We start from the raw sequence: 128,642 nt of genomic DNA on the forward strand, positions 1-128,642 counted from the left end.
CAAGTTGTAGAGACATCTCAGGTATGATCAATGGGAACAGGATGCACCTGAGCTCAATTTCGAGTGTCATAGCAAAGGATCTGAATACTTAAATGTGATAATGTGATATTTCTGTTTTTTTATTTTTAATAAATTAGCAAAAATTTCTAAAAACCTGTTTTCACTTTGTCATTATGGGGTATTGTGTGTAAATTGATGAGAATAAAAATGAATTTAATCAATTTTAGAATAAGGCCGTAACGTAACAAAATGTGGAAAAAGTGAAGGGGTCTGAATACATTCCGAAGGCATTGTAGCTCATACTCTGTGCACGACCATTAGCAATACTTACTCTCAGGTCGATCTCTAAACAAGTTTCAAATTTATAAGCCCAATATTCGATATTACTGTGCTGGAACCACTTCTGACTTGAACATGATTTCAGATTCTATAACAATGGGACACTGCATCTCATATGCCACAAAGGCACATTTGCCTTCAAAGTGAAAATTTCTGAGTTATGTTTGTTAAGGGATTTGCAGTGCTGGAGGGTGATTTTAAAAATGAAAAAAAGGTTTGCCTGGCTGCAAGGGAATAAATACAGAGAAGAAGATGTCTTATTAACCCACACCTTCAAAATGCCTTTTTTATATCTCAGTCAGTGAGTGAGAACGAGGGACTCCCTGCTCGGGCTAGACCAGTAACAGAGCAGAACCTAGACAAACTGTGTTGTAGTTGAGGTCTAGCCAACTAGCAACAATTATAGCAATCCCCAAAAGTGAAACTGCATATTAATTGGGGAAAAAATACCATTTCCATCTTCTAATGCAGGCAGAATATCATCCTTTTCTTGGATTTAAAAATTAATCTTGCATCACCATATTCCCACTTCTTAGCACGCTTTCTTATGCAGCTAATTACTTCAGGATTGTCAAGGATTGGTTTATGAAGCTATGTGACTCCATGACTTATGTGTTAATATTATAAAGTATTTGATTTGTTTTACAGTTTATAGAATCATTTACATTATATTAAGACAATCAGTGCAAAGTTTATTTAACTTTGCAACACTGGATAATTTCATCAGGAGGTTTGGTTTCTGACCTTGTTTTTAACTTTGCGATTGCGTTTTGAAAGACCATTCCTATGAAATGTTAGTTACCCCCATATATATTTCACTATGTGCATTAGCTAGCTAGTTAATACAACTGGAAAATGCTAACTCACTAAATACATTCGTTAGCTAGCTAACGCTGTTTATCTAATATACTGCCTGCCTTCTCAGCTCACTACAGTAAGTAAACTTACAGTTAGTTAACTTACTTTTTCACAGCTGAAAATGGAGGGAGACACAACACAAAAACATCTGTTTCTCTCAAATGGTAAAAATATATATATGCATATAAACACAATGAAATAAAAGCTGATTGTCTGCACATTTGTCCCATATTCATCTTTTCTTCTCCAATCCAAATTAAGAATCCAAATCAAATGTCAAATCCAAATTAAGTATATTACAAAAATAATAAATTTAATTCTACTGTTCCCATATTTTTGGATGGCACTGGATATTCAGGTTTCTCTTTGGCATGGGCTGTGTGTTTTCATTAATTTCAGTGAGGAGCAGACCTGCAATGTTGTGAAATGACAAGGCACACTGTGACTAGATTTGCTCTTGGTATGAGACCTCTTCCATTCCTAAGGCATCCAAGTACTAGCTACCGTTACATCGTGTTGACTGTAGAGTTACAGTTCAGGCCAAAAGTCTACATACACCTAGGCTAAAGATTTCAAACTCAGTTTTTCACAACTCTGCACATTTCATGTTACCATACCATAGGGGCGACATAGCTCAGGAGGTAAGACCAATTGTCTGGCAGTCAGAGGGTTGCCAGTTCAAACCCCACCCTGGGCATGTCGAAGTGTCCTTGAGCAAGACACCTAACCCCTAACTGCTCTGGCGAATGAGAGGCATCAATTGTAAAGCGCTTTGGATAAAAGCGCTATATAAATGCAGTCCATTTACCATTACCATACATTTCTTTTGGCAAGTCAATTAGGGCATCTACTTTGTTCACATTTTTAAAGGTATGGTATTTTTAAAACAATCGATTAGAGACAGATTTAATTCACCCTTAATTCACTATATCAGAATTCCATTGGGTCAAAAGTTTACATACACCAAGTTGATTGTGGGACCACAGAGACACTGCATCATTCAGGAAGGAGTCACAAATTAACTCCCAGGGCTGAACGAACTTTAGTCTGAAAGGTTCAACTGAACCCCAAGACAATAACAAAGGAACTGGTGAAGGAGTTGGAGGCATCAAGTATCAAAGTATCTACATCCACCATTAAGAGAATCCTACATCACCATGGCCTGAAAGGCTGTTGTGCAAGAAAGAAACCCCTACTGCAAGACCGGCATCAAAAAGCCAGAATGAAGTTTTCAGGTGATCGCCAGGATGAAGACCTAGCCTTTTGGAGGAGTGTTCTCTGGTCAGATGAAACAAATATTTAACTGTTTGGCCATAATGATCAGCATTATGTATGGAGGAAAAAGGGTGAGGCTTTTATTCTGAAGAACACCATCCCAACTGTGAAGCATGGGGGTGGCAGCATCATGTTGTGGGGGTCTTTTGCTGGAAATGGGACAGGTGCACTTCAAAAAATAGATGGCATCATGAGGAAGGAGGATTATCTAGAAATACTGAAGCAACACCTCAAGACATCAGCTAGAAAGTTAAAACTTGGTCGCAACCGGGTCTTCCAGCAGGACAATGATCCTAAGCATACCTCCAAAGTTGTAACAAAATGGCTTAAAGAAAACAATGTGAAGGTATTGGAGTGGCCATCACAAAGCCCTGACCTGAATCCTATAGATAATTTGGACTGAGCTGAAAAAGTGTGTCTGAGCAAGGAGGCGTACAAATCTGACTGAGTAACACCAGTTCTGTCAGGAGGAATAGGCAAAAATTCCAGCAAAGTATTGTGAGAAGCTTGTGGAAGGCTACCCCAAGCGTTTCATTCAAGTGTATGTAAACTTTTGACCCACTGAAAATCTGATATAGTACATAAAGGCTGAAATAAATCTGTCTCTTAGATATTATTTTGAAATTACCTCTTATGGAAATAAAGTAGATACCCTAATTGACATAACACAAGAAATGGTATGGTATCATGAAATGGTATGGTAACATGAAATGTGTGGAGTTGTGAAAAATTGAGTTTGAATGTCTTCTGCCTAGGTGCATGTAAACTTTTGGCCTGAACCGTAACTATGACAGCATCTTTCATGCTGGGGATTTTTAAGTTAATAGTTCATATTCCCATCTGAACCAGCATTTGAAAGAAGCTGCCAAGCAAATTAGCTGAGGGCTGTCTACCAAAACAAAAGAGACTAGAAAGAACTCTTTTAATCCTCAAAGGTGAATGATTTTTTTATCTGTAACATGAAAGTGACTGTTCATTCTTTTGTTTAATATTATATGTAAAGCCTTCAAATGCTTGTCTTATCTTCTACCTGAACGTGACGTCAGTGAGTGGAAGTTAGCTTGCCGAAACGTCACAAAAATAGAAAGAGATTAGCCGTTGGGGACGGAAAAAGGACAATAATGGCTGATGCCCCTCATTCAAAAGGCCAATTTGTCACTTGTCAAACTGTAGAGTCCTTGTGAGAAGACCTTTATTCCATTTTCCTTAGTTCCCTGGGGGTTTAACACCATCAAATTAGACAGTCATAAAAATATGTTGACGGCTAAGCTCGCATCGCTCAAGTAAAGTGAAGGAAGCTGTTTCTGACATACCATGTCAAGGTTATTTCCATTGTCAACAGGTGACTGCTAATTAAAGGGATAGTTGACTTTCTGAAATATATTTTTATTTTCTTAATTATTTCAGTTTTAGGGTATGTTTGGATTGACACAGACAGTTTTTGAGTGCAATCAAGTATATTTAAAATATTTGACATCATGAAAAACAGGTATATGTTTATAATTGCAATTAAATGCTATAAAATGAAACATGTTCACATGTTGGCTACAGCTTTTCAGGCATAACATCACTGTACACTCTGCATTGGAGTTACTTAAATGCAATAAATAAATACATTTTTTTTATCATTAATTTATTTATTTATCCAGTCACCCACCATTGCCTAGCCATTGTAAAGATGGCAGGTCATCAGAAACTTGCATCTTTACAATGGTATCTTTACAATCCTTCATCACACATAAAAACAGTCTGTGCCCATCAAAAACATTAAACAAAATTGAAATAATATCGAAAGGACCCAGAAATAATGTCAAAAGGACCCTCACTTTAAGGTCTGTTCATCCAAAGCTGTATTCTGTGTGCCTTAAGCAAGGATCCTCTTTTGAGGTCTCAGTAGACACCAACAAAGATGTGTGAGTTGACGATTCTAGTTCCTGGGGGTGCTGCAGGTTGAGGCACATCCAGTCTTCCTGCCAGAAGACCTTTTCCAAAGCTGCTGTCACAGTTGTAGGTGGGGGGTCTTTGGTCAACACATGCTTACAATCGATTGCACCAATACATTTGCGGAAATTCCACAGCCTGCAGAAATCTTTATCGTTGTCCGCCCACTGAGTTTGGTCAAGAAAGGGCAAAACATTCCTCTTGCAAGGCCAACCTGATGACCTGGGAGATCTCACCCACAATCCTGCAAGCAATTGTTGATCCCATTCTGTATGTCTCTGAAACACTTGCTGTCTGCATCCACAGGTCAATATCCACAGAGTCCATTCAAAGCTTTCTTCTGTAGGCACTGAATCACAGTGTGTTCTAGCATGTTTGATGAGAGAGGCCACTCGTTTTAGCAAACCATGAGACCGCCTTGGGCCATGGGCATCTTAGATTAGGGTACACTGCCGATGGCAGTAGAAACTCAGATATGTTGGAAATTAGTTCAGGTGTGTCAGAAACCCTGTGACCCCTCCTCCACAAATGTCCTTGACAATAAACTTTGGCCAAATTCCTCAGAAGCACCAGTCCTGTTGCTTGTGGAGCAACACTTTCAATACTTGTGATATTGGCCTGACATTGCCTGTTCAAAGCCACCATACCTTTACATCTGTGCAGCTATGTAAAGGCCAGGACCTCCCTCTCTCACAACCACAACTAAACTGGTTTGCAACCGTAAAGAGGTTATATGGCCCTAAGGTTGTGCACATTACTGTACTGACTCTGATTATTAAAGTAACACTATATTACTGTGTATGTATGCTTGCTTGATAGTAACCATTATCAGAACAACATGATGAGATTAGATTTCCCTTCTATGCTTACATAGAACATGCAAACTGATACTATATGCAAAAACACTAATTACTAATTTCTTAAGGTATGAAATATCCATTAGCAACATTGTAGTTGGCCCACTATAAGTGCCAGGTGTCATTTTTTCCTAATACAATAACAGCAACTTAAGTCAAGCTTTTTTAATATGTAGCATGTAGGCCTATGCCAATTCTTGACAAGAAAGAAAATTGCATTCAGATAGTTAACATATGTAAATAGCAAGCTAGTTCCATCAATGTAAATTAGTCAACCAGAATTATGAAAGTCTCAGGGGAAATTAAAATCCATGGATAGCAAAGCCACAAGGGAAACAAATCCCAAAGCAGGTAAGCACAAACATTTGACAAGTATCAATATCCAGTTTTTTTTTTACTTTTGATGGAAAGACGCTCTTCATCGATTAACTGAGCATACTACTAGTCCCAAATTCATGAGGGCAACTTCCAAGGGTGAGAGAAATTGCAGTTAGAAGGCTATTGAAAAACAGGACACGGTACCATATTCTAGACAATACATGCGAAACGGAGAACTATACGTATTAGACTTTAAATGAAAGCTTTAATGATTATTTCACATATAAGTCCACATAACTGGACTAAAACAACTAACAGCTACTATCAATATTCACAGGTATACCAGAAAAGGTTTGCACTAATGCAGAGTCAAGCTGTGCGAGGGACTTCCATCATAATATTCTCAAGTGTCATCATTTTATAGGGAGAAGAGGTTTGGAGTCACATTACAGACTGTATGTGGTGTAATACGGAAATATGGTTTATGCATATTAAGATGTGAGGACCAAATGAACTGCGCTGATCATTCACAATTTAAAGAATACCTACAGAGTACATTGGGTCAGTACAGATGGGAATACAGACAGACACTTTGCATACAAATTTAATTTGACCCACAGTGTCCTGGAGTTTTCAGTTTAAGCCACATGAAGGAATAGCTGGTTGGAGAATGTGCCTTGTTAAATGTTCTGCCGATGTGATGAATTGGTTAATTTCTCTTAAATCTGAGAATAACAGACTACAACTGAGAAGCCACAGCATAAAGTGAAAGGGAAGTATCGCCCCATGTCACAGATTAACAAAAAACTTGGAAAGTAGCCTCAAGGATCCTTGCTCTTCCAGCTGTTTCTACCCACACCAAGTTTGAAATACTTTACTTTCCTAACCTGTGTCTTTCAACAACAGAGCCAATCCTCCACTCTGGCAATTAGGTGTCAGCCTGTGTGATCCATATGAATCCATTCATTTATTTATTTCACTTCAGCAGTGATGCATCCTAGAGCCCTGACTGGGTTTGCACCGTGTAGAGACCCACAGGGAGATGCTCTAGCAATCCCTTTGGCCCATCAGCTGCCAGACTCTCATGCGGCTTCTGCAGTAGCTCACCTGGCAGGCTACAGCCAGCTGCCTACATGTTTCTGCTGATGCATTTGCAGATCTGCACCCTCTCAAACTGACACTGATATTGCAGGGAGGATTAGCACAGCGGTAAATAAGTCTCCGGGCAGACAGAAGATAGTCGGTGGAATGCCTGCCATGCCCCTCGACCTGAGTCATCCCAAGAGGAAAGCATAAAAAAAGAAATAGTACCCAAATTACCATTATGAAAAGCCTGTTTCAGTGATATTAAGTCATACTATCGCTAATATAAATGTATCTATTTTCCATTGTTATGTGGTCTGGCCATTTGTGGGCCTTTGTGCCTGAATGGGAACCACACCATGCTCCGAATCTGGCTGTATTCAACATACAGAGGCGAAAAACCTGCACTAAAAGCAGAGTGAAGGGTCTTATCTTTGAAAACATAATGCAGTGAGGGCTGAATAAATTCTGCAATCATGCATATCACTGGATAGAGAAAAGGGGATGTGTTTATGAGCAAAATTATAATTATTAATAGTCAATGAACCATAACAAATAAAAGGACCATTTTGAGATCAGTAGACCAAATTTTGACACGCAAAGGAAAGTACCGGACTTCCTTCTGGCCATATATTTTTAAACGGTTACTGCCGTATGTAGTGCTGGAAGCAGCAGGGAGCCTATCCCACGCATGCAGATTCTCTGCTTGCGCTAATTAGAGGACACAATTCAAAGCTGGGGTATGGCAGCCGTTTCATGTCTTGCTGAAATAATGCACTCTTTGGTGTGTATGTGTGTGTGTGTGTGTGTGTGAGCCTGATCTGAAAATGAAAAAAGAGAGAAGTAGAACAATGGCATTTAAAGGCTGATATTATTGATACAAAAGTCCTAACAAGCCTTGCAATACCCAGTAAATTTGTGTGTATGACATTTTGCACATTTCTCTGGGTGTTCTTTTACCATAAGAAATGATGACAAATTATGACGTGTAGAGTATTTCACGCTAAATTCATTTGGATACTCATACTGCACAATCAACCTCTATCACTCTGTCGTACCTGTGAAACTCTGCCTGCCTCAGTACAAAAGCCAACAGAAAAAACTTCTCACTTGTGCTGATGATGTCCAGTGCAGACACACAGTATCAAAATGATTTGATAACATTCGTCATCATTTGATTATGTATCCATAAGTACAGACAATGGAGCCTCTGTTCAAGCTTAGTCAGATTTGAGTGGTGTAAAGCAACTGGACGGGACAGAATGAACAAGCTGTTAGATACAGGGCACAGATCCATCTTTGTTCTCAGTGCCAACCCTCGGGAGTCATTGGTGTGAGTGTGCAGGAGACTGAACTCTGAACCATCACTCTGGTGAGAGAGGGGATAGTCTAACCACGAGGCAAGTGAAATACCACCACACTGAGAAATCATGGCTTGTTTTTCTGGATCAATATAATTCATCCTCATTGCTCATTGTTCTCATCTACAGTAGTTGCCATTCTGTGTGTTGTAGTGCACAGTGTGAAATGAAGCAAGTATTGACACCACGTGTTTCAGAGGAGAATTGTTGATGTCTGCACTGTTCACCAGGGATCCTGAATCTTATCTAGAAAGGACCGGTGTGGGTACAGGCTTTCAGTTCAACCAAGCAGTTACACACCTGATTCTACTAATCAACCAATCGGGCGTTTGCTAAAGACATTGATTATTAGATTCAGGTGTATTACCGCTTAGCTGAAACCAAAGCCTGCGCCCACACCGGCCCTTTCTGGATAAGATTGGGGACTCCTGCTGTACACCATGGATACTTACTTCTGACCCTCAAATCCAAGTCTAGCCCTGGTTTTCTTTTCTCTCAGGTAACTAACTAAACAATTTAATCAGCTATTTTCTACCCTCTGCTATAATTATACTTATTAGCTGATTAAGTAAAGGGAGGGTGGGAAACCTGCAGTTCTCAGCCCTTGAGGACCATGACCATGAGTAACAGGCATCTACACTCTCCTGAATAGGCAGTGGGGTTCGCACATGAAAGTGCAGTAGTTGCAGACAATTAGCCATTCCAAATTAGGGTGGGAATTGGACATGTTCAGCCACGCATTGGAAACCAAATTTATTTTTTAAATACATTTTTGAAAAAATAATAAAATAAAATTTCAAAATATTAACAAACTCCTTTTTTCTCTTTTTTGGAGGAGACCGTTGGAAGGCTAGAGTACGTTCTTCCGATCCGAGTACCTGTGGGTGACCTGAAGGTGTTTACAGACACTTTCAAATGGTAACTGTGATAGAGCATGTGGCAGAAACTGAATTAATTTGGGAGCCTGACTCTCAGAGTTGAAGGTGGCATGTCAGATAACAACAGAAAGGTCGTATAATTTAGCTTAATTTACTTATTTATCTTGTGAGCCCATGTCGTCACTGCACATGAATATGGCAAGCACACAGTTGAATTCATGTTGCCTCTCCAAAGCCACAAAAAAAAGGGTAATCAAGTAAATGTTACAAGCGCCTATTTGATTTTATCACAAAGAGTCAAAATGGTTTGGCAGTAACAGACTGACTGTGATTTATGTTTCTCGCTCCAAAAATAGAGCACACACATTACTTGAATTTGTCACTTAAAGCATCCTCTACCACAACCGCTTTTCCTCACCAAATTCCTAACAGATTACGTATGATGACATAAACACAGGCCTACCTTTTCCAAGTGAATCTTACAAGTTTCATCCAGCATAACCATCACTTTTATCTTACATTTTTTTTGCTATACACTTTGGAGATATTTTAATAATGCTTTCTGAATGAATGAAATTGCCTGAAACTTTTCCAACGATTAAATATCTAGCTTTAAAAAAAATCTTTCACCTAAAACCTGTAATTGTTCCTAATCATTCAGCCTTTTTTCAGTCACATTGACAAAGTAACTGAACTTGAATGAAATTCATTTAAAGAGCATTTAAAACCAAATTAAGCAGAAAATCAAAGTTCATTTTCATAATTCTTAACTCTCATTTATTGTAAGAACTCAAGCGTCACTGAACGGGTATTGTAAAGAATAAAATTCAGAATAACAGTTTTTTTAAAATATGAATCTTTTGTGTGCAATGACCCATATTTTTATTTCAGAAGATCACTTTTAGGTGAGCTGACAAATGTAAAAAAAATAGTTAAAAAAAAAATTCTAATACTGCAGAACATCCTACACTGCCTGGCCAAAATAAAAGTTGCCGTTTGGATTTTTTTTGGACAGTGCCCACTGTACAAGCCTCTGGAGGCAGTGTTATGATCTGGGGTTGCTTCAATTGGTCAGGTCTAGGCTCAGCAACGTTGTGCGGCAATAAAATGAAGTCAGCTGAGTACCTGAATGTACTGAATGACCAGGTTATCCCATCAATGTATTTTTTCTTCCCTGACGGCACGGGCATATTCCAGGACGACAATGCCAAGATTCATCGGGCTCAAATTGTGAAAGAGTGGTTCTGGGAGCATGGCCACCACAGAGTCCTGACCTTAACCCCATTGAAAGTCTTTGGGATGTGCTGGAGAAGACTTTACGGAGTGGTTTGACTCTCCCGTCGTCAATACAATATAATGCAATTCTGGATGGAAATAAATGTTGTGACGTTGCATAACGTTGTCAAAACAATGCCACGACGAATGCGCGCTGTAATCAAAGGTAAAGGAGGTCCAACAAAATATTAGAGTGTGTGACTTTTTTTTGGCCAGACAGTGTACATTATAGATCGCTCTGGAGAAGAGAATCTGCTAAATGAATATAATGCAATGTAATGTAATATGCCAAATACTTGACTTTTAAGACAATTTTACATCAAATAAATAAAGTAACACTGTCTATTTTAAAAGTACTTGCCTGCCATGATAAATAAATAAAAGCATTGCAGACGCTATCCAGAGACGTACACAAGTGTAATCACAGGAAAGTATGGAACCTAAGAAGTACGTCAAGTACAGGAACAACCATAGTTCACTGACCGTGGTTAAGATAACAATGGTGTCAATATGCACTAATTTCTCAGAACAATGTTCTCAGACAAAAACCATTCTTTATATAGTTATTTCACTGTTTTATTAAATTGCAGAACTCAAAGACTTTATACTTTATAATGAATCAGTTTCTTCAAGTGATGTTCAAATGGTGCAGTCCAATTACAGGAAAACCAGGCACTATGAACATTTCCTCGAGACAATCTGACACTACCCGTCATCCAAGGTTCTTTTTTATGAAATCTCTGAATGGACAGAAAGAAGCACAGTCATTTTTCCAAATCAAACTCCATCAGAAAGAAGCACTCAAAAGGCATGCAATCAATCAATCTCACCAGAACACAGCTGGTCAGACCTGAAGAACGCTGGGTGGGTAACAGATAGAGAAGGGACCACAGCTGAGAAGGTGCCGTGGCAAGGGATCGAACCTCCGCCCATACTGGTGTATGGCTCATGAGTCCCCACCACAGGTTGCACCCAGATTTTTAGTACTGTATTCTAGTCTAAGCATTTAAAAGCTTTGTTGATTTTACACTAAATTCAGTACATACATTTACGTACATTTGCCCTATATTTGATAATAGTTTCATTTAACTGATCACTAATGACCAATATAACTGATAACTGACACACTTGACTTTGGCTCTTGCATAACCACTAGGTTACAATTTACACAATTAAGCAAAAGTGAGGAGGTACTTTAACCATTTTAAATCCCTAAAAAATGCTCTGCCCGAGTGGGTCACAGTTTTTAACAGTTTTTAACAAGTATTAAAGCCATTTTCTTATTCTTGTCACCATATGACCACATTGGTTCTTTTCTCAACACTCCAAAAAAAAGGGTTTCAAAATGATCCTCTCTGTCTCCATAGAGGAACCCTAACAAGCATTCTCAAGAAAAAGAAAAAGTGGGAAAATTCACAGATTGAGCCCACTTTTCTCACCTACCACAGAGGGTGCAGCACAGCACACAACACATAGCAAAGCACACGATGGGTAGCACAGCACACAGCACGTAGCAAAGCACAGGATGGGTAGCACAGCACACAGCACGTGGCAAGATCACGATGGGTAGCACAGCCCACACACATAGATAAGACACACATGTGGCACACAGACACAGCACGTAGCAATGCATAACACACAATACCATAGCAAAGCACACGACTGGGATACACAGCACACAACACGTAAAAAGCACACGATGGGCAGAACAGCAACAACAGCACTAGCAAAGCACAGGATGGGTAGCACAGCACACAACACATACAAAGACCACGATGGGCCACAAGACACAGCCTAGCAAAGCACAGCACACAACACATAGCAAAGCACACGATGGGCAGCACAGCACACAGCACGTAGCAAAGCACAGCACACAACACATAGCAAAGCACACGATGGGTAGCACAGCACACAACACATAGCAAAGCACACGATGGGTAGCACAGCACACAACACGTAGTAAAGCACAGGATGGGTAGCACAGCTCACAACACGTAGCAAAGCACACAATGGGTAGCACAGCACACAACACGTAGCAAAGCACACGATGGGCAGCACAGCACACAGCACATAGCAAAGCACAGGATGGGTAGCACAGCACACAACACATAGCAAAGCACACGATGGGTAGCACAGCACACAACACGTAGAAAAGCACAAGATATGTAGCACAGCACACAACGCGCAGCAAAGCACACGATGGGTAGCACAGCACACAACACGTAGCAAAGCACACGATGGGTAGCACAGCACACAACGCATAGCAAAGCACATAATGCACAGCACAGCACATAATGGGTAGCACAGCACACGGTGCTCAGCAAAGCACAGCGCTTAGCATCACAACGAGTGGAGCATATGAAAAATGCATAAACCACACCAGCATGCAACCAAATGTGATTTACATTGCCTAGTACACAAGAAAATTAAAATTAAAAAATGCAGTGAACATTCTGAGTGTCATGAATAAAGACGGCTCTTCATACTGACATAGGCTCAAACAGTGGTGAGCACTATAAGCAATACTAATGGGAGTCTGAGAGTTCAAATGTAAAATTAATGCAAAAGCTAAAGAAAAAAAGGGAACTGCCTGTAGAACAGCCTTGTTTTGTTTTGCAAAAGCTATGCTGCTGCCAAGACCATTATCACCAGAGGAACAGCGCTAGGGGACCAGAAAATTATATCTAAAGAAGTGATGTCAGTCCTACTCTCATCCCGTGAATATTCTTTTTGAGTCCTCTGACCTACCAGAAATCACCACACTGAATCCCTTTGCTCATAGAGTCTTAGTGCAGAATTCCAGTGAGCAAAAGCATGACTTAAGGCATCTACAGGAGTGGAAATCTACAGTAGGTTGAGATGCTTAGGTATAAATGGACAAGATTAACCCCAATATAGCTCAGGTTTTACCCGGATATAGCCTGGTTACATCCTAGTCGGGTAGAAAACTTTTCAACCCAAAGTAGCCGGGTTTTTGCCTGAACGCCTAGATGCCAACTTGCAAACTTCTCAAAATAAAAATATCTCTGTCTTAATTGGTGGTAGAATACATTGTTTTCTTTTGGCTCCTCAGTCACCAGGCAGTTGGGTCTTTCCAGCCCTAGTTTGGTCCATCCGTCTCTGTCACTAGAGAGCTCTGAGCAGTTTGGGCAGTGCTAAGAAGACTCACATCAGAGTAAAAATAGAGTGTTCACTTACAGATGTGTTTACATCATTGAAGAAATGGGCCCTTTTTCAGTATAAAATGTGTTACAATATGATGTAAAACCATTTCAGGAAGAAACTGAATGTGAAAGGTCTGAGTGTAGAAAATAATTTGGAATACAGTTGAATCGCCTGACAAACTAAACCTACTGTTAGAAACATGCAGCTGCATAATTTCTCAAGCTTAATGTGGAACAGCAGATACATGAGACCAAAACTGACCATTTATGCAATGCAGTTTAGACCTGCTTTGTTGATATTACAAGAGTCAGATGAAAAAAATATATATTTTCATTCGAAGGTTTAAAGCCAGGGTCAAAGTATAATTTAAAAAAAACCTGTTATAGCAAACAAAACCAGCCAAAAGTAGGTCAGTTAACTTTTCTATTTATGTAACATCACCGCCATCTATATTTGTCAAACCAGCTCTGCTACCATCAATCTGACTATACAAAGTCACTTTGATTCCATCACAAGGCTCTGGGATGAAGTCTTCCCTTTTTATGGTCTCTTTTCTCCCGGTTACAATGGGTCAACCACAATATGTCACTAAGACAAGTGAAAAGCCCATGGCTAATTTCAGAATACTTAGCCTGCAGTTAGCTGACGTCCGTGATTCCGTGATTCATGGATCACTATTTGCAGCACTCAAGGTGCCACCAGTCACAAGGTGTTACAGTGTGAGCCTGCGGAAAGGGACTATCTACCCAGGAGCCACGCATGACAGTTTGACCTTAGCTGAGAAATGAATACTCGCAGCACCTAGCTGTCCGTGGAGATTGACAGGTCCCATTGCACAACACAGGAAACAGAATAAAATGCTGTGCATTGCTTCAACTTGTGCATTTGTTTGAGATGTGAGACCGACAGCTGCAATGATTAAAAAACTAACAGAAACCTAAGGATGTGCCACAGTGCCTGTGAAAAAATCAGCAGATAGAAAGAGAGTTTGATTTCTTAAAAAACAGAAAAACTATGACACTGGGGGGCGGGGGGATAACATATACACTCACCTGCTATGAATAATCTAACATCAGGTCCACTAAATATAGACTGTTGCAAATATGACGGTGTAGCTACGGGGCATGTCTAATTAAATCAACTTGTTGTTTATGTTTATTTAGAAAAATGAACCTGAATTTTTGATCCAGGAGAAATGTCCCTGGAGCGATTAGAATTTATGAGTGAGTTTGGACAAAATGGGCTTGATTGTGTGATGAAGCTAATAAGTATGCGTTTCAGCAGACCTCTGTTGAACTCAGCAGTGATTAGATTCATGACAGCATGGGCGAGGGGGATTGGGAGGGGGGGGGGGGGGTGCAGAACACCCATTGGTGATGGAATTTACACAAGCCACTCCGCTGCGGAGAGCACGGGCTGACAGACGAGCCGACAACAGAGGAAGCTTCGGAAAAGACAAAAGCTCGCCGTGTCGTTCAGTGACGCCATGGAAGTGGCAGGAGAATATGCGTCAGCCGAGTCTGCCAGCCATTCATTAAGATGTTCACCAGCGCCCTACCTGCGGGCGCAGATAGAAACGTCATTTGTGGTCTCATTTCCATGGCTGTCAGCACCTTCTCTTTCACAGTTTAATGCCGAATATAATTAGTGCGCCCCAAAAATAAAACATTGCTGCGCCTTGCTCCATCCTAGTACTTGGTGTTTGGTGGGAAATCACAACTTTCAGCCATTTATTAACAGGTCTGCTTCTACAGCTGGGTACAATACCACCCTGTGCAATAAAGAGTGCTGCTGGTGTTTTAAATGGAGTGGGCTCACTGAGTCAAATACAGTGTAAGGATTGTAATCATATGCCTCTGAGCCATGGCAACATCCACATCAACTTTAACAGCTACGTCTTCTCCCCCCTAGGTGTGATGAGCACTTGGAAGGTCATTGCTATAAACGTCTCAAAATGGCATAGCTGCTTTCTACGTCACTTTTATTCACTTTTGCCAGCTTGTGCTGTGGGTGTTCTGTACTACAAACAGACGGTTTCTTCATTTCTTGGGGCGATTTTTTATTACTCAGTTAAAATGGTGGTGTAATTTTGACTGCCTAGGTTAAATTAAAACGAAACTCAGAAAGTCACAAGAGGCAGAAATGTCAGCAGTATTTCACTTTCGCTGAAACACTTGGACAGGTTTACAGCATATTGCACGGTCTTCAAATAAAGCCCTGCTTATTCAGGGACTGCCTCTCAGTAAAAAAAATATATTGCATGTCATCTGACGCTTCTAAACAGGCAGACCCATCAGCTGCACTTCCTATTAAAGTGATATTAATTACTCTGTCAACTTACAAACAAAAAAGAAGCAGGAAAAAAATGAGCTCTATATTCACATTGTATCAGAGTCATTTTTCTTGTTGTCTCCTTTTCTTTCTCCCTTTTCACCCTATTTGGCTCCATTGTACATGTGTTTATCTACTTTGGGCAGTGAGCGCTCACTCTCTATCCTCGTGACCAAACAAGAAAGGGCCATGCGTTCCATTTCCTGTGCGCAGTATGGAAATACTCAGGAAGATTAAGCTGTCTGTCCCACGCTATGGAGATACTAAAAAGGGCATCAGGGAAATTGCTCTTTCTGAAGGTGACAAACTGTATGGAGTTTCTCTCGGCGTCTCTTCTGCCTGTCTCCTTGGATACTCATCACTGTGCTGTGACGTATCCCGCCATTCCCCAGCTAACACAATCCCTTTACACTGAAGAAAGGACGACGTAGCATCAGAGAGTTCAACGGGCACAAATTCAGTTTTCCATTGCCTTGAACATAAATAACTGACAGCCAAACACAACCGTGCTTTTAAAAGCTTGACTTTTCCATCCTAATATGCCCTTTCATCAGACAGCGCTCTGACTCTACTTCAAACGTGCAGTCGTCCTCTTCTCCATGTGAAATTTACAGCCTAATATGTCTTAGCTGAATCACTTACATCCAAGAAACTGAATTCAGTATTTTCAGAAGCTGTGATTCAGCCAGGAGTTGAAATTTAATTTGACAAATTCAAATGGCGGGTCTTGGATACTGACTAAACAAACATTGATGATGATTTTGCAAATAAAACACGTAAGTTTGTGGTTCCTATTGTGCATTCTTGTTTGTATAAGTCTATATTTCTGACAGATATGCATTGTAACATTCACATAGTACTGTGTTTTGAGGCTATGTGTAAGCATGCGTTTTCTGTGTTTATAAATATTCACATAACCATCACATTCAGCTGGTTTTGTTGTGCGCAAAATTGTACATTATACAGTGATCCACAAAATAGAATGGGGTTGCAAATGTAAATTATTCTAGAAATAGGGATCTTTGAATTGTGATTTACTCTGAATGGCAACTGTTGTTACAAAAGGTGATACAAAATGCACATTGATATAAAAGGCTACACATCATTCTATAATGCCCACGCCAGTATAGAATGATGTATGAATGGTGTCCTGTCCATTCATACACCATTCCCAGATACCTTATTTTTTTCCAGAAACCATTCTCACCATTCTCATGCCGTGCTGATTAGGTGGGGCCAGCGCTTATGCAGTGACTTTTCTTAAGGATTGGGGGGGGGGGGGGGGATGGGCTGGCAGGGTTAGTCTTCAAAGAGCTCCTGTTCCTCTGCCATGATGGAAATAATTACCTCTACTGTAAGAATGGCCCTAATGAGAAAAATGCCCAACAACAGCTCACTGACGAGCGTAGCCAGAGCCAGTAGGAAAAGAACACACAACAGAGGCTCATGGAACAGGCTTCTGTGGTTATCATTTTTCTGCTGAAATGGAGGGGGAAGTCTGCCCTCCTCTTCCAGTCACAATGTCGCTGGCCTGAATATTTCCCTTTTTGCTTTTTAAAGAGGTGAAAGTCAAACTCAAAGCTCAAGTTAAGTTTCCACATTTGTAAAGTCAACTTGGATGTTTATGTCAACAGTTTCAAAGTAATTGTTTTTTCTATTCCCCTGTCTATCAAAGCTAACATGAAAATCTGAAAAAGAGTTTTGGAGAACTGAGCAAAAATGTTCTTCGTTTTGCAACAGCCTATGATTTGTCCTGAAATAGTCTTAATTGTTTCCATCAAACTGTGATGTTGGTAGATCTCCTTCACTAGAACAAGTCATAACAGCATAAACAACTAGCCGGTTGTGTGTGGAGGTGCTTTAAAAATAAATCTACAGGTTGTGGGACTGGGGCACAAAGGAGCCATAGATCAATGACACAGAGCAGGTGCAGCAGGCCTACAGTGAGTAAAGAATGTAACTCCACACAGTGTAAACAAAACTCCAAAGACCACTCAAGCTGTGGCCACCAGGTTCAGCTGATGCAGTGTGAGACCTTAACACTTTAGGGGGTTGACCCTCCTGAAGTTCCATATAGAATTACTGTAGGATGCCAAATGAACCACAATGCTTTGTGTGGCTACTCTTGAGGGCTGTAGCATGACGTGATTGGCGTTTTATCACAAACTATGTCTGACAGGCAGAGATGTAGGCCTACACTGAATCCCTCTGGAATGGACATCACATAACACATCACATTTTTGACAAATGCCAAACGTGCCTAGTCTAATTCGTTCTTTTCATCCTACTAGGAAAGTAAATATAAGTTCTTAGAGCAAATGTAATAATAATTTTTAAAATAATCATGGCATGGGTCCCCGAAAATTGGGCATTTCGTTGAACCTTATCCATGTATGAAATTCTTTATTTCCTAAACCTACGTTCACGACAATAGCTCTGTGAAGTGCCTAATTTCAAATAGAAGGTGCACACCAATAACTCACCGTTTCTTTTCTTTTTTGGGGGGGGGGGGTTAACTATCAATCTATTATTGCTACGTAGAATAATTAACTTTCCTACATTCTCCTTGTTCAGCCGAAGTGACTATTTTCAACTCGCAGAAGTAGCAACATTCCTTGCTACTTAGCCACAAGAGGAAATTCCCTTTTGAGATGTAAATTTGGTTCGTCCAGGAGCACAGTGGCGGGATGGGAGCAGGTTAATTATAACAAAAAAGAGTCATATAGGAAGTTTTATTGGTGTGAAATGATACAGGGATGACACAGAAACACTACATTAATAAACAATTTGATTGATGAAGGGCTTTAGCCACTTTTAAATGATTTTGTTGGAACCGGAGGGGAAAAAATCAACGAACAGCCAAATAAAAGCCTATGGTCCAAAGAACAGGCTGTTTTTAAAGACTGAAACTGCCTATCACAAAAGTGCTCCTAAGGCTCCATCTCGTGGAAGCAACCGAAGTTGCTGTTGCAAAACGCAACGAAGACCCGGAAGTAAATCCGTTTAACCTTTCAACTTTGTACATCCATAGGCACGTGTGGAGCATGTGTAGTGCCATTCAAAATGGCAACTTGCAGTATAGAAGACGTGTTGGCAAAAGTCGAGAAAGATGAAGCAGAGAAACTCAAAAGTATAACAGTCGTCAAAGAGCTTGATCTAGAATTTGACCTAGGTAACATGCTTGCTTTAGACAAGAATCCGGTTAATATTCGAGAATTCAGAGAGAAGAATAAAGACGAATTTCTGCGCTCTCTGGCCCGGGACAACACGCAGCTGCTGATCAATGAGATCTGGAAGTTGCCCACCGAGCGAGTAGATGAGGTAATAGTTGCCAAATTACCCGAAACAACCACTCGGTTGCCCAGGGAAAAGCCACCACCGAAGCCCAGACCCCCGACCAAATGGGAGGAGTTCGCAAAACTGAAGGGAATACAGAATAAAAAGAAAACTAACTTGGTGTGGGACGACGTGCACAAGGAATGGAAACGGCGATGGGGCTACAAGCGGGCCAAAGATGACACCAAAGAGTGGCTTCTTGAAGTTCCTGAGACCGCGGATCCAAACGAGGACCAGTTTGCGAAGCGCAACAAAGCCAAGAAAGAGAGAGTGGCGAAGAATGAGTTGAATCGTTTGCGGAACATTGCAAGAGCACAGAAGATAAAAGTTCCCGGGATTGGCCTTGCACCGACCGGACAGCAATCCAAATCTGACCTGGAGAAAGCCGTGCATGTGGCTAAAATGTCCACCGCATCAGTGGGTAAATTTCAAGACCGTCTACCAAAGGAGAAGGCGCCCAGGAACACTGGGAAGAAAAGGAAGTTTCAGCCTCTCATTGGGGACTTCTCCACTGAAAAGCAAAAACAGCTGGACATTTTGAAAATTATGGACAGCAAAAAGCCCCGACTGGACATCAACAAAGCGGTGAACAAACAAATGAGAGAAGAGGACATGGAATCTCGGTCCAAAAAGAAAGGAGGCCCAGGAAAGAAGGGTCGTAAGGGTAATTTTTCAGGAAAAAAGGGCAAAGGAGCCGGCTCTGCCAAGGGTGGTAAAAACCACAAACCACGTATGAAGCAGGGGAAACGATAGACTAATTTTTTAAAATGACAGTTCTTGCAATGTTTTGTATAGTTAGTATTTTTTGTGCCATCTGTCAGTTTGAATTGCCCTTTTTCTTGAAATATAAAAATTTCCTGAAATTATTATCCCTATTATGAGTGTCTGCTGTCTGACACTGAAGTCTCTAATGTGTAGGCCTGTGTTGAGTTTTGGTACTCAGGTCATTCGTCCTTTAGGTTTATCTAACCATTCCCCTTAAAATATTTCGAAATGCAAAATATCAGGCAAATGTTACGGGGCTGTCACTATGGGTAATTGTTAAATGAAAATTCTTGCTGGCTTTTTATATGCAGTATGTTATTTAGCCCAATGAATGGTCATTTGTAATGCACCAGCAAATAGTATCAGGTTTCAAAATGCTTTTGGCTTTGTAAGACTATGTTTGATTCACATTGAAGCATGTAAGTCTGTTACATGAAATAAATATATTTGATTATGTTAAAAGTTTTTCATTTTTGCTTGTACCTTTGTTATATGGTGTATTATGAGGTAAGTTGTGGTATTAACATAGAACTGTTGCTTCACAAAGTGCTATGTTGGCTATTAAGTTGCTTAGTCCCATTGCTGGTAAACCAAGCTGCATACATTTTTTTGTTGTGAGGGTGACTTCTTATGAAGGGTACATTTGAACAGTTAACATTTTGGAGCTCTTGTTCCATTCAATGTGCCATCCCTTGCATCAAGGTACTTTTAGAATCCGCATGCCTGCACATGAAATTCATAAATCTGTGGAAGTCTGCAGGCTATGACCATATTTTTTATACATTGAGTTAATCACTGATAGTTCTGTGCAGAAAAAAAGGTTTTCTGTTATTTAAAATGGTAACAACTTAATATGTACTTAGTTTTGTATAAAAAGTACATACAATAAGTGCATGCACACACTTCATATGTGCAGTTTAAAATGCTGAATTGTAATTTATATGCTATTTAAGAGGCATTAAATTGTATTTTGTAAGGTGAAAAAGACATTCTCTCAAGAAATATAGAAATTTAGGATTAATTAAATTTTCTACATTTCTAAGAGCAAGCGTAGCATCTTTTTCTGCACCTTGTATAATGGGTAGCGCCTCGTCTCTTGCTGCGTGAGCTCAGACCTCAAAACTGTACATGTACAACTATTGCCAGAAAGTTGAGTTCCAGTTGCATTCCTATTTACATAACACAGGAATGCACCTACCAAATTAAATTGAAGCCAGTGGCATTTTATATGCTTTCCGCCATGATGTTTTTAGCCTTGAAGCAGATGATTCAACAGATCGTACTTCGCATGCAACAGTGATCAGATGGCCCCGAAGAGCAGCTTTGATCCAGAATTCCATTGTCTGTGCATTTATCCAGTTGTGGAGTTCACCGCTAATGTGGAAACTTTCTTTAACTTGAAATATATGTCTTCAAGAAACTGAAGTGTGCATAGAAATTACTTTCGGTAAATTAGAAGAAAGCAATCAAACCAAGTTGCTTTGATATACATTTTCCAACAATCTCGAATTCTTCTTAAAATCTTAAAAGTTTATATCTGCTAAATGACCCAAAGTTCAGGCATAGCATGACTCTGCTTGGAGTGGTAACGTTTAGAGTTGTTTTTTTATACAGGACCTTAGAATAGGCCTGTCAACAACATTTTCAGTGCCCCTTGGTATGTGTTATGTTTACATTATATGTGCACTTAACCATGTGATCATTCTGAAAGGCCGTAACATCCGCTTGCTATAAAGTGCATCCATGCTGCCTCTTGTTTAGCATGCAGTGGGCCAAATTAATAAGTTGTGCCTTTCTGCTTGAACCGTTCCTTTCACAGGCACTGTGGGTCTCCTGGGTGCTTGCTATTGTTCTTTTGTTTGAGCTGCCACTGCAAATAGATCCATTTAGGTTACTCAGTATGTATTAAATTGCCATTTGCCCTAACGCAGGCAGTGCCAGATGGCATAGACTAATTGGCAGAGAGTGGAAAGGAGAGACTTGGCCATTTTGTGCATCTGCGCAGCCATGCACTGGAATCCTGTACCAGTGAGACTCGTATAGTCAGATTCACCCTACCCTCATACTGCACCAAGGCATGACCACCATTTTGCCATCCATGTTTGCAAAATAGGAAATACAAAAAATGGTAGGGCCACCTGGACAACATCTTCGGCTACATGACAGTGTGAAATCCCGTTATTGACTTCACAGTTCTAAAGTTTGGATGGGAGAATCCCTTAACCGTATGTACACCTATTTTTTTTATTACTAGTATGTGCATTTGCAGGGGGTTGGGGGGTGGGTTAATGTGATGTGAGTTAATGGTCTTATTGCAGGTTTCCTCTCTTGGCATGTACCCTGGCAATGTTGGCTGGTGTGAATGGCCCAGACTGTGTGGGTTCTAGAACTCCCATAGTGATTTCCTGTTTGCCTGGGCCTAACAGACGCACCTCTGTTAGCTCTTGGACAGAAGACACCAGGGCTGGGTGAGCAGACCCTATTTGTCTTTCATGATCTCTGTGTCAGAGGTGTGTAGGATGGTTCAGATTCAAGTTGGTCACTCTGAAGTTGATGTTTCTGCCCTGTTTATGTTACCATGTTTTTCTGTATGTGAGTACCAAGATTTTTGAATGTCATAGTAAATTTCCTGCATGTATGTCTTAAATGTGACACAAAGTGAAATCCAAAGAATATGGATCTGTAAATGCTAATTCATGTGCACTCCAAATTCAAAAACCATTGACATCCATCCACAGTGCTGCTACAAGCCATAAGAATTTGCCTTTTTACACTAATGTCAATTTGTCATACTTTCATTGTAGTCTGCCTTTCTTATTATTTGGCTGCTGTTGTTTAAATGTCAAAATGCTTTCATTCTAAAATAAAGTATTGTTTTATTTGTTGTATTGTACTGGCTGTACAGGTGTGCATGGAGGTCTCTGTGCAAAGCCTCACTTTGCTGCTTTGCAAGATCTTCACTTCCAATCAAACATGCATATCTGTGCTGCCTCACACACCATCACTTGTGCCAAAGATCTACCGTCAAATACGTTTTCTTTCCAGATATTAGTCAAAAATGTTTGTGCTGGTCTGATTCTGTATGCTTGATTATATGAACTATATGCATACAAATGAAGGAAACTTTCATTTGCAATAAACAGAATGTACTCAGATTATTAGTAATACCTGTTATTTAAGGAAATGCAAGTTTCCTTCATTTGTATGCTGATTGATAGAACCTTAATCCACATAAAAAATGCAATATGTTAAGAAATTTACATTGTTTATGTGGATTAAGGTTCTATCAATCAGCGGGGTGGCTAATCTTCGGCAGATGCTAGCAGCAATATAGACACTTACAGAGCCATCTTTCCGGTTGTTCTGTCTGAGGTGGTCAAGCAGAACATTCCCACAATCACATGAGCTAACATGTTAGATATAGTACCGAACCAGGGCCATTTTTAGACACATACTAATACTTTACATTTTCAATAAAACATTTCAGAATTTCAATGAATCTTTAGATTTTTAAGTATGCATGCATTCTTTTTACGCCCTCATTGGTTTATTTGGTTATAGCCTTTAAATAAGGATTAAGTGAAATATATGAAGTAGTATTTTTGGTTAGCCTTTTTTACACTGGGAAAAATCCTTTCAGTAATGTTTGACTTGTGTGTGGTTTTGTATCCTTATGCAGTCCGTAATCTAATACTGAAAATCAATTATTGAAATACATCAATAAACAGTATCGCTTCTCAGGCCACATAAGGCACCAATGTTATTTCCATGAGGATGGCTAACAGCTGTCTCCTCCGTGAACATGAATGGCGTCATTGCTTTGCTTCATAAAAGAACTGAGGACAAAGCAATGGAAACAGGTGCCAGCATTGCTTCGGGCACTAAATATATATCAGAATTCCGTAACTGTAAAACAAGTTGTTACCATTCCTGTAAGACTTGTGTATGGAAACAATGGTCTATTTTAGTCTATGATGTGCTTTTATGTGGACAAACTGCTGAAGTATGTGTACTTATTTAATTTGTTATTCATTGTGTAAATATGTATGAATTGCATGAATTTCAAAAAAAGAGTAAGAACTACAATGTCAGTAATGGTAATTCTTCACAAAATGTCCCTGTCCGTTCCTCTTGCATAAAACCGTACTGTATTTAAAATGGAAAATGTCTTCACTTCTATAATTTGTACATATTATGAGGGAATTGTTTTTCAGATGGTGCGCTGAGAGGATTTTCTCTGTCTAAATGACTGCGTAATCTCCTCCAGTGCACTGATGGATGCTGTTTGACTGCTGATGTGGGCCAACAGTGTGGCCTTGACGCACCCATCTTAAACCCCCATCTGTTGACTGATCTGGGGCCCCCATCTGATTCCGCCCGGTGAAAATAGGGAAGGCATCAATCAAAAACCCATCAACCCCTATGAGCCCAGGACATTAATTCAGCGTGTTATTGAGCTGAGACAAACTTCAACCTCACACAGACTCGTGCCTTATGCCAGATGGAGAAATGGATTCTTTTTATTTATTTTGTTTTACAAATTTATTTTTACAGGGACAATGCACATTCATCAATATTAATGTAAATATAAAGGTGCCAGTCTTGGCCAACTGGCTAGTTTTCAACTGCAGTCTCTAGCCATGATGGAAGGAGCCAAAAATATCTATTTTTATGAGATATCTATTTCCCGTGTGTTTTCTTCATTGCAATCAATGGCTTTTCTCATTTGACATTTTAAAGGGTACTTGTTTTCTCCATTACTGAAAAAAGTTTTGGGTTCTGATGCACTCAGCTTTAAAATACAAATTTATAGATACTCATTGAGAGAATAGAGATCCCTGATATATAGGCAATGTTGGTGGTAGAAAGAAAAGCTGATGGGTGGGGATGGGATCATTGTTAGATAAAAGCATTTTCATTACAGAATTTAATGTGATCGTGTGCACTTTGTGCACAACTCCCGATGCGATGGATTAGTGACCCATTTCATTTTAAAACAGAGAGAGAGAGAGTTTGGCCATCAACATCTCCAGGGCCAGGACTGTGGGATGCAGCACATTTACCTGCAGAGCAATGAGCACTTTGAGGTCTTCACCACCGTCATCTCTCCACAAGGTGAGTGGAGGGATTAAACACAGGACTTCTGTTGGGAAAATTGGACATTTTACCAGGTAATAGTAGATATTACCATACTATTTATGTGCCGAGACTTTAAGGTACTGTAGTTAAAGTTATGTGCAATGTTAGTTACGAACAATAATGAGTTGGTGGGCAATAATGGTTTAAGTCTTTTCACCCAATCTGAAATGCATTTGTTTACATGTGCACTGTGCATACATTATGTTTCACATATTTTTTTACTCTGGCAAACTGTTGATTCAATTTTAATTTTCCCACAGTGAATAGGGCAAGAAACAGACAAAGAGGAGCAGAGAAGGCAAGTTATAAACCATAATTTCACCAAAAATCTGCTCTAGAGCTCATAGTGAATATGAAATATATCTTACTGACAGAACATTTTTGCAGTCTCCCTCTGCTTACAGAATTCAGAACGTTATGAATGAAACTTATCCAGGTGTTATCATTCCTCCATGTAGAGATCATTGGTAGTAATAAGGTGAACTTTTAAATAATCATATCATATGATTATTTTCTTCTCAGTCATATATTACAACAATAAAGATGGTTTATAGTGTCTTTTTTAAGCTTGCCTCATTTTCTCCACAATCTGGAATGCCTAATTATATTTTTATGTGGCCTACTGTACACCTACTGGGTCTTCCCTGGCCCTTGCTTTCCATGGCAATGAGCCATCTATGACTCCTTTAGGTTGGTTATGTTTGGAGGCTAGTCTCAAGGAAACTGAGGACACTGGGCAGACATGCTTCTTATCTAGTGAATTTTGCCTATTTGTACACAGTACATAGCATCTTTGTGGCTTTTAGGTTGCCAACAGTAAAAGCATAATTTGTTTCAGATTAATTTTATTTACATTAAGAGCTATGCAGTATGTCCTTCTGTGAAAGAAAAAGGAGCTTGATTTTAATAATACCTGGCCTATTGAGCTTGGTGAAAAAGCTTCACATTCTCCTTTGGTGGTTATGACTGTAATTTATATTTTGTCCTCTAGGTGGTGGTAGTAGTCAACTACCAACCTTGTGGGCTTGACGAACTTGAACTGTGCCAGGGCGATGTCATTCGTGTCCTTTTCAAAGATGATGAGTCGCGGTGGTTTGGAAGGCTTCAGAATGGGCAGCAAGGTTACTTCCCCGTGACTCATGTGACAAAATTTTACCAGGTCAGAGCCTGTATTTGTAGTTTCATACTACTGAACAGAGGCTGGTCATTTAATGTGATCTAACCTCAAGAAAACATGAATTGAGAAAGAAAATTGGAGAAAGCCGTGTATATAAATATGTGTGAAATTAGATTGAAACTTAAAATGGGAAAGCGCAAATGTATGTACTGTGAAAAGCTTTTTATGGCAATGTCTTCTTTATTAATAATTCTATTGAAATAGATGTGCAGATGCCAGTTGCACTTGGCAGGACAGGTCAAGGTTAATACAAGAAATAAAAACAAGTGGTGGCGCAATTGTTTTTGCAGAAGGATGAGCCCGTGAAACTTTTTCCAAGCTCATTACAGAGGAACTCAGTCCAGGCTGAGACTGCAGATGTCCTTGGAGGCAGTACAGAGTAAGTCCCCCCCTGCACTGCTGAGCTCTCTCTCCCAGCAGCTGTTACACCCGCAACCCTGAACCCCCCTTCCCCCCCCCCCCCACCCACCACACCCACACCAACCCCCACCCCCACCCCCACCACACCCAGCACACCCCGAGCAGGTGGCCCATCTCATACTTCATTAGCTGACAATGCACACAGATTACACGCTCGCCCCAATCAATTCTCACCCCCGGCCCTGCAGCTCACTGCAGAGCTGAGGGCGGCAGGGACTCTATTCCTGTTATCTCTGGGGTTCACTCTCCCGCAGCCTGGGTGCACTGTGAGCCAGACATGACGACAATGAATCAAAAAGACTTGATGCACGCTACCATAAAATGTATTTCTCTTTAAAAAAGAAAGGCTGACATTTTAGTGCACCACCACTGTAAAAGCCAGTTTGCAAGAATGACCTAAAACAACTCTGAGGGGGAAAATGGCAGTTATTTACTCTCATATATTTTGCACTGAAATAATTTTTGTAAAATTTTATTTATAATCCACAACAGCTCACAATTATTTAAAAACCTGCAAAATGTAAATGTCCGGAAGTGATCATCGCTCTGAATGTCCTGGCCTTTTTTGGTTTTGTGCTAGCCAGTGTATTAGAAAAAGTGGGGATTACAGTATCGTTCCTGGATCTGCCTGTAGGGAGTTTGGAAAGAGCCCCTCCAGGGCCAAAAGCACATTGACACTGCGCACCTCTGCGCCGGTGGGGCTCTGAGAATGGCGCGGAGCTCTGGGCTTCCTGGCGGGCGCGCGGAGGTGGGTGGACTGTTGTTCAGAGCCCCGGCAGCCCCTGCGCAGGCCAACAGCCCTGTCCTTGTCCTTCCCTGAAAGCGCTGGAATTTGGGTCACCGGGAATAAACAGGGCCTTTGTTTTTGTTGTTTCCTCTTTGTTCCCCTGGCGGGTGCAGGCTACGGTCCCAGAGGGGTGGGGAGGAAGGCCTTTTCCTGGCTCTGAGGCCTGGGGCCTCTCTCCCGCTAATGGGGGACCCGGCCCACGGCTCCCCCAGCCTGCTCCGCAGGATCCTGTCCAAGCCCAGGAGGGCCTGCGAATGCCAGGGGGCCACGAACGGGGCCTTCGAACCCGACTGACTGGCTCATGTCACTAGATTACTAAGGGATAACCGGGTGGGGATGGGGTGAGGGTGGGAGTGGAACAATGAAGGGATCTTAGAGCTTCTGTGTTAAATTGTGATGACTCAGTGAGATGCCATTGCTGTCAGGTAACCATCGTCATGGCAGCAATCTACAGTAATTTATGGGAGAGTGCCAGCCTGTTTCTCTGCTATTGCACCAGTACATTTCAGAAAGATAAAGCCCTCTTAGAGGACTTATAATTGTGTTTATTAAGATGTAATTCCATAATTACTGAGTGACAGAGAAAAAAGGGAGCTTTGTTAGCACTGACTGTAGCACTAATGGGAGAAGTGCATTTGCTTTTGACGGTAATGAAGTTTGCAATTAATTTAATACCAATCAAAGGGATTCCAGCTATTCATGTCAGTAAAAACTTTTCACAAGTGTGTCTATAGTTCATTCTATGTTGACATTGGACTTTCCTGGCTGTTCTCTTTTGTAATGTTCTTTCCCTATCATGCTGTGTGAATTTGACAGATTTATTCTGATCTGTTCTAGGTAATTTATGTGTGTGATTGGTGTATGCAGTGACCTCCAAATGTATCCATTCCTGTGGTAAAAAAGCTATAAATTATTACAACAACAACTACTGAGAACAGTCACATACAGATTGCTTTACATCCAGAAATCCATTAATGACATTCACCCATGAAGCAGACATACGTAGACGGGACAGATGATGTTTATCATTATTTGATATTTATCCAGAATCTACCGAGCATGTCAATATAAATATAAATCATACAATAGCCACTGATTCCCTTTTAATTTATGGAAATACGATAACATTACTTTTGTACTCTTCATTGGAAAGTTGAAACAAAAAGCATTTTTAAGTAAAAATGTATTTCTCACATATTTTCTAAAGGTAAAATTACAATTTTTTACTGTCACTTGATCCTTTAGTATAATGAATATGCTGCATTAATGTAAAGTGTGCCTCAATGTATAGCATTACCACTAGACACAAGTAAGGGGTAAAGCAATTACATGTTACTAAACATGAACATGACCCATAGCAGGTGCTGGACATAGTGAAAGGTAACTTCTGCTTCTCCTATTCCTTACTCACAGGCTGCCACTGGTAGCATTGCCCAAAGACAGACAGCTGTCTACAGTGTTTATGCAAGAGATCACAGGCCTCTGTTAAATCCTGTCTCACATTAATACCTATTGTGAATAAGTGCAAAGTGACTGGGATGGTTGCTAACTTGCCATTAAGAGGGTGAGAGAAATGTTTCACCACACAGTGAAGAAACTGGCAAGAGGCAAACTTGATCTAATAACATAGACCTTAATGTAGATCTTGAATACTAAAATGATCTTTGTGATCATGTGGGATTGCAAAAATAACATTCCGTGATGGTTGAATGAATGGCCTGCAAAGACATGCCTACTTGGTGGCCACAGAACTAAAAAGGCAACCGGGTGAAACAAAAGTTCAGTTATGGATTTGATTCCCAACTACTTACGTGCGTGTGAGCTGTGTTTGGCGCTGAAAAGGCTAAGCACATGCTGTGAATATCTGCATTCCCCATGTCAAACACTGAGCTAGATCTATTTTGCTTGGGGGTGAATCCATGTCTTCTGGGCCTGGTGCCCTTGTCAGAATCAAATGAAGGACAGATTTCAATATGTACCAGGGGATTCTTGGATATAATTTTTTTTTACTATTTAGATTTGAGCTTGATGATGAAGAATAATTTAAAAGTCTACATGGAAATGCTTAAGTGATCATTACGTGAGGTTGTGGACTGGCCTCCAAACACTTCACAAGTGAAAATCAATAAACCTGAATGAGGTGGAGAAATGTTCTCTTCAGGAATGTTAAAAGACTCCCTGCTGATAGCCCTCAAAAGAGGATACATAAAATACTGATGTGTAAATACATTTTATAATTTAGAATTCATAACTATTTCTGAAACATATGTTTGTATAGTGTTGATCGCTTTCAGATATTATAATTTGCCTTTATTTGTACAAACATCTTGAATGAACTTGCATTTCTTCTGTTAAATCATAATTTGAATTTGTCAAGGGTAAGAATTAATTGGAGCACCAGGCCACTATACAGTAACTTATGAGCTATATTAAAGTGTCAGTTGATAACCCCAAAAAATGCAATGCAGTTACTCAAATTTTTTTTTTCCATTACCATTGTAACACGTGACAGATTATTATAACATATGTAAAACATAATCTGAGGTAGGCTACACATTACAGCACTCACAACAGAGCGTTACTACAATCCCCTCCCGGTCAACAGTATCCAGTAAAAGCCCAGAAGGTCAAAATAAGTAAGTCCGGAGTTACATGTTTTTTTTCTCTCTCCAAAAGAAATAGCATCATTGTTGTGCGAGTCGTCCTGGCAACGCTAAAACAACTCTCACTAGTTCCATAAAGTCTGCTCTGCTGCGCGACCATGCAGCCTTCTCACTCAAAGATCTTTTCATTCGGGCCAGCCGCAGCCGATACAACAGGAAGTGTAGACCCAGCCCCCCGCCCCTCGAAAAAATATCACGCCCGCGCTGGTGGGCAGCTCAGGCAATAGCAATTACGGCGCCGCCTGTTACGAGATGCTGGAGACCGGGTCTGGCACGTTCGCCCAACTACGCTGCATGGCCCACACTTGTTTTAACTCTGATGATGAACCACAGGGGGCTAATATAGACACGGAGCGGCACTCTCTCTCTCTGTCTTTCTAAAGAGCGTAGCTTCGGCTAGAGCGGAATCATCCCGGAGACAGTGCCAACAGCGCGGACTCTGGACTGGAGACAAATATTTGGGCTATTCAAATGGATCGCAGGTGCGTTTACCAAGGAGCCACGGCAGTCTACATAAGATGGGGGATAACTAAGAATAGTTGTCAGACTCCTGCAGATTTTAGGATTGCGTTTTTGCGAACCACTTCACAGTAAACTTCAATTCGTGAACCACAAAGCTTTTTTAAATTGATGGCTGTCGGTTAATTCACCTTCTTTATAAAACAAAAAAAAATCTCTCAGAACGTGATGTTCAATGTGTGTGGGATTAAAGACTGCCAAAACCATCTGCTGAGTACAATTCAAACCAGTAAACAAGACAAGAGCTTTTCCTGCTTTCTCATTTGGAGCAGGTGGAGGGCTTTAATTAGACTTAATCCCGGAGCAAATTTTAGAGATCGCGACTCTTGCAGAAAGCCGAGAGCTCCAGTTTGCCTCTGTCATCGACACGTCGGGAACACGACAGTCCTGTGGGAGTGGCGTGTGTTCAGAACAGCACAATGCCAGAGAACAGCAGCTTCTTTCAAGCGAGGGGCTCGAGTTCTCTCTCCCGGAACAGGCCTGTCACATCACACAGACACTGATTACTGAGGGGACAGATGGGTGGCTGGTGCTCAGGTGCTCACCTGCATGGCAGCTGGTGCCTCACGCTCACCTGTGGAGACACAGAGTCCGGCCCACCCACTGTCCCAGTCCTCAACTCCTTCAGGACACTCTCTCTCAGCCCATTCTCATTCCAACCACAGCACAAATGCCCCCTGCAGAGCTCTGTAAGGCCACTCCTTGGGGCCTGTATGGCTCCTCTTGCAGACCAGATGTCAGACCCGGTCAACAAAGCGAGTCACATTGTTCTGGTCACATTCATGCTCATTCACTCAATGGTGTTTAGACAGTTGCTATCAGGCATACAGCATTGCATGGATTCTCCAGTGAGTTTATCTGGGTATATATATATATATATAAAGAGAAAGCCTTCTCTAATCTTTTTAATAGAGCACAGAAATGCATCAGGCACGGCTGTGTGATCCCCAGCCTCTGCTCTGTCCTAACAGGGCGCAGATCTGCTCTGCTTAGCCTAGCAGCAGTAATGCGCAGGGGCAGTGGAAGCTCTGTAGTGACCTACATAGGCAGCCTGGACTCCGGGCGCCTGGTTTTCCCGCCACAAGTGCCACAGCGCAATGCTGGCGGGGTGCTTTGCCAGATGACTTTCCTGTCACTGCTATAATGGACTGCCATCTGCTGTCTGGCACACACAAAGGCTGGCAGTGTGAGGGGCCCAGGGCACTGGGAGGGGGGCCTCAGAGGGGCGGGGGGTGTGTGTTTTTGGGGAGGGGGGGAGGAGCACCCCACACCCTGCCACATGCCAGCTCCATGTTACACCCCCCCTCCCCCAGCAGGTCCCCTCTGTCACATGCAGGGGTGTCGACTGCCTCCCACCCCCAGTCACTTCGGCTGTCCCTGTCCGGCAACGCTCTGTTTTAAAGGCTCAAAATCGCCACCTTCGACTTTGCTCTTTCCCTGTTGATCAAACAATAAGGACCCTGTCAAAGAGGCCATCTCAACCCCTGATCATTAAAACAATCAAACTGAATAGCTTTGAAAGCAAATTTCCCCTCGGGATGGGGGGTATTATTTGGGGTGTAAGATGTGTTTGCAGACAAATGACCATGAGTTTAGGCAGGCTTTTGAGGACTGTTTGAGAACAAGTTGAATGAGCACCCAGGTGGCCCATTTTTCTTACTTTCTCCTGTCATTCTAACAGCAGCTCAGCCCAAGTTCTAAATCAGAGGAACTCCCCATACTTGAAACTAGGTCCCCGCAGGCTGCACCCGGGGTCTCAGCCAACCTTGAGTGTCAGCCACCGGAGCTTCTGGTGCACTATGCGTCCATCCAAAGGTCAAGGGTCTTTGAGATTTGACAATCCTTAGCGGAAAGCAGCAGCGTTTTAGGTCCCGCACAGAGGAAAGGAAACGATTGGACGCACATGCGTCCGTAATGATCGCGGCCAGCAGAAGGCCTGTCGACAGGGCCGTGCGCCCCTCTATTCATAGCCAATTGAGCGGAGAGCCCCGTAAAAACCAACAGACTTGCGGAACAATGGAGCCAAAAGGCATTATTTCATGGGCGAGTGGACACCTTTGGCCCGGACCAGCTGACCTGTGGAGAGCGTGCTGCCTAGGAGGGCGTGTGTCCCCCGAGACCACAGCCTGAACTGACAGCCCCCCCCCCCACACACACTCCACACACACACAGGACACGGGAGGGGGGCAGGATGCCTGGTTAACCCACCCGCCTCCCCATCACCAAACCCCGTCCAGCTGCCAACAACACCTGATCTTCCGCTCAGTACCCCACTCCACAGACTGAGGGAAACGGAGTGCAGCTTTGCATGGAATGGGGGGGAGGAGTGACCAGTGCTTCGCCTCAGTCCAGTTCCTAACGGTGCATGCAGACTTGGCAAAGAAGCCTATTACTTTTATGTGGCTTTCTGAATTCCATCCCTCTCTTTCCTTTGGAAGTCATTGTCACCTGGGAGCTGACACCCGCTGGTGATCCGGATTTCAATTAATCGACATCCGTCACAGTCTTACACGTGAGAAGCCTGAACAAGCATAGAAACCTATGGCAAGAACCAGTGGAACAACTGTAGCCCTTAGTATCCATTTAGCCAATGTGCCTTTCCAGCAACAAAAAAGACGAAATAAAATGGCAACGTAATGCATAAAGCATTTTTATTGTTCCATATCAAGTACATGCATAACAACAGTAGCTGGCAGGACTTCTATGGTACAGGTGAATATAGAAATGAATGCTGTGATTCTTCAGCAGAACAGTGAGACAGAACTGTAAAACTGGAAATGAAATGCAGTGTATTTGTTACATCGGTAAGAAATTAAGTACAATACAGAAGAAATGCTGAGTGTATTGCATTGTTTAAGTATCTGATAACTGCTACATTGCTGTACTTTCTTCCCTCAAAACCTAGCATTAGGTGGTGGAACATTAGCGAAAGATAAGGTTACAAATACAATTTAGGATCTATACAGAAAACCAAAACATATACAAAGACAGACAGATAAAGAAAACGAAGCAAAAACATTTAGCCGTTACCCATGTTTTAAACTCTGACATTTTGATGCATTGACGCAGTACGTATTTGAGCAAAAATTAAATCAGTATACTTTACTGTAGCTGTGTAGTGCTCTGTAGATATACATATTCGCCTAATCATTCGACTTGATTTTGCTAGCTACAGTAGGTAGTCTCTCACTGTTAAAAGCATTCTTAATGCTTGATGAACCTATCAACGTTAAACGAAATTCTGTGATAGACTCATTAAAACACCAAACAGGGCCTTCAAGACCGCAAGGTGTGACCCCACGCATTTTATGGGTCTTGTATCTATTCTACGCTAGCTTATCGACTAGCTCAAGAAATTGCAAGTATTGTTAAAAAGTTATTCAACATATTGGCTTGTTTGAGAACTGTACTTGGGAGTTTTCAGAAGACTGTTGAGTTTCAATTAACACCCCACATACATACTTCTAACACCATGCTAAACAGGCGCTAAGCAGCATACACTTGGACTGTCAGAGCCCAGACTTATTGTTTTATGTCTTTTAAACAATTTGTATTTATTACTCACCTAAAAAATGGTGAGTAGGGACAGAAACACAAGCTCAAACAGGGCTTTGCTTTATCGGGCTGGGCTGAGATAGGGGTTTGTACGACAGTAAAGATGTGGCAGAGGAGCTGGGCTCCGGGTCAGTTTCTCTGTGGGAGCAGACAGGCTCTATTTCACAGCAGGGAGAGTGGCAGGAGAGAGCGAGCGGGATAGCTACCCCCCCACAGCTCTCTTCTCTCACCGTGTCAGTGTTCAATCCTCACGTGCAGTCAGACATTCGGCAAACAACACCAGCTAATTAAAATAAACGAAACAGACCAAACCAAAACAAAGTAAAGTGAAAAAAAAAAAAAAAAAAGCTACATCAGCAGCAAAAACAAACACATTTAAACAATGAAAAAAAGTGCAAATTTTCTACCTTTTGACTTCGGAAGCTGAATGCTGCTACCTGTACAGAATAACTGGCTTTGGTTCAGCAAGCTTAGCGAACCACTTTTCATAAATTGTGCTACATCTATGGGGTAATAAGGAAATACCCAGCCAATGGGTACAAATCAATTTTTTATCCACTGACAACCGGATGAATACACTGGATTGCTGTGGCAGTTCCTGTTTCTTCGTATTTCCAGAAATGAGGTGGACGGTAGCCGAATATATTTTTTGTTAAAAAAGAAACTGAAAGTAAATATAATTATAGAGATTCTTCAATATTTTAGCAATAAATTATTAAACATTTAAATAAATACAACCTACAGCTCTACACAAACAAGAAATCCATCTTACTCACACAGCTGCTCTTGGGGCATTTTACAGAGGGAATGGGACCTGAGAGCTTTGCGTAATAAACCTTCCGTTGGTACCAGACATGATTCCTTGCAGGTATTGGCCTGAATGTAAGTCGTGGCGAAGGGCATAAAGCGAGATACAGGATCTCTGGCAGTCGTGGCCTGCACAGGTAGGATTTCTTTACAGGAAACAGCAAAAACTTCCAGATGCCCGATATACATAAATATCAACATTTAAGCTTTAGAGCAGAAAATAAATAAAAATTAAAGGAAGGTACCTTTCCAATTTACAACGGCTCTCTGCAGTTACACGCTGTACAATACATTCAATAAATGTCTCAACTTGAGACTCCTAAAATCGAACACTGTGTAGGAGCACAACCCTCATTTGTCTGAGCTGACACAGTCACATCGCAAGTGCTATTCTGTTCCTCCTAAACTGCATTAACTGCTCGTCCCTCTGCAGCAAACCAAAACAAGTAGTGCAATGCCGACAGTGCTTTCTGTTCATTAAGACGTCACATCAACTTTCCCAGGAAAAAAAAAGAGGCAGATATTTTTTTAAAAAGCAAGAAGTTATACATATATTTTATACGTTCGTGTTTTATGATAATATGCTTTTCATAAGCAGCGCCACTAGTTTTATAGAGTCTACATTAAACAACCTAAATGCAAGCCGTTTCGTTTGAATACACAAGATGATGCAGAACATAACCTCTATTTATTTTGTTTCTGCAATCTGGCCTGGCTGATATTTTTTAGGAAATCAATTATGTTCGTGTTCAAAATGAGGTCGCCAATAAAGACTAGAACTCCTATCGAGCCGTCAAATCCAAATTATCAATGGGCTGCAGAATGACATGGCAAACAAAGCGTTTCCCTTGGTTGTACCAACACACGGAGGTGCTGCGTCAGTATTAACTTTCGATTTTCAAAATGGCCCAAAAAAATAAAATAAAAAGTCAGACTCGATATTAAAAATGGGAAGGCTGGGGGCGGGGGAAGGAACACACTTCTGCCTTTTGCTTAAATGTACTCAGAAATGACACTGGGATATTCTGTTAAGGGTGGTGCAGACAACTAAAAGAACTGGACAGTCAGTTTCCTACACAAAGATTGTCTAAGTGTTAAGTCTGCCGGTTATAAGAAGGCTGCCCTGACGGACAGGCGGACGGATCGGGCGGTGTAGTGCGGTGTTCAGGTCAGAGGACCAGCGCCCTGGAGGCGCAGCCGGTGGTGTACGTGTTCAGGTACTTCCTGGCCTGCTCCGTCATGATCAGCTGGTCCTCCGTCTTCCCGTACACGACGGTCTCCCATTCGCTGTTCACCTGGAGGCGGGGCAGAAACCGCACATCACTATGTGCTCTTCTACAAATCAATGACGTTTGTCCGCTGTTGTCCACTGTCACCAGCCACACGAAAGGATAAAAACACAAGGCTCTTCATCGTACTGTAAACCTCACAGCAGAGTGAATACAAAACGCGGGGGGGTGCTGGAGCCTATCCCAGCATGCATTGTCACATGCATTGGGCGAGAGGCAGGAATACACCCTGGACAGGCTGCCAATCTATCGCAGGGCACACATACCATTCACTCACACCTATGGGAAACTCAGAGTCTCCAATCAGCCTATCTGCATGTCTTTGGACTGTGGGAGGAAACCGGAGTACCTGGAGGAAACCCATGAGGACACTGCCCATTTTGTACTTATACTATTAGCTAACAAAATTTTCACGATTGTCACAATTGTCACGCTTTTCGAGACTAAAGGAAAAGTCCAATTAATTTGTAATAATAATAATTTGGCAATTGACTGAATGCACACACACTATGGAATATGCTGATGTCTTCAGTGACTATTAGAAGAAAGAAGCAAGTTAGTGCGGAAGCATGGAAGCTCTCCATCGTGACTGAGAGGAAAGGAAGGTACAGTAAAATCACGCTCACTGAACGGACCTGAGCCGGGGAGTCATAGCGGGACGTCCTGAGCAGAGAGGGGCTGCCCTTCCTGCCCGGCGAACTGAACCCCGGCTCCTGCTTCACCTGCGTGGGGGAGGAGGCGCGGTCCTCCCTGTCCATCAGGGGCGTCATCAGCAGGGAGCTGGTCAGCAGGCTGTCCCCGGGAGGCTGCCGTGGAAACGCACCGTCACTCCGCTGTCCGTCAAAAGCAGGAGGCCGCCTTCACGACGGCACTCGCCTGACTGCCCGCCTCCCGCACCCTCCCATCAAACGGCCTCACTGCCCTTCTCACACACGCAGCCTAACCTTGAAACGCTACAAAACTTCACCCTTTAGATGGCATGTGTGAATGAGAGCCGGAGTTAGCCTTCTGAAAAAGTTTCTCCTGCCGACTCAAGATCCTGCCGATCTTGGAACATTTACGTTCAGTTTTAACGTTAGTGTGAACAAAACCGCAAGATTAGTAGATCAATAACGCAACCTTGACTGCCAAGACATCCATCCAGCTACGCTGCTATAAAAATAAGAAATGTAGGCTGTTTCAGTCACACATACATATATAGTTATACAAGTTCTACAGTTCCCATAAGTGTACATCCACATGAAAATCAGCTGTTGTGCAAGCAAATTAAGGTTAGACAGGTTCTCTGACTAGTAAACCGAAGTTAACAAAGTCACACCTTGTTGACAGTGCTTGCTCAAACAACACCTGGCACCATGTATGAATGCTATCAACCCAGTAAAACAACAGATTGCCACTGGCTGTGTAAAAAAGAGAAGCCACCAGCGCTGCAGAAAAGGGTAATATGGCCATGTTCCACGCGTGAAGAACACATACCCCACCACCAGAAGGAGGAATGGCAGCTCCCTCTGACAGACCGGTGGAAGTGTGGGCGATTCAGCACTGTGACACGTGTGCTGATATGTGAAGGTGAAACGTGGAAAGAAGTGGATAAGAGGAAGGAGCTCTAGCAGTGACAGGTGGTGCGCTGCCTAACGCCCCAGACCCTGGAGGGTGGGGGTGTCTCTTTGTGGGGGCTCTCAGGTTGTGGGGCTCTCAGGTTGTGCCCTGGAGCGTGGGGGGGGGGGGAGGCTCACCTGCGCGTTGTTGATCTGTTCCTGGGAGAACAGCTGGACGTTGAGGCAGTCCTTCCCCCAGGAGTCCAGCACCAGCGACTTCCTCACCTTACGGGCGGGAGCGTCGAGCTGGAATTCACAACGCTCGGGCTCAGCAACGGCCTCGTGTCTCATTCTCATGATCTCACACCACCTTACAGACCATCAATCTGAAACACGACTCACGACTCCAACGCTGATGAATGAAAAGCAGTTCCCCTTGACAGACAGGCGATAAAAAAAGGCTCTGAATCCCGATCTTTGCTTTCTGAAACCACACCTCGCACAGATCGGGTATTTCTGAGAGGAAGTGCGTACCTCGTGTTTCCAGGTTCTGAATTCGGGCTGCATGTCCCCGCGGGTGAATATGTCCGTCCCCGTCTCCTCTTTCAGCACCTCTCGGATGTCCTCCTCCAGGAAAGCCAGCGGCTGCGGCTGCAAAGCAAGGAACAAAACTCAGCGAGACGCAAAGGAGAACAGAGAGGAGAGACACAGGCACGAACACACAGGGACAAAACACACAACCACTGATATGCAGGGATAAACACACTGGTACTGACACACGTGCACTGACACACAGGGACAAACACACAGGCACTAACACACAGGAACAGACACACAGGTACTGACACACAGGGATAAACACACAGCCACTGATATGTAGGGATAAACACACTGGTACTGACACACATGCACTGACACACAGGGACAAACACACAGGGACTGACACACAGGGATGAACACACAGGCACTGGCACACACAAGTGTTGACAGAGCCATTACATATTGCATGTCTCATAATTACATACCACCATCTTCAAGGGCCCGTACATCTTCTCCTGGGCAGCCATGGCATTTTTGAAGGGCGTTGGAGTCCGTGGAGTGGGGCCCAAGATAGATTTCCGAATTTTAGGGGTCCGGAACCTGAGAGATAAAGCAGATAAAAGGTCTGTTGAGACGTGCAACCCTGGGACCCTGAATTATGAGAAACCAAAGGGCCCCCGTTCCACTATCAGGGGCCAGTGCTGGCCTCTCCTACCCAGCGTTCTCCTTCTGGTGTTTGGGCGTCATCTCCTTCTGCAGGGGCGTGTTCAGGAGACACTTCTGCCCGCACACGGGGGTCGACGTCAGGGCCGGGTTGTCCAGGTTCAAATGTTCATTCCCCGATATGTTGAAAAACTGTATTTAAAACAGTTCATCATTTTTTTTTCAATTAGAATTTATTATAAGCAACCAAATCCTTTTTTATTAAAACAAAAATATTCCCATTTTAATAAGGATATGTACAGTGCACGTGTATAGGTAGTGTCGTTACATTATGTTCTCTCAGCAGACCCTCTTATGTAAAGCGACCGAGTGCATAGTACACAGTGTTCTGCCAGGACGTACCTGGGAGGGAGAGAAAGGCAGAGCTTTGACAGGGGTGGTCTTAGGCGAGGTGCTGCTGGTGTCCAGGAAAGAAGCACTGTTGCTCTCACCGGAGGGTGACTGCTCCCCCCTCTCCCTCCTCTTCCTCCTCAGGATGGACGGGGGCGTGTTGAATTTGGCCACGATGGGCGAGACGAACGGGACCGCCTTGCCCTGGCCACCGCCCCCAGCCCCTCCCCCGCCGCAGCCCTTGCCCTGGTCGGGCACGGCGACGCCGTCGAACTGGTAGCCCATCTCCTCGGGGGTCCCGTCCTGGTCCTGGGGCTGGGGAAAGGGCGCGGCCTCCTGCTTCATGGGGGACCCCACCTCCGTCAGGCTGAAGCTGGCCACGTTGCTCCAGGCCACCGGGTCCTGCAGAACCAGACACATCTACAATGCATTTTCAACACGCCCCCGGTCTCCGCCCAGCCCCGACCCAGACCAATCGCCGCAAGAGGTTGGCGGAGAAGGGGGAGGGGCCCGCTCACCGAGTCGATCAGCTCCATGGTCTCGGCGAACTCGGGGATGGTCTGCAGGGAGTTGAGCACGGCGCTGGCCTCCACTGCCAGGAACTTGCTGGGGGAGACCTGGACGGGGGCGGAGCCCGAACCCGAGCCCAGGCTCTCCTCGGCGCGGCAGAACTCCATGCTGTGGTCCTCCAGGCTGCTCATGGTGGTCATGGTGTCGTCGGCCACGCTGTCGGACCAGCGCGGGTACCTGTCGGGGTTCTGTGGAGGCCACAAGCGACAGTCAGACGGCTGGGTTTGGATGAAACACCCGGGGGGGGGGGGGGGAAGGGGCTCGGAGGGGTTCGAGCCACGTGGGGAGGCAGGATGGGAGGGGTGACGAGCGACGGGCGGCAGCCCAAAATCCTGAAGGGGACGGCAGAACCGGCCGCCGAGCTAACATGGAACCGCCGTGACCGGTGCCACACCCAGCAGCACCAGCAACCGTGGGACTCCTCCCACCAGCCATTCCATGTTCAGCAAACGACCATCCGACCAACCGACCAACCAACACGTCATACGGCACCGCAGCCAATCACCGCCCCTCCTTAAGCATTGCCCTTGCTTTCTGAGAGCAGCTGCTTCGCTGCTGAAGCCCGAATGTGTTAAAGGGGGCGATGCTTATGAAGTGAGCCAGGCTGAAACGGGCACGGCCGGCATTACCCTTCAGCCTGGCCACTCAGGCGGGAGGAAGAACCCAGAGCGAACGCTCAGGTAATGCCGCCTGGATGCGAAAACAGAAAGACAGGAACGAAACACGCCGATGCTAGTCTGAACGATACCGTCGTCCCAAGCCACACACACGCCGTGCACTACCGCTGCTATGCAGGAAGGGGGGAAGCGGTTAGGAAGGGGGGCGAGGGGGGGGGGGGTCGCCTGCCGGACGGTGTGAAGCGGTGAGCGCAGCTAACCGGGATGAGTGGGTGAGGATGGGGAGGGGGGGGGGACTGGGTACTACAGCGCACTATGCACACACAGTGTCCTTACACATGAGGCTGCCTGTCTTCTGACTTCATTCTCAGCTGACATAAGCAGCAGCTCAAGTTCCTTAATTCTCTGCTCTTTGTCAGGATCATCGTGGCACGGCTGCTGGAAGAAAGACGTGGGAGAGGACGGGGAAGGAAGGAGGCAGGGACAGGAGGAGGAGGAGAGACGGGAAGGAAAACATCCCATTTATTCACATGTTACTTCCGCCCCATTGAGTCTTCAATGATGCATCAGTATTAACATTTAAAAGACCTTCTCAGATAATGCTTCTGCGGTGACACTTATTGCCGATAAATGGGCCTGCTGAGCCTTCAGACACCGTACTTCTGTATAATGACAGTAACCATAGTGTTCTACATAAGACGAATAAGATGAATGATGTAATGACTGATTGGTTTGTTGATGAATTTTATGTACACAAATACAGAATGTGTAATTTATGTTGGCAAACAGGCAGGGCAATGGAACTATTGCATCATCAACTGTCGGCCAATAGCAGCCCGTTTCATCAACGTCAATAAAAAGGCTGGATTTAAAATTACATTGCAAGTTCCAACCAAAATGAAAAATGAAGTGTTGTGACGTTACAAAGATTATTAACAGAACTAATAACCTGTGGAGTCTTAAAGCTAAACATGGAGCATAGAGATGCATCAGTGAAGACTTAAATGAAGACCAATTAAGAATACCAGAGGACAAACACAAACACAGAATGTTAATACACAGAGGAAGAAAAGAGACAGACTCATTCCGCGTTTGGTGGAACGAGTTTCAAGAGATAAACTGGACACGAACCAGAACGGAGACATACAGTGCATGTGCAGCCCACCAACACGGACACTTTGTGTTTCTGTCTGTGTGCGCGCTGTCGGAGAGAAAAGCTCACCTGAACGAAGACAGGTGAGGTATCAGGGATGCCGTCCACACACTGCCTGTCCATTGGGCCAAAGTATCCCGCAAGCTATGAAGAGAAAACACGCGCACACACACACACACACACGCACGCACATACTGAGTGATGCATGAAAACACTGCACCGTGTCTTAATACGTGTAGATAAATCTCCCAGTCCCTTAAAAGACTAAGACACAGTGAGCCAGGAAATATACAGAGGCTTGTCATGAGTCCACTTTTATTAACACTCAAGGGTCAACCCAAAGGTGAAGCAGCTTATCCTCAGGCAGTAAGGAGTCAGTCTGAGGCAGGAGAGAGAGAGAGAGAGAGAGAGAGAGGGGCGGAGGAGCACCTGTGCTGGGTTGGTGATGAACATCTGGTTGTGGTCGTGCCGCATGTCCGCGGACGGGCGGGACTTGGACTCTCTCTTCCCGCCGTGGGCGGACTTGTAGGCCGCAGAGCTCTCCTGCAGGTAGCCCTCGTGCTCCACCTTCCTCCGCATGGTGGAGTTCCAGTGATTCTTGATGGAGTTGTCCGTCCTGTGGGCGGACGTAGGGAGAGCCGCTGACCTCCGCTTCTCCAGGCACACATCGTACAAGGAGCTTGGCTTTAGCCCCCCCTTCTCTAAGCTGTGGTTAATATGTGCATGCGTTCTAACTGCTCCCCAACAGGGCAGGGGCCAATGAAAAACAGTCTAGTCTAGGTCTAGTCTTAGTAATGTTACGGCTGTTTCTCTGTTAAAAACTGCACAAAAAAAACCTTTAAACAAGGTTAAACAAACCAGTACAAACATTAAGCATGCGTTTCCCTTCCAACTCTTCATGTCATTTTTGCTAAATTGTGGTCCCGGTAGTGGTCTGAAGATCAGTTTAAATGTGGGGCGGAGCAGCGATGAGCACTGGAGCAGTGACAGGCGCACGGCAGGCCTACCTCCCGGGCAGCAGCTTGGAGATCTCGGCCCAGCGGTTGCCGAGGCGCCGGTGGGCCTCGTAGATGATGCGGTCCTCCTCCTCGGTCCAGGAGGACTTCTTCACCTCGGGGTTGAGGTGGTTGTGCCAGCGCTCCCTGCACTGCTTGCCGATGCGGCCCTGCAGGTGCTTGGCGATGATGGACCAGCGCTTGGGGCCGTATTTGTGCACCAGCTCGATCACCTGCGCGCACAAACGGGGGGGGGGGGGGCCGGGGTCACACTCTGGGGGGGCCCCTTCCGACGGATCGGGGCCACGCCCGGCGTGAGAGGGGCCTAAGGCGCACCGGCGCAGGGGAGAGATAGGCGCCCTACGCTCTGGGACGGCGTACAGTTCTTTATTTCTGCGATCATGGTAAATGGTAAATGGACTGCATTTATATAGCGCTTTTATCCAAAGCGCTTTACAATTGATGCCTCTCATTCACCAGAGCAGTTAGGGGTTAGGGGTTAGGTGTCTTGCTCAAGGACACTTCGACACGCCCAGGGCGGGCTTTGAACCGGCAACCCTCCGACTGCCAGACAATCGGTCTTACCTCCTGAGCTATGTCGCCCATCGCCAATCATTGAATCAATGATTATAACAGTACAGCAGTACGGCCATGTGAACAGTGTGGGCAGGGGTTTGTCACGCTGCGTGTCAGAGGAGCTATTTTAAGCTGCGATAAGACCGTGAGCTCGGAGGCCTGGCGGGCTCTCTGCAAACCGCCATTCCTGGCATTCTTGCAGCCGGTGTGTAATGCGGCACGGCGGGAGGAATGCGCCGTTCAGCTCGCGACTTCGCGCGGGAGAGCCGCCGCTACGCCCTGAACTGCAGAGGCGCTGGGACCGGGGCTGGAGAACACACTGCTTCCTGTGAGGTCACAGGGTTACTGTTGCCGGGGAGCAGACTGATGTGTCACAGATTGGGATACCAGAATGGGGAGAGCAGCACAAAGTTACCCTGAAATGGTGATACGAGTTCTTACCAAAGTCCAGACTCAAGTCTGCCTCTGCAGCACGTGCTCTTACCAATGACATCAGTCCCCCTCTCCCCCTCTTTCATCAACCAATCACGTTCAGCCTCTGGCTCATGACGCCAATTTAAGAAAATGTGTTGTGCGTTTCGAAATGTTGTGCGTTTCACACCTTTTGAAATTGACTGTAGAGAGAAAGACACCTACTTCCCTCCCCCTCCCTCTCTCCCTCCTCTGTCCCCTTTCCTTCCTCTCACCTTCTCTCTCTCTCTTTCTCCCTTCCCTCCCTCTCTTCCTCAGGTAGGTAAACACCCAGCTCTCCTTACCCTCTGATCCTCCTCTTTTGTCCAGGGCCCTTTCACCAGCTCCGGGTTGAGCACCTTCTGCCAGCGGTGTTGACACTGGCCATCTGTTCTTTTCTGTGACGGCGTGACAAAAGGCCCATCAACACCTGCAGCTGCATTATCGCATCCTCTTCACCGCGCGGCGCCGCCAGACAGCAGGCAGCTAGCCAGCTGCGCCGCGCATTCATTACGCGCTAAAAGTCGCCAGCCTCCTCACAAATGCCAGCTCTTTTGGGAAGTCATTTTTTCACAGACTCCCGTTACGCAGAAATAGTGGGCCTCATTCCGCGGGGAAAATGGCATGCAAGGGAGTCAGGCTTACACGCTGAGTTTTCTGGATTCTCCTGTCATTCAAGCCACATTGTTATTCTATACGCTACATGACTCATTCTATGAGCGAGACTGACCATACCGAAGTAAAGTAAAAGTTTTTTGCCGAGTTCCAGTGCGAACCTCTATCACGGTAATTTATGCGCACTGTTTTTTACTGAATACTTACAGGAAGGTAATTTGCTATCAGTTTCCAGGAATCCGTTCCATGTTTCTCAACCAGCTTCTTCAGCAGCTCATCCTGGAAAGAAGGAAAATTAAAAAGGCAATTATCTTTATTAGCAGGACTAGAGAAGCACAACTATCCTACACAAGCTTTCAACAGAAAAGAGTGAGCTTCTGCTATGACTGCTGTACGGTACAGAGCACAGAGACTGCTGTACGGTACAGAGCACAGAGACTGCTGTACGGCTCAGAGCACAGTGACTGCTGTACAGTGCTGTAAAGACGCATGGTACAGAGCACAGAGACTGCTGACTACAGACACAAGACTGCTGTACGGACAGAGCACAGAGACTGCTGTACGGTACAGAGCACAGAGACTGCTGTACGGTACAGAGCACAGAGACTGCTGTACGGTACAGAGCACAGAGACTGCTGTACGGTGCAAGAGCACAGAGACTGCTGTACGGTACAGAGCACAGAGACTGCTGTACGGACAGAGCACAGAGACTGCTTGTACGGACAGAGCACAGAGACTGCTGTACGGTACAGAGCACAGAGACTGCTGTACGGTACAGAGCACAGAGACTGCTGTACGGTACAGAGCACAGAGACTGCTGTACGGTACAGAGCACAGAGACTGCTGTACGGTACAGAGCACAGAGACTGCTGTACGGTACAGAGCACAGAGACTGCTGTACGGTACAGAGCACAGAGACTGCTGTACAGTACAGAGGACAGAGACTGCTGTACGGTACAGAGCACAGACTGCTGTACGGTACAGAGCACAGAGACTGCTGTACGGTACAGAGCACAGAGACTGCTGTACGAAGAGCACTGAGACTGCTGCACGGTACAGAGCACAAAAACTGCTGCACGGTACAGAGCACAGAAACTGCTGTACAGTACAGAGCACAGAGACTGCTGTACGGTACAGAGCACAGAGACTGCTGTATGGTACAGACCACAGAGACTGCTGTACGGTACAGAGCACAGAGACTGCTGTACGGTACAGAGCACAGAGACTGCTGTACGGTACAGAGCACAGAGACTGCTGTACGGTACAGAGCACAGAGACTGCTGTACGGTACAGAGCACAGAGACTGCTGTATGGCACAGAGCATAAAGACTGCTGTACGGTACAGAGCACAGACTGCTGTACGGTACAGAGCACAGACTGCTGTATGGCACAGAGCACAGAGACTGCTGTACGGTACAGAGCACAGAGACTGCTGTATGGCACAGAGCACAGAGACTGCTGTATGGCACAGAGCACAGAGACTGCTGTATGGTACAGAGCACAGAGACTGCTGCATCCAGCTCTCACACACTTCCACCCTGGTGGAATGATTACCTCATCCCTGGACCACTTGACTTTGCACAGCAGCTTCTTGGGGTTCTTCTGGTCCCGGCTCTCAGGGTCTGTTGAGAGCAGCTCCTCATCCTCGTCCTCACTGATGAAGGACAGAGAGACACAGGGAGGAGGGAATGAGCATCAATATGCCGGTAACTTCTGACAGAGTAAGAGGATATCACACAACATCGCAGTCACCGTAGGTATATATTTACTATACGTGTTAACCCTTTAACTGTCACCAAGAAAAGACCCATAGAAAACACAGATCGCTTGGTTAAGCGCACCATCAAAACGGTTAATTACCAAGCCAGCAAAGCTGACCACACACATTTAGAGGAGAAAAACACAGGCTGCTTCACACTACAAACCATACAATGATCAGTAAAAAAATTCACTGTTAATCTAAGCTTTTAGTGGTAATCTTAAGAGCCAGGAGCAGGAATAGAGCAGTTGTGATTGATGTGCTTACATACTGTGAAGACCGAACATCTACAGCAGTAAAGACAAAGAAACAGACGGGGAAAACCTCCATTTAATCTATGAACAATCTCTCCCAATACAGACTGCCAGCAGGAAATGACAGAATAGGAGTACTAAACCGGACATTCCAGTCTCCAGAGGGGAGATAACAAAACACATAAAGCAATCTGTTTGGTTGCTGGACCTGGTTATGAAGTTGAATAAAAGAAAAAAGCTTTCTAATAAAAATGAATCCATAAGAGGCTAGGAAATCAAGGATCAATGTTTCCACTATGACCTCTGAATTAAGAGGGAACTATCAGAAAGACAGAGAACCAAAAAGGGTGATACCATCAGCTGTGTCCACCCTGCCTGCCGCGAGCATGAGGATATCAGACTGTGAAGAAGACATCAGTCCCCAGGAATGCCCTGTTGCCTAGCAACAGTTCTCTGTCAGCGCTGTGCCAGTCTAATCTATTTCACCAACAGGGCGGAGGGCCAAAAGAAAGGAGTCCCCCAGGGTTACCAGGCACACACAAGCACTTCTCTATTGCTGTGGACTCAAGGCAGCCGAACAGCATTACGGACTGAAACTTAGCTGAGCTAGGCGCTGGACAGAAGCTTGCACTTTTCCCATTCAGTCTGTCTTCACTGCCCCATGAAGGTGAGAGACTCAACTTAGGACTTCACAGATCAGTAAAGGAGAAGATCTATGTGGCATTCACAGGGAGGGCTACTGGGTGCAGAGAGCCGGGGACAGCTGTGCACAGAGTCAGTGAGGATCACTCACACACAGTAGCTGTACTGGACTGCCCATCCACCACTTTACACACTAGGGCACTCTCTTTCAGTGCAGTCTTTTTCATATCCGAGAATGGGGAGTTCACACTTTCTCTCTAACAAACAGGCTGTTCAGTACACTGTAGCCCTATGGTGTCCCAAAGCAGGTTCTCTTGGTATAGGGAACATCCCCATTAATTACACTGCTTTGTAACTTCATGCCAAGTGTATTAATGGGGCACTGTATCTGAAAAACAATAAAAAGCCATGCTCCAAAGTGAATGACTGGCTGCAGCCTTAAACTGCTGCATGAAAACCAGCATATGCATTATTTCTTCCAATGTGCACTACTGCACTGAGTGAGAGGGGAGAAAAAATACCTGAATTTGCTACTGTAACATTCAGCAACTGTGCCATTTGGAGATTGTACCTGTTCAGCTGTGCACTGATAGAGCACTGCACTCTCTGGACACTGAGGCGAGATAAAAGCAATGCTAGAACACTGAGGATGTACTGTTCACCTTGCAGCTCTAGAACATGGGACATGGAACAAGGTTAACTGCCAGGCCTGACGCTGACGACACAGGGTACTTTGGACTGTAACTGGGAAATGCAATTAGAGCCGCAGGCCTCGTGATACCGTTAGAGAGAGTGGAAAAGATAGAGAAAGTGAGAGAGAAAGAGACAGAGAGAGCAAAGAACAACTGCAAATGAACAAGATCGCAACGTGCGCTCTCTCTAACGCATCAGATAGGACGACCGTTTTTACTGAAGCCACCAAGCACGTGCAGAGGCCCTGAAGAACAGGTCTGGCAGGTGTGGATGGTACGTGTCGCTAGCCCTCTCCAGATACAGGAACAGCATGGATGTGCTGAATGTCTTCCATTATTGTCTTCTTAAGATGCGGTTAAAATGAAAATATGACCGCCTGCTGCTCCCTGGCAGAGCTGGCCCGTGATGAAAGGAGAAATCCAGCAGAGAAGCACACGGATTGGGTTTCAGCCGAAATCCCTTGCACTGATGGGGGGGTGGTGATTCTGCATTGATTTACAACATTAGCTGCCTGTCCGAGCCAGTGCGGAATAAGGATGAACAGAGGCACTTCGGAGCCATAAACGCTACACAGAAAGTGAAAGATTCACCTGAAGCTCAAAAGAGAAAGCTAAAGAGTTGACCAAGCTCTCAGAAAGTGCCGCACCACTACTACTGTGTGTAATCACAATGCTCTCCGAAGCACACTGCATTTCTAAATTCTGTATATCAAATGTTAAATACAAAACTGCATTTTACGTATATCCCCGTGTTTCCAAACAGTGTGAGTCCCGTTACTATGTGATGGTTGAGGTACGTACTACGTACAAATAATGTATATATTGTATAGCACAAAAAGTTCTAAACGAAGAGATGTTTTCTGAATTTAAATATTTTCATTTATTTAGACATGGCATTTCATTATTTTTGAATAATAGCTACTAAATGTGTATTTTATTCTTTTTAAATGTTGATCACTTGTCACAGAGAAAACATTTTTGGCAAAAATATAAATGAACAATAATAGCTAAATCAATAAGAGAAAAGAGGATTTTATAGTTTCTTGTCCAACATTACATTATAATTTACTTTTCAAAGATGAATGAGTGTACTGCTACTGCTCATGAACTCTGCAGAATCAGACTAACTGCACAGGGAATATTGGCACAGTATAGCAGAGGCTAGGCCTATTACTAACAGGCAGGCATGTACTGTAGGCTTTCAGCCAGAGGCAGTGACTAACCAGAGGTGGGCTGCTTTTTCTGTGGGGTAAACAAAGGAGACACATATCTCTTAAATTAAGATTTTGGGAGAGTCATTTCTGTGACCTTTAGAGAAGCAAGGTAGTTATCATTGAGACAACAGAACCAGATGATTTAAAAAAAAAAGCTCAGGTTAAACCAGTTTACCTTTTTAAATTAAGAGCAATATGCAAACCAAAACATTTCACTGAAGTCTGAGCATAGTCTAAAAGATATTACCAATGCTTCTCTCAACAAATGTAATTCAGTTTATGACCCATCTTTGATTATCGTGTACGCTGTTAGTGGCTCAAAGAGAAAAGTTATGTTTTACAACACGTAGGGACAAAATACTACCTTTCTTTCCAAAAGTTAAAATTTCCATTAGCAAACTACGTTAGTTCTCTTCAGCTTGAGAGAATACAAAGCTGCCACTGTACGGCATCCACAGTTCATGGCACTGCTTTCATTTCATTGAGGCATAATCCAAATATAATGTGTGCACTCATTCATTTTGGAGGGCGGGAAAGTGCAGAAAACATATACGCAACATACTGACATCAGGAGCTCTTTTAACTGGTTTAAGAGAGGGTCTGAGTCATTCACAAAAGTTGCCAAAGTTTTTTTGTTTTTTTTTTCCCGGTGTGTCACATCCTTATTTGGGGTCTAACAGGATAAAGTACACCTTTCACATTCAAATGAAATAGTAGTAATATCCTGCATGCTGTCAGAGACCACACTGAAGCAGGTGGTATTTTTTGTGTTTGCATTTCATGAATCATCTTTATTATATGCAAATGAGAAACAGAGGTGGTTCTGACAGTAAGGGGTAACCACAGCAAAACTAAAAAAAAGGCCCAGCAACCAGTTAATGAACCATGAGGACAGCCCCTATTGTCAAATGAACATGGATGGTGACTAATCAGCCCTTATGATTTGCATATACAGTGCAGCCTTAGCATGTATACCTATTATGCAAAGTGATTTAATATGATTTTTCTTTTCCTGTTCTCATGTCTGAAATAGCACATTGTGTGAAAGGTGGGACAGTGGCAGGTATCCGTGTTGAGGCGACAGTGGGAGAAAAGTTAACTCTGGCACAGAGGGAGTTAAAGAAGCCCCCACCCCCCACCCCAACCCCCTACCCAGATCTTCTGCTCCGTTCACACAACAAAGACCACACGCTCGCATTGTTGACCGTGCCGTCATCAGGGCACAGGGCGAGGTCCATCCATGGGGCCCACAGGGGGTGGGGTACCCAACACACTCCATGGAGCTTCCATTCAAGCAGAAATTACATCATGGTTGTGTTTGTGTGATTAGAGAGTGGAAAATGACCAAACCCCAAACTAGCCAAGGAAAATAATTGTGAGCTCAACCGAGGCACCCATCCAGAGAGGATGCCAACTCGATCAGGGGCCCATAGCATTAGCCACAGTTACCATAAACACTTTTTTTTTTTTTTTTACTTCCTGTGCTTTTTGTTTCACCATGGACTAGCTCAAATGACAAATGCGCTACCTTTCCACTAAAGAAAAGTGAGGATGGTAGTAGGTTTGTCACAGATTTTCCCATAATTTTTTTTTTAATCAGCTAGGGGGCTTTTGAACATTCTGGAAGCATTTTTTTCAATACACTAAAGTTGTAGCCTGGTAAAAAAGGCAAGTGAAATACTGATCTCAGCAAGAAAAATCCCACAGAACTGCATTATGTGTAGTGACAGAGTGGGGGCCCTAATTCAAACAGATTTATATTCCAACTTCAACTCAAGCATTCACCCTGTGAAGCATGCAGATATATATTTAAATGTACGTGACTTCAGATTCTATTCTGCCCCACAACTAACCTTTAGTCATTAATTCCCTCTGCAACAGGATATTTAGCACCAAGTTTAGAAAATAACAAAATAATCTGTAAACTCTTTAAATAGAACACAATGCAATTCCCTATGTTAAAAAGTAGGCATAAAAAATATATCAAACCAAAATTCAGTACTTCATCCAAACACTGAAATGGTCACTTGTTGTGGTTGAAGAATGAACACCAAAGACATTGTGGCTCAGTTTATAGAGCAGTTGAGTATCAGCCTGTATGCCAATCCTCCAGATGGCTGAGGGTTCAGTTCCCTGCCACGGTGCTTTCTGCACTGCGATCCAATCTATATCAGTTAGTCTACTCTTTCTTTTTTAGAGGAAACAAACAGCACTCAACCAACTTAGATTTTTCTTCTATTTCTCAATGCCGAATGGCGAATTATCGAAAATGAAATCTTGCGGTTATATTTGCTGTGGCATTAGCATGAAAGTGGGAGGAAATTATGGTTTCCTAACTCAGCACACTTAAAACACTCGGGGCGATTTTTCTAGCACAAAGACACTTGGCAAGGAACCCATGTATAATGCCCACGATATTGGTTACTTGATTTTTGAAAAATCCTAATCCAATGTGTTTTTTTCTGAAAATTTTATAGTTTTATAGTGTATACTATACTTCAAAACCAAACGACAGACCTACCTTAAATACAGGCTATATCTCAAACACTATTTTCTTACAAATACTACGACATTTCGCTTTCGATGTGAGTGACAATATTTATTTTGTCACTGACCTCGGTTTCTTTCCTGTGTTCCAGCCACATTTCCTTACAGAAGCACTATTTTAACATACACAATAAATGTGACCCAAGCATGAAAAAGCCACGTTAATGCCGAGGAGTAATTCTACTTCAAAGACATGTGAAAAGAGCACTCCCCAGAAACGGCACTGTTGCACTTCCAGACCGTTTCCAATAGAGAATCACAATGATGCAATCGAAAAGGACTACGCTCCAATAAATATGGTACGGCACATTTTTTGTCCACGAGAACGGCAACGTGAAATTTCAAATTCGCGGTGTTTTGCCCTTTAGTAACACATTTTAGTGAAGCAGCTGTACTGTTCACATGATCGCGTCCATGCATGATTAATTTGATGCAAATGAAATGCAAATCGAATAAAATGACATTTTGTTTAGTTTAGTTTCCCCTTTCTACGTTGGTATGTCCGCCACATTTCTCTGACACAACAGTAAGGTGAACCATGTTCATAACCTTTCTGCCTCTAAAATGGGGTCTTAACGTTAACTATTAGCAGGCCAGAATATTTCAGACGAGATTATATAATTGGCAGACCGATGCCGGGAATCCATGGCCTGAACCATGCATCTGAAGTGCGAGGCCAGTTCATGTGAACGGTGACTAATGCTAAAAAATAACGTTAGGCCTATACAATAGCACTATACCGAGCCATAATCTTGTTAGAGTCGAAGAATGAGTTGCTTGCACAAATACTACTATACACGATGTCACGAATAGCAGAACAGATTAAATAAACTACGCATAACACGCTCCATTTCAATAAACTGGCGTTTCATGGCTGAGATATGAAGCAAGCATTTCCAACTTCTGTAAAATTAGTGTTGACGTTAATCTATAACTACGATGTCATCTAGCAAACGTTATAGCGAGCTTTAGCTACAACTCTCCGTATCGCCACATGTTCTAGCCAGACAAGATAGGTAAGCCACGCACTAGCTAACGTTAGGCAACTTCACATTAGGAAAAGAATAATAACTCTAGACTACTTGCTGTATGGATAGCGAGATTAAAAAAAAAAAACGAGCTAGTGAATATTGGCTGTTAGAGTCTTCGCTTCTCAAAAAGCAAAGTAAATAGGATAAATTTGCGTTATGTTATCTATAACGTTTTAATTTACTATTTTACTAGTTGGTGCTGTGTCTGCGAACATATTGCGGACCACCGCAGCTCTGACAGGTGGTATCAGCTAAATATCAAGATATACCTTGGCAAAATTTTGCTAGGTTACATGGCAGCGGATATCCTAAAGTCTTGGGAGTGTAGTGTCCGATTTAATGTCTTGCTAAAGCTACCCAGCGCAATTTTACCTAGCATATTCAGCTAGCAAGCAAGCCAACAAATAAAATCTGCCACTCAGTTTGCTAACATTAGCTTCCTAGCCAGCTGCTGACATCCACGGGTGGAGATCCATGTTGTATGCTGCTGGCCATCTGACTTAACGTTAGCTAAAATGTGGGTAACCAAGTTAGCAATAAGATTCACACTCGCGTGACATTTCGTTTGGAAACTCGCCAGGCATTCAGAATGGCTAATCGCTATAACTTTTACAACTTTAAATCAAAGGCAACGTGTCGTTGCTGTCGAGCTTTATCGTTAGAGGTAAGTTAGATGTTCCTAACAGAGGTGAATGGCTCATGTCATGTCAACCAGCTAGATGATTTGGGTATCTTCGTAAATTACCAATCCAACTGCCCATGATTTGTAAAGATGAGCAACACACTAGGTACGTTACCTCAGTCACTTACCTGCGTGATCTGTTGTTGGCCATGACTTTCGCCGATGATCACCTTTTTTCTTCAATCCGAAGGGGCGAACCAAACAAGCAAAATCCGCCTGTCCCAATTTAATTGCAAATCCAAAAATAAAACAATCGGATCAACACTGAGATCTGTCCACACAAGTCGCTGTCAATGTCACAGTTCTTTTGCTTGTCTCTCTGTGATGATGGAGTACATCATTATCAGCAAGACAACAGTACAGGCGGATCAACACGTAGCCACAGGAGCTAACAAGTTACGTTACATTTTCTCTTTTGTAGGGAAATTATTGCTAATCTGGGTACCGATATAATCCTTCAAATGTACATATTCTGCAGTAAAATTCAGATCAGGACTTCTCATGGATGTTGTCAATGCCCGCACTGAGGTAATGGGCGATGATCAATGAGGTACGCATACTTCTCTTCAGCCCGCCTTGATAGCTGCTCACCCTCCCACCTCCGTCTCTGTTTCTCTCTTATTTTCGTACTTCAGATTTTTTGTCCGTCCCGCCGATTCTCGCGCCCAGCCTCCTTCTAGAAAAGTGTTTGAATCTGCGCACGCGGCCTCGCACCTGATTGGTCGAAATTGGGGGAGCGCTAGTGGTACGGCGCCTGACGTGTAGAGCCAAATTGAAGTCAGAGTACAGTGCTGTGCAATGCTGGCCCAACCTCATAATTTGGTGGGAAACAAACACATTTCTCCCCAGGCAAGTAGATATAATTAAATAAAGAATGGTGTGCAAATTTCAAAGTTAGTTATAAGATATTTGCATGTCTGTTTTAAGATGCATGTATTTGAATTACACGTGCTTGCCCAGACTGTAGTACACTTCAGATTTAGCACATCGTACTGCTGCCCCCTTATGGCCATTCGAGAGAAGATGATGCTGCTTTTTGCCATTGCACAAATAAAATGCCACTTTATTTATTTATTTATTTATTTTTTATTTTTTTTATTTATTTATTTATTCATTCATTCATTCATGTGCTCTCATACTCATGCTTTCATCTTTACCTCTTAATTGTACTGTACATTTAATGTAAAATGCCAGCAGCGGGGTAGGAGTATTTATAGTACTTTAGATTTAAAGGTGCTTTTGTAAAATATCTTTCATTTTCACACAAAAGAAGCTTCATCTTCATATTAAGTTAGCCAGCTACCAATGTGTCACATAAAGTACATTCCTTTAGTCATAAAATGCCATGGATAGATAACTGCAGGATCAGTTATGATATTCAGGAGCAGATTCAGATTGCATATTGACCCCCAGTTCCAAGACATATCTATCCTACAGCTTGATCCTGCCACTTCTGTTGGCCTCACCCTGAGTATAACCTGGTGTAGTACTCTGGACCAATGTTAAACACTCTGAATGCTTGTGTAACACAAGTTATTTCATGTATGGTTTCTCCTGCTGTAACTAAGTACTTTATTACGCTCTGTGATCACAAAATGGTATTTCAGTGATATTGAGTAATGAAATACACTATATGACCAAAGCATGTGGACACCTATTTGTCTGGGGCTGTTTTTCATGGTTTGGGCTAGGCCCCTTAGTTCCAATCAAGGCAAATCTTAATGTAGTTTGGGGAAGGCCCTTTCTTCTTTCAGCAAGACAATGCCTCTGGGCACACAGCGAGGTCCATAAACAAATGGTTTTGTCGAGAACGGTGTGGAAGAACTTGACTGGTCTGCACAGAGCCCTGATCTCAACCCCATCAAACATCTTTGGGATTGATTGAATAGCCAACTGCGAGCCAGGCCTAATGGTCCAATCAGTGCCCGGCCGGCTGAGTGGACGCAAATCCCTGCAGCAATGCTCCAACATCTAGTATAAAGCCTTCCCAGAAGAGTGGAGGTTGTTACAGCAGCAAAGGGTGGACTAACTCCATATTAATGCCAATAACATTGGATGAAATGTTGGATGTCAGGTGTTCACATTGGCCATGTAGTGTACATACTTGCACATTATTGTGTACTTATTGCTACTGTTTAATTTGATCCAACATAGCTGCATTTCCTAAATTATTGCTTATTTTGTAGCCATGCCCTTAAACGTACAGTCCTTGTGACATGCACTTTGTTACCATGACATGATGACATCCTAATTTATTCTGAGTAAGTGTCTGCTGAATTAATTATTATCCATGATAGTAACAACCAGTTTGGCATTATCTCAGAGTACACACATAAATATCTTAACTGATTTTTTTTGTAGGGATGTGTTAGTGATCAGTCAGTGCTATCCCATGGGTATGTCTCATGAACATCTTTGGCAGATGTGGCCCCACCCCCAACAGCTGTGGACACCTGCCAGACTTATAACGCCAGCAAACATCCAATGATTCATCCCAATCTTTCATCATCTCGTAGGAATGCATATTCATAAATTAATTTGTATTTCCTCTATGCATTTTTTAAATTTCATCATTCATCCAATTTATCACTCTTTGGTTATTCAATAGTTATTTGAGCATTGATTTGATTTGATTTGTTAAAATATGGTGCGATTGAACCGTCATGCCCAGTAACTGTTTTTTACGGCATGTATATGTTCTGAATATATCAAAAACATGATTAATTTGATTGTAGTTTTTGCTTACTATTCAGTCCCAAGTCAAAATGAAAAATGGCATTCTATTACAGTGGAAATAAATAACTTTTATTCCACCTGGCATCATTCTCTTTAAGTACACTGTGGTTGGGTAGGACTGTGAAGAGATAATTACATTAACCACAGCACAAACCGTAATGTGAAGCAATTTCTTTATTGCAGAGAGATTGAAAAGTTTGTCAAGCATGCGGACAGCAATATTGAAGCCGTAGCAACTTCAGTTGTTTTATTAGCAAACAAGAAATGTTAACTAAAAAAAATGGAACAAAACAACTTCAATTTCTGTACAGATCAAAGTATAGTACAATATATACTTTTATAATACACTGGCTTACAATACGTATAATTAATACAGCAGTCACAAGGAACCAAACCCCAGGTTTGTTGAAAATAACCAGTGTTGTTGGGAATAGGCAAGTACACCATCTCTTTTTTGCTTCTTTCCATGGACTGGCAATAATATATACTATTTTTGAGAACAGAACTATATATATACTAACACAAACCATTTATACATATTCTAACATTCCCTCTTGCTTTTGAAAGTGCTCAATTTTCACTCTGTATTTTGATTTTCAGCTAAGTTGGATAACGTCACAGCTTTAACATTTACTGTCTTGTCACTTTGGCTATGACGTCAAGAGACAGGAGCTGCTGCAGTCACATGCGGCCTGAAACCGGAAAACCTGCTTCATTCCACACGGTGGCAAGGAATTCAATGGGCCACCTCAAGAACACGTTTATGCTTCTTTCACTTAGACTAAGTAAGACTCAAAAAAATAAAAGAAAATAAAAATAAGGCCAGAGACTGACATGGCAGTACTTGATGATATCACGTTAGAGAAACTCGGCGAACCAGAATGGTCCCAGATCCATTAAGTGGCTGCACAGCTTTACCTCTCTGTGGCCACTATGTTTACAGAGCTAAAGCAGTTCAAATGGAAAATAAGTTCTGCATTAGGGTCAAACATCATTTCAGTGCAGGACTCAAGGACTTGTCTTTTGGTCAGTCCAACCTGCTTAGTAAGAGTTCCTACTTTTTACCATGTGCACAGAAATTGGCACTGAAATGAGCATTCAGTGCAACAGATATAAGGTACTTCAAGAACACATTGCTCCAATCGCACTGGATGGACCACCATCGTAGATGGGATGCACCACCACTAAATGTGGTAAATTGTTACTTCTAAACTGAACGTAGGGGCAAAGCATTTTGAAGCACCTTTTTAAAAATATAACAATAGTCCAGGGACTGAATACAGTCTTGGAGTACAGTTCCTTTAAAATGCTTGCTGTTCAAGACACGGATATGGAAGAGCTGAGCAAAGCACAAAATGGTTCTAAACATCCAAATGTTTCCTCAAAAACGTCTTTTTGTTATCTTGTTTCTTTTGTGAACTAATTCCTTCACCATTCACTATTAACATTTTCACCATAAAATCTTTTGCTAAATCTAAGTTATCATTCTTCTACCAGCTCAAAGCATAATGTGGTGCAAATTACCATCTGGTAATGAGTACATGGTAAGAAAAGGGATAAAGGGTACAATTACCATTTGTATATTGCTATAAAAATCAAAACATTTTAAGGCAATCCAAAAGAAAACAAGGAAAAAAAAAAAATCCAGCAAGAAGAAAACCTATCTGACCTTTGACCCCAGACACACAACTGGCAAGAGGCTTCTGACTGGGGTCAAGGGTTATTTCTATTGGGGTTGTATGTAGACATGCATTGTGGGATATACACAACTGCAAGTGCAGAGCTGACCAAGTGCTCTCCAGCCAAGCCCGTGACTGTGACTCTGTATGTGATTCACAGAGCACTCAGCTGAAGTTTCCTTTTAGCATTCTGCAAACTTACAATTAAAAACAGACCACAAGAGGCTCTTTCCTAATTAAGTTTGATGGAGCAGGAAAAATCTACAGAGTGTGCCAGAAGGGTAAATAACTACATTACGTTGGCACCAATTTATTAATTTCCTTGTCTGGAACTGCAGCATTTATGCCATCAGGTAAGATGGCATGTGGGTATTTATCCCAAGGTTGTAAACATCAGTTCTAAAGGGATGCCACAGGTCTGAGGGGTACTGCTGACCGTCCACTAACTGAATGATCCAGACCTCCATTTTGCCAACCATCTGAGAATTTTATATCCTATTATTCAGAGACGCACACACACATCCTTTCTCCTGTAAACCTGAGTCGTTGCCTGCAAAATAACGGAATCAAATTAAAAACACTGCAACTATTCATTATGCTGAAGTGATCAAGTGTTTTTCAAATCTGTATTGTCGCATGGTAAAAATGCCAGCTTGCATTCCATTTCAAATGTACACTAAAATCCATCCATGGAAGGACAGAAATTACACACACTTCTACTTTCAGATGACACGTACATTCCCACACACAGATTTCAGAAGCCATTTTCCTCTTTTTAAATGTGTTAGCGTCACGCTGATTCAATTCAGTTGGGTTTCATTCCAAAGCAGTATTAAGTGATTTGGTTTATAATTAGTCCTTTCTCTATTGCTGCAATAATAAAAATAATTGTAATAATAAAGAAAACTCAAGATACTGCATACATCACTCAAATATTTGCATTTTTGATCAAAGTATTTCTTGCAAAAGGCTTCAGCTACTGTTTGGTAACAATGGAAATGCAATTCTTTGACACCTCTAAACAGAGATTTAAGTGCACCTATGGAATTTCTCTGAAAAAAAAAACAATGGTTCACTGATTAACCTTACCACTATTCTTTTTATTCGTTAAAGATTACTTTTTTTCCTCATTACAATCGTGTGTGTGTGTGTGTGTGTGTGTGTGTATATGAGTGTTAGAAATCATTACAAATTAGAAAACATAACTCAAGCACATGCCATGTACTTTCCAAGAATATACCAAGTAATTAGCCTTTGTGAGGCTGCGATGTCCAACCAAACACTTTCTCTGGGTTTATTTTTTCAGAAAAGAATCTCAGGTGCACTTTAGCCTCACGGTGTACTCTGCCAGGTGCTAAATTCACGCTGTAATTCGTGCTCTATACAAACTCTCAACAACACAGCTTACTTTGGTTCATGAAATAGGTTACATAATAAATTGTCACTGCATCTATCTGGTCTGGTTTTACAGAAGTATGATGAAATAATCGCACCTTGTTTGTCCCCATTTTTATCCAGCAAACTGAGTTCAAAGTAAGAGACTAATGTCTGGTGGCATTAGACTAAGTGTTTGTTAAGCACCATTCTCTTGCCCTTCCATTACCTCGTGGTAACAAAGAACAGCAAGAAAACAACATGCAAAATAGAGAACCACTGGAAATAAAATCATTTGTTTTCCTGGACTGTTATGTTAACAAGTACTGTGGGGATAAATCTTTGTCAATATAAATCCTGGTCTGATCAGACTATGTGTTCATGTTGTCACAGTTTGTATAGTGCAAAAACAACTTCTGCTGACTAGAAAATGATAGGTAATGCTTTTCCTGACTCACTTTGTCAGCTCCACTCCTTCTTTTGCTAGGTTGTAAGACTCGATACGCTTTCTTTAAAAGAATGATTTCCACATGAGGATCCACACGCACAATTGCTAAAGTGTTTTAGCCGTTTTTCTTTGCTTCACAAATTCAATAAGTCCCCAAGTAATCTCACCAAGTGATAACCCGGGCAGCAGTAAGGCAGAAACATTCATATGAACTATCAATCTTTAAATTCAATGTCATGCATTAAAGACAAAAAAGACAGCAGAAACCTTAAGCTTTGATGCAACCCAACACTACAGCGATCCCATGTAATGCTGCCTTGGGGAGGAAGATAATGAGTAGTGTGCCTTCTCTACGTGAAACACAAAGGCTTGATGCACCTCTCCCATCAGGAATGATCCATTGGTTCAGCGGCGATGGCGAGCTCGGCATCCTGGCTCTCCATTTCCTCCAGTTCCTCCGCGCTCTTTTCGGGCTGCTTGCCGGCTGCCGCGTCAGCACCGCCGGCAGACACGTCCATGCCCGTGCCGGAGGGTTCGTGGTCGCTGGGCCCCAGGGTGGGTTCCGGAGCGCTCGCCTTGGCCCCGTCTGTCCTCTCGGCCGGGCCCCGGGCGTCGGGCCTGCGCGGGGCTGGCTCGGCGGGACCCCGGTTCTGCTCCCTCAGGTGCCGGTCCATGGAGGCCTGGATGGAGGAGACCATCTCCTGCAGCCTCTTCCTCTGGGCCTCGATCATGCCGGGGTCCAGGTGGCGGCCGTCCTTCAGCGTGACGAAGCCCGGCGCCATGCGCACCAGCTCCTTGGCGGCGTCCTCGGGGATGTCCGAGAGGTCGGCCTGCCGGGACACGCTGGCGCTCAGGTCCACGCCGCTGCTGTGCTTGCGGGAGATGGGCTTGAGCTCCGGCGGGGAGCCGCCGCTGGGGGCCCCGCCCAGGGAGTGGCCCTTGCCCTGGAAGGCGGTGACGTTGTGCAGCTGCTCCTTCTTGCGCACCACGCCCCCGCTCCCCAGCCGCAGGAGGCCGTGGGAGGGGCTGCCCTCGCGGCTCCTGGCGGCAGCCTCGGCGCGCAGCTGGGCCAGCGCCTCCTTCACCAGCTCCTCCACGTCGGGCCCCACGGGGAAGTGCCCCGCCGCGTCCACGCACAGCTCCAGCCGCTCCTCCGCGGCGTTGTACACAAACGTCTTCCCGGCCAGGTGAGGCAGGGTGCAGTGCTTGCCGTCCATCAGTCCTGCAGACGGGAGACAGACGGGGAGACATCAGGCCCCCAGCTACACACATCCGCTCGTCTGATCGCTGTCAGATATCCGCGTGCTCAAACAGCCATTATCACACAGCGAGCCGTTTGCTCTTTACCTTCTGGACTCGTTTCACATAAATAACATCCTGACAACTCTAAAGCCCTCCGTATCACATGGGATTTGGCGATAAGAATCCGGCAGTAAACAACATGATATACAAAGACTGCTAAAACATCTTTCTGCGATGTGATGTTAAGTTACAGGATGAAGAAATGCAAGTCATCTAACGAATACATACCCATATCTTTCTTCATGATGTTGTAAAAGACTCCGCCTTGTTGGAATAAGTGAGGAAGCTTCTTTGCGTATGACCAGACATCTTCCCCTACAAAAACAAGAAGACAACAGCAATTTCATATATGTTCAGAACACTGCATAAAAATCAGCATACATCACCGATCGATAACAAAGGCTGTAGACCTCAACTAAAAACTGGAAGATTAGGAATAGACCTCAGATTAATTAATTTAAAGTTAAATTAATATAGGGTTTCATACAGAAGAGGTTAACAGCATATGCTTCACAGTCATCAATGCCCATCTCCCTTGACGGCATGGAGCCAAACAACGAGGAGAAACAAGTAACTACTCAGAACGCCAAAAAACCAACAGCGGGTTAAGTTGAGCGCATGCATAGTTAGGACAAAGTGCAGAGACGAGAGTAAGACGGCCGGATGTGAGCTTGTTGTACGAGCAGTTGTGGTCAAAGTTAATGTGACAGTCGGCTCGGTAAACTAAATAAATCTGGCTCAAAGACAAACTCGTGCCCCCTGAAACTACTGTGTCACATAGCTGCAGCTAAGCCTTACTGCACGACTGTGCGCCTTCTGCACAGCTGGGTTACATTTGCAGGCTATGCCTTAAAAAAACATCAACACAGCAACACCCTGAAACAGATTCTCAAATGACACAATACATCAATCACTGCCTAACACACTACAGACACAGCATCAATGACTTTATGTGCACTTACTGCTACCCAAAGCAAATGCAAGGAGAGGACATGTTTATAGGCAAGGGAGACCTCGCTGTCAGATGGCTATGATCACTCTAAAAGGCTGGGGTGAAAGCTAGCCATTTCTGACCTCTCATCCATCTTACTTTACTGATGCTGCAATGTTTTTTGGGGGCTTTCAAACATGACAGCCGCAGTCGTACAAACAACGCTGTCGTTGTCTGACTAAAAAATAAACTTAATAAAAGTAAACTCAAGACTGCTGAACCAGGCTCCCTTGGATACACAGCCAGCTCCCAGATCTCACAAATGGAAAAACAGTGACGTCCTTTGTTTTTTTTACTGAGAGACAGCCCTCACAATTCATAAACAAATATGGCGGTGCTAGCTAAAGTGATTATGGTCTCACTCTCTTTTGCATCGCAGGAATATGCACAACGGGTAGGCTCTAACACATTACGACACTGCTCTGAGTGGGAAGTCCAAATCAGGGTTTGTAGGGCAATTGTACACAGAGGAACAGTGCCTACAGCCTGAAGAGAAGAACCTGCTTTTTTGGTGGAAAGGAGCGGGGATCCCAGAGCGGGGCTGAATTTCAGGAGCACGATCCGAATGAAGAAAGTATCATCTCAGGGAATGGGAAGTGAACTTCCCGTTTCCTCAGTTTCAGTGGACAGGTCCTTGGCATTTAACCCAACACAACACAGGAGTCTACTGCTTCACAGTCACACCAGTATCTAACATGTCAGAGTGTCTGCTCAAGCTTTGACTGTGTAATAGAGATGAGAACAGGGCCAGACAGAAAACAGACATCACTGTTCCTCCACAGATATGTGCAAGTCATTTGCTTCAGTGAGAGGAGATATTCCAAAACCTTTAGGCCTGATCTCTGGCTAAATGTATATATGATGTTAATACAAGTAGTGCAACCAGGCAGGTTTCATGGATAGGCCTAAAGCCTGAACAATGACTCAACACAATTCTGAAAAACATAAGCCAGTGTATTTAAAATATTAATGATCATTCAAATATATGCAGAATTAAAATAGGCTACCAATGCCAAAGTGAGACACATCAAATATAGCATCATGAACCATCTCACACATTGAAATTTAATGCAAAAGAGTCCTCAAGTCACATGAAATGAACCCTTTGGGAGGTTCCTAGGGAAAGGGAGGCTTCTAACCTTGGCTTTCAGTCCTACAAAATTATACTTTCAACTTAAAGTAAAACCTTAACCTTAGTGCAAACCTGCAATAGCCATTTTAGACCGAGAAGTCAAGGCCTAATTTGTAGTTTATCGAAGAAAGGAAAAGACCTTCCTTTTATTTTGTGAAGGAAAATGTGGTAATTTATCTGCAGTATATTTGATTTCTTCGCCACACAAGCAAGTCTGAAATTGTGAGTGACACTAGGTTCAAAAACAGACATTATCTTGACAGAGTCAAAACACGTCTTCCTCTTTGTTTGATAAAAACAGCAATACAGTTCTGCTGTTTTTATCTTATCTGAAGAACTTACACAATATGAGTGCATCAGGGTGGAGCTAGAACGTCAGAGAGCATTTGTTACTGAAATGAATGTGAGCAAAATTATTTTGTCACTTCCATAGCAACTGGCTCTGTGACCAAGAATATGCTTCAGGAATGGGCAATGTGCTCTAATTGTCTGCTGTGTGTGAATCCAAGTTCATTAAAACAGTTACTTGAGGTTAAATACTACAGAAACATTCTGTATAGGAAAACAGAAAGTCAATAAGCTGATAATATAAGAACACCACAAAAGGTCACAGCTGTTGTTTTAGTGTCTTGACTGACTATTCTACAAAGGAATACAAGAGAATCATGTCCACAATTTGGCAAATAATATGCTGCTTTACATTCATCTGCCAAAATTAATTTGCTTCACACTTAAAAACCAGCAGCTAATCTAAAAATGTAGTTCCGTGGAATAAATCACCTAGCAGGTGAAAAGACAGTTGAGTTTATCATCACCTTCTCTATTTTGCTAAAAAAAATTGTTGGAGGAAGGAAAATTTTTGGTTCAATAGGTTCTTACAAAATCTGTACCTTGTCCCTCTATCATACACAATTTATCCACAAATCAGCTGTCGTACAATTATCCAGCCCCTACTTATCACTCACATCATGTACACAAATACATGCAGTTTCATGTTGCTTTAGTTCAGTAAAATGTATGGCTGATAATCACTTTCATTGTACTGTCACGTTAAGCCATTTAAAACATTACAGACTCTTGCCAGGTCTTATACACAGAACAATGCAAGCCTAGAGGAGAAAGAAGCCTGGGAATTTAATTCAAATATGCAAAACAGAAAACAAATCGATCAAAAGGGTGTCTGAAAAACCTAACTGCACAACTCTCCATATTTTATTTTTAAGTATAGCCACCACAACAAAACTACTCTTTTAATATTTTGGCCTTGGGTGTTATTTTCTGTCTATTATATTATCTGTTTACATACAAATTCACATGCATACCATAAATTTATTTTACTGGAATTAGACTATGTAAGAAAAAAAACAGCTTTCTGTATGGTATAAAGATAATTCGACTTTAAGAATTTGAAAACATTTCAAATGATGAGGTAATCATTCCCATAAGTAATCATTGAAAATGGCAGACATTTGTTACCTATTCTACAACATGGAAAAACAATTGTGGTTCATTATTTTTTAAAGGGTAAATTGACCACCACTTACACTCTGGCAAGCTAGAGCAGAGATTAGATAAATGCATGATTTTAAGCCAAAGAGAGGGACGACTGGCCATAAAAAAGGACTGGAAAATAACTCCTGTCCACTTCCTCTGTTACCGTTACACCCAGCAAGTAAAGGCAGCAGCAGCCTTTTTAAGTATCAGCTGCACATGTCATTCTTATGTAATATTTCTCTGACACTGCACATCTGCACGTCATTTCTCAATGAAGTTATGCCCAGAAAATACAGGGCAACCTCTGAGAGACCTGTGTCCCTAAATGGCACCTGCTGCCTTTAACCCCAAGCAGAGGCTCACATATAAATAGGCATAAGAGTCCAGCTGGAGAACTCTCACCCATTAAGGTCGCCAGGAGGCAGAGGGAGGACATCTCAAGGTCAATGCTCTCCTGCAGCTCTCTGGAGGTCACTCTGCTGGCAGAGGCCAACTCGTCGCTCCTCACTGAGTGGAGGCCAGCGGTGGCAGCCGGGGTAGGGGTATCCTTCTCCTTGGGGTCCCGGACCACCTCCACGGTCACCCTGTCCCCGTGCTGCAGTGGCAAGGGCTCGTTCTCCTGGTCCTCCTTGGGTGGCAGGAGTTCCTTTGGGGGGAAGCCGTAGCGAATGCACTGCTGGCCAGGAGGCACGGAAAATTCTTTGGCTATGCTCCTCTGAAGCTCAGAGAAGGTGGTGTCAGCCTGGAGCGTTAACATGGCCTGCCGCCCGTCACTGGTGGTGACGCGGATCTTCTTGTCGGTGCTGGACTTGGGAGAGTAGGGGGCTTTTGTGGGAGTGGCCGGGGCAGAGGACGGCCCTTCCTGCGACCCCTGAGATGGAGTCCTTCCCTGGCCCTTCTGTTCCTGCTTAAGCCTGTCAGTCCTCTTCTTCTGGGTCACAGAGGCCTGCTCGCTGATGCTCTGCTGCAGGCTCCTCTCCGCTTTGCTCATGGTAAGCTCCTCCTTGTGCAGCGTCTTTGCTTTCTGTCCTGTTAATATTATTTTGGTTGGGGGCTGCACGTCCACGGATGCTTGTCCCTCTTCAATGTCACCGGGCCTCTGAGCGTGGGCACCATCGATGGCCACTGGGTTGTACTCATCCGGGTTTTTCTTGGCGGTGTGATGCAAAATGGTGTTCACTACTTTCTGGACAAGGATCTCGCTCCCAAACTCCCCTGGGAAATGCTTGGTGACCAGCTTCATGGCTACATCGTAAACATTGCTGTTCAGGCTGGTGTCAGTCTCAAACTGGAACCAGTAGACCGTCTCCCTAACCACTCTCCCGCCCCACTCGAGAGTGATGGGGAAGGCCTCTGGCAGATTCTCATACTCTTTTCCCTCCCAGAAATGTTTGAACCCACAACCACACTTTCCCCCCTGAGAGCGGGTGTTGGTTCGGTCTCCGTCCAGGTACACAACGGAACCATCGCCGCGGACATGACGCACAGACGTCCCGTGGCACCAGTTGCAGGTGTTCAAAGTGCTCAGCTTGTAATCAGGAACCAGAACATCCCGCTCTGGGTCATAAGAGCACACAACATTGTTCAGCGGGAAGCTGTAGTTTTTGTCCGGTCTGAGTTGCCCGTGAGTGGACTTGGCCAAGTTGTAGAACTTACCGCCAGGTGCTAACCACTCAGGAGGCACATGAAGCTCGGACAGCGCGCTGCAGATCAAACAGCGGTGAAGGCGGTTTTCCAGGACTGATTTTTTGGCTGCTTCGGTAACTTCTTCAGGTTGAACTCCAATGACACCTGTCCTTCTGTACACATACTGATGCACATCCGCCACCAGAGATGGGTGAATGCCATGCTTTTCCATAAAAACCTCTTCCATGGCACCGACTAGCCGCATTAGATACTTATCCTGCAAACTTCGGTCACCGCCAATGACACAGCTCCCATCTTGCTCCAGGTGAATGTACTTCTTGATGAGCTCCTGTGGTACTCCCCAGGCCTTGGGGAGCAGCCTGGCTGGCAGTTTAGGTAGAGGTGCGCTTTTTATTCCAACAAGGGGAATGTAGTGGTTGCGTCCAGAGCTGCTCCAAGCAATGCATATGGGCTTGTTGAACTGACCGTCTTTACCCTTGCACCTCTCCTCTGGCACCAGTCCTGGTAGAAATGTTGCAGAATAATCCCCAGAGCTCCTCATCCCACTCAGTGAGTCTAGTAAGATTATGGGCCGGTGCAACACGTTAGCCAACCCAAATATGTGAATGTTGCGCAGTCCTAATGGCACCCCTTCTGGTGGAATAAACAAAGGGTCACATTCATTTATGATGTCCTCCCATTCCGCTGCATCTATAAAATCTTGAAAAAGAGCCTTATAGCGATCAAGGTTTTGCTTGAAATTCTGCTTCAAATTTTCTCTTAAAGCATGCCAAAACAGCTCTCTCCCCACAAGTGCCCTAGATACAGCATGGACCAAGCAGTGTCCATCTCCATCCACATGAACAGGAATGAGACACTCTTTATTCCAGTTAGCTTTCTTCACCTCCTCCAATGTGTCGTGCAGGTAAGTAAGACTGCCTGATCGATCTTTGCCATAGCCGACAGTACATACATGTTCCTGCTCGATCAGAAAGGCTCTGTCCCCCAATAGCGAGCAATCGAAAATTTCCCCTTGATTCATCTCTCCTAATAATTTGGCTTTACCTGTCTGTTTATCCATCCCGTATCGTGTGAGAACGGGAGACAGCAGCTTGCAATGGTAGTTGGAGAGTCCCATCACTTTTACTAACTCCGTTCCTTTTTTGGGGGCTCCGGTTACACCAAGCAGAGCATTTCTCAGCAAATTGTGAAGCACAACGTCCGGATCGGTGACTTCCTCCACTTTTAAAAGATTTCTCTGCTCGTGACGCTGACCGCATTCCGTGCACTCAATACTAACCGAGCCGTAAGCAGGGAAGAACAGCCTCGCCTGGCATTTCGGATCCGGGCAGGTACCAGACAAAATGCGCTTGTCCTTTTTCTTAGATCCTTGTTGCAACGACATTTTTGCGAATACACTGTTGCTATGATTCGTTTTACAAAACCATTATAGACCACTCATCGGCGATTAGTCAATCTTATTTCACCTTACGCAGCTGTTATTCATCACAAATGCAGAACCAAAAAACAACACGGAAGCGGTTCTTTTTTCCATCGACTTTCTCACTGCCTGTCTTACGGACCGCGTCAAAATCGCAAAGCACACTGGTACTTGTAGTTTAAAAAAATAGGAATACCTTGGGTCATATAAGGCGCCGTCATTGATGGAACAACATATCCCAGAGTCAGTTGCAAAAACGTGTGCCGTTTGTGTCATTATAGGAATGTGGGAATAGTAGTTTGTTTTGACATAATAGGTCCCATGTTTTTGTTTTAAAAGACTACAAGTACCATATTTCTGAAAGTGTCACCATTGGTTTTGTTTACCTATTTTGTTGCATCAGTCATCCGGAAGATAAAAATAACAATCCCTTTACCTGCGTTCTTTCGTTTTGAATCATGGTAGATAGTCTTCTAAATCAGGAAGTATATTTTGTTATTATTGTAAGCTACCACATATTCATTTTCAACTCATTCACACGTCCCCTAGGAACGGTCACAGCTTGAAATAAATACGTGATAGACCAGTAATGAACACTGCCCAGTTAGTGAGTTAGCGAGCTAGTTGGTCAAATCCACTCTCTGGTCAAGTTCGGGCATCTAATGTAGAATGTGTTGTTGGCTGGACTTGAGGAGAATTCTGCTTTGGCTAGAGTGGCATTTCTGTTTCTGCTACAGTAGTTAATCTGGGTGAAATTAAGATACAAATTTGGGTCTCATTTCAAAATAGTTCCTGGTTAAAAAAAATAGATACCTCTGTCTGAGAAGGCAAAAGACCATTGCAATTCATATGTTAAAACATCATGAAAAAATAAATCAAAATCATTTTATCTAACTTTTTTAAAATTCTCACACAGCTCATCCCTCAAGGTGTACAGTGACGTACGTATTGGTAAATGCAGCATCATGGTAGACATGAATATGGAATCATTGTAGCACTGGAGAATTATTAGCATAATGCACATGGGCTCAAACACTGTACATATTTACTCTACAATATCAACTGCATACACAAATTTGATATTTCTACTTCCCCATACCATCTGCGAGATGTTTAAATATTCAGGCGAGGAGAACGTGCAACAGAAATATCAAAAGCCTACAGTAGACTGACACTGAACTGTGACAATACAGTATTTCGCTGCAGTTATAAAACACACGTTAGGTCATGGATCTGCCACTAGAGACTGCTGTTTCCCCTTTTCACTCCCTCTGTTTTCTTCCCACTTGAAGTTTTGTCCCGTGACTAATTTGAATGGAACTTTCAGAATAAACGTTTTAATGTTTCCTGCTTTGCCGGGCGTTTGACAGTGTTTAGCACGGGGATGGATGGTCGGAAGTTCTGCTTTAACAAATAAACGCATAACGTTAGTATTTTTTCAGAATTAAATGAATTCCCATTCCCTTTGATATCTGCAAGATAGTGAAGTATACTAATTGCGAAGAGCTAGAAAATAAGAAAAGGTAAGTTTACTTGCTACAAACTTAGCTAAGATTTGCTAGCTAGGAAAGTTACATAATGTTCCTGTGCGTGGCTTTTAGCCGACTAGCTTGCTGGATGACTACCGATTATAACAGCACCACTTCCATTATTTTCCTTACAAAGTAGAATTTTGGAAGCTTGATATACTTAAATGCCCTGTTTAAACTGTTAAATTGTACATAAATGGCTAACGTAACGTTGAGGTGTCATGTTGAGCAATTGGTAATCATTTTCCAGACAAAGTAGAAAACTATTTTTACTAGCTAGAAAGTTTCTTACTTTCTTACATTTTCGGTTTGATGTAACAACTCGCTCATTTACCAAGGTTTGGTAACAACCAAATATTAGTTTTTCCTTCCACGTATTTTGATACCTTTCAGTTCTGTCGAAGAGATGCACTAGTCCAGGAAAGTACCTGACTTTTGATAGCGAATTGTGTATTGAGGGTTAATCGGGATTACAGTATTCACTGTCGGCGATGGAAAAAGTGGTCATTTTAAGATATACTGTAAATTAACATAATTACTTTGAGAATATCTGTTGCAAATAATGAGGTCTGTTTATGTAACACTAGCAGGTCTAGTGTCATATTAAGAATTGATGAGACTAAAACAGTTTTATAATATGATTTGTTACGATATTCTAAAAAGGAGATGTTTTAGCTACATAGCATATTTGTATCCAGTAGATAAGCGAATACGCTTGACGATTGAAGTCATGGTTTACTTGAGTCGTGATTCACTTTGGAATACTAACGAAGCAAGTTACTTGAACTGCAAAAAATACTGCACGTGTTTACGCAGAAAACGCTACAACTTCTTCCATGTTTCCTTTCCATACTACTGGAACATTGCTTGTTTGTATAAAGTGAAATGAAGACATTATCTAGGCTATGTTCAGTGTATTGGTAGTAGTTTTGAGTAGTTGTCATAGAAGTGTACTATATCCAAATTTTGATTGTGAAAATGTTTTACTGTATTTTACTTGGCCAATTAAAATGTCACATATGATATACTCGTTTAGTTCTTGGTCCACTTGTGTTAAGTACTGCTGATAAAATAGCTGCAGTTGTGTTATTGCTTTTGCTGCAATGCAGAAGGTAATTTTCCTTTGCCAATAATTCATTTACTGATCTTTCCTTGTTCACAGTACATTCATTTAGATGCGTCAGATTTTCTAAATTTGAATTTGTTTAAAGAGCTTTTGTATGTGTGTGTGTTGGGGGTGTTGTAAATTTTTTGTGATTTTTTTTTTCCAAGACTGAAGAGCCAAAATATGTAATTTCAGGTCTACTGTTTATTTTAGGCAAGAGAATAATTACAGTAATTATGACCACTTTTCCGTGCACTCGGTGTTACGTTGACCATACTGTTAAATAACTAACAAACTAGCAGTGATGGGAAGATATTAGAATGGTCTGAGCTCAGTGATTTAGTCTATCGCAGCTGCAGTACATTTTAATGAATCTCTGTGTGCTTCTGCACCTAATAATCCCAATCCTTGATGTGTGAATTAATGTGGCTTTAATTTTTTTAAATTAAGAGTAACTGGTAATGCAGTGTGCCACAGATTATGTTGCTTGTTGATCAAATGTACCCTCAGTATAGTCTAAATGTTGCACTGTCTATGTTATGTGTGTCCTGAACAGATGGGACACTTAATTTTAAAGCAAGTCATGGTCAGAAATGTATTACTCCTTCTGATAAATAATTTGTATGTGGAGTGTATACATATTTGAAATGTGGAACAAGGGGGCTGCATCACAAAATGGTTCAACAGAAGTTCTGTGTTGTCCAGTGATATGAAATGATTTCAATAAATTGCTGTGTTGCTTGGAGAAATACCTGGCTCTTTAAGTTCTAGCCTCACTCTTTGGTTTAATTTTCCATTTTAGAAATGAAACGCTGCAGGCTGTAAGGGCTTACAAGAGTTAATGTAGCTCTCCCAGCAGGCAGGCTTTCTTTTTGGCATTTGAACATGGGTCAGTCTTTTCAAAAGTGGGCTGAAAAAACCTGGAATCCAGGAATCTTAATGCACGTTATGCAGGTGGCAGCATTTTTACTGAAGATCCCCCCCTTCCCTCTCCCCCCTGTACTGTAACTGAGGCCAAAGTTGCTGTGAGTGGTATGCGGCAAAGCTCATTTAGCTAATGATCCTAGCTCTTTAGTATGGCTCATACCCCTTCCCAGCTGCACTTATACTGTCCTCCCATGTTCCTCTCCTGGAGGAAGCCCAAATATCGCATTCTGAGGATGGGACAGGCAAGGAATTAGCAAAACAAACAAAAACGTATGACATCATGTAAAGTTAGGCTTTTTTTATTATCCTGCTGCTATTGTTACCTTTCATGAACATCCGCTAGTTTTTATGTGGGGCTGTATTCTCCATATGGTGTGTGTGTGTGTAGCTCCTGGGGAAAGGCCATCAGGTTCAGAGGTGACCTCATCATTTCCAGGACCAACGGCCGCTGTGCCACAGAGACACCTGTCTAGGCGTGTGACAGGCGCGGGCCCGGGAAGGTTCTGGCGAGGCTGCCGGCGGTCGGCAGGGCCACACGGTTCTGGTGCGGTCTCTTCTGAACCGCTGCAGGCAGCAGGCAGCAGGCACAGAGCAGTACCCACAGGGGTTTTCACATCTCCACAGATTTATGCACGGTTCCTCACACTTCCACCTGGTTAAAGAGCAAACCACTGGAATAACAGCCTTTTAGGCCTAGGTCTGCAGAGGCTTGTTTTTTTTTTTTTTTTTGAAACATGGAAAGGTTGTTATAATCTCTCAGCATGTCTATTTGAACATACCAAATGCTTTACCTGCATAAATACGAAATTCCTATTGATTTTAATGCAGGTCTACATACCCTAACATTCACCCTAACCCATACCCTAACATTCACTACATACCCTAACATTCACCCTAACCCATACCCTAACATTCACTACATACCCTAACATTCACCCTAACCCATACCCTAACATTCACTACATACCCTAACATTCACAAAGTAATAAGCTATAAGTTATAAGTCTCATATCTCATATTTTCTTATACATTAGTTAGCTGTCATTAAGTTTAAACTCTGGAAACAAAGTTATTTTTCTGAACATGAGCTATTTTTTTAGTTCAGTTTTGGATTCTGTGATACCTCTCTTGTAATTTTCTGTTTAAGTGCAGTACTACACAGGCCAGCCTGTTAAAGACTTTCAAACGTGTATCTTTATGATTTCCTGTACAATCACTGGATTCCAGGATCTTAATCTTAATCTTAGTTCACATCCATATTTGGGCCCCCTTGGTTGAAAGAGTGAAATTCTGGAAGACTATGGATGCTCTACTTGAGGAAACGGATACAATTGCTTCTGAGTGTTTCATTGAATTTGTGTGAAAGATTTTACCAGTGTAGCTATGCACCTATTTTAAGATGAAGCAACGCCTCAGAGTGCTGAGAGACATCTGGTGGATAGCTGAAATGTTGTCTAAAGGAGTGTGTTCCTGTTGGCTCACCTCCCAAACAACCCCCTTCTCTGCTGCTGTAAATTCAGAAATTTTATTGAAATAGATCTGTTAATGTAAAGAAAATACAGCTGAGGGAGTAAAAATAATTTCTTAGAATTAAAAAAACATCATCAAAAATTTACCAGTGAGAGAGGATGGCAGTGTCAGCCCTCTCTTGCTGGTGATGGCTGTTGAAAACGTGACAAAGAAAGGCTAAAAATCTAGGCCAGCACCACACTGCGTTAACAAAACAAAGGCTACGGGTGTATGAATTTGGGAACTAAAAGTGCTCTACTTCCTTTTATTAATGAACTCGACTTTCAGATCCCCTGCAGCAGTACCGCACGCATCCGTGCAGGGTTTTTTGTGTAGAATCTTCAGTTTGGGGAAGGAAATGGCCCTTGCATCAAGGTGGCTTTTGTGTGAGCTGATTTGAACATCAACATTTTTAACTGCTGTGAGAACCGATGGACTGCTCTGTATCAGGCTACGTCGTAACCTCTGCCCCACAGTCCTCCCAGGGCACATAGCTTGGTTGCTGGCCGGAAGAAGCCGCGAAACTGGTCTGCATTATTTACCTAAAGCACCACATGCAAATGCTCCGTGGCTTGAGACGTGTACACCTTCTCTGGCCTCCATACGGAAAAACCTGCCTCTTAGTGCCAACTCACAAGGCTGTGCTTCCCAGTCAGGGAAGGTAAGACTGAGTCATGCCAAAGAATCGTATGGCTGAGAGCGTATGCAGAGGAGCAAAAAGCACCTGTAAGTTATTTTATTTTATTTTTGTTAAGCCTGCTCTTTTGTGTCTTGTTGCTTTGGTGTGTTCTGAGCGAGTTTTGTATAGTCTGAATGCATTTTTTTCCTCCTCGCTTGGCGTGGTGAGATTTCTCTGCATGCTTGGGCATGAATGCGCACCAGCGCACTCTGAATGGCCCAGCAGGAGTGTTCTTTCTCCATGCCGCTAAGTATTTGTGCAAGTCAGTACTGGTCCATTCAGGCAACTGGCGATACGGTGTGGGCACACCTGACCACCTGAAAAGAGTCGTTTGCAGCAGAGAAGGCGGTAATTTGAGGTAGGACAGATCCATCTGTTGTTGAGGCAAGCTTTAATTCTGAGAAGCAGTTGCTGTGGTCACTTGGACTAAACTCCAGCTCATTCGTTTAGCAGTCCGGTCTAGACCACTGAGACTGACCATATTTTGTGGTTTATACATTATTTGTAACTTCCAGTTGATTGCGAAAGTGACAGTTTTTCTCTGGCAGTACCTGATGAACCACCATAGCTTCGGTATGTGAGAGAGCCTGTTATGTCGCATTCTGGTGACATACCCATTTTTCTCACATAAATGGATGTGCACCACCTTTTTTTAACGAAGATCATCTGACTGTGAGTTTCCTTTTGTAGCTCATCTCTTAGGCTAATTGCAGTTTGGACGCGTTTCAGAACGGGAGTTCTATAGCTGCTGAGGAGTTTGTGCCTAATTAGGTTCACAGGTCTAAAATGCCTCCTGGCTGCCTCTTCGGCTGTGTGTACTGTTTGCCCAGAGAGCTGGGAATAGCCACGTAATGCCGGCACACAACAGTGTTGTCTGAGTCCCACGGGGGTGAAGTGGGACATCCAGAGATGAAGAAATCATGTCACGCTTTTGAAATAGACGGCCACACGGTTCCCATTTGATTTGACTCGTTTTGTAATCGACCTTCGGGCCAGAGTGTTTCTCTTCCACTCCCTCCTGGCCTTTCTTCCTGTTTTAAATGACAGTTTCTCCTTAGTTTGTTTGTGTAACCCATCACGCCATCGCTGAAATTCTGTGTGTGTTTACGTTTCTTTGTCTGAGATCCCCGGTACTCAGCCCCAGCGTTTGTAGCGGAGCGGAGTTAACGTGGCAGCAGCCGGCTCTGACTGGGGGTCCCTGCCACATAGCCACGGTGGGGTCTTCACTGTGCCTGAGTGCTGGACACTTCAAACGCTAGTAGAAGGTTATCTAAAAACGACCTGCTCTCTGAGAGAGCGCAGTGAGCGGTGTGCACGCGTCCGGGAGAGCGGGAGGGTGAGAGGGGTGAGCGAGGCTGTGGAAACACCCTGTTCTGCCCTGTAGGGGGAGGGGGGGAAGAGAGAGAGAGAGAGACAGAGACAGAGAGAGACAGAGGGAGAGCGTGAAGCTCGTTCCCCGTCAGGAGCGTGATCACCGACCCCGTTCAGCTCCGGCCGCAGTCACGGCAAACTTCCCCAGTTCCAGGAAGCGGCGCGCGAAAACCGGAGGGGATTGGGCTCCAGCTGCGGGAGGCGCAGACTTTTTTACTTTCTACAGTTTACCCTGTCTGTCCCCCCCCCCCCTTCCAGGAGCGCAGAACCGGGATGGGATTGGGCTGCTGTTCGTGTGCTCCGTGCGCTGGCGACACCCTGTCCCGCTGCTGAAGAACAAGGCCCAGCTCTGTGACCCCGCTCCGCTCTGCTCCGCCCCCCCCGCCCGCCCGCCCGACCAGCCCCGCGACATGGAGGAGCACGCCAGCTGCCCCAACGTCAGCATCCCCTGCTACAACGAGCAGAGGGACAAGAAGAAGCGCTTCACCGTGAGTACGAGCGCCACCTCTCGGCGCGGAGCCGGGCCCTTTGAGCAAGGCTAGCGCGCGGAGCCGCGGGCCCCTCTGTAACACTCCCAGCTCCAGTGCGTGACGTGTCTGCCCGTCTCAAACAGAGCGCAGCTACAACAGTGGCATTTTGTCTCGAGTCGGTGCGTCACACCTGTTGAAACACAGAATTCCTTTTTTTTTTCAGCATTCAGTTTTAATTCGTTTGTGGAAGGTTTCTGGAAACCTCACCAAAATATTTATGCCGAAATATGAGCCGGGCACATTTGAAATGGAAGAATTGCCAAATGTTTGTGAATAAATGTCATCCCTGAAACAAACTCGAAAACATAAGGCATGCGCCACCAGGCCAGGATGAAACACGCTGCACACAAATTCCTGAGTGTAGCAATGCTGTTACATTCCAGCACTGGTCTTCGTAAGAGCTGTGGGGTGAGAGGGAACACACTGTGCCGGCAGAGTCAACAGTCACCGTGCTCCCCACAGGGGCCCATTACTACCGTGGGAGGGATTGTAAAATAATAGAAAATCCATAAGCGTGGACAGTTCCTCATAAGGGCCGTGATGACACATCTCAGAACGTTACAGTGCACTTTCATGTCGGCCCGTGTCGTCTGGAAAGCCCGGTCTTGTCGGCCCATCCGTTCCTTTCTCTTTTTTCAGGTTTACAAAGTCATGGTCAGCGTCGGGAGGCACGAATGGTTCGTCTTCAGGAGATACGCAGAGTTCGACAAACTCTACAACACGGTGAGCCTTCAGAACTGAATCGTAGAGGAGCGAAGAACCTGCCTCATAATGTTTACAGTGCAACAGTGGTTGTGTTGGCCTCCCCCTCAGTGCAGGAGCCTCAAGGCAACAGCATGAGAGACCACACACGCATATAAGCCTAGAGTCCGACCGAGGACATCTTCAATTACTCAGTCGTGCGAGTGTTAGCGTGAGGGGGGGGGGGGCGTGGTTACATCTGACCACTTTATGGAAATAAATTTAGAATTTCATCTCGTCTTGGGCGAGACCAGCGATGTGAATAGACGTGAGCAAATATACCAAAGTCATCCGACCTGCGTGTAAGCCATTGAAAGCGATGGGAAGATTGTTTTTGTTGAGGGGGGGTGTTTCATTTGAATGGGTGGATTGATTAAATTTGACATACTGTAAAGCAAGACTCACCAGAGCTGTTGCAGAAGAGATGCCTTTCAATATTTTGAGGCCTTTGTTTACTCTATGGCTAATGAGTGACTATCCTGTGTTATTCAGAGCTAAGCCATGCTAAATGAGTGTGTAGGCCAGACTCACAGAGTCTGTAGGAGGTGGTGTTGTAATGTTGAGGGCAGGATCCCTGTTTCCCACTCTCCATAAGTGTGATTGGTGCAACTGAACACCACAGCCGGCTCATTCCAGATTCAAGACCTGATCTGGTCTGATCCGTGCACAGTACAGTCACACAGATGGAAGCCAGTAAAAGGAAGGCGATGTAGGAAACAAATTGAGAAAAACATTTTAGTGTTTGGTTAGATGACCTTTCTGTGGGAAGGGGCAAAAGTCAAGGATCCGCTATTTCAAATAATGGAGCCATTTGCATAGTGAAGAAGTGGTGTGGTTAGCACCTTTGAATTGTGTGGTTCCTACCAGTGATGAGATTATTTATTAATCAATAATAACATCAATTAACTTATAACACACTACACCCTGCAATGGAAGTCTGTAGAGATTCATGTGGTCTTGTTGATTCCATAATGGGTAAACTTGAAGGTTGTCATTATGATTGCACAGATTCTCAGCACGTCTTGCCCTTGCTCATATACTTGTTGTTAAACGTCTTCATGTTTTTCCTCTGTAGTTAAGAAAGCAGTTTCCTTCCATGAACCTGAAGATCCCAGCTAAGAGAATATTTGGGGACAATTTTGAGCCAGGTACACAGTAGTTACATGTTGCGTTTTTCTGGGACAATGCTGCATTTTTTTGACTCGGCCAAAATAAATTAATGTTATTTGGAGAAAATGATATCATGTGGATTCAACAAATTGGATTACTGGTAATGTGAAGACATGGAAATACAAGCAGTTCCAAATATTTGTCTACATTTGTGCCGATGCATAAATATTTATTATGCTAGGACAAATGATCTCATTGAATTATTTTCAACTTAGCATCAGGAATTGGCACCATACACCCTCTACCACAGTTTGAATGTCTCAGATAGCTACACTGATGAATACTGACTATTTTTGGAAAGGACTTGAAGAAATTTTCCTTTGGGTGTTCTTAATGTAATTTGTATTATTATTTGCTTGGAAAACTGTGACATTTTCTTTCTCTTGTGGGTCTTGGCTGATCCTGGAAAATTATAAATTTTTACAGTAAAACTATGAATGCAATGTTATCCTGGTTTTGTGTTCATTGAAGTCTTTTTGCAAAGTCTATATGAGGTGAAGGTATTGTATGTGTTAATTAAAGTCTTCCTCATCAGGGTTTATAAAACAAAGAAGAACTGGACTCCATGAATTCATCCAGAGGATAGTCTCCCATCCCGAACTTAGTAACCAGTAAGTACATTTGAGTGTGTTTTTCCTGTACTGTTGAATTGGCACTGAAGTTTCACCATGTATGAAGAATGATGAAGAAGGATATCACTAACACTGTTGTTTTGGGATGCACTATTGCATAATTGATTTTTAACTACATACTGAAGATTAGATTATCTTTTAAAAAAAACTTAAATTAAAGATTGAAACCTTTTGAAAACTGTTTTTCCTATTACAATTACTGTAACGATGGTATGAATGCCGTTTCACAGCAGCTCACCCCCATTTTGTTCTGTCCATACTGTCTCTAACTGTAAAATAGTAAGTACTTAAAAAAATAGCACTGGAATATTGTTTTTTTTCCTGGATGTATAAAAAGTACATTTATTAACCAGATGTGGTGTAGACACTTTTGGTAAATCTCTTGGGTCACGTGAACAAGGAAATTTATGAACTTAAACATTGTTTAATACTCAAGTTCAAGAGAAAATACTTTGTGGACTTTCTGAAACTTTATTAAAAAGAGACTGTGTGGAAAATGTCTGCCATGTGACTGCTTTTCCACTTCTGTCCCATAGTCCCGATGTCGTTGACTTTCTTCAGATGGACAAATCGAAAAACTTCTCAGATGCCTCCGAGGATGAAGATGATAAAGTAAGTGGCTTTGTCAAGACACTTGCTGTACGTAGCTGTAATGCTCTACGAGGTTGTAACAAGGTTGTTGTGCAACAAAACGAATGCAATGCAAACCCACATCATATTAGATTAGTTCAGTTTTACTAAGCGTAATATAATTAAGTGGTAGTTAGGATACAGCTGTCAGGGTGTTATGCAGTGTGATGTAAATGCTGTTCCATGCCTGTTATTTTGTATGTTACCCAACTGCCCAGGGAAATATAAGCTGTGGGGGAATGTGAATTAAGTAGTGACGGCTCAGGTCTGGCCCTGAAGAAGTTCAGTTCAGCAGGGCTTCCTGCTTTCTTTGAGCAGCCAGCAGTCTGCAGACAGGGCTCAAATTGAAACGGGTTCCAGTCAAGACGGCGGTTGGTTAAGTCCAGGATTTAAGCAGCTGGTGGGAATGTTAGCTCTGTGGTTCAGTCACCCTGTGCTCAGACATACACATCTAATGCCCTTCAGATGGTTTAGTGCAGTTCCTTTGTGGGTTGTGTATTTATTGTATTTTCCATATCAACTCTGGCTCAGTATGTAATGCTGAATGTATGGCCACTCCTGAAGACATGCACCAGGGTTCACATATCCAAACTATTAGGCCCACACACATAAGGTATGGTACACGTTTCTCACAAAATATGCTCATTTTAATTTTTCTTTCTTCTAGAAAAGCCCTACCTCCCGCAATATTAACCTGGGACCCTCTGGAAACCCTCTGTAAGCTTTGTATTCCTCCTGTCTGTTTTTACAGTCTGAAAGCAGGGCTTCACTTGTTGATCTTATTTAATTTCAGACAAAACAAATAGTGTTTGGCAAAACATTTGTCTGGATTAAATGCTTATTTTTGCTTGCGGTTCAGACATGGTGTATGTGCCTGCCCATCGCATGCGCTTTTCGCTTACGTGGAGCGTCACACAGGTCATATACGTACTACACTGAACATAGCTGACAGATTTCTGTGTTCCACAGCACCTGGAGAGGTTTTTTTTAATAAGATTACGTTCTCACTTTGTGGAGTGCTGTACAGCCAGATTTGATCTATAATGTGATTTTCACCTGACTGAAAAATATCACGACCCAGTACAAGGCTTGACTCTGCGAGGTGTAAAGGTCAAAACAATTCACAGTGCTTTCAAAGGCAGCGTTACATAACAGAGCCGTCACTCGAAGTGACACTGCTGCATAGCTATTCCCTGCATCATTAGTTACGTACTTGTGAGCGGTATGTTCCAGTAGCGTCCATTAAATAAATTATTGCACATAGTTATTGTGGTGAGGCCAGTTATAGCAGAGTGCAACATGCTAACACAATACAAAAAGGTATTTAAGTGAATTAGTCCCTGATGATATGTTACTGCTTATTTCAGGTTCCTCTTAATTCATAATTGAGAGAATTGTTTGGGGTGAACATTGAGCAATGATCATTTTATATTTGCTATATATTGAAAATGTTGAACATGAGTAAAATTTTAAATTAACTATGCTATTGTAAATATATGTTTTATGATATAATTTGTTTTTATTGTTAAAATATAATTACAAGCTGTAATTTATAGTGTGGAAATAAATCCTTAAAAATTCAGAATCTCAGTTGAGTGTTTTTGATCATTACAGTGCAAAGCCCACAGACTTTGACTTCCTTAAAGTCATTGGGAAGGGGAGTTTTGGCAAGGTATGTGTTCAGCTGATGACTCATTAATTGCTGCAGTGTTTCTCAGATGTGGTCCTGGTGGATTTCTGGTTCTGCTTGTTTTTTTATTTTAAAATCAACAACCAACTTAGACCCAAGAAACCATATGAGGCAAGTTAACTGTATAATCAAATGCTCTCATTGATTGTTAAGTTTTGAGTGAAAATGAAATCCAGCATACCCTGTTCACCAGGACTGAGCTCTGAGGCACTGAGACTGATAAACACTACTGTAAACTATAAAATAATATTGTTTCTTAACACTCTTTAATTAAGTCTTACTTCTTGATCCTAGCACATAATTTGTTTTAAAAGCAGATGTTCACGCGAGTTCTGTGCTGTGTATGTTTTCTTGTCATCGACAAGCATAACCAGGTTAAAGGGGAAATTACATACTCTACGGCACATAGAAAAAAAATGTTTACTTGTAGCCATAGCCATGTGGCACTTCACTTTTCTTTTGGTTCTGCATGTGCCAATTTCAGGGATATTCCTTTAGGGAAGCGAGACCATGTTCAGTTCTGGTATTTGACAGTCCCGCTGTTCATTCCAGCCTCGCCGATTGTGCAAACCGACTCTCTTTCCTATCTAGGTCTTTCTCGCCAAATGCAGAAGGGACGAGAAGTTCTACGCAATCAAGGTCTTGCAGAAGAGAGTCATTCTGAACAGGAGAGAGGTGACATTTGAATGTGATCCCAGTCGAGGACCATTTTGCCCATTTAGCCGTTAGCCCTCCTGTTGTGCAGGGCTCTCATTTCACCCCATTCACACGCATCTTCTTCTCTACCAGCAAAAACACATCATGGCCGAACGCAATGTGCTGCTGAAGAACGTGAAGCATCCCTTCTTGGTGGGGCTGCATTATTCCTTCCAGACTGCAGACAAACTGTACTTTGTCTTGGACTTTGTCAATGGTGGAGAGGTGAGTATTTTCACACATGTGGGTGTGATGTCGGCAAGTCACATGTTGGGTAAAACCTAGATTGGCCCAAGAGAGGAAGTGCACTGTCTACTGCTCCCGGGTTTGATTTACGGTTGGAATGTCATCTGGACGCAAATGCAAATGTTCCCACTTGAATGCTTGCAGAGTTCATCTTCACACCCCACCGGTATGGAAACAAGGCAGGTTTGATGGACAGCTGGGGCATAAGCTGAATGCAGTCCCCCTGCCTTTCCTTTTAAAATGCTCAAGATGGGAAGTTTGTGATTAGCAGTCTGTGGGGACTCCGCTCGTATACCAGTCCGCTCGTGTTGCCAGGGGTTCAGTTCCCTGCCGCGGCCCTTTCCGTACGGTGATTCCTCCTCTATCTGTTGCCCTCTCTGCATTCTCCTTGTGTAAATAAAGTGGAAAAAATACACAAGGATAGCAGTCTGTCCCTCACCATAAAAATGCTGAAGATGGTCTTTCTGTGTCATGTGAACGAGTGTCTATACAGCAAGGCCTTAACTCACCCCTGCTTACTACTGACGTCAGAGTCTTTCTTCCTGTTTTGCATCCTCTTCACAGGATAGGCTTTATTTGCTACAACCAAGAACATTTGCATAGGTGGTCCAGATTATAAAAGAATGGAATTCAAACGACATTGTTTAGGCCATGATGGTGTTAGCTTCATTTTGAACCGCATATGAACTGAACAGAAAGAGGGCTGGTAGCGAGAGATCCCCGCTCAGGTTAAAATGCGCGTGCGCCAGTTTGAGCTGCGTGAGCAAATGCTTGAAACGAGCCCGTCAGTGAATGCCATTCCAGACACGCAAAGCCACTTCATGATCTCTCTGTCTAGGGCAGTCTATTGTAGTGTGACAAACGCATTGGAGCCATTGATGATGGCATTCACTTCACACCCAAACAATGCAGAGGAATTGCATGCATGTTATTCTCTTTTTTGAAGGAGATGTCATCTAGGTCATTATCGGTCCCGGCGTCAAAATACATAGGATTAAATCTTGAGACGTTTCTTCTGACATGCACATCTTTTATTTACATAACAAAGATCCAGTCTTTCTTATTTGTGTAGGTATGGTAGGCTTTAGCTTGTGAAAAAAACTGCTTTGACTGACAGATCAAATGCGGAACACGTAATCATAAAATGAAAACCTAATTTACCCTTATGTCATTTGTAGTTCAGGGAGAGGGTAAAACAATTTGAGTTTATATTTACAGCAGGGGCTGCCTTTACCATTTTGTTTTTCTGTTTGGTTCTAGCTTTTCTTCCACCTCCAAAGAGAACGGACCTTTCCAGAACCCAGAGCAAGGTTCTACATTGCAGAAATGGCAAGCGCGCTGGGCTATTTGCATTCCCTGAACATTGTTTACAGGTAAATAGAACACTTGTTAGAATTGATTCCTTGTCACTGTAGCCAAGCAAGGGTTAACAGCATACATGACGGGACACTCTGAGTGGACAAATTAGTCATCCATGTCAGGGCTGGTAGGTTTCCTGTAGGCCTCTTCTGCAGAGCTTTTTTTCCACTAGCCAAGTGTCTGGTGCAATGAATGTTTAACCCACGCTCGAAGGTTTTGCAGACAGGATTTTACTGTTGACTGTCCTGAGATTTATACACGTCTCCCCTCCCCCCATCTTTTCTGTGAATGTACTACACGTGCTGAGATGTGGTGTGTAGCGTGACCAAGCTTTCGCTGCACATGCCTGAAATATTTCCCCATACACAAGTCTGAAATATCTGTCCTCCTTTAACATTCATTTGCTTCATATTTTTTTCAACAAAAAACAAAATGGCTACTTTTTGCAAGCAGTTATGTGCTGTATATGTGAAGAGACTGATGATGAATGCATGGTTTGGCAGAGTATGTCCTTAACCTGTGGTGATTGTCAGAAAAAAATGTCAATGGACTAAAATAGGGTTGGGGTGTTTTACTGTTTTCTCTACATGATGAGAAGCTGATTTGTCCTTGCGATTACTCAAGTGCTCAAGTTTTATTTATTTATTTATTTTGGGAGGGGGGGGCGGGGATGCCTAAAGACTGTTTTACAGCAGCAGACCCACTTAAAAGTGTCACAGAGCATTTCCCCCTGGCCTTACTTCACACATCAGGACAGGAATGAGTACCCGACAGCTATCCGTCTCCTTTCCAAAAACAACAAAATATGAGCTACAAAGCGATGAATACTCACTTTAGCAATAAATGTAAAAACAGTATTTTATTTTAGACCAAGAAAATGACAAAATCATGTGTAAATGGTTGATTGTGGGTTTTATGTTATCAGTCATATTTATTGAAACTTAATTTTTTAAATTTAGTTTTAATTGATGTCTGGTTGTGTGACCAGACTCAACCTGGCAGTATTGTTAGCTAGCTTTAAGGTAGCCAGACTGAAAGGAATACAGAATATTGTTGCAATCCACTCCTGAGGCTGCGTGACCTCTCCGCTAACAGTGAATTCATTTTTAGTGCAGTGGTTAGTGCATCCTCCCCCCAGAGACCCCAGTTTGAGCCTCGCCTGATCCCTGCCACAGCTGTTACAATATAGAGCCATTCATCTATATATATGTGTGTGTGTGTGTGTGTGTGTGTGTGTGTATTTACATGTGTGCACATGTGCCCAAGTACTACAGTAGTAAAGCTAATGTTACTTTTGATTCCAAATAATTAAATATTATGAAGTAAAAGCTTAAAGCAATAACACAATTCTCTCGCTTATGTACTTGCTGTGTTGACTGACACTATTGCTATGATGCCAGTTAAACAGACTTGATAACATACGAAAACACAATTTTATGACATTTGAGCATGATTTTAGCTAGCTTATTGATATAGCATTGAAATGGTTATGAGTGCCTGTGCAACTTTTCTCACCTAAAAATAATAAAAAATAATAAAAGGATTAAAGCCGGTGAGCTGGGCTGGGACATCGGCAGCTTTACTGAAGAACCCAGCTTCAGCTTCAGCTTCAGCCCGTTCCCTGCTGCTACCCAACAGCGTGTGAATGCTTCTGTGACAAGCCAGAGAGACATGCTAAATAGAAACTATTAAGTTTAAATACGCTGTCCCACAGTCATCATTTACGATTACATTATTTTTCTAAGCAATTTAGAATCTGCAGATGGCTATTCATTTGTTCGAGTAAACAGTCCCAACCTAGTCTAAAATGAGTGTGAATGGAGAATTGATTTGCTTTTAATGGGATTTTTCTTTTCAGGGATTTGAAACCGGAAAATATTCTACTTGACCACGAAGTAAGCAGAATAACATTTTGTATTTATTATTATGTAGTAAATGATGTAAATGATGTTCAACTGAACAAAGGCTTACAATGGTCCAGTGGTTTAATACTCTTTTTGGTTGTTTTTATATTAATTGTTGAGACTCTTGTCCATTGGTCCACTGTTTTGACCCAGTTTTGAGGATTCTAATATGGCACTGGGTAGTAAAGTAGGTAAATGAATCCTGTACTTTCTATTCTCATAATTAAATATTGCTACCACTGCAGTTTTAATCTTGGTGGTACACTGCCTTTGTGTTGGTGAAAAACTTTCCAGAAAAATGTTCTGCTTGAAAATACTGCAAAGAAAACTGCCCAAACATTTAAATGGGTGTTGTAAAAATGTAATCTTGCAAAAACATGTCTTGTCAGAAAGCATTGGTGATAAAAACAAGAGTAATAATTATGTGTTACTTCCATGCTGGAGTACCAGATCTGGCTCAAAGCTCAAACAGTGAGTAAACATAGCGAAAAATACACTTGTGTATTAAATCCAATTTTCTCCACTAAAAAAGGAGAATTGGAGAATTATTTCAGTTTTATTAATGGAAGGTAACAGCTGTGATTAGATTTCAGTTTAACGCTTAAGTGTTTACTGAAGAATCCGGTGGAGAATGAGAGGAAATGCTGAGCTGGGTACACACTGGCTGGCATTCCACTGCAACAAAAGATTCTTCATATTGAGGATAATGGGCCACTTTGTCTAGAAAACGCCACTGTCTGACACGGTCTCTATCTGGCTTTTTTAAAGGGACATGTAGTTTTAACTGACTTTGGACTGTGCAAAGAGGGCATCTCCCAAGCTGATACCACAACCACATTCTGTGGGACCCCAGAGGTACAGTAACATTTTCTCTCCATAAATCAGATTGGCTAGGTATTTCCAACAAATGAGTTCACTGTGCCTTGTTGTGTATTTTCTGTTCTTTAAAAAAATCCCTTTCACAAAATTGGAAGTTCTAAATTAGTGTGTAAATAGCTTTTTGGCACTGTACAATCCAGTATATGAAATACATAGCATGTGAATGTTAGTTTTTCTGACGTGTAAAATTTCACATGATTGCTCAAACTTCAATTCCCAGGCGTTCGTTTCCGTTTGGGGTAGTCTGGCCCACGGTAATTTGTGTGCTCATGTTCCGCATACAGTATCTAGCCCCAGAGGTCCTGAGGAAGCAACCATATGACAACACTGTGGACTGGTGGTGCCTGGGATCTGTCCTTTACGAGATGCTCTTTGGCCTGGTGAGTGACTGCTCACTGCTAATACAGTCCTGCTTCACGTGTGTGTAAAATTCTGAACAGACGCTCCGCCCTTCGGTCTGTATTGAAATCCCTGCTGGAACATGCAATGAGCAAGACAACAAGGTTCTAATAAAACATTTTGTCACGTTTGAAAGTGAAACGTTCCTGCAGAACTTTCTCTTCTCCCTTTTAAACTGGATTGTTTCTCTTGTAGCCTCCGTTCTACAGCAGGGACACGCACGAGATGTATGACAACATCCTGCACAAGGCGCTGGTGATGCGGCCCGGGGCGTCTGGCAGCGCCTGGTCGATCCTGCAGGCTCTTCTGGAGAAGGACCGGACCAGGAGGCTAGGCTCCAGAGAGGACTTCGTGAGTTAAACAGTGCATTTGACCTGAATGGCTCCATCTTGTGGTACAAGACTATGCAAATGGCTCTGTGGTGGTGTACTGCATGGCTTCTCAAGCCTGCTTACCACCAGGGCCACGGGGTCTTCAAGAGATGTCTTCCAGCGGTTATTAATTTGTTAGTTGTCTTTATTTGGCCTCCCACTTTAGAGATTGTTAGAAACTTAAAGAGGCTTAAAGCCTTAGCTGGGTAACCCTGTGTTTTAACCAATAATTTTCTTATTTGTCGCAATGCAAAATGGTTATGTGCTCTGTACTTTTAATTTTAAATATTCTATGAAATATCAAAACATGTTTTATTTGCCGCAAAGACTTTGTAGTGATTTCAATTATATTTAAACTCTGGACATGTCTGTGTTTTTAATGCTTAAGTAGTAAGAGTTCTCATAATCTGCCTTTTGTTAGATATCCATTTTTTCTTGTTGTTTTTTTTTCATGCTTGAAAACCTGAAAATTTAACTTTCTTGTCCTCCTTTTTTCAGATTGAGGTCAAGAGTCACAGTTTCTTTTCCTCCATCAACTGGGAGGACCTAGAACAGAAAAAGATTCCACCCCCATTCAATCCAAATGTGGTACGTGTACACATTTGTGACAAAATGTGTGTGTAACAGACAGCAAGCATGCACTGATATTATGTTGAAAGCAGTATTAGTCTGAATGCCAAAAATAAACATTTGGCATATTTCTATGTATTACTAAAAGCTTCAGAAGTAATTAAATGAGATGTACTGATTGGAATTTTCTGCTGTTAGATTTGTGTTGTCCTTATAAATTTTTTATTTTATTTCTCTCTCTTCACAGAATTCTCAGTATGACATTGCAAACTTTGATCCAGAATTCACAGATGAAACCGTTCCAAACTCTGTCTGCTATTCCACCGAACATTCCATTGTCAATGCCAGTGTAATGGAAGCTGATGATGCCTTCTTGGGCTTTTCTTATGCCCCACCCTCAGACGATGCCTTCATGTAGAAGATCCCAATGTCTACATCTCTCTCTTTCTCTTCTTACTTGAGTGCTATAGATTGAAGGTGACAAAAAAGGGAATAATTCCTTTTCTACATGAATTCCTTTCAACAGATGGCCAAAGCCTTTGTAGTCAGATAACACTTCTAAATGGTATGGACAGCTGGCTGTGTCAGGATATCATTTTTTAATCTTATGGTATTTATGTAACATATTATATTTAAAATATATATGTATATATATTTGATCAAGATATTAACATGTTCAACCAAATTTGTTTTGTAAATGACTTACTTATACCTTATAATCACGGTTTTCATTTTAATGTACTGCAATGAAAATTGATATCACCTTCCAATTTTTTTTAAATTACTAAATTAGCATAAATTAGCAGGCATGAATAATGCAATTGCATAAACTAATTTTTTTTCTCCACCAAAGAGGTCACCTGTTTGCCATAATGTGCCTAACATCAAATAGTGTTTGATGCTGTATTTAAAAAGAATTTATTAGGTTTCTGTGTAAATATTTTTGTATATAGTATTTTGGTGGACAGAAGTAACTGTTACATAAGTATGACCAAGCCTCAAGTAAGATTACAATTTTATGATTTAAGAAGCTAATTTTGTCTAGGAAGTCATTAGTAAGAAGCCAACTTTTGTTACAAGCATATAATTGTAATTTCCTTTTGAACATGAATATGTCTTCATCCCCATTTGTTTATCATATTAAAAGAATTAGCCTGCTACATCCAGTGTTTCCTAGATTTATTTTCTGCATATTGCCATTTTTGTAACTAGCCTACATTTGACAACATGTTCATCAAACTGATGAAATGTCAACTGAAATGTATGCCAGTGTTTTTTTTTTTGTTTGTTTTTTTTTTTTAGCTGTAACTACGTTCACGAGGTATGATTGAAGGCTACCCTTGAAATTTGTGTTAATCTGTATACTGGGTAACATTTGTTATAAATCACACCTAGGCTGAAATCATCACGACGTGTAGGCCTAAACCTTTTGCTGTTTTAGCTAACGATACGATAGATAGAGCCACGCGTAGTCATATTTTTAGTTTGGCAGGCAACTAGACTAGTAGTAGCTGACAGTCGCAGATACCAAAGAATGACTGATCTTCCGCGCGAAATATGGCGGAGCTCCTGGAAATGAAAGAGGCGATTGTTTCTTACTTGGACCGAAGTGGGGGCCTTCTTCAGTTTGTGGATGACTGTAAACTTTACAACGGTGAGGTGGCTGAAACCCCTGAGCTCAGTACTACGCGTTTATTGTTAGGTTAGCTTGATAGCTGGAAGGTGCCTTCTGTATCCGTTGACGTTAAGTAAGTTACAACGTTAGCTAGCAGGCTAAGTGATTGTTGACGGCAGTATACAGCTGACTAGCTGCCAACCAAGCTGATTTATTTATTTGTTTATTTGAGGGACTTCAATATTTATCATCTCAGCCTCCTACTGGCTCGTAAATGGCTATCGGTTGAATTTATTTGTTTTGTGGTAAGAACATAAACCACCCTAGACAATTAAATTGTAAATGGACTCTAAATTTTTACTCATAACTTAACGAGCCTGAAACTTTTTGTCACAGCTCGCCTCATAGCTATAGATTAATTACATAATAATAATAGTAGCCTAGTAGTAATAAAACATTTTATTCATATCACCTAGCCTTACCATAAAACGCAAAGTACTGAACACAACATCAACTTTTTTAGGCTTTTCTTATTTCCCGCCTTCATGTACAGGAACCCATTGTCTACAGCTGCTTTAAAAAACGATTTACGATCAATTGTAGTCAGTGGAGTAGCCAGGAATTCTGGGCCCCTTAGTAGGCATATTGTAAATAATGAGACCCCCCCTCCCCCTTGGGCTCCTAGAATTATTTCTCCCCACTTAAAACAGCCCTGATTGCATTACAGTATTTGTACTGTTTGGGACCATCAGACCCTCTTAGAAAGGGCTTGTAGACCAAGGGGACATGCTTTCCAAATGGTTTCATAATATACTTAGGCTACATATTATCTACATAAACTGTGCAAACGCAGGAGAAAACACATCCTGAGACATTATTGTTTAACTGGATTTTCCTTTTTATGTATATTTGTGCCAGTTAAATAGATGATCTGCTACTTGGTGCTCTAATAATGTGGTGAGTTTTAAATATATATATATATTATTCTAACAGTCGCCTATTCCTACCAGACTCTGCACAGAGTGAGGCAGTGTATCGTTTCTGTATACACGTGAATCCCACCGATCTGATTGAGTTGGATGCCAGGCTGGCCGACTGCTTATTGCATGATCCATTCAAAGCCACAGCCCTCTTTCAGTCTGTAAGTTCAGATAATGACAAATAGCTTATACATTAGTTACCATTTAATTGTTGGTCTAAGCACTCATTTTTTCTTTCAGGTGTGCTTTCTATCAATCAAGACATTATCACTCATTGAAAAGATACACACAGAAAACCAGGTAGATCAGAACTTTGACTAGAAACACATTTTTGCTGTATAATGAATACTTTTGCCTCATCTGTAATGTGAGGGGAGATTATGATGATTATAATGCAACTGTATAAATTAATGAATTAATTAATCATTGGATTTATACAGCACTTTTCCGAAAGCTCTACAGTGATGTGTGGGAGCTTACCTCACCCACCACCAATGTGTAGCACCCACCTGGGTGATGCGTGGTAGCCATTTTGCACCAGATCGCTCACCACACATTAGCTAAGGTGGAGAGGGAGAGCACATTTTTAGCCAGTTAAATCAGGGGATGATTAGGTGGCAAGTTCAAGAGAGCCAGGTTGGGAATTTAGCCAGGACCCCGGGGAACCCCCTACTCGTTGCGGCAAGTGTCATGGGGTCTATAATGCCACAGTGAGCTGCAACAGTCCGAAAGACTGTTGCAGCTGTGACAACATGTAAGGAAGAACAAAGTGTAAGAATGCAATCCTTTCCTGTGAATGTTACCTTAAGAATTAGGCTCATTTGTTTCTGTTGCATTGCACTTGAAGAATGTTTAGAAAACCTGTGCTCAACCCCAGTCTTTCCCCTTCTGACTGGAGGTGAATGTCGTATTGAAGCTGACACACTTGCCGCCGTTTCCCGAGTATTTCCTGGACCTCTGCAAGTTCCCTCGTGGGTATGGCCCCATGCGGCCCGTCGCCATGGAGGGCCTGACGATCGCCATGACACGCATCACCAAGTACACTCAGGGGGCTAGGTTCCTGTGCACAGACGACAAATGCCCCTTTTCCAGAGGTACCTCCACGACAACCCCCCTCCTGTGTGATCCAGCTACTTTATTCTTTTTAAAGCCTCAAAGTGATCTACTGGGCCCCAGTGTCGTCCCCTACCGGCGCCAGCAATTACTCTTATTGAACCGTGTTTCTCTGCTTCAGTCCTCTCTGAACAGAAATAACACTGCTTCAGCCAGGAGACAAGGCACTGCAGTGGCTTCTCAGCATTTACTAAACCCTTTTAACTTTTTTCATTCTCTTTGCCCAGTTTCCTTACCATTTCAGTATCAATATTGCACTGCATTGCTGTAGTCAGCATCTCTTTTAAGAGAAATGCTCTCTTGCATAATGTATTATATGTATCTGTTATGCCATTTGAGGTATTGGTTTGATCTGAAAGGGATAAATCCCGCCGTGATGCGCGTATTGAAGTTATGAGGCCTGAGCGACGCTATGATGCTTCAGTGCTGAGCACTCGACAGCAGCGCTCCTGTCTCTCGCAGGGTTCCACCACATCAGAGTGCACTCCCCCGGAGCCACGGAGTCCGTCACTGTGAGGGGCGGCTTCACCTGCGCGCTCTGCTCCGCCCCCCTCAAAGAGGACGTCAAGTTCAGAGTGCTGGGGGGTGAGAGCAGCGTCCTTCCTGTCGAGGGTCACTGAGGGACACCCTGAGTGCAACACCTCACCTCCTGCTAAGTGTGTGGAGATGAGGGGGGAGTGAGAGGTTGCTCTCAAAAAACATGACTAATACAATTCCACAGAACCTCAGTACAAGTCAAGAAAGCTCACATTACACTAATGAGTGCAGGTTACTGGGTGGCTATCTGTCAGAATCCCAATACCATAGTTTTAAAACGGCAGGTTTAGCTGTATGGGTGTAACATGGATGTTATACCTGAGAAACAATCATAATCATATTGATGTGTACAGAGTACCTGGCAAACATCACACAGCAGGGTGAAGCTTGTAGTTGGGGTCAAGTTTGGTGGAACACCAATGCGATGGTTTTTTAACAGACAAGCAGCTGGTGGAGATGGTCCCAGCACAAGCACTGGATGTGCTCAGTGTTCACCCTCCCTGCTCCTTCAGGTACCAATCTGTGACCTTGTTCCTCAGAGGTAAGCCTGCATTATCTCTTAGCTTTCCATATACCTTCCCCTGAACAGAAAATCACATTTAAATTTAGAGTTTTTAAGACATTTCAAGAAAATGAATGATATTTATCTGAAAGTCTGATGTTTTTGTTGAGTTTTTCTTTCTGTACAAGGTAGGTGAGTCAAACAAGGTTTTTTTAAATGTAAATTTTCTCTGCCATTTTAACCAACTCATTAAGAGGCAAAAAACTGACTGACCGAGTTCAAATAAACAGAAATCCTGAGCAGACAGCCTGCACAGTTCCCCAAATGAAATATTAATTGTCCCTGTCCCCTTCAATAACATTGTCCAGCCGTTGCTCTTGAGAGACGTTTCTCAGTGCCAGCATTAGCATATTCTGTTGACCTAGCCTCAGAAAGGAATTTGGCATATTGGCTCTAGTTACTAAGTATATATGTTATTAAATATAAGGAACATTCATTAGAAAGTCACACAAACACTGAGACCTTTATTCTGAGAGTGTTCTGCATTGCTTTTTGCCTCAGATTAAGTGCCTTGTACGTATCTGGAACAGTCAGCTAAGAGCAGCCTATGAATGTTATGGTTTGGTTTCTGAATGCTCAGATGAACTGTGTAACTCCATGAGAATGGGCAGGCTGTACAGGGTGGTGGGGATTCCAGCACATGTACACCAGTGGCCAAATATCACCTGGAGCGTAGAGGCCAACACCGTGGAGCCTTGGACACCAGAATGTAAATCTTCTCTCAAGTTTGTAGCTTTGTGATATATGAATGTGGTAATGGTGTTATTGTAGTGTTATTCATGTACTTGCCTTGTGCCTTCATTCAGACCCCAGCTTGGTCAGCAGTAACTTCCAGGCTTTGCTAGCAGCCTCCGCCTGCTCTACCTGGAGATTCTCCGCTATCCTGGCCAATACTTTCGGGTCACCGGTGATTCCACCGGGCCTGTACAGCACCCTGAAGCTGGTCCTGTTACTCAGCCTGGTCCAGACCAGTGAGGATGACCCAGATTCACTGAACTACCTGGATGTTTTTGCCCTGACCAATGACACACTCATAATAGAAAGGTGCTTATCCACAGACTTAATGAGGGTTGCTTGGTGACTAAAGCCCTAGACCTTGGTGTAGGGACACACCCCACAGTGTAAAATACAGTCTTGGCTAAAGTATTTCTGCAGATGGGGTTTCCCTCTTCTCATCACTCAAATGTGACTCTGGTCAGTCAGCTGCTTGTGGTTTCTGCTCCTAAGTGTAGTCATCCAGCACTGTACATAACTGAGCTAGTGGACTACCGAGTGTAAATGAAGCTGTGGCTGGCATGACGTTTGTTCTCATTTCTGCTCTATTGAATGAATGGAGCACAATTCAGAGACTGGGGCTAGAAAAATGACATGCATTCCAAATTGGGGAAAAGTTCAATATGATCTAGAAACGGATTAAAAAGATTTAACTATTTTGGGCCCTCATTGCTCTGTCTGTCTGTATGTAAGGCTAATGACCTATAGCCTGGGACTGGCGAGTCGGGGGATACGTCACCAGGTGACGGGGGAGCTGTTTGTGTCCCTGTCGAGAGATGAGCACGGGACGGGCGCCGCCAACGTGCATGCAGGCTCTGCCCTGCTGGCCAGCGGGGGGGTCTGCCTGCTGGGGGACCTGGCCTCCTACAGGAAGGACAAGATGGAGGCGCTCCAGTCAGGTACAGCGCAAAGCCTTGAGCTCTCTGTCAACCCGCGCCTCCCCATGTCCCCGCTCCCACGCACCCTGCTCTCCGTTCACCCTCGCCCTCCCGCTCTCCCAGCTCTGGAGACCAGGACTGCAGCCCTGTTCATCCCAGGGAAGAAGTACGGAGAGGACGTGGACCAGCAGCTCTCCTTTCCCATCCAGTGCAACTTCTGGGCTCTCTGCGACATCACCACTGGCGCAAAGAGGTCCCTCAACAGCGACAGCGCTGTTCTGGGGTCAGCCGTGAGTTCACGCACTCCTACTATCACTGCTGAGGGACTTTTTTAGAAATCACACAGATCATTTTGATATGACTCATGCTTATTGTTCAACTCACAGGGGGTTTCCAGTGAACACGTAATTCGCTCCTGATTGCTGGGATATTAAAGCAGTGCTGCCAATATTACTGCGGGGTTACTGGGGCAGTTCATCCAAAATTAACCACCGACAATGTGTTTTTTCAGAATTTGAGATCACCCCAATAATCAGCGGCCCCTCGGACAAATGCCTTTATTTAGGATTTGAGTATCAGGCAGGATGTGGAAGCGGCTTATTCCCCCTCCAAAGGAAGCTCCTCATTGTTTGTGCTCAGCCGCACGGGTTTCTTGCCTTTGATTGCAGCTGAAAAACAAGACAATGGCTTTGATTTCATTTCCCCTCTGGTCTATGTGAAAGGAGACTTGACGAAAAGCAGTAATCTCCTGGAATTGTGAAAGTTCCTCATAGTAAGGGAAAGTGTGCTGTGCTGGAACAGAAGGCCTGGGCTCTCCCCTTCTGGCTGTAGGAAATGGGACCAGTTCCTGCCCAGATTGCAGAGGCCTTTAGCCTGTTGGTCCAGTGTCGGGAGGCGGGCAGGGATCGCTCTCTGCTGCCCCTGGTGGTTCACACCCTGAGGCTGGCTGTTAGGCCTGGGGAACCCCTGTACCCCGCCTGCATGCAGTTTACCACACAGGACTACCAGGAGGTACACCACAGAGGCATTGCCTGCAAATGGCAAGCTGTGTGCTGGTCTGTCTCCATTAGGAAAATATGATTAATTTAATTATAATTATTCTCCCTACACAGTAGTCTACATGTTTGTGTGTGTTCCCAATCAGCTTTGTTTATCTACACCCTGATATCTTATGAGTCATAGTGCACCCATTTAGCATTCATTACACTTGAGCTTGCCACAGGTATTTTTTGCTTTTAAGTACAAGTAATTGTCCCACATATGCTTTTTACATTGTTTGACTGTCGAACAGTGTGTGACAGTTATGACTCCAGACTTCTAGAACAGTGTGTGACAGTTATGACTCTAGACTTCTAGAACAGTGTGTGACAGTTCTGACACTAGACTCCAGGTACACAGTGAGTGACAGCTGTGACATCAGACTCCCGGTTAAACAGGGTTTGTCTCTGTTCTCTCTTCCTGAGCTCTTGGCTCACGCGCGGGGCCTGCGGGTGGAGCTGAGCCCTGAGGCGGAGAAGCTGATTCACGGGTACTACATGGCCAGCCGCAGGGTACGCTCTGATTCCACACAGGGCTCCTCTCTGCCTGTGGCCTCTATCAGACACCTGTAAGTACGGCATATAGGGCATAGCACAGCAGTATCCACATGCTACAATAGAGTGGGGGATAATAGATTTGAATAATGAACGTAATTTTGCAGGGCAGTGTCACCATGGGGACAGAGTGTATGATAGCATTCCTAAAAATTAGCCATCAGACCTGTTTTCAATTCTCAGTAGTACTGCTTTTATCCACAAGGTGGAGCACTTTCACTGTCCATACATCAGTGTTCGGTTCTGTAAATTTGACCTTTTTATAAATGTAAAGCTTAAATGCATTCTTTTTGATAGATAGAGCCAGCCAAATATTTTGAAAATCTTTTCACCATTATGTCAGCCTTCATTTGAAAACAGGGCTGTTTCTGTGACTGTAGCATACCAAAAAAAAAGTAAGTCACAGGGTTTAAATTTTGAGTTATGAACTCAGCAGTGTTTTTAGGAGCCCGAGCTGGTCCTAATTGAGATGAATGTTGAGCGTATTTACTTGATTGTTTTTGCAAGGATTTCCCTGGCCGAGGCCCACAGCAAGCTGAGCCTGAGGAGGGTGGTGCTGGAGGAGGACGCGGTGGTGGCGGTGCTACTGTGTGAGAACTCCGTTACCCTGAAGCACGGTGAGCGCCACTCCCGCTGCCGGTCTGAGCTGGAGCTCACCGGGCCCCGCGCTGCACGTACTCATCGTCACTGTGTCCCCATCAGCCAGTTTCGCACACAACATACGGGATGAGCAGATTGTCTTCTCCTAACGGGTTTAACTCCAGGGAATGTTTTCTAAGTATGTACCAAAGTAGCCTAGCACTATGTACAATGTTTGTACAGTGTACAATATGTGCAATATCCAAAACCATGTAAGCTTTAATAAATGCTGTATGCCACTGCTTAACAGTACTTGTTCATAGGATTTCAGTAGACAGATAATATTGCAGGACCCGTTTCATCTAAGCCACATACTACAAAAGGGTTGAGAGGACATGGGTTCATTTTTTTTCTGTTTTCTCTCAGTAATGGAACTATTTGTCTTATTATTTTGTGATCTCAGGATAACAAGCTTGCTTTCTTGAGATCACAAAATAAATTAGTATAAAAGAATTGAGGAACTAAAAGTTTTAAATGGCTTTGGCAATTGACAGTGGCAAGCCTGTTTGTTTCTACCTGTGTTAAGCCTTGATCAAGGTAGAAACAAACAGTCTTGGATATATCAACCAGACCCCAACTCTGCCATTGTCAATTGCCAAAGCCATTTTAAACTTTTTTAGTTCCTCAATCCATTTATACTCATTTATTTTCGCCACGGAGACGAAAACTGGCAGGACTGTACGGAAGGCCGGAGACAATGAGTACTTTTTTCCTTTCTTTTTTTTTTTTGCTTTGTTTTCTCGTGATCACAAAATAATTATTTCGTACGGTATTGGCAAGCGTGGATGCGCTGTTTGAATGTTTGCGTTTAACCGCTCACAGATCTGTATTCTAGTCGGGGGGGCGGGGCTTTGCGCTACCCATGGCCTTTGGGCAGACCGTTTGTCTGGGGATTGCAGGTGCCTCGGCGCTCGTTATCCCTCCCGATGCCCTGTTTCCGTGTGACCTCCACGACCTGGACTCTCTGCGCAGGAGAGACCTGACCTTGGAGCAGCTCCACCAGCAGATCCTGCAGTTTGTGTACGCCTACGCGCCCGGGGCAGCGAGCTACATCACAGAGGAATAGACCACCGAAGAGCAGCCCGCGCAGGTAGCTGGGTCAGCCGCCGTAACGAGCAGCAGCCATAATGCAATGGCCTAGTTACTGAGGAAAACTGAAACACTTGTATTTCATTTTGCTGAAATGAGACACTAAGTATTTTCTAACAACTGCTCCCTGTACGTCCAGAAAACTCATTCCTGTTAATGTTTGTATAGGTGCCTTTAGATTTTGACGATAAGCTTTAGTGCGTTTAGCCATCATTTCACTTGAAATACATCTGTACCTTTCTGGAAAGTTCACTAATCTGCTTTTCATTGCAGGAGTCACCAGTGCACACTTAAAGGACCTGCTCTAAAGACGTTCCTGGCATTTCTGTGGTTAATATAGGCTACACTTGTTGAACTATGTGATCTATTTTACCCAATTGCCAACAAAATCTGAGCTAAATGGCTCACTTTTAATGCAGAAATAAACTATAGAGCAGTTATTTTACTCCAGCCAAATGTTATTGTAAACGGAACTGATTTCAACCAACATCATAAAATTGTAATTCTGAACTGAAAGGGCACCGCAGGTGAACAGAGAGCAAGCACAGGCATCTCAAACAAAAGTATGCTGTAGAGGCACTTCCACCGAACAAGGATGGATGAGCTTGGGATGTGAGGCCTAAAATTCCTTCTGCACAACCCTGGCCTTTGAGTGCAGGCTTGTCATTGGAAAAAAGGCCCTAGAGACCAGTTAATCATGCATGTCAGCTGAGTACTGAAGGCACCCAGGGTGTCTGGGTAAAGAGAGTGGGACAGATGCATGTGCTTGGACACACCACACTGTTTTGAAAAAGACCATGCCCTTGCTAGGCTCTTGGTACATACACTGCTGTGGAAAATGTATTTGCCCCCTTCCAGATTTCCTCTATTATTGCATATTTCTCTCACTGAATGGTTTCAGATCTTTTTTTTGCAAATGACTTTTTCCCATTAGCAGTGGTTTCCACCTTGCTGCTCTCCCCTCTGCCTAGTCTTATTGTGGAGTCATGAACACTGACCTTAGTTGAGGCTAGTGGCCTTTGGATGTTCTGGGTTCTTTTGTGACTTCCTGGATGAGTTGCCACCCCACCTTTACATAAATTTTAGCAAACCAAAACTCACAGTTCCAAGTGTTCTCCATTTGGAGAAAATGGCTCTGGTATAATGGAGCCCAAAGCAGTAGAAATGGCTTTAACTTTGCCTCATCTCTTTTTGTTGTAATTTCCTTTGATCATGGCGTTGGGTGTTTGTGTAAACTTTGTGGTGACTACTTGCTGATGGTAAGGTTCGATAGGAGTGAGGCTGAAATTCAACAGGGCTGCCTGAAATAAACCCTGGATGTGTTCAATCAGCTGAATCCAATTATCAATTACATTTGGTTGGTTAACTAAGGGGGCAAATACTTTCACACATGGGTGATATGGGTGTTTGACATCTAATGAAATACTTTTTTTAAATGTGTTGAGTTTACTCAGGTCTGAATATAATATTAAAGGAAATCAGGAAGGGGGCAAATACTTTCACAACACTCTACAACTGAATATTGTTGGAAATTTATATAAAAATGAAAACTGCTCTAGGAGCCCTTTTAAGGAAGATCCTACTGTACTTGCCTAAAGGTAATAAGAGGAACCACAGCAGCAAAAACTTTTGGCAGGCAACTAGACAAAAACCAAAGACTTCAGAGCTGACACCCTTATGAAGGAACTGTAGGTGCTTTAATGCCATTCAATTAGGGGAAAAGACCACAATTTACAATTTATTTTATTTTTTTTAAACAAGAACAAAAATGTGAATTTTTTCCAAATTCCATTCTTCCTGGTGGCTGGAACTTCCATCCCCATGCCTTCATATGCTCATCAACTCTTGTTTCTGCAAAACAAAATGCACGTAGACTTAAGCGGTACATTAAAACAATGGGCTTCAGCAAATCTGTTGCATTAAACAAGTATCCTAGCCTTTTACACCCTTTAGGTTAGTTCATGGAAAATGTGCCGAGAACTCAGATGGTCACAGTATCAGCACCCCAGTTTGGTCTGATGGGTAAACGGCAAAAACGTGACATCATCATAGTTCAAGTAGAATCACTGCGCAAAAGCGCTTCCTCATTAACATTAGTATGCAGAAACGGAGAAACTCACCATGTTAAGCCACTTATGAGACACCTCCGTACACCCTGCACCTCAGCAAGCACCCACAGTCATCATGTCTGCAAGAAAAACAACAGTTAGACACTTGACAGATACGCCAATGCAGTTAACAGGCACTGACAGAGATGGCATTACAGCAGGAGTCTCAGATGGTCACAGTATCAGCACCCCAAGTTTGGTCTGATGGGTAAACGGCAAAAATGTGACATCACAGTTCCAGCAGCATCACGTTGATTTTTGACATGTTAAAATGTAACACTGAGGTGAGTAAGATGTATGGAAAGCCAAGCGTAGCTTAAGTTAAGGGGCCCATTACAATCGCATGAATATAACAGAATGCATTAACATGCTCAGGAAATGTCACAGCGGTGACATATGCCTTGCTGCAATGCTAATCTATACACAATTCCTGCATTGCTTTTGGCTGAGGTTCTCATAGGCACGTTGAGGCAAGCAATACTACCATGTTAACACAGCAATTTTTGCTGTGTTAACAGGGCAAAAATAACCATGAGCCTTTTAAAAAAATTTTATTTATTTATTTAAAAAAGACATTGACATCGATGGCCTTCCATAAGACAGAGAAACTCACCATGTTAAGCCACATGACACCTCTGTACACCATACACCGCTACAAGGAACCAGATTCATCATGCCTGCAAGATAAACGATTGTTAGACACCTGACAAATAGGCCAATGCAGGTAACAAGTACTGCCAAAGATGGTGTAATAGCAGGAGTCTCAGATAGTCACAGTATCAGCACCCCAGTTTGGTCTGATGGGTAAACGGCAAAAATGTGACATCATCATAGTTCCAGTAGCATCACTGTGCAAAACGGCTCTCATTAGCATTAGTATGCACAGACAGAGAAACTCACCATGTTAAGCCACTTATGAGACACCTCTGTACACCCGGCACCTCAGCAAGCACCCAGGTTCATCATGTCTATAAGAAAAACAACTGTTAGGCACCTGACAGATAGTCCAATGCTGGTAACAAGTACTGCCAAAGATGGTGTAATAGCAGGAGACTCAGATAATCACAGTATCAGCACCCCAGATTGGTCTGATGGGTAAACGGCAAAAATGTGACATCATAGTTCAAGTAGAATCACTGACGAACCAGTGATTTTTAGTCTACTTTATTACCACCATATATACTTGCAGCTCAGTTGCATCGTTTGGTCTACTCACCAGAGGTGTCCATCGCCATCTGCCGCTCTCACAATCCTTGAACTCCTGAGATGGGAGACAAGATGCACCCTCTTAGAGCTTAGATGCAGAAACCACACCATTCCCTTTCATCGCACAGCTGGCCCAAGTGCCCAGCCAACAGCTGCATATACAAATGCTACAGGAGATAAATGCTACCTGAGGTCTGCCTCCATTTCCTGTGCACAAGTTTAGAAAAAAATTGAAGTGGGCGAGTTTACTCAGATAGTCACAGTGTCAGCATCCCAGTCTGGTCAGATGGGTAAACGGCAAAAACGTGACATCATCACAGTTCCAGAAGCATCGCACTGATCCAACTCCATCAAACATACTTCAGAAGCAATCTTTTGCTCTGATCTTACCATGACACGATTTTCACACTCCCCACCTCTTGGGCAGTATCACTGATCTGGCTCCATACCTGATGGGGAGAAATACCACAGCGTGTTGGCTTTGCAGATCAACATCAAGACAAAGCCAAATGCTACACATAAGCAATAAATGACCAGCAGATTCAAACAGTGAGTTGTTGCTGGAGACCATCGGCACCGCTTCTGCTCTGATAGGTAAATGGAAACAATAAGAAACTCTTTAAAGAGCCTCAAATTCATCATTAGTATCAAAAAAGGAAACTCACCATGACGAGCTAGAACCAAGACACTCAGGGACACCCTGAAACTCTTCAGGCACTCCTGGCTCATCATATCTACATGGAAAAACAAGTTAGATCCAATTTGAAAGGCCAAACCTGGTTAACACGAAGTGCAACAGCATTGTTCCTGGAGACTTAGATACTCAGTATCAGCACCCCTGTGTGGTCTGATGGGTAAACAGCAAAAACATGACATCACAACTCCACCTGCATTAGCAACAAGTGCCTGTAATTCAACCAGTGGTAGAAAAAACTCATCCTTACAAGCCAGTAATGAACAGCCTTCTCTAAACACCACCCCTCTTGATTCATCTTTGTATCTAGAAGAGGAAAACATGTCTTTGCTGCACACAAACTTTTCTCTCTTCTATAGCCCATGTTCATTTTAAGGAGGGGGGGGGGGATAATCCAGGCAAAGCCATCTAAATTTAATTCCTAGTTATCATTGTTTCTACAATCACCATCAGGAAAGAATGTACGAACCCCCCACGAAAATTTAAAAACTTTTTTTTTTTTTTTAAACTAAAATGTGTATACGTGTGCTATAGTAGTTTTACAGCACATTGCCACTTTACACAAGTGAAGGACATTGTGTCAAATACTGTCAAAATTGGGAGAGAAGTCAGCTTTTTCCTGTGTAAAACCCTTTTTTTATTTATAGAACTATCAAATCATTTCACTTCAACTACCTGACACTTTAGTAGTCACATCATATTAGCTGTAGGTTGTGTACAAAATATCCATTCAAATAAATACCAGAGATAATTTGTTAGCACAAAAAAATAACTAGATCCTAAGCGACAAAAAAGTTTGCCACCATCACTAATTGCGCATCTAGTGTGGCAGTATTGATTTTTTATCTGGCTCCCGGGAGCTGTACTGAGGGAGTAGCCAATGTGTGTCCAACTCATTTAAAAAAGATGACTGATGAACTGGGAGGTCAAAGAGCATGTGTAGCACAGCTTGGAAGCAGGACTCCCCAGCCGCACTGGGGTGGACTTACCAAGGCTGGCTCAACTCAAGGTCAGGACCTTTACCAAGACTGGTGTACCTTAGAGCTCCCCGAAGTCAGTCTTACTCCCACAAAGGCCTGGCAGGGCCGATTCCCAAACCACTGGCCACGTGGGGCATGTCAGGCCTGGCCAGGGCCAGCGCACAGTTATAACCACAGTGGCCCAAGTGGTAAAGGAGCAATTTATCATTGGAACTGGGACAAGCAGCTGCCAGCATGATTTATGACAACACTGTGGGGACATTTAAAACCCTTTTCTCAATTCATCATAAGTTTTTTTTTTTTTTTTTGGGGGGGGGTTCGTTTTGCTAACGTTGAAACTAATTACCATACAGGAAATGTCCGTTTCCAGAGATTTTTCAATTATAATTCTAATAGCAATAGAAGACTATGCATTCCAAACTCAGTAGTTTGTTCCGATCACTTATACCAAGGATTGTCATTTCGCCATATTAAAACTCGGATTTTTCCAACTTATTTTTTGGAAGACACTTTTCAATAATGGCATTGCAGATAAACAGAGGACGTATTAAACTGGTGCTCAGTTAAAACGTGTCACTATTTTTCTTCAAAATTAAAGTATATTTGCGAACTGACAAACATTCCATTTCTGCTTTTGAACAGTGGGAAAACAGCCCTTGCCCTACCAGCTACACGTTAATGCGTATCCGTTTATAACAGCAAATACTAAAATGTTTGCAGTATAATAAGCCAGTACTCATTCGGAGTCTTGCTTAGCGAAATGCATCAATAATTGCAAAAGTTGGCAATAGCCCAATGGTCCGAAATTAAAAGTCCTAGCATGCATATCTTCCACGCATGATCTCAGCCATCTGACTTCACTAATTAGTTCTGCATCCTGGTTGAATAATTGTACTATTTAGCCAACCCAGGTATTTGGAACTAAATACTGGGGAGGACTTTTGCTTTCTGAACCTAGATTTTCCACGTGAGGAAGTGGAGATGACGATGCACAAATGACGGAGCCTATGTGGATCTGAGCAGGCCTGCGTAGAAATGGCTGGCAAACTAGTGTATACGCGTGTACAAATCTGGCTCACGTAGGCAAGTTAAAGCGGCACCTCGTGCGAAATGTATTACTTTTATTATCTCCAGTATACTTAACCATATGAAAACCGTGTACAGCAGCCTTATTCCAAGCTATTTGAATATGATCTCCTGAATTTCTTCAGTGATAGCGAGCGATGCTATATAAGGTTTTTCGGTTACCTACAAGGAAAGTGGTGATTGAGTTAACGATACGCTCAAACGAACGTTAGATAACTAACTAGTAGAAGTCCCGGGACCAAAAGTGAGCGGATCTTGAACGATCTTCACAGCACGTGGATGGCGTTAGCGTTTGTACAAAGCAATTCAGAAGACGTAGCTAGTAATAAAACAATCACAAAACTCGTGGATCTAGCTAGCAATAACATGCGGAACAGTAACTTGATTTAATGCTAGGTAGCGTATGCTACTTCAGAGCTCTAAATAACTTCAGCCAAGGTACCTCGTTAGCTGAATTGTAACAGCACATTTAGCTAGTTAGTAACACTGCTATAGATAACTGCATGCTCTACAATAATATCATAAAATGCATATACGCTAGATACCTAATCAAACATTTACCTGTTCATGCAAAATAGCAACCGTTTGAAATAAACGGGTTGATAGATGCCGCGCCGACCATAGTTCTGCAGCCACGTGCCATACCCAGCTCTTGCTTATGGAAAAAAAGACCACGCATCAGTTTTCGATTCAATTTGTAGCGCTTCCTCTTCCGGTTCTTTTTGGAGACATGCGCAGAGAACGTCTGATGGATCGGTCTATGGGGTGGATGGGTAACCTATTTTTATACAGTCTCTGTGGGTAGCTAGCACGGAACTGTCCTGTGATGGCCACAGGACTGGGGTGGTGACAAAAGTACACGTTCTAGTAGTTAGACCATTCAGCGGGAATGTTTGTGTGTAAGCATGTGTATTAGGAAGCCTTCCGTACAGTATGTGCACGCGCGAGACAAACTGCAGAAAACTTTAAACTACCCTGTATCTTTTATTCTAGAAGACTAACAGATCTGAAACCATGTAATTATTTTTCAGTGAAATTCACTTTGTATATGTAAACAAATTGTATTGAGGTATTCTTAAAAAAAAAAAAATCTCCATACAGCTGTCTGAACAGTATAATTGCTTATCTTTTCACACAGACACATTTTGTTCATCATCACATTAACCACTACTACATATCGGCCAGAGCATGGATGTTTATTACAGAGTCACTGCACACAGTGACAATTTTCCTTTGTTTCTATGCTGCTGTTCAGCAATCCTTAATGCACAATCCTGCACGTGGACAGGAGTGCCTGCTAAATTAATACTTGTAAATGTATTCTGTATTATTTTTTTCAGTAATACAAGCTCTTGGAGAAAATTATACTACATTGGTAAAAAAAAAATAAAAAAAAAAAGTGAAAATTTACATAGTCAACATTTCCACAGATGTTATAGTCCCACAAGTTTTTTTAAATATAAAACCCAGATAGTTTGGTTAAGCCATATGATGCTTACCAAAATTCCTTAGACATATGTTTGGTGTAATTTATAAAGCAGCATAAATGTCTTATTAAATAAGAATTACCACCATTTATTATTTTTTATGTATCACGTCATGCCTACATAAGTAAAACTGCATTGCATGATTTTTCTACTTATTCTGAAAGGATAATTAATACAAGAAAATATTTTTTCCTAGCATATTTTCTTTGCAAAGCCTTGATTTTCAAAATGTACATGGGCTAGCAAAATCCAAAACAGTGTTTTATTTCATGTGAAAAATTCTCAGCACCAAATCAATAACATTGTTGGTTACAATAGCTGTACATGTGAGGTTATTAAGGTATTTTTTCTGATGTAAATCCATGAAAACAATATGCTGGTATTATTTCTTGCCTTTCACCATGAAGTACAGTCTTACATAGCAGTTTTCTATATTTAAATATGATTACACATTCTATATGGTCACCAAAGAATCTGTGAATTCAGAAACTACACATTCTTTGATGTATTTATTTAATGTTTTTTTCTGAGATGCCAAAGCAAATACAGTGAATGGGTTTAAAATACACATTGGTCAAGTCTTTTTACTAATTTCTTAAAATGATTGTATAGTTTCACATTTGTTCCTTTTATTTTACAGTTCATTATCTACACATACATTGTAGTTCATTGTCTACACACACATAGTATTTACAGCTATTCACATGAAGAAATGGGAAAAATGACAAGGCTTCCACCACTATTGTTGAGATTGTGACAGACCACTTCACATGACAAATGTTAAGTTATTCACACATGCATTTAGTGCAAATGTTTTAACTGAAAGTGCATAGCCAAGAAGTCAAGCATGAAAGCTCATTAGCTCAACATGTGGAATTTTTGAAACTGTTGTTTTTATAACAAGTACAGAACTGTAGACTTTAGAGCAGAAACTAACCACCATGTTTCAGGAAGAAAATACAGATACGTATTTTATTTATTATTACTTTTACGTTTTAACATAGTATATACAATATGGCCAAATATATTAAAGAGTTTTGTCTACTGTACACCTCGTTGCCAACATTGTTAACTCGTTTAAACAATGTTGTGACTCTCCAGGTTGATTTGTGTTTACCTTAGATAACATATTTATCTTACACATATATACATATTTAAAAAGGCCATATATCAAAGACACCCTTGAGGTTGTGAGAGGCTGTCTGGTAGGCAGCAATAAGTAACTCCAATTCAGCCCAGTTTTATAAACCTCTCTTACTGTCTTTTGGTGAATTGAATGGACTCGACCCTTAAAAGGGACTGGAAAAAGCCATGTGTTCAAGTTTATGTCTGAGTTGTAGACGATGATTCGCCTGGGTTTGAGTTCTCAGCCTGCCCGGAGTTATTCAGAAACTGTCCTGTAGCCCCGACGTACAACCTGGACCGCATTGGCCATTTCTGGAAGAAAATGAAAATGGCAATTTTAGAGTTATGTGGTCTTTAATTAAATTAAGCATGTAATAGTTTGAATGTAGCATTTTATATTGACGGTAAGAAGCGTAAGGGATACGAAATTCCTTTCTTAGCAAGTTGATGAATATTGAGCCCCCGCTGTTATTTCAAATAAATACTGTGTTGCATGAAAGACTGGATGAAGTTAACAATAAAGCTGATTTTACTAGAGGTTAAGTACTGTAAAGGGAGCATCAGTAAGTATGTTTGTTTTTCTTATTTGGTAATATGTTGTAGGCTACAACACAGTACAAAGTATGACTACCTTATGAATAAAATTGGAATCATTCCGTACAGCTTTAGGCTATATCACGCAACATTGCAAAATGCTAATTCATACTATTTAAAATAGTTTCCAGGCGTATGGTTGTGAAAAGGCCATTATCAGTGGGGGAAAAATAGCTATGAAATATAATAAAATGGCACAGTCACGTTTTATTCATTTATTTCTCTATTATCTCAATTGTTTATCCCGAAGCTCTGTAAATTGTAGGCTACTAACAGCATGTCTATAGCTTGGCGAATAACATCTTGCGTATAATAATCACAATAACATAATTAAATATAAGGCTTATACATTTAAGCTTACTCTCTTTGTGATGTAAGCTACAGGTGTATAGATAACAGTGGGCGATAGGTCCAATAAACCTTTAATGACACTATATAAAGATATGCTTTTAATCCAAGAAACTTTGTTAAACGGGTTTTAAAGGTCTCGTTAACTTACTTTAACTGGGTGCAGATAGCCCTCGCCTTTGAGAGAATGTAACACTTCGGTTTGTCTTGTGCTCTCTCCCTCTTCCATCCCTTCCTCTTGAAGAGTTCTCGTCAGATGGGCAATGTAAGTGGTGGCCAGTATTAAGACGTCGAGCTTGGATAATTTGGTGTCCGGTGGTACTGATGGCAGTGTTCTTTGTAGCTCCAAGAACGCATGTCGTAACGTCTGTACTCGACTCCTCTCTCTTGCTGCATTGGCTGCTGCCGGTCGTCCTCTGCCTCCAAGGCTGTTGGTCTGGACTACCCTGGAGCGAGACAAGGCCTCCGTACGCCGCCTGTCCGAGGACACCATATCAGGACTGGGGCTGGAGCTCGGGCTGGACGCAGGACTCTCATCCATTATCGTCACGGTACCATTTCCACTATCCATGTGGAACGTCTGTCTTCCAACCATAGGGAGAACTTGAAACAAACCTGCATGACAATAAAACCAAGCAATCTTTCTTGCAGTGCTTTGATAGCAAATTCATATTATAATAAAATAATTTACAACCAGTCAGTTTAAAGATCTCGTGGCTTTACTGCTTTGTTTTTCTTTTCAATTGATATTCCTGAGCCATATAGCCAAATACCAATTATTCATTACGTTCCTTATTCTTTTGAAACTGAAAACAATAAAATGATCAAATAGGCTAACTACCTTTAATCTACCTTTAATTGTAAAGGTAACTTCATGTGTAGCCTCGTATTGTTCACTGGGTCTTGCTGTATCGACTTGTTACGCAAAATGAATTTTTCAGGTTTAAATGAACATTCACGCAAATCCCATATCCGGATCTTATATTTTCTTTTACAGAGCTCGAAGTATAGGCTACTATAACTGTCCTTACATGATGATTGCAATCTAAGTCTCATCGATATATTTATCATGATACTATTACTTCGCATCCATTTCGAACATCCAAACTTAGGCAAATGTCTGCTTACTGTTTCCACACTCTTAGACCTGGAAACACTAGGTAGGATACTGTCTAATTCCGAATACCCAATAGACAGGCCCATTCGTTTTCTGTCCGACTATACATTTCAGTTCCCGTTACGCAAACCAGTAAATCTGGATTAATCCGGTGGTGTGTTTCACTCAATATTTGCTAAAAGACCATTAAATGTTACATTGGATGTACTGTCATAAAAAACAACACAAAACCTACCTTTCAGTTTCCTCAAAGGGGTTCTTATGAAGTTACATTGAGGATGTGCAATTTTTCGCTAACAGAGGTTTTCGTGCAGCTTCAGGAATGCTGAGAGTACGAAAGTAATCCAGTACCAAGTCCAGAAACCTTTATAAACCAGACACGTTGGTTCAGAAGAAGGTGCGCGTTCCTTGTATACGCGTGGAGTTCTCACCTGAATGAGTGCGTCAGTCTCAGGAGCCTCTAATTTAATGGAAACACAAAGAGCTGACAGCTCTTTCGCTCCGGTGTAATTAATCACAAGTGCTTAAATCTCTCTGGCAGCGAGACAGACACCCTGCTCTTGCACTTAACTTATTTCTATTGGAGAACGGGGACCCACTCAACACCAGAGGCAACGTTTTTTCTCTTTTTCCGTTTTGGAACACAGATCACAAAATTTAAAACTGGTCTATAAACCAAGTAAGCACAAACATAAATGATTGTTACAAGTACACCACCAGACTAAGGTCTGACTTTGAGGTTATCACAAAATGACACTATCGCCATCACAATAATCGGATTTATTTCCAGACAATAATTATTAGTATATAGCATATCGTTATTTCTTTAAACGATTTGTCTGGTGTGTTGATTATGCCTACTGCCATTCCCAACTCTTCACCCATATTTTAAAGAGTTGTAATATGATAAGTACTTATGTTTAATCTGGTTGTCATTGTATTTCCGTGCTAAAGGAGGCATAGACCGTTTATATTTCTGAGAAACGGCTAATAAATAAACTCCAAACACTGCAATCAACAGGCAACCATGAGGAAATTCTTTGGAGGGACATAAATTAATCACCGTTATTTCCAATGTCTGCAGATGGAGATGTCGGCAAATTAATGAATGGAATTATTCATAACATGTATATCTCAGACTGTTCTTAATAAACATTGTTTTTGTTAGGATGAAGTAACAGTATTGCTCCAGGCTACTAATTATGAAGAAAAGCAAAAAAGGTTAAGTAAGCTTCTTTCCCTAATTACTCTACATCTTTCAGGGGCTATACACTCCTGTGGTTTTAAAAGACCCCTTCAAAGGTGCGCAGGGAATTAAAGGTCTGCAATAATACAATAACCTATTTCAGTTTCACTTGTCTCTCAATGTGTATTATTTTCACATTATTTGAGCTGGTTTAGGAACTGTGCCACTCACTGTACCTACAAGATGAACAACCAAATGTACATCATACAACCATATCATGACGTATTATACATGCTCTATAACAATGAAACACAACGGCATGCAATTTTTCTTCAAATTTAGATTAATTCCGGAATTCAAAAAGCAATGTTGTTTCATAATTAAATTAGGCTACCATCGGAAATGTAATTGTCTATATTTCTTTGTTAAATTATCTTTCACTAACATTACACATTTCTAATTCATGTCACGCCAAAGTCATAATATCTGACCAGAACAAAACATTAAACATTATTTAAAACATATATCAATGAAAGAATGATTCATAAATGTTTCATAAAGCTTATGGAATGTTAGCCTTTGGGCTAATAAAACACATTTTATCATCAGAAGCTATTTCAAAAAATGGGAAATTCAGAGTTCTGCAGGTTCAAAATGCCAACAACAAACCCGGGTTACAACAAAAGGACATTTTCTTTTGATTCACATTTCAGCTGCCATGGCAAAATATATGCAACATTTAAATTAAAATAATAAATAAATAAAACCGTTTTAGAGATTTACTTATTTATTATCTTGCCACAATCGCGGATCATTATTTGACAACAGTATACACAACAGCTCAGTCCAGCACAATGAAAAACGGTATAAGCTTACATACAGGCGCATTTTCACACCCAAAAAACCCTTTGGAAAGAAATAGCAACCCGTAGTTTTTGCAATGAATGCGTGTCTGGCATGACTGCATATAACAGTATTTTAATAAAACAGATATTCAAAGCAACAACTTGAGTGTCTGGGACGTATTTCACCTTTATTGTAAATACGTTTCAGCATACTTTTCTTCCACGAGAATGGAATTGAAATAACGATGTCAATGACAGGATACATATTGTCCTCAGTGATGTGTGCACCATGGACACGTGCAGGGTGTGTGCACGATCAGTCTGCGTGGTGAGTAGCGTGCAGGGACTGCTGACAGCTCTCACAGAGTTCAGAGGCCCAGGATTTTTGAAGACAGCCGTCTCCATTATTATCGTTGTACTCACAGAAAACTTCGCATCCCGCTATCTGTAGAGTAAAGCAGGCATCTGAATTAGTCAACAGTAAAGATTTCTCCCACTGCAAAATCCGATGTAGAATATAACGTTTTTTTTTTCTATTTTATGTCTAGGCTACAGAACAACGAATGACGGAAATGCACGACACGATTCGTGGAAAAAAGGAATTAGATTTTCTTCTGTATTAACGTGCTCGTATAATATTGCAGGACCATGCTGTCATTTGGCGAGTGTCCTTTGCAGTTTCATTGAAAGAAAAACAAAACATAAGCTGTATATTTTCACTGGACTACATCCAAGCACAATTTTGAATATGCAATTAATATCATTCAACAAAATAAAATTTCTGATGGTTTCCTATGCATTAACACTGGTCTGCTTAAAGAAATGTGCCCAGTTGCTAATAGTCTACCTTTCGAGGTCACAGTCATTGTCCTACATTGCAGGGGTCATTATGACCAGAATTTCACCAATGTAAATAAGTCGTCAAAAGACTGAAAAGCAAATTACAAATCCACACAAATTGTGCAGCGTCACATGTATTCATGTTAACTGATTTTCATTTCTGAAACAATAACAGAATTTTATAAACCCATACATATAATTCAATAACTATTTTAACAGAATATAGTTTTTTTTTTTAATTCTGTAATATATTTGTACATCAAGAACTTGATGGCAGCTTAAACAGGGCCTATTTTATTTATGAACACCTTGCATAGGCAATCAATTTGTGTATTTTTTCTCTCAATGGGCTTAGTCAAGACTTTATTGCAAGTTTTCTGACACATCTTTAAAAAATGTAGTCAGTTTCTTAAGAAAATAAATATCTGCCCAACTGTGCTGACAGTGTATGGGAAAGGACTGCCGTTTCATTACATTAGCACTGTTCAGACTGAACTGAAACTACCCAGGGATGTCCCAGTTGTTGTTTTTTTCCCAGTTATTTGGGAGAATGACCGATACTTACAGTATTACACTTGGGTTGGTGCTGTAGAATGCATCAGAGAAACCACACAGTTTTACATTAAACATATGACATCATCCCACTTTCTTCATTTAAAGGCATACAAACATTATGTACATGCAAGTCACAGACTTCCCAAAACTTATCTTCTTTATGGCATTCTTCTACGATCAATGTGCATGCTGCTGTGAGACCATGGGGTGACAGGCATTCAATCTCAGTGCTTTTATGTAATTGACAAATTTAAGATAATTATTTTTTCTGCCTTTATATAACGTACGTGTTCTTTTCAGTGCTGCCAATCTTATGATATAGTGTCAAACTATAAGAAAAATGTTTTTTGAACTCATTACATCACAACAGTGGGAGTGAATGCCTCCCCTGATGCTCTTTAGAATCATAAGACCAAACCCTGGATGTCATGTTGCTAATGTTTGCACCAGTGCTTTTTCTTAAATGGATTTCAGAGTATTAGTATGATAACAAGAAATCCCAAGATAAAGGAACAATGGGACAGAGCAAGAAATGTATACACTATACTGAACATATATTCAGTATACTCATGCTCAGAGTGTGTGTGTGTGTGTGTGTGTAAAATGGTGAAAAAATGACTTCCGCAGAATTTCATTGAAGCACACGGATGAAAGCTTAAAGTCCTATCAGTGTAGGCTGCTACGGCAGACTCCAGGCCCACGACTGCAAGTGAAGTTGTTTATTTGTATGGGATAGAAAAAATGTTCTGAGATGAAGCATTTGACAAATAACAGGCCATTCATCAGACATGCTAAAGGGAAGGAAGCAAGCAGTTAAGTGAAACGTGTTTATGTTAAAATCACTTACACCAAATTAACTACCACTTTTTTTTTGGATTTTCAAATTGAGATATGGATTGTGCTCTCATTCTCTTCTGATTGAAAGAGATGAATCACCATTTTGGTGAAAATACAAGAAATTTCCACACAATAAAATATTAAAAAATAGCCCAAAAACATGTTAATCTGCAACTCATTTAAAAATCTTAAATATTATTCACAGAATTAAATGCTGTTTTGCACACTGTTCTCATGCATGTGGGCTGGGTCCTTGATGAACGAAACACATTCACATTGAGCACATATGAACAAATATTATTGGTGAAATATCTGATAACATATAAGAACCTAACATGGCATCTATTTGTACCTCATCCTCTCTCCATCTGTTTGCACATGCTCTGTCCTGACTTTCACGGCTGAGCGTCAACACTGTGGGGGCCTCTTCTCAAACACAAAATTAGAGGAATAGCAGGAATTAGGGAAAAACTTACTCAAACTCTACACTGGCACAACATAGAAAGCAGAAAGTCTATAGTTCACTTTGGTGCAGCCATGACTGTGATGGTGTTAAGGATCTGAGCCAGGAGGACATGCTGGATTTTTACAATAATGTTCTGGTATGGTTGGTTCTCCATATCAGTGATATGTTTATGGACTTGGGGTCTGTCGGAACCTGAACACCGTGTTTGCGCACAGATAATGGTACAGAATTTTTCCAACTTATGCTGACCAATGATATTTCAAAAAATGTTCTCTTTTTTCATGGAAATGCAATGAAATCAAACTATGGAAGTAAGATGCTATCAGAAAAGCACTTGTGATTTACACAAAAAGTGAGCATTAAACAGAAATTAAGCACATGATATCAATACTTTTAATGGCAGGCCTAAATTTTGCAAGCTCGAATGAATGACTCATAGACAGTGCTTTGTATGTGTGAGTAACTTTTGTACATTTAAAACAAGTTTTTTTTTCATATACACAACACTGCACATTTGCTTAGCATGCTGTTGAATCTCTTTAACAGCCAGTGAGGGGAGTAACTGGGAGTGAATGCTTGGGTCTGACACTCCGATAGTACTATAATTCGGTCAGGAAGAGTAATGCTGGGCTGCTGGGTGGCTCATTCGGTTAAGGTACATGAATGAGCCCCTCGTTCTCGATATTGAATCTAGGCCATGCTGCTACCAACTGTGGTCAATAGCAACATAAAGTGAAGAACAACTGGCAATTACATCGCCCAAGTATGGGAGAGTTCAGTTAGTTAGGGGTCCACATTTCATCATTATCTAGCGATCTAGGCCACTATCTAGGTCTACTGGGCGTCCCTGGACTTAATGCTAAAACCCCATATGAAAGGTCTTCCTCTGACTCTCCTCTATGTGAGCTTAGCTGTACTCTATAGTGTGAAAAGACACAGCTGGTGGCACCGCTCATTCCAGAAGAGAACTGCAGATGTCAACAGTCTGCCGAACTAGGAGTGGAGCTCATGCATGAACCTTGCTGTAGATGCAGATATTTGGACACTCCAAATTAGAGTGGTAATTGGATATGTACAACCCCATGTTGGGTGCTGAATTCAAAAGAAAAAGAAAGTAAAAGCAATGATGAGGTTGTAATTTGTCTTATTAAAGGTTATATTTTTACTGATGGCAATACAATGTAGTAACCAGATTTTAAAGATATGTAACTGTGAGCTATGCTCTCTAAATGAGTAAAACTGTTGTAGAAATATTACAGTAATTGGAAGTACTTTTGTAATTGCATTAGAGGTCCTATCACAAGCCCTATTTAAGGTCATGTATTTGAAACAAAAATGTTAGATACATATATATATATATATTTGTATTGTAAATAGATTTGTAAAAGACCATACTGATGTATAGTTCATTCACGTAGCCAAAAAGGCTCAGCATCTCTTGCATCATTTCACACTGTTACTTGGCCACCATGCGGCCATGTTACTGAGCATGAACACACTGGGGAAATTCATCTAGGAGTCTTTACAGTTTAAAGTTGTAATGTGCATGCACTGCCCAAGAACAGCAAAGATATGACAGCAGTTATACAAAAATAGTTTACCATGACAAAAGTCTTCGCATATAAAGGATACACACACACACACACACACCCATACACACACACACGTACACACACACACACACACACACACACACATGTGCGTGCGCACACATTTTTGTTTTAAATACTCATATTATGTCTCCCTTCAGTTTTTACTGTTTAAATTGGCAGTTGAAATACATTCCTTATATTTCAATTATATTTTAGAGAGTATGCTATTCTACATATCATGTTTGTTCCCAAATAGCCAAACTTCACTTTTAATCATAATGAATTAAATAACACACATTTTTGCATGAAAATACATGCCTTGGATGCAAATGCTTGACTGATGTTGTGAAACTAAAAATATAAATTTTAGCTGTCCTTTAATACTAATAGAATCTCCTTCTATTCCAGCTATCTACAGCAGTTGGCCTCACTGAGTCAGACTTGGCACGCTAACACGTCTCACTGGGACATCTAAAATTCTTAGCGAACATAGACTTTAACAGATTAGCAAAGCCTCCAAGGTCTTGCAAAACAAATTCATTTTGCATCACTGGGGGGTCGTCTCTGAATAAGTTTGGTACGATGACCGTGTTTTCCACACCTGTATAAAGCCTGCATGTAAGAGCTGTTTGCAGGGGCTTCTCAGCTATGCCAGGGTAGCAGCTTCAAGTGTGGGAGACTGGGAGAGTGACGCTCACTGGCTGGGTGGAGGCAAAAGGCTCTTTTTCAGAATGCGGACTGTGCCACAGAAACACAGGACTACAACCAGATTCAGTGTACCTTCATCCACAGGACACACAAAGAGTAGATAGAAAGAGATGTAGTTTATTATTATTTTTCATTTAAATAAGGCTGACTTATTTATGTTTGAATTGTTGAGCCACGGCTGTGGAGTTAGTGTTATACTGCTACATTGCTATGACAAAGTTATATTTTTCCTGAAGATGGGTAACAACAGGAAGATAAATGTTAAAGCAAACACTTTTCTCACCATCTCAAGACTCATCTGCTCCTTTGAATAATTTCTGATAGACTCTTAACTATTGGCCAAACAAACTGTGCTGCAGTTCTGGTTTGTGTGTGGAAAAGTGCTATAATAAAATAATTTGCAAAATAAGTGTATTTTATGCTTGACTTAAGTAAATATTAAACTGTAAAACTGAGCTTTGTTCACAAGAAAAATTGTAATGCATTTCACAGGACCTGACAATGATAGGCCAGTTTCAGGTAATCCTACTATCAGAATAATATGCTGTGTATTACTGTAGCTCAGTCTGTGTGCTTTCATTTTCTACAGCAGTTAGTTTGGACTTTTTACTTCTGGGTTAAGTTAATTTCTTACCAGGAAATGGGTGAGTCATCTGTGCAGCCATAAGCCGTTCATCCAGAATTTTCTTTCTTGCATCTTTTGATGCTTTCCAGTTTATTAAAAACTGTCTCGATAACTCGTTAATTTCTTTTCCATCGAGGTCAACTAAAAAACAGAATACAAGCTTACCACACATATTTCATCATTAAACAAATTATTACCAATTGTATACCATTGCAAATTGAATCCAAGTTGTACAGTGAACAAATAACTTTTGTTTTCATTTCTTGATATGTTTTATTGACTAATTATGCAGTGTACATTTTAAAAGGCAAATTAGCTCATATTCATTGCACAAGGCTAAGGGCAATTCATACTGTAACTGGAAACTGGACTACAGTAAAAAAAAAAAAATACATTTCATCAATCCCATATTTTTTAACCCAGGGTAAAGTACACTTTATAAAAATCTGAATTTTATTTGATAAATAGCCAAAAATGCGGACATAAATTGAACACACATTAATTTACCTTACACAACACTATTTACATGACTTTTTTCTCCCAAAGAGTGGTAAATCATGAACTAACACATTCACAAGAGTTAGTCCAGTCAGAAGGAGTACAGCATTTTAATACTCATTCACTCATTCACAGTAATACTAAATATTTGGCAAACTGCAATGTTCAAGGACTGACCTATACCATAGTTCATGGGTTGATTACTCTTTTTTTTAGTTTGGAAATAGTTATGGAGACAAAATGTTATTTTCAAAATGTCCATGTGCTGTAGGATTACAAGTTATTATATGATTTGCTAATACAATTTGCTAGTGGCAAAAGTATTTCACAAGACATGTCAAAATCCGGTACATAGCCATGATCTGATACAAAGAGTGTCAAGGCAAGCAAGTTTTCCAAAGCATTTACAAAAGTTACAAAGAGTTCGATTTTGTTTTGAACCAAAGCCAATGCTATTTGATTACGCTGCACTAAGAGGAATGACTAAACATTCCATGTGAACTGAAGACTGGAGACTCCCCTGGTGACTCTAAAACATATTCTGTTGCTCTCTTACCGAGGCTCTTACACACAGTTATTAGCCTGTCCCTGTATTTGGGCTGGTGACAAGCAGAATTTCCACTCAAATCCATTCGACACAGCTGTGGCCACTGGCTGCAAACCGCCTCTAATTCCTGAAATCACAGGACAGAAACACTCCGCATCACTGTTAGACATAATATTTCAAATGTAAAAAATAGTGTGATGAACATATTGTCATGGTGCTATCTGAATTTAAAAATGCTCCACTATTTATGATCCACTATTTAACAAATAACCATGTCTGTAGATACACCATTTACTCATACACAGCCTTGCTAAAATTCTGATCTGCTGGGAAAGAACCTAGGCAAATTTATAGAGGAAAATGATACAATACTGGGTACAGATCTACAAAGCGTTCAGCTATAAAAGAAACAAACAAACATAGCAACGCTGAGAGAGAGGGAATAAACATGTAAATGAGACGTCGGCCTGTTTTAATAAACACTATCCCCCTGGTATCGTGTAACAACAGGTTCCCCAAGCGGCCGCCCTTGAGTGTGTTGCCCACAGTGTGTGTTTATCTAAAGGCACATTAATCCAGGGTGGAAATATGATTACTCTCTGGACACGCTCTGATTGTTCATTGCCTTCCTGTCTCAGGCAAAGTGCTTCCACTTTCCAGCCCGCGCGTAATCAGTTTCTGAGGGGACCCCTCTCTGCGGCCGGCTCCCAGGCTTTGATAAATGATCGTGTCAGGCCCGTCACTCACAGAGGCTCGCCCAGAACTGGCCGGCACCGAATGACGCCCCCGCGCACGCCAGGGTCGGGAGCGCCCGGCAGGCTCCGGCTGCTCGGGCTAATGATGGCCAGTTATGAACCTGTATTTGACCAGCGCTTCGATCCCCCCAACCCCCCCCCCCCACCCCCGTCTGCGCGGTCTGGCCGCGCGGCGCTAACTGGCTCTGCAGATAGCCATTTGTCACCCGGCTTGACTGCCTGTCATAATCTATTTTAAAAAATCCATAATGTTTCCTCTGGATTCCCACCAAACTGTGCGATGGAGGGATTGATCCTTGGGGTGCTGTCTCTGTCCCAATCAATAGCGGCCAAGGGGTTGTATAAATTAAAGGAGTTATCTTCTAAACATGAAAGGCTTTTTGACACATGTATAGCAATTACCTGCAGCGGGCTGCTGAGAGGAATTATCATTTGTATTGTGTGTCAAAACGACCCGGCTCTGCGCTTTGACTGCCGCCCTCCTTTCTGTGCAACATTCGGAGTCAGACAGTTCTTTTTTTCTCTCCAACTTTGGACTTCATGTCTTATAAACTCTCAAAATGGGCATAATTTGACTTATGCCTACGGAAGGTAGCTTGTAAAGGTTAGAGCTACAAGGAAAACCTAACCTATGCAAATGAATGTCCCATTAAATTGTAGTAATGTTACATAAATAATCCTGGGGAAAGGAGTGCTCTATCGCGGGAGAGAACTTGTGCTTGTTTAAGCTGTCAGCGACGGCCGTCCCCAGGGGAAGCTGTGCTGATTTGTTGAATAATTCGGACCCTGTGCAAGCACAGAGACGAGGAAATCTCCACAGGATTTGCAGGATTTGGTTTTCTAGCACCCCGCTCTCCATATCATTTCACACATCATTGGAGAATGCATCTTTATTATGCTCAAGTCCTCTGATTACACAGCTCAATGCAACATGTTGACTTTAACTTTAACTTGCACCATGCATGAATGCTTTAAAGCATGTTCGTGGGCAGATTGTTTTTCAAGACTCAAGATTTCAAGCAAGATTACAGCCTTTACACAAAGTTGCAGTGCTAACATATACACACATTTTTTCAGGGGTAAAACTTCTAGCATATTCTAAAACTGTAAAGACAGAAATTGAAGTCTCCTTCCAAATCCAAATTCATGACAAATGTAGAGAACGTATATTTTACCTGTACATCTTGAAGCTGGTTATTAGCAGCTAAAAAACGTGTGAGATTCCTGAGAACTACCAGGTCCCTAATTTCATCAATATTGTTGTTGCTGATGTTTAATACATTTAATGATTCCTGAAAAGAAAAGAACGGAATGTTAAGACACAATACATAAAATATACTCAATTAAGTTCAGTAAAAGAGGATATAAACGTGAATTACTCAAAAATTGAGGGCCGTCATATATTAAATACAAGGTCATAGCCTAGTAATCATGTATTTTTCAGGTTACTATTATGAGTGAGAAATAGGACTGTAATGACTGTTGAAAAACACTAACACTAACTAAGTAGAAACACTACTTTCCCTTGATGTGGCATGCAAGTTTAAACAGACCCCTCTTTATCTCACTGCAAACCTAACCATTACAATACGCTGAAATACACACGACACCCCTGACGTGTGCAGTAACCTTCGGGGAGGAAGCGTGCGCAAAAATAACGCGAGTCCACATCAACTCTGTAAAATGATAAATCTGCCAATATTATCAGGGGAGATTGATGAAGTGGCCGTAAGAACAGACGCCTCTGTTTCCAGCGTGAAGTGTGCCCAAATGATCCTTAACCTCTTGGCTCAACCTCGGCAAGGCAGTTTGACAGTGATTTGTCAGTCGGGCGGGGGCCGCACCGAGAGGGAGAGGAGGGTCCGGGGGTCGAAGAGCAGCTTCTCTCCGCTGGGGAGTCTCTGGCCCTCCAGGTGCAGCTCCTTCAGCTCCCTCAGCTGCTCCAGACCCTCCACCACCATGATGCTGTTGCCCCCCAGGTACCTGACACCCACAGCACAAGAGCCAACTCAAACCCAACACCTTCTGAGCCAGAAATCACACAGCATCGCCATACAGACACACCAGCACCCACACAGTATCACCATACAAACACACCAGTACCCACACAGCATCACCATACAGACACACCAGCACCCACACAGCATCACCATACAAACACACCAGCACTCACACACAGCATCACCATACAAACACATCAGCACCCACACACCATCACCATACAAACACACCACCATGCCAGAGCATCACCATACAAAACACAAACATCTCGCATCCTCACCATACAAACACACCAGCCTGCCACAGCATCACCATACAAACACACCAGCACCCACACAGGACCAGCATGCCAACACACCAGCATCCACACAGCATCACCATACAAACACACCAGCACCCACACACCATCACCATACAAACACACCAACATCTCGCATCTTCACCATTGAAACACACCAGCATGTTACAGCATCACCATACCAGCACACCAGCATGCCGCAGCATCACCATACAAACCCACCAGCATGTCACATCTACACCATACAAACACACAAACATTACATGTCACATCTAAACCATACAAACATCCAGCACATCCATACATTTTCAGAAAAAGGGAAGCTCTTCCGATGATAATACTTGATGCTCCCACACATGCACAGCACTGTGGTACAGTGGAAACTTTATACTCACAATTTGGAAAGTCTGCACACAGCCCCAAGGTTCTCTATGTGAGTGATGTTGTTGTTCTGCATGTAGAGGTGCGTGAGGTTGTAGGCGAAGTTCAGGTTGCATATCCGCTTTATATGGTTGTCGTAAAGGTAAATGACGCTGAGGTTTTTGCACGCAGAAATGTCGTCCTGCAAAATACAAGAATTTCTGACAAGTTGTAGGAGCACAAGACATAAATGTGCTCTATAAATCTACAGCATACAAGTGAACAACAAAACAGATATATATATATATATATAATGTGAATTAGCTAAATTGCAGAGAGTCACAAAATGATTATGAATAACAAAAATACATCTGAATTATGTAAATTAATTTTTTGACTTACGATTTCTTCAATGTTCTTATTGGAAAAATTGAGATGAGTGAGTTTCTTGAGATACTGAGCAAGGGAACAGTTTCCTTTGTTTTTTGAACAAGAACTGGATTTGGCAATCAGATCCATATTCAGGTGAACCATGATGAATGGACAACAAACTATGCTTCAAAGCAATTGCTTTTGCTTCTGAAAAAGACAGTTAGAGATTAATGATACAAAATTCCTGTAAAGAACAATAGACAAGGTAAGAGACATATGTTTTTAAGGGCTGAGTGTCTGTGGCTGTTGTGGTTATTTCTGTGGGGAACCCTGAAAAGTGCCAAACTCTCGGTGCTGTATAGGTATGGGGCATGCCCCCGCCATCCCAATACTAGAGTACAACTGGAAAGATTGTGCCTAATAAATAGTGTACATAACTAAACTAATTAAGATATGAGTCAATTCAAATTGCCAATTTTGTTTTTGTATCTGAAAGAAAAAGGTCTTGTTCTTTTAAATGAAATAAAGTACAGAAGCAAAAGAACCAACTACATGTATACACTTCAGCTAAATACAACATAGATGATAAAAAGACCATTTAGTAGTTAATCTTAAAATAAACATTGAAAAAGAGGAACAAAAGGGCAAATGTATAGTCTAATGCATGTTAGCTTTGGGAAGTCACCAAAATTTGTGTTAAGAGGTTTAACACACTGACTATTCCCAAAGAGCCAGGGAGTAAGACCCCGATTATTCTAACACCCCAGAGAGCTATACATTAGCCTGACCCCTGGACACCTGAATCTGCATGCGCTTTTATTGTGAAAATACCTCCATGAGCACACTGCCCTCATTACCGCAACAAACAGTGACCTCTGTGCTCAGTGTGCCCACTCAACATTTAGATTCTAACTCATACTTCATACTCTTAGACAGCTTAGACAGACAGAGAGGGACAGTGAGAGAGTGAGAATTTTTGCATCAACACATTTCTTTACTAGAGCATGAGGCTGAGGACCAAGTGACAGGGTTTCTGATGAACTGAATCTCTCTGTGGGGCAGAAGCTCTGTAGAACCTATAAAACATTACAACAATCCTGCGCACTGAAAACCAAACTAGTGCTGGCCTGGTCATAAATACAATAAGTGCACACTGAGTGATAAAGTTGCTGGTCATACTAAAATGTGACTTTCTATACACGACACAACACCTATATTTAAAGCTTTTACAAAGTTGGTGATCGTTTTTCTTTTTCTGTAATTTTATCAGTTAACGAAAATCCAAGCATGCAGACCTACAGCTATAGAGGGTGGCGCGATACATTAGCAGCATGCAACACAAATTCAAAAGCCCGTTGACAACTGGCAGGTATGCCTTACTTATGCAGGTAATCTCACTTAATTTATTAGTAAATAAAACCTCCTCTCGTGTGATCCAAGCAAAACTAAACAAACTTCTGGGCGGAAAAACAATCCAAAACCTTTGTTAACATTCAGGAAAATTCTCAATGTAATTTAATGTAGATTAGCTACAGTAAATTCCATATCTGTCAACTGAAAGTAGACTCGCAAAATAGGTCAATTTTAACAAACTTAGACTAGCTAAATACGTTATGTTAACTTAAAGCGAACATTATTTCATTCAGATAATTTGGGTAAGCTTGACAAAATGTCTTACGAGGTACATGCATAAGTTCAACTATACGAGCTACCTAACATGCCTTGCAAAAACTCAAGCCTAGACAATAGCAAAACTAGCTTGCTATAACGTCAGCCTTGTATACTGAGCCAGCCAACGTTACTGCAGCAGTCCGCTGTACCAGGAAGTGAATTGGCCGGCTAGCAAAACAAATTTAACATTTCCTCGGTTATAACAAACATACCTTCACTGCGATCCTACCTGTTTGTGTGCCAAAACGTTTATCTGTTTTCTTAGCCCCCTGTGTAAGAGGCATTTATTAAATTCGGAGGGCTTTGCGCAATTTATGTCTTGTGCCTAGGTGAAGACTTTGTTTTGAAAAAGTGGTTGCTATGGAGAGGGCGAGGACGCTGAGTCTGAGGGATCTCAGATGAGCACTGAACCCTCTAGGCGTGGAGTGGCGTTTCGGGCATTACATTACATTACATTACAGGAATTTGGCAGACGCTCTTATCCAGAGCGACGTACAACAAAGTGTATAACCATAACCAGGGCAACCTTTTGTCAAAGTAATTTACTTCACCAACTGATTTCTCGTCAATTCTGTAGGCCTATTCCTATTTATGTGTGTGGGGTGCACAATGCATGAACTATTTTGACTTATGTTTGACTATTGCCTATCGAACAGTTAGAATGGCTAGCTAATAGCCTACTTTAACCTAACATTCTTATTTCGCCTGAAATTTGTTAATGTTTGCTCGTATTTTAAAAATCAACTGCGACACACCAGATGCTTTGTAAATTGTGTGTGTTTGGTTCAATATTTGGTAAAAACAGGAAAATCAGAGTTTTTGGTGTACCTACTGTATGTTTGCAGCTATTAATAGGCTACTATTGTCACATTCCAAGATTTAGAGCACATTTGCTTTAAGACAGGAAAAAATGATAAGTTGGTACAATAGTCTCCACTCATTACTCATGGCTGGAGCTTTTTTTTTTTTTTTTACAATCCAGTGCATTTTTGTCAATGCTTTATTACACAAATCTAGAAAAATAAATATTTTTAAATATGTCAGAAATGTGAAAAATTACTGGGTAAAGGCTGTTTGTGATTATAAAGAATGCTGTGCCCCAAAAAATTAAGGACATAAATTAATTTCCTTTCCCATATAGTAATGTCATTTCGGCTAAACACTGGCCCAAAGGTAACTGGATCTAGAGCAAATAGTGGAATTCACAAAGGAAGTGGTAGATGAATTACTGGTTTGGCAGAAATTAATTAACTAAATTCACTGCATGCACGGGGTATTGCTGGAGTCAGCATTGCTAGCAACAAAAAAAACTTATCTTACAGATTAATTTCTTTAAGTATGAAGATCCAAATTAATGGGTTGGTTTAACTAATATATCATTAATATAAGTGAAAGTATTAGACATCTAAATCCAAACATTTAATGATTCCTAAACTTGAAAAAAACTTCAGCTGATATTACATCCTTTGATATAGATATCATCACGATAATTTTTGCACTAAGCTAGTATGTTGTATTACATACCAATTAATCAATGCCAAATGGCAAATATTTTATATGTGTATGTTCATTTCTCATAGCATTTTTCATAAGAGTATCTGGGGCTGATTAACACACTGTTAAATAGAAATAAACAGACTGGTTAAGCTCGTATTACTAGCTCAAGTTTGATTTATCGGGAGATATATCATGTTTCTTGTTTACTTGGCAATGTGGGCTTATATATCAGACTATCTGTTGTTGATGTTATAGTAGATGGTAGGCTACTGAAAAGAACAATGTTGATATGATGTGTCTGCTTCTGTAGAATTAGGTGTTGCCTGAACAGGAATTACTGTAGCGGCAAAAAACCATGGAACATGATACAAACCTGAATTCCATCATTAACCTATATGTGTGTATATATACATATGGCTAAATGTAGAAAGAAGGATTTAAATCGTGACATCTTTGATTTGAAAAAAATTCCATTTTGCCCTAGCACCTATGGCTGTTAAGCATTAAACCATATTGTATGTATATCTTCTTACCCATTTCCTGCATGGATTCTGTACATTAAAAAAGAATATAGCTGTGAGAAAATTCAGAACAGAAATGACTACAAATCCTTGCAACGCCTTCAATAATCAAGCATACACTAAAATTATTGGTTGTGCAGCAACACACAGTAAAAATCTGTCAGAGTAGGCTTGTAGTCACTTTCTAACCCATGTCCTTTCCTGGTTTCTTGTGCAGACAAAGCCCACAGCCATCCAGATTCTGCACTCTGATACTGTATTTATCAGTTTTAATGTAGCGAGTAGAGCATTGCCTCTCTACAACTGCCTGCAGTTACTTTCAGCAGTAATGTGTATCATTCCTTATGATAACACACTGGGTCATGGAGCTGTGGGTTTGGCGAGTCAGTGCAGTGACCCATGCATTGTTATATAATGTCAAAGCACAGACTCCCAGCGACTGTGAGTGACTTGACTCCCATATGTATGCAGAGCCTTTGGCAGGGAGGAAATGTAGCACTGATCCCTTCCCCCCCTTCACCACTTCCCTCCAGGGCACCCAGCACATTTCAGCCAGTCACTACTATGCTTGTTAAGATTATTTTGAAATCCAAAGTAAACACTAATGCTACCAAATATCTTAAGCCTTCTGCTGCTCGTTTGCTCCACAGGCCTGGGGTCTAGAAGGTGCCTGGCGATAAATAGCCATTCATCATTGGTCATACTTATCGCTCTACACTCAGTGCGCCTTTTCTATTAGTATTAAAGTGCCTTTATTTATTATTTTAATACATCTCCTTTGAATTTACTTAATGAAGTGGAATTCCACAGTAATTTAAGGAGAGTTGTTGTAATGGGAAACATTCCTTATGTTTGATGTGTAAACTATGTAAATGTTCACTAGGTTATGGAAAAGACTGCATTTTATTTCATGCTTGACTGAATGTAAGCCTTCTTTAATATTTCTTCTTGAATTATTGTTAAAAAATGTAGTCAAACATAATAAATAATCATCTGGTGATTATGGTAAGCCTCGAGTCTTAATCAAAAATGGACTTTGGCATTACAGTATACAGAGAAATTGTATGACATCATAATTAGAATTCAGGCACAATGGTAAAATTATTTTTTCCTCTGGTAACTCAGAACAAGATCAATTCTTATAGAGTTCGACATTCAAAATTTCATAAAATATCTATTCCTCCTTACAAATCACTAGTATTGACAGCCCTCAGGGGTTGACCCCATAGTTAGGGCAATTGGAATTTCCTTTATAGCTTCATCATGAACCAGCCTCACTTTTGAATCTTGTGATTAACCAACATTACTGACACTTCATCTGAAGCAGCTGTTTCTTCATAACCAAATGGCTTATGGCACACTAATTGCAGCGGACTTGAACCATAAAAACTTGTCATAAGCGGAAATATGAAAGAAATGCTTTACGAGGAAACAGGCTGTCATTTTCTGTTGACACTTTTATTCAACTTGATTACAATGTAACAATACGATGTAATGTAGGTGCAATGACAATGATGACATTTATTTTGCAACAATTGGTACAAAAGAGGAAAATGAAATCCAACCATATTTCAATTAAATATAGAACAGTAGTCACAGAGTACTTCGCCGTGTGTTAAAGAACACTGAGAACACATAGCAAGCACGGTATCACAAGAAATAGAGACAGAAATGCAGTAAAGTGCATACAATCAGTTTTTTTGAATGCCTAAAATGTACAGGAACTACAATGAAGTTTTTTTTAATGGTTTCCAGTCACTGCAGAGTGATCACATAATTACAGCCAGTTGGTAATTTGATAATCTTCTGAAAAATCAAAATAGCAAGAGGTCTGAGGACCAGATGCTTTCATGCAAATAGAATATAACAGAATAGAGTATTTTATAATGGGCTTTGATTAAACTCATTCCATGTTTTGAAATATTTTATGCAGTCTTTAGTTCAAAAGTTTCAATTGTGTTTTATGCCCCACAGAAGATTCTTTAAATTTATTTTGTAATCCTCAGATTCCATAACGTAATCCAGTGTTGATAAACATTGTTGAAGAACATTCTTTATAACTGGCAAAATAACTTAAATCCCTTGTCCATATGAGACAAAGGCCTAGACATATCCATGCCATGTTTGTGTTAAAAAAATGAACGAACAAATAGGTTTCTCCTTACTGTAAAAAGAGCCTGACAATATACATATATAGTTTTCAGCATTCTGTTGGATGTTTAAAAAAATCATTATACGATGCCAGTTTGAGCGTGTAAGAAAACGCAGGCTCGCTCGGCGACCCGCGCGATAAAGAGCAGACGGGGGAGCTGAATGGAGGCCAGTGTATGCGGCTCCCGTTTCTGTACTGCATCAGTGACACGCCGCCGCTTTACCAATCAGAATCCTGAAGGATTGTGTACCAAATAAAGACGACCTGCCCCGAGCTGTCTCCACGGAGGAGTTACGTACCCGCCAGCCTCTGTTTACCTTTGAGCCCGTGCAGTGACTGAGTTTGTTATTCTATTATGTAATGCTATGACTGGCCAAAATTTAAATGACTGGTTCGAGGATTTTTGTTGTGGGTAAATGCACCTATGGTCTTTGTTAAAGTGCTACGTTGCATTGTAGCAGTCAGTGTGGGTGAACAGCCTGACCACAACCAAATAATCAAAGGGGATTGAGAATATAAGAGTATGAGCTCACAATAATTGCCAGAGCAGAGCACATTTGAGGAGCTTCAGATATATCAATAATCAAACTGTGGGGGTGGTTCATCCATTTCAAACCATGTGGGCCAGTCTTTCCTTTCTATAATTTAGTGCTGTGTGTCAATACACATTTTTAATTGTATATTTCACCTTTAAATCAGATGAGAGGTGAGATATGAAAAAACATTCTACCTTGTACTTATTTTGACAGCTCCAATATATTTAGGAGCCACTTTGTCTGACAAAAAATTACAGCAAAGAATGTTGTATTAGAAGAAAAACCAATACTGATTGCCTTCAATTTAAAAAAAATTATTTTTATATGCTTTGAATTTGTATTACATTTATAACCAAATGGCCTATAAATAACAATTATTTTCTTTTATCTGATTACCTGATATGTAGCTTCCCCCTCTGCCAGCAAAAACAATTAAATAAAATATATACAATACAATGAAAACAAAACAGGCAGTACATATACAACAGATGTACAGTGCCCTCTCATTAGTTTACTGGTAATTCATCTGTTTAGCCAGCTCAAAAAATATAACCTGCTTCACAAGAATCAACAGCCGGTGAAAATCAAACGATGTAGGGCAAATGAGAACCCTTTTAGGGCAGTGCAATTCATTTTTGCATCGCGGGACAAGTTCATATTTAACACTTGCTATAGACCGCTGTGTTTGGTGTGTAACACTGCTTTGTGGCAGACACTACTTACAAGAGACTCTTCAAACAGCTCAATATATACACAGCACTGGCCGTCGAGTTTACAAATTTCATCCAACCATATAAATTTAAGCAGTCCAACACACACAAACACTGTCAGAAAGTTTTATTTCTTTATTTGTCCTAAATGGTACATATTTATTGAAATCGTGAACTGCCAAGAATCACTGAAAAGATAAACCTAAGGACATTTTATGATTAAAAAAAAAACAAAACATTTTTGTCAAAAATTAACCTTATATTTCCTTACCTTATATTAGTCGAACAAAGCAATTTCAAACAAAAAGGATGACTGTTTTTTCAAATGCGGGAAAAATACAATAAAAAGCAGATAAACTTTTTAGCTGACACAGGCGAAGAGACACCCAACAGACCCGAAGACATGCTCCTAAATAGCACGGCTGCCCTAGCTCCCAAGCCCTAGAAACCCTGGCTCCCTGGGTCATGCAACAGCCAATTATGCGCCAGCCTGTGGGACTCCTGCCCGGCCATAGTTAAGAGTACCTCAACTGCCACTCGGGAAAACTGCTGTAGACTTTCTCATCTTTTATTTAAGGCTAATTCTGCCTCATTCACGCACTGTCAAAGGATCTTATACAACTGTTCATCAAAAGAGAGTTCCTGATTTTCTTAGTATGGGGTGTCGGGAAGTTCCTGCCAGCAGTCACCTAACTGCTCCCATTTCAGTTCCGGAGCACAATAGATAACTTTCAATAAAGCTTTTTTCCCCCCTCACCAAATAAACCCATACTTAGGGGACAGCTAAATGAATACATTGAAATAACCTTCACACATACCATACATACCACGTGCATTGTAATTATCTCAAAAACTGCATATGAAACTCAAGGCCCTCGAAGCACAAGGCTTTGCCTTACCTGTCTTGAGTTGCCTCGGCTAATTTATCTTTAGACGTTCTGTTATAGTGTCTAAGCCAAGCATGAAGCGCCCTCCCCCCAGCTGAGCTCCTGACCGCGGCAGCGCCTCAGACAGCTCAGACACCTGTCCCAGGGTGTAGTTTGAGTAACTGGGGCCGCAGGGGAACTGCATTAATCACTTCATTTTCCTTCTTAGGGGCTAACTTTACATCCCCTTTCATTCAGAAAATTAACTCATCAATGATACTTAGAAAGTCATTTTAAACTGCCAAGTAGCAAAATCAATGACAAACCTTCAGTTGGCAAACACAATGACAAACACTTGGATAATTTGCAAAAACTGCAAAGAAATCCCCAGAATGTTTACAGAAGGTGAGGCAATGCATTCTGTGGATGAGGAGTGAGTGGTAATAATGACACAATGCAAACTGTGACTGACTGCTGTGACACTACAATAATTGACTAAGTTTTTTACCGATGAAGCAGTCTGTTCTGGATAAATAGTACATTTTTCTTCATACAAACAGAGACCACACTGTTTGCATAGTCAGGACTTTTAAAACTGGCATAGTGCAAGACTTGGTTTTCAATCACTGGGATATGTTTTATACACGGTAACTGATCCATGATGACCAAAACCAGCTTCTGTATTGCTTACTCTCAAAATATTCATTTCTTTTGCTTAGATGCAAATGTCATGTCAAGATTTAGCTCTTTGGATTTTAAAAAACTATGATCTGAAAAGTACTTTACTAAATTGCATGTCTTTGGACAACAGCAATTATAATAACATACAGCAAAGCAGGAATGCATATTACCATTTCAATACCCTCTCAAATATGTGTCTTAATTACTTTGCAGCATTAGTAAAACATATGATAAATGCATTTAAATTGTAAGTACAAGCAGAAAACAATTTGAGATATATGGACTACAGACATCTTTGCAGCTAAAGTTATTTAGATCCAATGGAACTTTGTATCTTAAAAACCATTCTGTGCACAGTAGTATTTACTGTCAAGAAGCTGTGAGCATTCACCCCTTATTTGTCCCAGAACAGCTCAAGCAATTTGTGGGCAAGGGAGGACTTAAAATAAATCATTAATCACTAAATCAAATGTCTAATACTCCAATGACATAACAGGGATAGACAAAAATGTATCTCTACATTGGACATTCCTTACAGTTGCACTCAATAGATAAGGAAAAGCCCAACTGTCTGACAGTTTCTAATGTTTGGGGTTTTTATGCAGCAGTTTTCTACAGTTTCTCAATCGCTGAAACCTGAAATAGACACCCAGCTTCAACCATTACAACTCACAACTGATTTGTAAAATCTCAATATATCTATTAGCATTATCAAACTAATATAATCTAAACAAGAAAGAATCAAAAAATCTTGAATGAAACATAACAACACT

General features: G+C 42.0%; 8 protein-coding genes and 1 long non-coding RNA gene across 23 annotated transcripts; 4 read left to right on the forward strand and 5 right to left on the reverse strand.

Annotated features, from left to right (window-relative positions):
- The first annotated feature begins 18,719 nt into the window (after positions 1–18,719).
- rrs1 (ribosome biogenesis regulator 1 homolog) lies at positions 18,720–20,247 on the forward strand. Its single transcript, XM_064333003.1, has one exon. The coding sequence runs from the start codon at positions 18,745–18,747 to the stop codon at positions 19,768–19,770; it is 1,026 nt and encodes a 341-aa protein (XP_064189073.1). The 5' UTR covers positions 18,720–18,744; the 3' UTR covers positions 19,771–20,247.
- Positions 20,248–25,342: 5,095 nt separating this feature from the next.
- On the forward strand, positions 25,343–27,629 carry LOC135254148 (vexin-like). Its single transcript, XM_064334126.1, has 4 exons — positions 25,343–25,399; positions 25,913–26,080; positions 26,389–26,477; positions 27,419–27,629. The coding sequence occupies exons 1-4, from the start codon at positions 25,343–25,345 to the stop codon at positions 27,597–27,599; spliced, it is 495 nt and encodes a 164-aa protein (XP_064190196.1). The 3' UTR covers positions 27,600–27,629.
- A 5,495-nt stretch (positions 27,630–33,124) lies between these two features.
- mybl1 (v-myb avian myeloblastosis viral oncogene homolog-like 1) lies at positions 33,125–53,729 on the reverse strand. Of its 4 annotated transcripts, XM_064333005.1 has the most exons (17): positions 53,627–53,729; positions 53,195–53,282; positions 45,800–45,899; positions 44,453–44,524; positions 43,936–44,028; positions 42,617–42,837; positions 42,039–42,225; positions 41,679–41,753; positions 40,793–40,891; positions 39,788–40,027; positions 39,282–39,689; positions 38,932–39,071; positions 38,702–38,816; positions 38,211–38,327; positions 37,875–37,982; positions 36,774–36,944; positions 33,125–36,144 (listed from the first exon to the last, which is right to left on the reverse strand). In XM_064333005.1, the coding sequence occupies exons 2-17, from the start codon at positions 53,215–53,217 to the stop codon at positions 36,019–36,021; spliced, it is 2,295 nt and encodes a 764-aa protein (XP_064189075.1). In that variant the 5' UTR covers positions 53,218–53,282; positions 53,627–53,729; the 3' UTR covers positions 33,125–36,018. The 4 variants fall into 4 exon arrangements, with proteins under 4 accessions (XP_064189075.1, XP_064189074.1, XP_064189076.1 ...); XM_064333004.1 differs by having other exon boundaries at positions 53,195–53,713; XM_064333006.1 differs by having other exon boundaries at positions 39,282–39,671; positions 53,195–53,712.
- A 2,229-nt stretch (positions 53,730–55,958) lies between these two features.
- Positions 55,959–67,428, reverse strand: vcpip1 (valosin containing protein (p97)/p47 complex interacting protein 1). Of its 2 annotated transcripts, XM_064333009.1 has the most exons (4): positions 66,914–67,428; positions 64,625–66,502; positions 60,834–60,920; positions 55,959–60,525 (listed from the first exon to the last, which is right to left on the reverse strand). In XM_064333009.1, the coding sequence occupies exons 1-4, from the start codon at positions 67,251–67,253 to the stop codon at positions 59,690–59,692; spliced, it is 3,141 nt and encodes a 1,046-aa protein (XP_064189079.1). In that variant the 5' UTR covers positions 67,254–67,428; the 3' UTR covers positions 55,959–59,689. The 2 variants fall into 2 exon arrangements, with proteins under 2 accessions (XP_064189079.1, XP_064189078.1); XM_064333008.1 differs by having other exon boundaries at positions 64,625–67,428.
- A 1,192-nt stretch (positions 67,429–68,620) lies between these two features.
- On the forward strand, positions 68,621–87,386 carry sgk3 (serum/glucocorticoid regulated kinase family member 3). 2 transcript variants are annotated; one of them, XM_064333016.1, is made up of 17 exons: positions 68,621–68,812; positions 74,668–74,897; positions 75,579–75,662; positions 76,756–76,828; positions 77,386–77,461; positions 78,019–78,094; positions 78,780–78,829; positions 79,727–79,784; positions 80,394–80,477; positions 80,592–80,723; positions 82,005–82,117; positions 83,962–83,998; positions 84,776–84,862; positions 85,171–85,266; positions 85,481–85,636; positions 86,155–86,244; positions 86,474–87,386. In XM_064333016.1, exons 2-17 carry the CDS (start codon positions 74,820–74,822, stop codon positions 86,642–86,644), a joined length of 1,461 nt encoding a protein of 486 aa, XP_064189086.1. In that variant the 5' UTR covers positions 68,621–68,812; positions 74,668–74,819; the 3' UTR covers positions 86,645–87,386. The 2 variants fall into 2 exon arrangements, with proteins under 2 accessions (XP_064189086.1, XP_064189087.1); XM_064333017.1 differs by lacking the exon at positions 68,621–68,812 and adding an exon at positions 72,763–73,085.
- A 98-nt stretch (positions 87,387–87,484) lies between these two features.
- Positions 87,485–97,233, forward strand: mcmdc2 (minichromosome maintenance domain containing 2). 5 transcript variants are annotated; one of them, XM_064333010.1, is made up of 15 exons: positions 87,485–87,880; positions 88,852–88,982; positions 89,062–89,121; positions 89,720–89,915; positions 90,397–90,519; positions 90,911–91,012; positions 91,614–91,742; positions 91,840–92,077; positions 92,501–92,706; positions 92,809–92,975; positions 93,517–93,696; positions 94,149–94,291; positions 94,785–94,894; positions 95,816–96,006; positions 96,279–97,233. In XM_064333010.1, exons 1-14 carry the CDS (start codon positions 87,784–87,786, stop codon positions 95,980–95,982), a joined length of 2,049 nt encoding a protein of 682 aa, XP_064189080.1. In that variant the 5' UTR covers positions 87,485–87,783; the 3' UTR covers positions 95,983–96,006; positions 96,279–97,233. The 5 variants fall into 5 exon arrangements, with proteins under 5 accessions (XP_064189080.1, XP_064189082.1, XP_064189081.1 ...); XM_064333012.1 differs by lacking the exon at positions 93,517–93,696; XM_064333011.1 differs by lacking the exon at positions 91,614–91,742.
- Positions 97,234–97,680: 447 nt separating this feature from the next.
- Positions 97,681–102,786, reverse strand: LOC135253574 (uncharacterized). 4 transcript variants are annotated; one of them, XR_010329654.1, is made up of 8 exons: positions 102,641–102,786; positions 99,985–100,053; positions 99,710–99,768; positions 99,330–99,374; positions 99,014–99,081; positions 98,747–98,790; positions 98,126–98,149; positions 97,681–97,856 (listed from the first exon to the last, which is right to left on the reverse strand). It is a non-coding gene; the product is annotated as an uncharacterized LOC135253574 (long non-coding RNA). The 4 variants fall into 4 exon arrangements; XR_010329653.1 differs by having other exon boundaries at positions 98,126–98,193; positions 98,727–98,790; XR_010329652.1 differs by having other exon boundaries at positions 98,126–98,193; positions 98,723–98,790.
- A 1,391-nt stretch (positions 102,787–104,177) lies between these two features.
- Positions 104,178–107,214, reverse strand: LOC135254315 (transcription factor 24-like). The gene is made up of 3 exons (XM_064334429.1): positions 106,986–107,214; positions 105,785–106,248; positions 104,178–105,003 (listed from the first exon to the last, which is right to left on the reverse strand). Exons 2-3 carry the CDS (start codon positions 106,226–106,228, stop codon positions 104,890–104,892), a joined length of 558 nt encoding a protein of 185 aa, XP_064190499.1. The 5' UTR covers positions 106,229–106,248; positions 106,986–107,214; the 3' UTR covers positions 104,178–104,889.
- A 1,740-nt stretch (positions 107,215–108,954) lies between these two features.
- Positions 108,955–121,318, reverse strand: ppp1r42 (protein phosphatase 1, regulatory subunit 42). 3 transcript variants are annotated; one of them, XM_064333019.1, is made up of 9 exons: positions 121,119–121,318; positions 119,266–119,442; positions 118,899–119,065; positions 118,049–118,187; positions 117,380–117,496; positions 115,459–115,576; positions 114,414–114,545; positions 111,366–111,439; positions 108,955–109,226 (listed from the first exon to the last, which is right to left on the reverse strand). In XM_064333019.1, exons 2-9 carry the CDS (start codon positions 119,395–119,397, stop codon positions 109,098–109,100), a joined length of 1,008 nt encoding a protein of 335 aa, XP_064189089.1. In that variant the 5' UTR covers positions 119,398–119,442; positions 121,119–121,318; the 3' UTR covers positions 108,955–109,097. The 3 variants fall into 3 exon arrangements, with proteins under 3 accessions (XP_064189089.1, XP_064189088.1, XP_064189090.1); XM_064333018.1 differs by having other exon boundaries at positions 121,136–121,317; XM_064333020.1 differs by lacking the exon at positions 111,366–111,439 and having other exon boundaries at positions 121,136–121,314.
- Positions 121,319–128,642: the final 7,324 nt, after the last annotated feature.

The sequence above is a fragment of the Anguilla rostrata genome, chromosome 4 (genome assembly GCF_018555375.3).
Source record: "Anguilla rostrata isolate EN2019 chromosome 4, ASM1855537v3, whole genome shotgun sequence".
Classification (NCBI taxonomy): Eukaryota; Metazoa; Chordata; class Actinopteri; order Anguilliformes; family Anguillidae; genus Anguilla; species Anguilla rostrata.

Bases quoted from the DNA above. Each gene is read 5' to 3' on its own strand.
- sgk3 (XM_064333016.1), top strand. From the start codon at position 74,820: ATGGAGGAGCACGCCAGCTGCCCCAACGTCAGCATCCCCTGCTACAAC. The intron at 83,999-84,775 runs GTAAGCAGAATA...GCTTTTTTAAAG, and splicing joins ATATTCTACTTGACCACGAA to GGACATGTAGTTTTAACTGA. The intron at 85,267-85,480 runs GTGAGTGACTGC...TTTCTCTTGTAG, and splicing joins ACGAGATGCTCTTTGGCCTG to CCTCCGTTCTACAGCAGGGA.
- mcmdc2 (XM_064333010.1), top strand. From the start codon at position 87,784: ATGGCGGAGCTCCTGGAAATGAAAGAGGCGATTGTTTCTTACTTGGAC. The intron at 89,916-90,396 runs GTACCTCCACGA...TGTCTCTCGCAG, and splicing joins CAAATGCCCCTTTTCCAGAG to GGTTCCACCACATCAGAGTG. The intron at 92,707-92,808 runs GTACAGCGCAAA...CCGCTCTCCCAG, and splicing joins GATGGAGGCGCTCCAGTCAG to CTCTGGAGACCAGGACTGCA.
- LOC135254315 (XM_064334429.1), bottom strand. From the start codon at position 106,228: ATGGTTGGAAGACAGACGTTCCACATGGATAGTGGAAATGGTACCGTG. The intron at 105,004-105,784 runs GTAAGTTAACGA...ATTTTCTTCCAG, and splicing joins GCTATCTGCACCCAGTTAAA to AAATGGCCAATGCGGTCCAG.
- vcpip1 (XM_064333008.1), bottom strand. From the start codon at position 67,253: ATGTCGTTGCAACAAGGATCTAAGAAAAAGGACAAGCGCATTTTGTCT. The intron at 60,921-64,624 runs GTGAGAGTTCTC...TTGTTTTTGTAG, and splicing joins CCTCCTGGCGACCTTAATGG to GGGAAGATGTCTGGTCATAC. The intron at 60,526-60,833 runs GTATGTATTCGT...TCCCGTCTGCAG, and splicing joins CATCATGAAGAAAGATATGG to GACTGATGGACGGCAAGCAC.
- LOC135254148 (XM_064334126.1), top strand. From the start codon at position 25,343: ATGAAACTTATCCAGGTGTTATCATTCCTCCATGTAGAGATCATTGGT. The intron at 26,081-26,388 runs GTCAGAGCCTGT...TTGTTTTTGCAG, and splicing joins ATGTGACAAAATTTTACCAG to AAGGATGAGCCCGTGAAACT. The intron at 26,478-27,418 runs GTAAGTCCCCCC...TGGCGGGTGCAG, and splicing joins GTCCTTGGAGGCAGTACAGA to GCTACGGTCCCAGAGGGGTG.
- mybl1 (XM_064333005.1), bottom strand. From the start codon at position 53,217: ATGGCCAACAACAGATCACGCAG. The intron at 45,900-53,194 runs GTAAGTGACTGA...GTCCTTCATCAG, and splicing joins GCCAACAACAGATCACGCAG to TGAGGACGAGGATGAGGAGC. The intron at 40,028-40,792 runs GTAAGGACACTG...TGGCCTCCACAG, and splicing joins GAAGACAGGCAGCCTCATGT to AACCCCGACAGGTACCCGCG.
- ppp1r42 (XM_064333019.1), bottom strand. From the start codon at position 119,397: ATGGTTCACCTGAATATGGATCTGATTGCCAAATCCAGTTCTTGTTCA. The intron at 117,497-118,048 runs GTGCGGCCCCCG...TTTTCTTTTCAG, and splicing joins GGACCCTCCTCTCCCTCTCG to GAATCATTAAATGTATTAAA. The intron at 115,577-117,379 runs GTAAAATATACG...CTGTGATTTCAG, and splicing joins ACCAGCTTCAAGATGTACAG to GAATTAGAGGCGGTTTGCAG.
- rrs1 (XM_064333003.1), top strand. From the start codon at position 18,745: ATGGCAACTTGCAGTATAGAAGACGTGTTGGCAAAAGTCGAGAAAGAT.